General features: G+C 45.8%; 3 long non-coding RNA genes across 14 annotated transcripts; 2 read left to right on the top strand and 1 right to left on the bottom strand.

Moving 5' to 3' along the window:
- The first annotated feature begins 17,588 nt into the window (after nucleotides 1-17,588).
- On the top strand, nucleotides 17,589-62,491 carry LOC124098615 (uncharacterized). Of its 11 annotated transcripts, none has more exons than XR_009227647.1 (7): nucleotides 17,829-18,450; nucleotides 19,734-19,822; nucleotides 22,824-22,986; nucleotides 40,784-40,845; nucleotides 41,084-44,541; nucleotides 44,620-47,013; nucleotides 50,043-51,393. It is a non-coding gene; the product is annotated as an uncharacterized LOC124098615 (long non-coding RNA). The 11 variants fall into 11 exon arrangements; XR_009227643.1 differs by having other exon boundaries at nucleotides 41,084-46,473; nucleotides 46,897-47,013; XR_009227645.1 differs by lacking the exon at nucleotides 17,829-18,450 and adding an exon at nucleotides 17,589-17,773 and having other exon boundaries at nucleotides 22,827-22,986; nucleotides 41,084-47,013.
- Nucleotides 62,492-79,244: 16,753 nt separating this feature from the next.
- On the top strand, nucleotides 79,245-90,489 carry LOC124098692 (uncharacterized). Of its 2 annotated transcripts, XR_009227636.1 has the most exons (4): nucleotides 79,245-79,450; nucleotides 83,090-85,129; nucleotides 85,718-85,864; nucleotides 86,010-90,489. It is a non-coding gene; the product is annotated as an uncharacterized LOC124098692 (long non-coding RNA). The 2 variants fall into 2 exon arrangements; XR_006853666.2 differs by having other exon boundaries at nucleotides 85,718-90,489.
- Nucleotides 90,490-127,635: 37,146 nt separating this feature from the next.
- LOC131424513 (uncharacterized) lies at nucleotides 127,636-132,124 on the bottom strand. Its single transcript, XR_009227677.1, has 3 exons — nucleotides 131,996-132,124; nucleotides 130,765-130,863; nucleotides 127,636-127,765 (listed from the first exon to the last, which is right to left on the bottom strand). It is a non-coding gene; the product is annotated as an uncharacterized LOC131424513 (long non-coding RNA).
- Nucleotides 132,125-138,784: the final 6,660 nt, after the last annotated feature.

The following is a 138,784-nucleotide window of genomic DNA, read 5'->3' as shown; positions in this document are numbered from 1 at the left end:
AAGCGGAGCTCATAAAGTTGGAAACACCGTAGAGCAGGAAGGGTATTGAAAATGCATGGAATAATACCCTACAGAGCTACACACCAAGGGTTTGGTTTTACACATATAAGCCAGTTTGATGCATTTGCAGTGTCATTAGAAGGGCCTCAAAGTGTCTGACTTGTCACAATGGCTTGCCAGAAATATGGGACAGTCGAGTTACTTCTAGGATAAAGGCATTATGTACTAAAGACTCCAGACTTCATTGGAATAACAAAATTCTAGTATTTAGGAAGTTATACCAGTTTCTCGAATCAGAGGACTGGGAAACTGATTCGTTCATCTTATAAACTATCTGTTTGAACAACTAGTTTGGAGTTGACTTGAGCATCATAAACTGGCTCTGTGTATCCATAGAGCCTCCGAGTCTAGAGCACCCTGAGTTTAATCTTGTCTATTTCTGGATATCTCTATAGACTGAGGACCAGCTAGGGTCTGCCACCTCTCTTAGGGTCCTGTGCATTGTACTATTGAGAATGTTTAATTCATTTTGACACTTTTCTGGTGTGTTCCAATGTGTTCATCTTCCCCACTGACCTGCCACAGGAGTCCTAACTGCTTTGGAATGAATTTTATACCTTAGAAATCAAGGAAATCAAGGGGGAAAAATGCCCTTTAAAATCTGTGTACATCTGACTAGAAGTTTTCTATAATTCTTTCATCACAATGGCCCAAGTTGCATAGGAATTACATAATCATCCTTCAGATGAAGTTGACAAATTTTGTACATCTGTCTAATCCCTTGCAGTAAGTGGACCAGTCATTTAGTACCAGCTAAGGTTTCCTGGTAAAACATGTTATTTATAGCACCACATACATGTGCCTTGCAGTGTGGGCAATGAACATGACAAATGCCAGCTGAATCCTAGAGGCGGAGATTTCCTTTAACATGGCCTTGTTTCCTGTTTTGCTGCTGTGTTTACTAAAAGTGTCCCAAGCCTGTCATTTCAGGAGTGCCTCATCTGAAAACTCTTTGCCCAGATAAGCAAGAACTGCGCTGTCTTCTGAGGAGATTGGTTTCCCTGCAGTGAAGGGCCTGCTGGTTAGAGACCAGGGTTGCCTTTGAGGGTAGATGGAGCAGAGCAGAAGTGCGAGAGAAATCCTACCAGGTGGTGGGCATTTCCTGTGGGCAGCTCACTGTGTGCAGGTTCTTATCTTATAACCCCCCTGGAACATACCGAGTAAGTACTATGAGCTTCACTTTACAGAGGAGAACTTTAAATCTCAGGGAAATTAAATCACACAAACCCATGAACTTGGTGAGTGACAGAATTAGAATTCAAGTTCATCTCTGGTTGATTTCTAAATCTAGGCTCTTAATGACTACATCACCCCAGGCCTCAAAGCTGAAAGGCAGGGAAGGCCAATTTTATAGACATCACCTCGGTTCCTGTGCTATGAATGTTCTAGTGTTTGGTTTAATACTCTCTCTATTATCATCCATCTTGAAATTTGTGATTTTTTTTTTTAAATACAGGAGGCCCTGCATTCTCATTTTGCAATAAGCCTAGAACTTGTGCATATAGTCATGCCCCAGAGCACTAGCATTTGCACTTACAAAATGCCCTTTCTATAGCTGTTGTGACTTCTCTTAGCTTTCTGGACCCCAAGTGCAGGCTGGAGAGCTCTGCTCTGTGATGAAGGGCATTTCCAAGGGCAGGAAAAAGCTGGCTGCAGGTGAAGAAGGGAGTTGGAAGGTGCTCCCTGACAAATGTTGGCTCTCCCTGGCTCCTGTCCAGTGCCTCTTTCTCTCCACCTGTTCTTCCCTTTCTCCCCAGTTCTGTGTGGTGTGCTGGCCTTGGGTTCAGGTCTCCTGGTTCCAAAGCCCATGCTCTCCTTGCAAACCCCATTTATGGACAGAGAGGTGTGCTGCTTATTTCCAAATCTTTTAGCAAAGTTTGATCAGCCTGCATTCATGCTCCCCTCCCCCACGCCCCTAGTCAACATTTGTGTCTAGCTGGGTGTATCTGAGCTCAGGAGGATGTCACTCCATCCAGAGCTCCCTTCTGAACTCCGCGTGTTTATTTCCAGAGGCCAACTGGACCAGTGCTCCTGGGAGTTCTGCAGGCACCTTAAGCAAATCGTCTGCTCTCTTCTAGCTTGTTGTGACCTCAGGGAAAAGTGAACTGTGGGCCAACTCCCCAGCTGAGCATCTTAAAGTCATCTCCAGCTCTTATCACTTATTCTCATATCACTGAGTGTCATTGAATCCTATGGATTGTTTTCTTCCACAAGAAAAGCCTGATGATCCCTTGCCTATGGCCTCCATGTGTCCCTTGGCTATCTCTGAAGGCTTTTCAGTCGTGGTAACTGGTCTCTTTGTCCCATCATCTCCCTTTTCCAGGCCATCCTGCCTGCACTGCCAAGTTATCCATTGATAAAACAATCCCGAGCATTCGCTCTCTGGCTTGAAACCGCTGTAAAATCTCCACGAGTCCCTCATGGCCACAGGACAAAGTCCAAACACCTTCCACGGCCTGAATCTATTCTGCTTTCTCAGCTTTGTCTTTTCTGTCCTGTCCGGGACCCCGTGCCTGATAAAAAGATGAGCTCAGTCCCTGCCCTGCTCTTTCTCTACCTTCCTCTTTCCCTTCGGCATACATGCACTCTCTTGCCTTTCCACCTTCCACCATGGGGTGATGCAAATGTGGACTACTCAGCCTTGGACTTCCCAACCTTGAGAAGTATGAGAAATAAGTTTCTTTTCTTTAAAATCGCCTAGTCTTTGTCATTCTGGTATAGGTTAACATGAAACTAAAACATGCTGTCTGCCTTCAAGAATGACCCTTTTCTGATTTCTGCCATCACAAGTTGGTTTTGCCTATTGTAGAATTTCAAATAAATGGGATCTTACTGAATAGACTCTTTTGGATCTGCCTGCCCTGGCCCCATATCAGTCAAGATTCTCCATAGCAATAGTTTATTCCTCTTTATATGTGAGTAGTATTCTGTTGTTTGAATGTACCAGAGTTCATTTGTCCACTTTGTACATCTGAGTGAGTGAGTGAGTGACCTGGACAGCTCTCAGGGCATAAGGCATCCTGCAAACTTGGAGGACAGCATTGGTGAAAGTTGAAGTGTTCATTTGGCTTTTATCATGGACCCTCAAGATCCTAGCATTACTTATGGTAAATGTCCCCTGCAGACCCATTATTTTCATTGCTTTGCTTTCTCAACTTCTGAGAGACTGATGATTGACACACCTCCCTGCTCCTAGAGGATCAGCAAAGACGTTTCTGTTCCTGACTTTTAGCCTGTGTGTTGCAATGGAAGAAAGATAACCGAGCATCTTAGGATCATGCTCTGAGGCAAGGTCTGAGAGGGTCTCTTTTATGAGGGTCTTTGATTTTGGCTCCTTTGCAGTCTTTTTTATTTTTCTTCCCATTTATGCTTCTTATTCATGCTCTAGGTGGCTGAATTGCTCCTGGATGGCACCCTCTGGGGCCATTAGGTCTCTGAGCTGCAGGCTCCCCTCTACTATGAAAGGTCTCCTGTGCCCACGACCTGGCTTGGCTCTTTCTAGCAGCTCTAGCCTCAATACCTCCCAGGTTCTCCTAACATCCTTTTGCCTAGGATTCCCAAACAGATCCCACACCCCTGCTTCAATATTAAAACTCGTCTGTGCCCCTGAGCCGGACTTGGCCTTCTAGGCCTTAACCTTGACCTCAGTGTTGCCTTCTTACTCATCCTGTCACACCCCTCCTTGGCATAGACACATACTAAAGTGAAACTGTGCCCAGGTGCCAGGTTATGAACCCTGGGAGTGACCACCCGAGCCCTCATTCCTCCCACCTGCTCACCACCCCCTGACATGCAGAGCTTTGGCTGTGTACAGTTGCACAAATGGAATCCTTTGCCCCACCACAGAACTCTGAAGCTAGAGATAACAGCCCTGTGGAAGGACAAAGTAGGATTAAGTATGAAAAAATGAAGTGACTTAACCAAGAAGAAGCTGGCCATCCCCACAGGTCACTCATGCCACAATGGGTTCCAAGTCTACTGTCATTTAATAAGGCGACCAGCTGTCTCTGCCTGAGCTTCTTCCAGTTTTACCACCAGAAGTCCTGCATCCTGGGGGAACTCTCAATGGTGGGCAAATTGGGATAATTCATCTAAAATTGAAAAACAGCCTTGGAAACGCAGTCTGCTTTAATCAAAAGGCACTCTTGCATTTTGCCTTCCTGAAGAAATCGTGTTATTGTAACCTTAACATGCATTTATTAATCGAAAGGAGGCAAAGTTTTAAAGAGCACAGCTTGTATAGAGAATGCCCATCTGTAGTGTGTTTTCTTTTTTAGTGCATCAGGGGTTGATGTAGGTCAGGTTGACAGGGATCTCACAGGGCTTCTCGCCACCAGGAGCCCAGTTATTCACGTGTTCACGACTGGGATTTACCCCGCTGTCAATTCACTACCACTCTGGCACGGTGTTCCTAGAATGTAAATAATCAAACAGTCTGCACTTGCTGGAGGGGCATTTACTCAACCTCCCGTACACAGGAAGTGCCAGCTTGGAAGGACTTCTATTTTGGAAAGTGAAGAAAGCCAAAACAAAGACAGGGAGTGTGTGTGTCCTGGACAATGGAGAATGTGGCATCCTGACCTGGAAATAGAGGAGATTTGTGGCTCTTTGCTTCATGTGTTTTCGATCTTGGGAGAAAGATGCTTTAATTCACTGAGATTTAGGCTGTTATGTCAATAAAAGAATTTTGTCTCCGGAGATAAATGGGAAGGAGACCTTCAAGAACAATTCAGGGGAGACCTTCAAGAACAATCCTGGAGCAGTCGTGGTAGAGAAGCAGGTAGCAGAATTAAACGGAGCCGGTCAACAGGTAGGAATGGCCAGGGCTGGGGCTGGGGCTGGGGAGAGGTGAACTTGTGAAAATTACACCCACTTTCCAGGCAGGAAGGGATTGTTTTTAGAAAGAATGAGACAAGAATCTCAGAGGGCAAGTTCATCATGGGCTGAATGCTTTGGGGGAAGAAGGGGTTACTTAAATTCTAAACTGAAGGAAAGAGGTACCTAATGATAGATATACTTCTGAGAATTGCATCATTAGCAGATTTTTGTCACCATTGGAGCATCATAGAGTGTCCAGACTAAGATGGCTGCAGTGTCACTGGGCAATATAATCTTATGGGACCACTGTCATATGGGCAGTGCATTGCTGACTGAAAGGTTACCTGGTGCATGAATGTATATGAAAGAAGGAGAAAGGGAGGGGTGTGAGTGCATTTGGGACACCCTAACCTATGTGCCCAGGTTTCTGACTCCCAAGGTCAAGGGCTTTTTACTCCAGAAGTGCCTCTTGTTTTTGTACTGCCCCCGATAAATTGCCGTAATAAGCACTAAATATATATGATTTTACTTGGATATGAGAATTCTTCATTTCTGTTAAGGACCACAGAGTCCTGCAGCCCTGGGTTCTTCCACTTACCAGTTTGGTGTCCCCAGGCAATTTTATGGAACAAGAAACCCTCAGATTTCTCTTTTGTATAATGGGGTAATGACTGCCTTGTCTATCTCCAGATTTGTTGTGAGGATAAAAATGAGACTGTAGCTAGGAGCGGTGGTGCATGCCTGTAACCCCAGTGATTTGGGAGGCTGGGGCAGGAGGATCATAAGTATGAGGCCTCAAAATGAAAAATAAAAGGGGCTGGGATGTGGCTCAGTGGCTAAGCATTCCTGGGTTCAATCCCTAGTACCAAACAAACACCCCCTCCCCCCACAAATGGGCACTTAACCACTGAGCCACATCTCCAGCCTTTTTAAATTTATTTGTGAATTTTAAAAATTTTCAGACAGGGTCTTGCTAGGTTGCTTAGGGCCTCACTAAGTTGTTGAGGCTGGCTTCAAATTTGTGATCTTCCTCCCTCAGCCTCCCCTGAGTCACTGGGATTACAGGCTACAGGCGTGCACCACTGTGCCCAGCCCAGGCCTGATGTTCTTACAAGAAGTAGAAGAGTCCCCAGAGACCTCTTTCTCTCTCTCCTCAGGTGCACAGAGAAAAGGCCATGTGCAAACACCATGAACAGGAGGCCATCTGCAAGCCAGCAAGACAGACCTCATCAGAGACCAACCCTGTTGGCAACTTGATCTTGGACCTCCAGCCCCGAAACCATGAGAAAATAAATTTCTGTTGTTTAAGTCACTCAGTTTGTGGGATTCGGTTCTGGCAGCCTAAGGACACTCATGCATGGGGAACCTAACATTTATGTAGCAAATGAAATCTTGCAGAATACTTTCCTGTACGTCTTCTAAATTTTTAATATTTTTTTTTGCGAAAGGGATAAAAAGAATTATGAAGTTTGTTTTTATTAAGCATGCAAATTTCCTGTATTCTGAAATGTTATTGGGAATGGGATCGGATGTTGTCTTTCTGATTTGCATTACATAAACCAGGTGGAAATTTTGACCATTAAGCAGGGTTCCTAAAAGTGCAGTACCCTTGGGAAAAGCTCCTGTGCTTTCTACCCTAAATCCTTCCCCCTGAATGTTGTTAGTGTTTTAGGGGACTGATAAGACTCTTTTTCCCCTCAGCTGAAATAATGGTGTGAAATGCTGGTTTGCAATAAAAGGATACAATCTTGGGGAAATAATTCCCAGAAATACCAAGTGTCCTTCCCAGCTCCCGTCCTGACTTCTTGGATGACCAAGTCACAGATGCTCTGCTTCCTTCGTGGTTCCCAGTGGCTTACTTGAGTTCACCTGCCCTTTGTCCCTTCTCTTTCCTCTCTACTGAGTCGTTTCTCTTCCACCCCCACATAAAAAATCCTGCCTCTCCCTCATTTCAGGAAGAACTATAGATAGTTGCAGGTAAGAGGCAACTGGAACAAGCAGCCCCCAGATAATGTATAATGGAGTAACGCCTGCCTTGTCTATCTCCAGATTTGTTGTGAGATAAAAAGTGGGAATGAAGCTGGGGTGGTGGTGCATGGTCTCCTGTTCCCTCAACCCACGTAGGTCTTGGAAAACTAAAAGTGTCACTGTTGTTCTCTCAAGAATCTATGCTAGATTAGACACTTTTGGGGTCACTAATTCAGTCTTAGGAAATAAGGTCTTTTTTGGTTCTTTCTTTCTCTTTTTTGCAATATGCTAATCTTACCCTAGTGGGGTAAATTGCTGTCCTCCAAAGACTTTCAGCATCTACCTGTCGCCCATGGACAAAGGCAACTGGTTTTCAGGTCTCTTTAGGAAGGATCAGGGCCAGGGTGGCCGCATGTATTAAGGAGTTGGAGGGTTGGGTATCCTCAGGGCAGGCGCTGCTCTTCCTTTATTGTGGTAAAGTATACATAACATAGCATTTACTGTTTTAGCCATGTTTAAGCCTGTAGTTCTCTCACTGTTGTGCAACCACCACCACCATCCATCTCCAGAACTTTCTCATCTTCCCAAATTGAAACTCTGTTACCACACTTTAGCTATTGTGATTGTGCTGCTATAAACATTTTGATGTGGCTGTGTCCGTGTAGTATGCTGTTTTTAAGTCCTTTGGGTATAGACCAAGGAGTGGGATAGCTGGGTCAAATGGTGGTTCCATTCCCAGTTTTCCAAGGATTCTCCATACTGCTTTCCATATTGGCCACACCAATTTGCAGTCCCACCAGCAATGTATGAGTGTGCTTTCTTCCCCCACATCCTCGCCAACACTTATTGTTGTTTGTACTCTTAATAGCTGCAATTCTGACTGGAGTGAGATGAAATCTTAGAGTAGTTTTGATTTGCATTTCTCTGATTGCTAGAGATGATGAACATTTTTTCATATATTTGTTGATTGATTGAATATCCTCTTCTGAGAGTGTCTGTTTAGGTCCTTCACCCATTTATTGATTGGGTTATTTGCTTTTTTTGGTATTTAGCTTTTTGAGTTTTTTTATATACCCTAGAGATTAGTGCTCTATCTGATGTGTGAGGGGTAGAAATTTGCTTCCAAGATATAGGGTCTCTATTCACCTCACAGATTGTTTCTTTTGCTGAGTAGAAACTCTTTAGTTTGAATTCATCCCATTTATTAACTCTTGATTTTAAGTCTTGTGATGCCCTTCAGTAGATAAATAGATAAAAATATGTCATATCTACACAATAGAATATTACTCAGGAATAAAAGAGTAAAATCATGGCATTTACAGATAAATGAATGGAGTTGGAGAAGATAATGCTAAGTGAAGTTAGCTAATCCCAAAAAAACAAATGCAAATGTTTTCTCTGATATAAGGAGGCTGATTCATAGTGGGGTAGGGACGGGGTGCATGGGAGGAATAGATGAATTCTAGATAGGGCAGAGGGGTGGGAGGGGGAGAGAGGGGGCAGAGGGTTAGAAATGTTGGTGGAATGTGATGGACATCATTATCCAAAGAACATCTATGAAGACATGAATTGGTGTGAATATACTTTATATACAACCAGAATATGAAAAATTATGCTCTATATGTGTAATACGAATTGTAATGTATTCTGCTGTCATATAAATAAATAAATAAATAAAAGAAACTGGGGGCTGAGTTTGTAGCTCAGTGGTAGAGTGCCTGCCTTGCATATATGAGGCACTGGGTTCGATCCTCAGCACCACATAAAAATAAATAAAGATATTGTGTCCATCTACAACTAAATATTTTTTAAAAAAGAAACTGTGTTACCATTAAATAACTCCCCACTCCTCCTCCCCCACATCCCTGGTAACCTCCATTTGATTTTCTGTCTCTGTGAATTTGATTTTTCTAGGTACCTTGTATGAGCGGAATCATACAGGATTAGTCTTTTTGTGAATGCCTTATTTCATTTGACATAATGTATTCAAATTATGTCCATGTTGTATCATGTGTTAGAATTTCCTTCCTTTTAAAGCTTCAAGAATAGCCAGAGGAGGTGGCATGGGCCTGCAATCCCAGTGACTCAGGAGGCTGAGGCAGGAGAATGGCAATTCCTAGGCCCATTTGGGAAACGCAGGGAGACCCTATCTTAAAATAAAATAGAAAGGGCTGGGAATGTAGCTTGGTGATAAAGTGCCCCTGGGTGTATCCACAGTACCACCACCAAAAAAAAAAAAAAAAAAGCTTAAGAATATTCTGTTTTATGGCCTCATCACAGTTTGTACATCCATTCATCTGTCAATGGACACTTGGGTTGTTTCCACTTTTGGGCTATTGTGAATAGAGCTGCCATGAATGTAGGTGTGCAAATGTCTGTCCAAGTCTCTGCTTTTAGTTCTCTGTTTATTTACTCAGAAACTATTGGGTCACATAACAATTTTATGTTTAACTTTTTTTGGTACTAGGGATTGAACCCAGGGGCACTTAACTACTGAGCCACATCCTCAGGCCTTTTATTTTTTGTTTTTGAGACAGAGTCTCACTAAATTGCTTAGGGCCTCCCTTAGTTGCTGGGGCTGGCTTTGAACTTGTGATCCTCCTCCCTCAGCTTCCGGAGCAGCTCGGATTACAGGTGTGCCCCACTGCACCCAGCTTGGGTTTAACTTTTTGAGGAATCATCCAGCAATGGAAAGCACCTTTTGGTTGACAGGGCACCTTTGGGTGCTCAATGAAAGCCACAAATAAACCACAGTTTATTTATCTAAAAAGTGCAATGTCACTTGGACCCTTATGTGCCCGACAGAATTTATTTTCTTTATGTTTTCCTACTCTACCCTGTAGGACATAACAGCTTTGGATTTGGGTCATTTTGAGGTTTAATATAGAGAAATATTTGATCCAAGACAAAACAACTCCCCTGCTTTATGGAAAGCCACTTTCTCTTCTAAAAAACACACTCTATGGACAAACTTGTGGCCATGTGCTGCAACATGACATGGCAGTTATATACCCAATAGCAAAACTGATTTCTTCATTTATTTCATAAGAGTTTGCTGAACTTAGTACAAAAAAAATTATTCTTTAATCTACCTGTTTACTCTTTGCACTGGAAATAAATAAGCCTAAACTTTTGCTTTAATTTAAAATTCTTCAAACTTGTGTGGCCATCTGGAGGGTGGCATAGAAGAGGTGCTTGTTGTTTTGGATATGAAACAGATTCTTTCTGTTCAGATATTAAAATTAGGTGGAATATGAGCTCCTTTCTTCCTCCAATAATCTGGGGGGAGAAAAGGAGGAAATTCAGTTCTATGTAGTTGTTTTCACAGTGTGATAGCTGCTGTCCTTGTCTGTGGCAAGCAGAACATTTATTTTTGAAGTGACCCTGCTTTGTTTAGGGGAGTCTGTCTCACAGTACCAACTATTTTACATTTTAATTATCCAATTAATGACAGACCGGACAACCCTAATCCCAAAATCCCAAATGCCCCAAATCCAAATGTTTTTGAGTGCTGACATAATCCTCAAAAAGTTTTGCATTTTGTTACCATTTTGGATTTTCGGATTAGAGATGCTCAACTGATAAATTTTATGCAAATATTCCCACAAATGAAAAACCTCCAAAATCTGAAATACTTAGCACAGGGGATACTCAACCAGGAGCTGCCTTTTTACTGGACTAGATTGTTTTGACTGGTTGCTCATTGCTCAGACTCAGCATCCTGCCTGGTACATAATAAGAGCTTAATAAATGTTTGCTAGATGGAACTGCAGTGGATCCATGTGCGGGTGACAGGCTTATGTCACCCAAATAGTAAGAAGGGGTGGGGAGAAGGGAAGTGGGTGTAGGTTGGAAGAAACCAAGGAGAGGCCATCTTTCAAAATTCTTTTGTAATAATTTTCTCTAGGGGAGTAAACACTCATTAACTTAATTCAACAACTATTTTCAAACTACCTACTATGAATGGTGTTAAGTCCTAAAGAAACAGAAACAATACTTCTAATTCATAGTTCTCAGCACATTACAGCTTGCCTAGACTCTATAACCATCTCATTGCTATGAGTATTAAATCCATTATTCCTATATGAAATGCAGGGCACTTGTCTATCCTGGTGAAAGGCTGTTCTCTTTTGCACTCCCTTCCTCCTTCACTGTCAATGACCGGTATAAGTATTCAAAAGAAGTCAGCCATGACTGAGAGGATGTGTGTAAGCCTTCCTGAAGGAGGAGAGGATGTGGTCAATGTAAAAGAGATGTTTGCTGTGGTACTCCTCCTTCCTTCCTGTTTAGGGAGATCCCTTTTCCTATCTCTGTGATTTTCTTCCTGTCTGCCTCACCTGTCTTCATCTGTTCTTCACATGGAGGGCTGGGTATCATAGAACTTTCTGGAGCCCACCCAGAGTTTCTGGTTGAGTGTGTCTGGGTTGGGAATTTGCATTTCTGACAAGTTCTCAGTATGTGATGGAGTCCCCAGGACCACACTTTGAGAAACACTATTTTAGACTAATATCTTTTCTCCTCACACTCCCACATACTCAGGGCAGAGTAAAAACAAACAAACAAACAAACAAAACTCATCAGAATCATCTGGATGGTGGATAAGCTTCATTTCTCTTTGGGCCCATAAGCCTGACTTGGTGGCCCTGTAAATCCCATGCACGCGGTTTATATACCTAGTTTCCGTTCTGTACGTGGCTTGTCACCCACACTCCACAAAGAATGGGCAAAGGGGGCTGGGGCTGTGGCTCAGTGGTAGAGCACTCACCTGGCATGTGTGAGACACTGGGTTTGAGCCTCAGCACCACATAAAAATAAATTAAAAAAAATTGTATCCATCTACAACTAAAAAGAAATTTTTTTAAAAAGGCAGTAAGAAAGAAAAAAAAGAATGGACAAAGGAAGGTTCACATTTGGGGAGGGTGTATGAGACACCAGGACAGGAATCCTGAAGTTAGCTGGAGTCTGACTGAGCCTATCAGGTTGAGCCACAGGAAGGTTCAGCTCCTGAGCTAATCCTTTGCCACCCAAACAAGAGAGCTCCGAGCCATCAGAAGAGGGTTGGGATCTCATGCTCTAGCTTGGTTTGTTTCCCGCAGGTTTGTGTTTTAGAAACTTGGTCCTCAGTGCGGAAAGTTAAGAGGTGGTGGGACCTTTAAGAGGTGGGGCTAGTGGGAGGTCCTTAGGTCTTTGGGGGCGTGGCCTTAGGAGGGATTGAAGGGCGCTCTCTTGGACCTCTGACTTATTTCTCCTGAGAAGAAGACCCTCCCCTTGCTCTGGCTTCCTCTCACATGGGCTCCCCCCATTTATGATACTCTCTGGTATGGGGTAATGTAGTCAGAACTGACGTCATGGTAGTTTCAAATTTTCAGACTCCAAAATGGAACCAAATAAACCTCTTTTGAAAAACAATAAAGTACGCCTCCTCAGGTATTTTGTTATAGGAAAAGAAAAGGAACCAACACAGCCCACAGAGAACAAACCCTATTCTGAGTTTGTTGGGAAGAAGAAACAGGCAATCCTTTTCCAACAGCAACTGTGGCTGCTGTGTCCCAGGACCTGCTGCCCCACCGGGGACAGCGGAGTGTTCTCCCGTGTGTGTGGGTGCGACTCTGATGGACCAGTGCCACCTACTCATTTGCCATCTTAATCCTTAGGGGATATTACCACACGATGCAGCGTCCCTAAGTAACGCTCTATCTGGCACTATAACAGCACGACATTAGTCTCTTGCTGTCACACATACTCATCTTAAAGGGCTCATGGTAGCCTGTGGTGGGGACCATTATGAGCAGAGCCCTGTTATGAAGCTGCATCCTCTGGGGGAGCAGAGAGCATGGCCCCACTGAGACCTTTTATATAGTTTCCATACAGGTAGCTGGGGCTCAACAGGAGCCTTGGGGCTCTCAGCAACAGACGTGGTGTCTTGATCCCTTTTGCAAACTGACTGTGAAGTGCATGCACAGTGGAGAGGGGGAGGTTTGTGGTTTTTTTCTGTTTTCCTGAAGCCCGTTTATTTCACTTTTGATTCTCTTTTTTAGTACTGAGGTTTGAATGCAGGGTCACTTCACCACTGAGCCACATCCCGAGCCCTTTTTTAAATTTTGAGACAGGGTCTCACTCAGTTGCTTCGGGCCTTGCTAAGTTGCTGAGGCTGGCCTTGAACTTGCCATCCTCCTGCCTCGGCCTCCTGAGTCACTGAGATCAGGTGTGCACCACCACACCTGCTTTATTTCCCATTTTGATCTTGATATCTATACTCCCTTCCCAACAAGACGAACTTGTTGACTTGTTGTCTTGTTGACCAACTGTGGTCCAGTCTCTTGGATAAGGGGCTTTGATTGAGACACTGGCAATGTCAGAGGTGAGAGTGGGTGGGTATCTGAATCCCAAACACCTTTTTTGGAGGCATTGAACAGACACATGGTTGGCTGTGTATCAGTGACGGGTGACTATAGTCACAGCTACTCCAAAGCTGAGCCAAAGATCACTTGATCCCAGGAATTTGGAGCCTGCCTGGGTAACATTAGTGAGACCCAGTTTCAATTAAAAGAAAGACAGACAGACCCTTGGTTGCAGCAGGTGGACTCCGGTGGGTTTGTCTTCCCTCTGCTCACCTCTTCACACAGTGGTGTTCTCACTTCTTGACTTGGCCTTCTGGAATCTGCAGAGCTAGTAGCTACATGGAGGATGCTTTGCTATGGGGGTGATTTTGCTTTTTTTCTTTCACACCTTTTCTTTCCCCACCAGGAGGGAAGGCACTAACTCTTGGGATTCTGAGGATTCTTTCTTTTATACAGTCACTCCAAGAATTTGTACTTCTGAGTGACATCCCTATCTCTATTTCCTCACTTTTCTCAAAGCAGCACGAGCACTGAGCAGGCATACAGTTGGCTCTCAACATCCACAGGTTCCATATCTGCAGACTCCACCAAACTCAGATAGAAAATATTCACCAAAAAAATGCATCTGTACTGAACATGTAGAGATTTTTTTCCTAGTCCTTGTTCCCTAAATCACACAATATATAACAACTACTGGCAGCATATACACAGTATCATGTATCACAAGTAATCTAGAAACGATCTAAAGTATACAGGAGGAGGTGAGTAGGCTACATGCAAATACTGCACCATTTTATACAAGGAGCTTGAGCATCCATGAATTTTGACATCAAAATACAGGAATGAAGCTGGGCTCAGTGGCACATGCCTGTAATCTCAGGGGCTTGGGAGGCTGAGTCAGGAGGATTGTGAGTTCAAAGCCAGCCTCAGCAAAAGAGAGAGGCTAAGCAACTCAGTGAGACCCCGTCTCTAAATAAAATACAAAATTGGGCTGGGATGTGGCTCAGGGATCGAGCGCCTCTGAGTTCAATCCCCAGTACACCCCCTCCCTCCCAAAAAAGAGACAGAAATGACTGTATATTTTTCTGTGGTTGGTCAAGAGCCACAGTTGGTATTTGAAGTACTCTTTTGGCCTTGATCTACTGGTTTGCCCAGCTATTTTTATTGTGTGAGCTGAAGCGAAACAGTAAATCATGTCTAAAATCTGTGACTGTGGTACTGAGCACACGCAGTCTCTACATGTTAAATGCTCCCAGTGGCGGTGTAAGTACGAGGCTGTGTGTCTCCGTGACTGGGCATCTCTCTCAGAGGCATTGTAACAACACTCGCCGGCCTTGATCAGACTCGGTGACTTTTCTCTTTGGGTGTCAGTCCCTGAGACCTCATGGTGTGGGATGTTAACAGTGGGCATAGAGGGAGGACGGATACATATCGCTTGCCTTCAAGGATCTTGGAGGAGGGACAGAGAAGGATACAATCACATGGATGTAATTGCTGCAGGCCATGGTTGGATCTGAGGCAGAGGCTGCTTCTCTTCCTTTCGTAGAGGAGGGGAGAGTTTTGGGGGAGCCGGTGGGTGAGAGTTGAGCGGATCTGAATCTGGACCTGGATGTTCAGCCTCAGCACTATTGACATTGGGGGACCAGACCATCCTTTGTGCTCTGTATATTGTAGGATGTTCAGGAGCACCCCAGCTTCTACCCACTGGATGCCATTGTTAGCAACTCTTCCTCCTCCAGGTTAGGACCATAAAAATGTCCCCAGATGCTGCTAAATGTCCCAATTGGGGGATAAAATTGCCCCTGTGGAGAATCACTGAATTACTAGGGAAATAGAACCGCATCATACCCAGGCACAGGGTCAGGGGAGAGCACATCCTCTCAGATGCTTGCGAGTGGTGCCAACTTGAGTGGAACTTGCTGTACTTGAAGGTCAACAGGTCATTAGGCCTGACCTTGAAAGTCTCATGTGCAGAGCCAAAATTAACCACACTGGTACAGGGTCAGGAACCAAGGGGTAGCATCTCCAAATCAACTAGGGGTGCTATTGGATGGCCTACCAGTGGGTATCAATAGCATGTACCATCTGGTGGCTTCCTATTTCAACTAATTAGTCTTGCTAAGAACATGCTAATCTTTTAAAATCATGATTTTAAAATGCTGCACACAACTCAAGTTCTGTGCCTTGGGGCAAAGCCCAGGTCTGTTTGTTTGTGGTCATGCTTTGAAAAGAGGGTTTCAGATGCATTCACCAGCAAAGAATGGTTTTGTAGAAGATGGTTTTAGCAAGACTGACCTGCTATGAAAAAATCAGAGGGCACCAAGGCTAGAGTCCGGGGGAGACCAGGTCGAGGGCAACAAGGGCAGGAAGGACACAGGGGTAGAGACAGCGCTGGCTTTGAATCAATTAGAAGGTGGAACCAGTTGGGCTTGGACAGGGGAGGGAGCACTCCAGGGTGAGCCCATCTGGTCCAGTTTGGGAATCGCCCTCTGATGCACATGGATGGGAGATAAAAGAAGAACAAAAGCAGGGATCTTCAGAGGTGGGGAAAGATGGTAAGTTCCAGTTGCTCTTTGAGACAGTGGAGAAATTAACCCCCAGAGCAGTGGAACCAGGCAGGGAGGAGAAATATCCAGATTGAAGATAAAAACTTGTGAGTCACTGTGTAGAGGTAGTAGTGGAACCTGTAGGAGAGATCGCCCAGGGGAATGTGTAGAAGGAGACGGAATAAAGAGGGAATGCCAAGTCCCAGGGAATAATCACAGCCTTTTTACATTCGGATTCAAATCCTACTCAAGTCCTTTGTCCCAGTATCCCTTTCCCAATCCACGGCCCACAACGATTGCCCCAACCCTCCGTTAAAAATTGAAGCCTCCTGTCTGTTCCACCTAAACTGTGACCGTACTAAAGATGTCTTGAGTCCAGCAACAAAGGATTTCTGTTATCTTATGAGTTTTGCTGTTGTCTTTCCAACTGTACTGTTGGCCCCGTAAGAAATGGTTTCCATTTTTGTATCCTGTCTTTAGGCCTAGGAGCGCTCCCCTCCTCCTTGACTATTTTCCTGGTCCGTGCTGTGGGATCCTTAGTCAAAGATTCTGAGTAGTTAAACATTTTGACAAGGGGACAAAGCTCAGGTGCTCTCTGCAGAACTCCTCCTGCCAGCACTGACTGGGGCTCTTGGCGGCTGACTCATTAGAGCAACATTTCTTGGGTCTCCTTGGTGGACCCCCAAACCCTGATTTCATGAACAATCTGAAAGGAGAAATACTCCTCTGGGTTTACCTGAGAATATACCCTTTGGAAGGCTGGTGGTTTATTTTACTCAAAATAAGCTGGATGTTGAAGCAGCGTGTTGGAAAATAAACCACCAGGTTCATTGTGCATTTTGGAAAAAAAAAAATAGGAAGATTCTGTTAATCCAGTCGTAATTGGGGATCAGTACCAGAAAGACTGGCTAGGAAGAACAGCTCAGAAGTATTATCAAATGTTTTCTCTCCTGTCGGGTTATCTGTCAGGGAAGGTACAGCTGATCCAGGGACCTTCTCATCAGGCTGCTTTTGAACTTTAACCCACTGTTGCAACTGGGGGTCACGTGCAGCAGGAACAGGATCTGGGCCCCCAGCACAGCTGACCCAGACTGTGGGCCTGATGTCAACCGCGTGCTCTGACTTGCACAGGGTACAGGCTGGTGAGGGATGTTACAGCCCCGGCAGGGTGTAGAGACACGGTGTGAACCTCAGTGGGAACTGGCGGCTCCCTGGGGAAGCCGACCTGGTCAGACAGCTCAGCCCTTCTGCTTAGTTTTCCTCAGCTCAGCATCTAGAGCAGCTGGTGGCTTGGGCTGTGGGTGCCATTTATTTACCCATCTGTCTCTGTTCTGAGTTTGTATTCTCTCTGTTCCTTCCGCAGAGTTTTTGCCCTGGATAATTTTACTTCTTGCCCAAGCTGCCACGTTTAATCCTGGTGTGAATCAGAGGGGCGATTCGCCAGTGCCCCCAGCACGGAGCACCCAGGCGTGTTTCAGCCAGACAGGAACATGGAAGTTCCAGCTCCCCAAAGTCAGGGCTCGGTCTCAGGGTGGAGGCTTGATTGACAGGGCCGGGTGCCTTCATCCCTCCCTTCTGCTCTGTGCTGATTCTCTCCTCTGTCCCTGCTCCACTCCCTATCATGGTTCTACCTCCCCCCCCCCCACCATTAGCTCAGGGGTGGAGAGTGGCCACCTTTGAACATACTGAGGTTTTGAACACTCTTGGGGGCATCAAAGTCGGGAGAATGGCTGTCCCCAGCCCACACATGAAAACCCACATTGTCCCTGGTGTGTCTTTTTAGGTTTAGAGACGAGCCCAGAAGCAGCAGGCAATTTCCATTCGGGGTATTGCAATTTAATATTGGTAGGTAGGTCCAACTCCCCTGCTGTTGGCAAATGCGCGTCAAGTTGCCAATCACGTGTTTCCAGAACCCGGATTGCACATCACTTGTTCTTATCACCCTTGGTGGGAGGCACACGGAGGTGGGAAGAAAGGTGTGCCAAGCCCCGCTGCCACATCCTTACTACCAGGGATCTTGGAACCTGCCCGCTCCAGAGGGTGAGAGCCTCAGGGCAGAGGCGAATTTGGACTTTGGACAGGAGGGTGGGGGCGAAGCCGAGAGGCAGAGAAACCTGGGGCCTTGGCCTCGGGAACCTGCGGGGGCTTGATGGAGGGTCTGCAGGTGTTCAGGGTGGTGTTTAAACCTTCTTTGTAGGCACCAGCCTGCTTTTTATAAATCTGATTCCTCAGCAGTGCTCCTGCCCCTTGCCGTTAGTTGATGGGAGTGGGTAGAATTGGAGATGTGAGGCAGGGGGATCATCAGGGGGAATCTCTCAGCTAAGCTGCTTGGAATTCCTTCTCCCTCCATTGCTAACGTGCCCTTTCATCCTTCCTTCCTCCCTGTAGCAAGTGAAAGCAGCCACATTCCCCTTCCAGGGGTGCAGGGGCCCCTCGGTTGGGATGCAGAGTCTGACGCCATGGGCGGGCTGCTTGGAAGGTGTGGACACAGGCTGCCACGTAGGCAGTGACTCAGCATGCCCCTTCCACAGAGGCCCTGGGAACGTGGCAAAGGTGCTCATCAGCCCCGGGATTAATATTAACCGTCCCAGGCAGGCCCAGGGCAAATCCAGTCAGAGAGGCGTGGTGGACTCAGGGCAGGGTGGGCAGGTGGATGAAGCCAGAAGCCACCCCGTGTATTCTCTCCTGAAAATTCACGTCTCTTTCCCTACCCACAGGTGAATGCTGCAGCTGGCCCAGGGGATGAAGGAGGGCTTTGGGGTGGGAACTGGGTTAGAGGTCAAGGTTCACTGGATGACCCTGGGGCCACAGCTCTCTCAGAGATGTAGTTCCCTCTTCTGAGGAGCACAGGCAGGACTCTCCAGGTGTTCTGGGTGTGTGGTGAGGATCAGGGAGGGAGAGAGTGAGTGGAGAAGGGAGGAAGGAGCAGCTCTTGCCTTCCTGTTTGCAATGGCCGTTTCTCTGCCTTTCCGACCCCTCCAACCTAATAAGCAAGGACTTTGCAAACCTTGCTGCTCTGAACTTGGAAATGAGATTTCCTACCATAGTGACAACTGGTTTCCCCTTCCTTGGGTGTGAGAAGTGGGGGGTGATTTTGTGCTTGGAGGAAGGGAGGACCACCAGGGGGGATGGGCTATGAGGAGAATTGTTTATCCACCTGTACAGGGAATCCTTAGCGATCCTAGTCCATTTGTGGGTCCCCAAATATCTCCATTGTGGAATTGCTTCAGGCCCCTGACATTTGGAAGTGTGGGTACAGAATGGTTCTAACCAGCTCTCCAGCCTCCAGGATTTAGGCAAAGAGGATAAAAAGCTGTGCTGTGCTGTGTCTCACCTACTGTCCTTGGAGCATTATCAACACTGACAGATAACCAGAGCTCAGCCAGATGACTCACCAGGGAGGTTTAACTCCTTCAGGGATGGTTCAGAGCCGGCTCCCAGGATATTGGGGAAAACAACCAGATACAGGGAGATTTGTTTATTGGTTTGACAAATATTTACTGAGCACCTAGAAGGGACAGACCCTGAGCAACACAGAGGGGTCTCAGTTTTCACGTAGTTGGACTCCCCCAGAGAGGGAGGCAAGAACTAAACAAGGTGTTTAAATAAAAACAGGACAAGTCAGCTTGCAATTAAATGCTGGGAAGATAAGGGACAGGTCAGCAGCTCTTTGGATTTGAGAGCATCAAAATCACCTGGAGGTCTTAAAAAAACACAGGTGGGCAGGCCCATCCCCAGAATGTCTTGTTCAGTGTGCCTGAGGGTGGGGATGGAGGACTTGTGTTTCTAACATGCGCTCAGGTGCTGTTGGTCCCTGGACCAACTTTGAGAAGCAGACTAGGGTGACATCTTGAAGGAGTGGGAGAAGAGGCTGGTTTAGAGGCAGATCGGGAGGCTCAAGTGAGAGGCCGGATGATTGTGCCCCTATTTAATTGTCTGGAGGCAGAAGAGTTGAAGGCTCTATTTTTATTTATTTATTTATTTTGTTGTCATTTTATAGAAAGGACAGTCACAAAGAAAAGGAAAGGCAATGTCTGGCGTTTCAGAAACATCACAAAGAGCACAGAGAAGGACGTTCTTTGTCTAGAGGTAACTGGCTCCAGGGCACTGGCTTCCTTCTCCAACATTACCCAAGGAGTGGCTGTGCTTTTGTCAAGGTTTACATGAAAAAAAAAAAAAGATAAAAATCATCATGGATGAATAAATGAAAATACATAGGCAGGCAGTGGCCAGACCTTCTTGACCTTCCCATCTTCAGTATCTTGAAGCAGCTCTGCCATAACTGTAATCTATAGCATCTGTTGATTTAGAATGTTCAATCAATTATTCACAACGGAGCCCTGCTCTACAAAGGCGACCACAGAGCAAGGCCCTGCCCTCAGGGACTTTATGTTCTGAATGGGGGATGCAGACAGGTGAACAGGTAACGAATTGCACGTGGAATGTCACCTGAGGTCCATTGCTAGGGCAGGGACTGGGTAATTATGGCTCCCAAGAGGTCAGAGGTTTTCCTGGAAGAAGTGACGTAGGAGCCTTGGATGGGTGAGGTAGGTGAGGAGTGGGGGAAGACAAGCTGAATTTTCTGGATAGAGAGGCAGCATATATAGGTGAAGGCCCGGAAAGAGAGCAGAGAAGCAGAGAGTGTGAACAGTCCCCGCCTGATACCGGCTCAGGACAACTGGGCCCCAGAACTGGAACTAGACCCTGAATGGCCTGTGGGGATGAATGAGCCATCAGTCTGTGGGGCACTGAGAAAACGTCTTGGGATTTCATTGGTGGGTTGCTGTTTACACTGAGTGCAAAGGTTCTGATTTAGGCCCAGAGTGGGGATTAACCTAACAGCCGTGTTGGGGCAGCTTGCTGGGGTGATGATTGGATTCTGTTTGGAGTTGGCTCTGGTGGCAGGTCCTGGTTCCCAGATTTTAAACTTCCTCCCACCTGTTGAGCTGAGAGTCCGGACGAACTCGTTCAGATGGAGGAAGAGGCTTGTTGGATGCTTCCCCATATCAAAGAACATTCTTGGAACCAAAGTGACAGCTCTATTGCAATGTGGCTTGGAGAAAGAACGTGTCTAAAATGATCATGGAAATGCTCAGATATGATTTTTGAGTCGATGGTGCTGGCCTGGCACGTAGGCCTGGACCCAGGATTGTGTGAACTTTGGCAAGTCAGTTGGCTTTTGGCATCTACTTCTTTATAGTTTGAAAATGGGGCTAGTTGCTGCCTCTAGAAACTTCGGGTATAGAAATGAGGTGCTGTCTGTGAAAATACTGGGCTCCTGGAGAAAACGTTCAAACATCCAGGATGTTAACAGCCTTTAGTTTTGGGGGTGTAATTGTCCACACTGGGCCTGCAAGTGTCTCTGAGTTTGTGTATTTAATGGTCAACCATTCAGCCTAATGTCCATATCCAGCTTATTTCCATAAAAATACTTTCTACTTGCCTTTAGATAGACTGTCTTATGTTTTATTTAGATGGAGAATAGTATGTCCAGAAACTTCACGTTAATAAAATGCCCCTAATAGAAAGAGAATGAGCCCAATCCAACCTTCTCTTTTTCAAAGTTTTTTTTTTTTTTAGGGGGTGGTGCATGGGTGTGTACCAGGGATTGAACTCGGGAGCACTCGATCACTGTGCCACACCCCCAGCCCTATTTTGTATTTTATTCAGAGACAGGGTCTCACTGAGTTGCTTAGCGCCTCATGGTTGCTGAGGCTGGCTTTGAACTCACGATCCTCCTGCCTCAGCCTCCCGAGCCGCTGGGATTACAGGCGTGCACCACCGCACCCGGCTCAAGTTAATTTTTAATGCACTGGGAAAAGCTGTGAACTTGAAGCTAAAAAGTTTATGCTTCGTGGGAGAAGTGTCTACTGCCTCAAACACTCTTTGAGTCCCTCAGCTTCCATTTTGAAGAGCGTTTTCTGGAAAGGATTGAGGGTCACTTCTTCGTCAGGCAGACCCCCCTTTCAAGAGCTCAGGTCTTGTTCACACTTGAAGACAGAGTACCCTCCTCCATCCTGAAGGGCTATAGCTGACCTGCATTGCCCCCTCTTCTCCTGGAGGTCAGACTGAAGTCACCTGCAGGGGAGACCTTTGACTTTTCTGTTTGGGATGTTCTCTTTCTCAGACTGATTTATACATCATTTTCTTTGAAGACAGGAAAGAAATTCTCAATCATATAGATTGTCTTTTCACAGGGAAAAGCACCTGATTTTTACATGGCTGATTTCATTTTCCTTTTATTTTTGTGGTAATAGGGATTGAATCCCCGGGTGCTTTCCCACTGAGCTACATGCCCAGCCCTTTTTATTTTTTGAGACAGGGGCTCACTAAGTCGCTGAGACTGGCGTTGCACCTGTGATCCTCCTGCTCTGATTACTCGGATTCTAGGTGTGTTCCACAGTGCTTGGCTTCTCTCCTGTTTTGAATGGAAGAGAAGGTAGAGAAATGAACTTCCACCTTCAAAGTCATCTATACTTGATGCAAGAGAGAGAGGGAAGCTACGAATTCTATGCAACTGATGCCAAGTGCAAATTGTAGTTCATGACTGACAGAAGAGCTAGCCTCAACTGTTTTTTTTTTTTTTCTTTTTTAATTATGAAGTCAATGTGAAGAGTCTTAAAGGGAAGCTAAGTGCCTTTAACCAATTTCTGGGTGAAATAGTAAAAAATAATCTCCTGTAGAAAGACAGTTAATTTGTGTCCAAACTATTTATATTTGTAGAACATATATAAATATTTTATGTTAGGTTGATAGATTTGGGTCAAAGAGCACTAAACGTTTACATTTTGGTAGAAATTGTCCCTAAAAAGTCGCTAAATTGCAGTTTTTCTTTTCCCACATGCTGGTCTACAATTAATATTATTATTAATCTTTTACATTTTTACCAATTTAATGGAGGAAAGATGACATCTCACTTTAATTTTTCCTGATGACTAACGAGGTTGAACATCTTTTTTTGTGTATTTCTCAGCCAAACACGTTTCTTCCCTGAAATGTATATATTTATTCTTTGTATTTTAAAAGGGTTCTTGTTTAATCTTTAATACATCATGCACTGTAGTCAATCATTACCTAATTTTGTTTTTAGCAGACACTCGATTCCTGTTGACAGTACATTAGAAATAACCAGTGGATGGAAGAGAATTCAGTAACCTGGAGAGACGGCAGCATTCTGAAGCAGAGGGGAGGTCAGGGAGATAATTTTGTCCCAATGTTTTGTTTTACAGAAGAGCAAACCAAGGTATTGAGAGGTAAGAGATGTCTCATACCTGGCTAGTAGCAGTTTTGATAATGGATTCTGGTTCAAGTACTTTTATCCTGCCTGCTGCCCCTCATGTAATAGTGTGCATAAAGAGTATCCTTGTTTATTCTTTTCTGGGTGCAGTGTCTTCAAGTAAATCTTCTTAACATAGCAGCAAGTAAATGCAAATCTGTCTATAAGGAGGAGAGAACGCGTTTTCTTAGCCACACAGGATTGGCCCTGGTGAGCTGGTACCAGGCAGAAAGCAAAGTACAGTCTCTCTCTCTCTCTCTCTTTTTTTTTTTTGGTAATGGGAATTGAACTGGTGTGTGTGTGTGTGTTGGGGGGTTTAACCACTGAGCCATATTCTTTTATATTCTATTTTGAGACAGGCTTAGGGCCTTGCTAAGTTACTGAGGCTGGCTTTGAACTTGGGATCTTCCTGCCTCAGGCTCCTGAGCTGCTGGGATTATAGGCGTGTGCCACCACCCCGGCTAAGTATGGTTTCTTAAACATGTCAAGTGGGTGATAATGAGTTTCTCCAAAAAAGGGGGTGTCACATGCTGATGAAGTAGGGGGTTATTATGAAAAATGGGGAGGTGTCTGCTAAATGGCCCACTGGTAATACATGAAGCTTCTGGTAGCTGTGTATCTTCTGTTGTCTCCAATCCTTTTGAATCTGTGGCAAAGTATCAGCAGAAACCATCTATTTCAGAAACCTCTGTCCTATGATACTTAAAAACAAACAAACAAAAAACCCCACATAATCCAGGGATGTGCTTTCAGAGACGGAAGCCTTATGAACAGTCGACCTCACCTGAGCGTTCAGGAAACCTTCCAGGTAGGAGAGCTGAGCCTGGTGATAAGACAGTTTCCTCAGTGCTGGGAAACGGAGCTGGGCTTGTCAAGGACAGAGTGACGTTGGATCATGTGCTACAGCTTGGAATTAGAGGTGGATGAGCTGTCTTGTCCTCATGCCATCTTACAAGGAAGGGAGGCAAGATGGGCAAGATCAGCAATGTTCCTGGGCCTGTTAGCCATACTGACCAGGGTAGCCTAGGGCAGAGCTTCCCGAACACAGTGAGTGGATGGGAATTTGGAAAAGTAAAAGAGAGTTATTATGGAACTATGTGTCTGCAATACCCGGGCCAGAGGTTTCTCTGAATTGTCAGCAGTTTTCAGATCTATGGTCTCCCTTCCCCAAAGCATGTGGGCCCCACAACTGTTCTAGAGCTCTATTGGGATTGCACAGTCATCCCTTTTCTGAGAACTCAGGAGTTTCCTGGAACATGGGACCTCTAGAGCGAGAACTAGGATGGTCCAGGAAAAACCAGGATGATTAGTCATCTTGTGTGAATAATCAATCCCATTAGATTCTTGTGTGTGTGTGTGTGATGCTGGGTATCGAACCCAGATCTCATGCATGTAATCAGAAATCAACAATCAGACATAAATGCCAGAGCTAAAAACCCAACAGGTGTGAATGAGCAAGTGGGACACTTACCTTTGAAGTAAAAGATAAACATTGTAGTTCATGCACCATAAAGATTCCGCCCCCACCCTGAGATAAATACAGACTCACACCTAATTGAACTGCCCTTCATCTTCTCCGGGCAGCCGTGCTGAAACAGATCTTCTAACCCATACGACAGGCTGAGCCTTTTTGGTGGAGGATCATTGCGCTGTACCTTGGTTAATGTCCTCTCTTCTGACTGCACGTTAGACCCAGCTGGAAAGTTTAAAGAACACAAAGGTAGACCACCAGGATCCACTCTTGATCAAGTAAATCAGATTCCCGAGTAAAGCAAAATTCCCTGGTAGGCAATTCTTCAAAAGCTCTGGAACTGATTAGTCTGTAGACTGGTTGAGAAACATGGGTCCAGGCAAAGAAGAGATCCCAGAAATCAATGCTGGATCAAGCGGGTGGCCGCGAATCCTGGCTTGCACCTGTTGTCCTGACATTTTTTAACAGCACATTTTTTTTTATTCTTAAAATTCCCCATATTGGAACGATAAATGCTATGATTACACAACATGGAAAACTGTTAGAATTTTTTTTTTCTTAATTGAAAATACAAAAGTGAGGTGTAGCTTAAAAAGCAGAGATCTTAAGTGTATTGATGAAGTGTAACATATGTGTGCATCTATGTAGCTACAAGCTAGAATAACATTTTTAGTACTTTCCAGAACATTTGTTTCTCTTTCTGGTTAGTAGCCTTTTCTTTACCCCAAACAAGTAATTTTGACTCCCTCTGAGTAGATTCAGAAAATATATACTGTTGGGTGTCTGATTTCTATCTCTCAAAATCATGTTTGTGAAATTCAGTTACGGCACAGCGTGTATCTGAAGTTTGATATTTTATACAGATATATAGTATTCCATTATATGATTATACTATAACTTATTTACCAATTTGCTGGTTGTGGATGGACATTTGAGTGTTTCCATTTTTTGGCAAATGGGAATAAAGCAGCTATCTACATCCTTGTACCTGTCTTGGGACACAGGTGCATGAGCTTTTCTTAATGTCTCCAGCCCTGAGAAACCAGTAGTAGCTCATGGGTTATCTAGATCCACACTTGGGCATGTTGCCTGGATGCCCTCAAGCTCTGGTGTATCAGTGGGATTGGGAAGATCTGCTTTTGGCTCGAGGCAAGGGAGATGATCAGCATTCCTTTCAGAGATCATTGGAGGGTCTAAGGTTTACAGAGAGATTACAGGTGGGGTGTGGGGTGGATTCCAGTCAGATTAGCAACGGGGGAGGGAGCATCCTGGAGGAGTTTAAGGTGACACTTCAGAGTCATCCATGGGTGCATTTTTAACCCTTTGGGTGGGAAAATGCATGTACACACATGCACTTACACACACACACACACACACACACACTCACACACTCTCACACATGATATAGTAGAACAAAAGACATAATAAACCTACACGTTCCCATCACAGTTTCAATAATTACCAAATTTGGCCAGTCTTTTTTTTTGTTTAAATCTGCATCACTGTCTGCTTCTCCCCTACCCCTGGTTATTTCTGGTGGTCTTTAATTTCCTAATTTCAGTAAAATGAACAGTGAGGGGAGTGGGGAAAGGGGTCATTTCAGGAGGGGAAAGTCCCTGTGAGTTCCCACTTTCATGACATGGAAATTTGGGGGTCTCAAGACCACATGCTTTGTCATCTCTTCTGTCCCATAACGGTGAACTACTTTTCCCCTTTCTTTCTGATTTCTTTTTAAATCCCAGGCCCGGCTTTGTGGTCTGTATTGCTCTAGACTTTGGGCTCCCCAGGGTCAGGGGCTGAGTCATGGACGTGTTCGTCTCCAAGTCCTAGCATGGGGGTAGGCATTGATAAAATATTTGTGGAGCGAACGTTGGGAGGGTAAGTCGTGGGCAACCAGTCATTTCCAAGTCTGGCTTCTAGAATTTCAGAGCACCTTCAGGCTACAGGGGTGAGTGTGTGAGGCTCCAACCCAGGGTGGGACTGTCCCCACGGCTTCCTCCAGGGTCAGCAAGGACTCAGGGCAGTGACTTCCTGGTTCCTTGTTCAGCTCTGGGGTCCAGCCCACCAGGCTTTCTTCCATGTTTCCTGCTCTCTGGTTCTGCCTGCCTTCTGCTTCAAGTCTAGGCAGAATTTCTAAAAGAAAACCATCCCTTCGGGTCCCCAGTCCCAGGACAGGTGTTTCCCAGCTGGGACGGAATCCACCCTTTCTTCTTTCTCGGGCTTATTTGGACTCTCCTTTGATCTCTTGCTGCGTGGGTGCTGGAGACTTCCTTCAAGAATCCTCCTTTGTTTACCCAACAGTCAGGAACTTTTCAGAAGAAACCGCCATTTGCCAGAGTTCTGCAGCCGGCATTGAGCATCGCTGGTCCAAGCCGGGTGGCGCACCTGCCCGAGAGGGGCTTTTTTATCTTTGAGAAAATAGATGTCCCACTGTTGAGGACACGGAGGCTGTAAGAGGGACCTTTTGCTTGTGGAATTGGCAAAGAAAGCAGGGCAGGATGATGATTGGTTGAGGCCATCCATTGGCATTTTCTCAGTTAGGTGGAGAGTCTGTACAGTTGTCAGGTTAAAAATCTTTGTCGGTGAGTATGGAAAGCAGTCCTGGGAGGCGACACCGGGTGATGGCTGGAGCATTGGGTCAGCGACCTGACACCTGCTGCCCATCTAACCAGCTTTCCTCAGCCCACACACCAGTGGGGATGGCGCCTGGGGCTCGGATCCAAGCACAACGCCTGCCCCTTTGCCTTCCAGCTGCCTTCTCGGGGCCTAAAGAAGACTTTGTTACCTTTGAAAAGAAGGGTGAGGAGGATGGGAACCTGGGGAGGCAGAGGGCACCTGGAGATGCCATCATGGGAAATCGCATAAGGACCAGGGGAAAGGGCAGTGGTTAGAGCCACCTGTGGCTGGCTTTCAGTGGTCCCAAGTGGATCAGACTTTCTGTTCCTTCGGAGGGATGTCGTCCCCCATCCCCTCATGAAAGCCCCAGAGGCAATAGCAGACTCAGTGCAGAGAGATGAGGAAGTTGATAATACAGGACAGGGGTTCTCAAACCCAAGTGCCTCAGGAAACCTGGGAGCAGGGGTTAAACCCAGAGTGCTAGGCCCCTCCCCCAGGAGTTCTGATTCCTAAGGTCTGGGCGGGGCATGGGAATTTGCATCTCTAATAAATTCCCAGGTGATGCTCCTGCTGCTGCTGGTCCGGGATCTCACTTTGAGAACTGGGGATTTAGTACCTGACCACAGACCCCTTGAAGGAAAATGGGGTCAGCAGGAGTCAGAGAGGGCTGTTGATCCAAGTGCCTTTTATAGATGGATGAAGTCCAGGAGGTGGAGTGTAACAGAAGGTGACAGTTTGACGGACCCAAGATGGCCCATGTTGGAAGGCTTTACCCCATCCCCGGGTTCTCCTCTGGAATCCACGGGGTAGAAACTGGGTCAGGGTGATGATCCTGAGGAAACCCGACTCTTCTGGGGCAAAGTCTATCTTCTGCAGAGATGAAGGAAAAGAGGGATGTAGTGAGGAGCAAGGCTGGGGACCTTGTCCTGATGGAGCAGGGACAACGCCAGGAGAGTGGAAAGACCATGAGCTGACCTGGTGGGCTCGAGGTGCAGGACAGGAGCCCTGAGATTGCAGAGGTGGACATTGAGGGTGGAAAGGACATGCACGGAGTGGAGCGTGAGCACTGCATGGGGCACGGGGCGCTGGCGGGCGGTAGCCACAGGTCACACAGCTGTTTTCAAACACCATGACCTTGTCTGATCTTCCCCGCATCCCTGTGGGTATGTGGAGCAGGTACGATCACTTCCAACTTCTGGGTGAGGAGATTCACCACCGAGAACACTGGGCAACTTGCCTCAAGAGGCTGGGACAGCTTCGGAGCCCATGTCCTGCATTTGGAGGCCCATGCTGGTTCTGGGCATTGGAGAGGGTACAACTGCCATGCTCGGTGTGTGCTCAGTGGACACCGCATGGTGGGGTGGCTGAATTGTGGCTCAGGATGGAACCTGGGCCTGGAGAGGACCCTCGATGTTTTAGCTAGTGGAGAGCAGAGACCAAGGCAGGTGGCCAAGGTGACAGGAGGAAGGGAGGCAGGAAGCCTGGGGGGTGGGGTCCTCATCTGGGGTTTAGCGTCACTCTCCCCTTGACAGTGCACCAGGTGCCCCCTGTGCCCTGACTGCCTGGGCCTCTGCCTTCTCTCTGCGGTGGCTCCCTCTCTGCCTGCCTTCCCTAGTTTCCCGCCACACCATGGATTCTGCTTACTGCCATTACTTGTGTTCTATTTTTTTTTTTTTTTTGGTATAGGGGGATTGAACTCAGGGGTACTCAACCACTGAGCCACATCCCTGGCTCTATTTTGTATTTATTTCTTTATTTTTTTTAGAGATAGGGTCTCACTGAGTTGCTTAGCTCCTGGCTTTTGCTGAGGCTGGCTCTGAACTCGCGATTTTCCTGCCTCAGCCTCCTGAGCCACTTGTGTCCATTCTAGTTCCCGTGGTCTGTTCTGCTGCTTCTCTGTGTACCATCTGTGGATTCTCTCTGTGTATATTTAAAGTCTTTAAGAATAAGGACCTAGTTTGAAGATGAGCATGGTGGAGTGGAGTCTCAACCCACCTCTTGGTTGGTCTATAGGAGGCTGCTTTGGGGTAATGTCTGGTACCTGGTCCGGTCAGCCAAGGCCAAGGTAGAAAGCGACACAGGGCAGAGCAGGTGTCCAGAGCTGCCTGTGGATTTGTCCAGGCCATGGTGGGCCCTCAGAAGTGCTATAAAAGCATGTGCTGTTATAAAAGCCAGGCAGAGCCTTTGCCCTAGAGGGGATCCCAAAGACTAGGATGCTCCATAGATTTCTAGAGATTTCCAGATAAGAGGAAGGAGATGAGATTTTCTTTTCTGGGACTGAAATGTAGGGTGAGATGTAGGGGTGGAGCCACAACAAGTCTGTAACTGGGTGGATTAGCAGGAGGAGGAGGCAGGAGGGAGTTGGTGCCAAGTGTCAGAGGGTTGGGCTGACGGTCCATAAGTCCTTCCTGCCTGAGGCTGGTCCTGCCTCTGATCCTGGACACTGAAATTGGGCTCACAGAGAAGGCTCTGCAGGATTCAGCTGTGAGAGTAGGATGGCTGTGGACAGCAACGGGCTGACCCAGGCCATAGTGGACCAGAGCGGATGGACCCCGAGGCGGAAAAACAGCAGAACACCATGTTTGCCCAGGAAAAGGGTGTTTATACGTAACACATGCTGTTGGGACCTGTTTTCAAGTGAAGAGAATTCCACTCCTACTTGTAAATTCCTGAGTGCCAGTAAAAGCACCTAATCTGTGACCATACTCCCAAAGCCACTCCTAAGGAGATTTATACCTGGGGTTTAACTAGGTGACATGGTCAGAAGCCTCCGTGACTGCAATTTCATGTAAGAAGAGGGGACGACTGGTGGGTGCCCTGAGAAAATTCCAGCAGAGGCTGAAGGATGGCAGACCCGTCCTCCTGCTGAGGGGTCTGAGCACTGACGGGGGTGGGGCAAGGGCTGGACCATACGGTCCTCGACCCACCGGTGACTGACCGTCCTCCCAACCTGACACTGTGGTTGAGCAGGTCCCTGATCCTGCCCTGTCTGGCCTACTGTTCACAAGGCTGCCCCGTCCTCTCCTGCCAGGATCAGGAGGGACCTTGAAAAGACGGTCCTGCTCAACCCTCTGCTATTCCATAGGTAAATGACAAGTCAATCAAGATGTGTAATTGTCTGAATGAAACCTGGATCCGTAGGTTGGGGCTATGGCGTTTATTTGCATGTGGAGATCCAGTCTTCCCAGCACTGTTTATTGAAGAGGCCATCTTTCCCCCATGGTGTGTTCGTGGTGCCATTGTCAATGTTCAGTTGAACACACGTGCACAGGTTGGTCCATGTGTCCTGTCTGGTTGTTTGACTATTTTGATTACTATAGTTTTGTCAGATAGTAAAAAAACCAGGATGTATGATGCCTCTTGTTATTTCTCAAGATCGCTTTGGTGATTTGGGGTGTCTCATGGCTCCATAGTACATGGTTGCCGCAGTCTGGCTGGGCACAAATCACGAGCCACTGAAGCAGGAACAAACTTTATTTTTAAACTGCAGGAAAACACTTCACACAGCTACCGGGGAATCCTCCCGAACGCGCCAGGAGGCTTGTCCAGGACGCCCCAGCTGGAAATATCTCTCCCGGAAATCCCTCCTCCTGCACTTCCCCAAACAATGGGAACTCTCGGGGAATCCCCGGAAATCCCCACGAGAACTCCAAAATAGTGCGAGAACTCAAAAGTTGCGGCAGAGGCGGATAGTAATGCCTCGCCTGTCAATCAATACTGTTGGCAAAATGCCAGGGGCCATACAGACTCGGCCGTGGCTCTCAGCATCTCCCCCTTTTTGTTTAATTAAACAACAAGCAATGTGGCTTAGGGACCGTGCCTGTTAGGCAGTCCAATTCAACATATGGTCCTTACCCGTCATCGGATGAACTGACCTCTAGGCGTCAGCCTCCTGTCTTAGGTTGGTACCACTGCAGTTGGATCATACCCGTCACTGACTACCGGTCCAGCATACAGCCATACTTGTGGATAGGCCTTTGCACCAGTGGGGGGGTGAGGTTCTTTGCCTCACCTCTGTTGGCCCCCAAATTTTAGACCATCACTAGTAGAAGGGAGGAGGATGCAAAATGCCATGACACTAAGCCAATTGAGGGCTCCTTTGAAAAATTGTACCACCGGTGACACCATCAGCAAAAATACTCCAGCACTACCACAATTCGCTGTACCAACAGATAGTTCACAATGCATACAAGTGATACATAGTCCAGGCAAGGTCTGCAAGCAATTCAAAGCAGAGGAATCTGTCAATATGTCCATTTCCTCCCAAAGTAAATCAACTCCTTAATTGAGCATTACTTGTTAAGTTATTATTCATTGATGCATCAGTTTTTACAGTTTGTTGTGATAACTATCGAAGAAGCTGTAGTTTGGTTTTATCTTTGTCTTCACCGGCACTGGGATGAAGATAGGAATTCTGGCAATGATGCTAAGAAAAAAATTATGTAACATTCCAACAGGCACTAAGAAAACAATTTTTTGAACAATTTACATTATCCTGAACAGAATTATTAAATATAATGAGAAGGAAAGGTGAAAGTAAACAAACAGATCTGTTAACCTCCTTATTTGTTCACATATTAAAACAATTTTCAACAGCTGTTTACCCAATCTAAATTAAACCATTAAAATCACGTGAATAAAAATATTCGGATCCATTTATTCATGAGCGCTCCTCATATATGATATATGGACATACGCACAGACAGACATACAACACAAAACAGAAGTGTGCACACATAACATACAACACATAAGACAATAGTAAAGGCCTTGTAGCTTTACCTAGGTGAAATCTCCATTGCAATGCTTAAAAACTCCACAGTCAAAAAATAAAACTGATCAGAAAAACATTAACCTAGGTCTGTATGAGCTCAAAAATAAAATAGAACTTTATGATGTGGGAAAAGGCAAATAATAAAATAGATATTGAAAAAAGCATCCTGGTTAATCACTGTCGCAGATGTAAGAATAGCCAAACTGGAGTTCTGGATATCAGCTGTTATGGATTTGAGTCAAATCATCTTCCTTTTGGCCTGTAGAAATTGTTTTAGTTAATCTCTCTGGAATCCAAATCGGCTGCTGTTTTCCCTGTGGAAAAACACAAACAGAACCCCGACTCCAGACAATCACTGGGTCAGGACCTTTCCATTGTCCTGTTAGAATATCCTTCCAAAGTACCTTAGGCTTATGTACATTTTTTGGACACATATGCCTTTCCGCAGCACTAAGCCCTGAGGAATCCAAATTTAAAAAGTTTAGAGTAAAAAGGGTTATTTTAAGTTTATCTTTGGGTGACATATACCCCTTTCCAATTCCCTCTTTTTGCTTTAGTAAGTACATTTTAATAGTTTGATGAGCTCTTTCAACTATGCCTTGTCCCTGTGGATTGTATGGAATTCCTGTTATAAGAGTAATGCCAAATGATGAGCAAAATTGTTTAAAAGAGGTAGAAGTATAACCAGGACCATTATCTGTTTTTAACTGTTTTGGAACGCCCACAGTGGCAAAATTTTGTAAGCAATGAGCTATAACATCTTTAGTTTTTTCTCCGGAATGAAGGGAGCCCATCAAAAATCCGGAAGAAGTATCAACTGTAACATGCAAATATTTTAATTTTCCAAATTGTGGCAAGTGTGTGACGTCCATCTGCCAAATATGGTTAGGTATTAGTCCTCTAGGATTGACTCCAAGATTAACTTGTGGTAAAAAGGTCACACAATTTTGACATTGTTTTATTATTTGTCTAGCTTGTTCCTTAGTTATTTTAAAACGCTTTTGTAAAGTATTAGCATTGACATGGAACCTTTTATGAAAATGTGTAGCTTCTTCTAGTGTAGAGAAAATATGTATGTCATGTGTAGTTTTATCTGCTAAATCGTTGCCCAAACTAAGGGCTCCAGGCAATCCTGTATGTGCTCTGATATGTCCTATAAAGAATGGATCTTTTCTGTCCCAGATTAGACTTTGTATAGCAGAAAACAAAGAGAAAACAGTAGAGGAAGGGGAAATCCTACCAGCATCTTCAAGGGATACTATAGCATTAACTACATACTGACTATCAGAGAATAAATTAAATACAGAATCTTTAAACATCACAAAAGCTTGTAAAACTGCATTAAGCTCTACCTTTTGAGCTGATTGTTTGGGTACTAAAAATGTAAAAGTTTGATCAGGGGTAACTACTGCTGCTGTACCATTATTTGACCCATCAGTGAATACATTTGGAGCATTCATGATAGGGGTTTTTCTTGTCATTTTTGGAAAAACTACAGGATGCGAAGACCAAAAAGACAACAAAGGATTAGATGGTAAGTGATTATCAAATGAAACATTAGATTTACACATGATTATTGCCCAAGTATTTAACTCATTAGCTAACTCATCAATTTGATACATAGTATATGGAGTAATAATTTTATTGGGAGAAATTCCAAACACTCCCTTTGCTGCTTTTATTCCTTTGAGTATTAATTGTCCTACAGCCTCAGGATACCTAGTAAGAATAGTGTTAGGAGAATAAGATAAATGTATCCACAATAATGGACCTTCTTGCCAAAATACTCCTGTAGGAATATTTTTTGTTGGTATTACAATAAATAATAAAGGCAAAGTTATATCAATTCTATCCAAATGCATATTTTCCATATATGTTTCAATAATTTTTAATGCCTTTCTTGCTTCAGGCGTTAACATGCGGGGTGAATTTGGATCTGATGGACCTTTTAGGATATCAAATAAAGGTCCCAACTCTCCTGTTGGTATGCCTAGATAAGGCCTTATCCAATTTATGTCTCCTAATAACTTTTGAAAGTCGTTAAGTGATTTGAGTTGATCTACTCGTATTTGAATTTTTGGTGGACGGACCATGGTTGAGGATAATAGAACTCCTAAATAATTAATTGGAAAATTTAATTGTACTTTATCTATGGCTATCTCTAGATTATAATTTTTTAATAAATTTGTAAGTGTGGCATAACATTCTAGCAATGTGTTTTTATCTTTGTGTGCTAACAATACATCATCCATATAGTGAAATATTTGTAGTTTAGGATTTTGATTTCTAAGTGGCTGGATTGCTTTGTTAACATAAATTTGACACATAGTTGGGCTGTTAGCCATCCCTTGAGGGAGTACTTTCCATTCATATCTCTGATCAGGACCTTCATGATTCAGTGCAGGGATAGTAAATGCAAAATGTGGACTATCCTCAGGATGAATTGGAATTGAAAAAAAACAATCTTTAATATCTATAGCTAAAACGTACCAGGTTTTTGGCAAAGCAGACAATTGAGGAATCCCTGATTGAGCAGGTCCCATAATAACCATCTCATTATTAATGGCTCTTAAATCTTGCAATAATCTCCATTTACCAGATTTCTTTTTAATGACAAAAATGGGAGTATTGTAAGGAGATACGGAAGGTTGTATATGTCCCTCCGCTAATTGTTGTTTGACCAGGTCATGGGCTGCTTGTATCTTTTCTTTAGTCAGGGGCCACTGAGGAACCCATACTGGTCTATCTGATTTCCAAGTAATTTTTATTGCCTCAGTGACCCCTTCTGAAAACCCAGTCCATGTCTATTTATTCCCTGATCTATTTGAATTGGTGCTGCTATGCCTTGTTCTCCTAATCTTTTTTCTTTCCTGAAACCTTGTATAGCCCTAATAGTGGGCGCATTTGGATTGATGTTATTTGTTAATGTCAAACCTAATTGATCTAGGACATCTCGTCCCCATAAATTTATAGGAAGATGATCCAATACATATGGCTGTATAGTTCCTTCACATCCTTCAGGATCCTTCCAATCTAATACCATTGCACTTCTATGGGGATTAGTCGCCACTCCTAGGCCTCGAAGCGTTTGAGTGGCTTGTTGTAACGGCCAATGTTTTGGCCATTCTTGACGAGATATGATGCTAAGGTCTGCACCTGTATCCAGTAGTCCATTAAATTCATGTCCTTGAATATTTAGTTTTAGCATGGGACGAGAATCTAAATTTAAAGACAGCATAGCCCAATCTACACCTGTGGAGCCTAATCCCCTGGAACCTCTTTCTATAGTACTACTGGAAAATTTATCATGTAGGCTGGGTATTATTAATAACTGTGCTCTTCTATCTCCTGGTGAAATTACTGATATACCCTTTGGAGAACTAGCTATAATTTTTATTTCACCTTCATAATCGGGATCAATTACCCCAGGACTTATCATAAGTCCTTTTAGCGTAGAAGAACTGCGTCCTAATAATAAGCCTACTGTTCCTTGGGGAAGAGGTCCTTTTACTCCTGTGGGAATGATTTGAACTCCCATCTCTGGAGTTAGTACTGCTCTGGCGGAGGCGCAGATGTCCAACCCTGCGCTTCCTCTGGTTCGTCTGATGAGAGATCTGATGGATAATGTGTCCTGGGCACTACCCTGATGGTGTTGCTGGGTTCCTCCATGGTGTTTCTGGGTTCCTCCAGTGCCCCGTACATTTGTGGTGGTGGGCCCCGGAGCATTGGGACCCCCTGTCCGTTTTTTGGCAATGGAGCTCGATGCCTTTCTCCATGATATCGTGGGTAAACACTTGGTCCTTGTCTGTTTTTTGATAATGGAATACCCTCTATGGTGGTTTGAGAACGGCATTCATTAGCCCAATGTTTCCCTCTACGGCATCGTGGGCAAATACCCGGTATTCTATTCATTTGATATCTAGCTTTGTTAAACCCTCCTCCTATGGGGCAACTCCTTTTAAAATGTCCTGTTTGATCACAATTATAGCATGTTTTTGGCCTGGCATCTAAAGCCTGTTGTACTGCTGCTAAGACTTGCCCTTGTTCATTAATGTCTCTACATAATTTAATATATGTGTTTAAATCTTCATGTCTCCATGGTCTAATGACCTCTCTGCAACAACGATTTGCTTGGTCATAAGCCAGTTGTTTTATAAATGGCATTGCCTGTTTTGTATCCCCAAAAATTCTGGAAGCTGCTTGAATAAGCCTATCTACAAATTCAGCGTAAGGTTCATTAGTTCCTTGTATTACCTTAGATAATTGACCTTGTAAACCTCCATGCCCCTGTAAAGTTTTCCATGCCCTAACCGCATCTACAGCAATTTGTGCGTATACACCAGGATCATATTCAATTTGTTGCCATTGACCCTCATAAGGTCCTTTTCCTAACAACATATCTAGATTTCTTTGAGGGTAACCGGCTGCTGCATTTCGTCTAGCTGTCTCCCTGCAAAATTCCTCATTGGCAACCTTCCATAACAAATATTGTCCTCCATTTAGCACAGATTTACACATACTAGCCCAATCTGCTGGCGTCATGTCCAAGTTGGTAATGGATTCGACCATGCTTACAGTGAACGGTGCTTGAGGACCATAGGTTGTTACAGCCTCCTTTAACTGCTTCACTGTTTTGAAATCTAAAGCACGGTGAATTCGCTGCCCTCCTGCCTGCTAAAGTACAGGGCATGCTAATCTTTGAGGTCCTGTCTCAGGATCCCATCTATCAACTACGGGGTTTGAGGGCCACTCAGCTATCTCCATAGGGGGAGCTGTTGGTTGAATTACGCCCTCTGGTGATAGAACGGTGTTAGTAGCAGCCTCCTGTTGTAGCTTTTTCCCTAATAGCTGTTTCTCCTCTAAGCTTTCTTCCTTTAAATTTTCTTCCTCTGTCTGACTAGCTTGAGAGACCTTCTCTTTTGCTTGATCTAAAATGTCTTTCTCCATGGTCTGAACCTCTAACAATTTACTTAACACTCTTTCAGTTTGTTTTTTACTAATTTCTAATCTGTTATAAAGATAACACAACCCAGTAAGATAACACAAAACAAAACCGAAACAGAATGAAACAAAAATGGAACAAAAAATCGTTGTATCAATTTTCCTATTTTCTTGACATGTGCATTTGTGGTCTATTTCTATCTCTTCCTCAGGGGCGAACAACTTCAAACCTTGAGCCAACCATTTTTCCCAATCTGCCTGAGAAAATTCTAGGGATAGGCAGCTTGAAACAAACACAAAACAAATCAAAACAAGAACACATTGTTTTTTAAAATGGTCACCCATTCTCTCGCCTTCCCTTAGGGGCAAGCAATTTCACTTACCCCGAAGCTTCAGACGTCCCCTGTACGGGCCACCAAATGCCGCAGTCTGGCTGGGCACAAATCACGAGCCACTGAAGCAGGAACAAACTTTATTTTTAAACTGCAGGAAAACACTTCACACAGCTCCCGGGGAATCCTCCCGAACGCGCCAGGAGGCTTGTCCAGGAAGCCCCAGCCGGAAATATCTCTCCCGGAAATCCCTCCTCCTGCACTTCCCCAACCAATGGGAACTCTCGGGGAATCCCCGGAAATCCCCACGAGAACTCCAAAATAGTGCGAGAACTCAAAAGTTGCGGCAGAGGCGGATAGTAATGCCTCGCCTGTCAATCAATACTGTTGGCAAAATGCCAGGGGCCATACAGACTCGGCCGTGGCTCTCAGCACATGGTCCCACGTGTATGTGGAATCTAAAAAGTCGAACAAACGAAGGCAGAGAATAAATGGGTTGGTGACCAGAGGTAGAGTGGTGGGAAATGCGGAGATGTTGGTGAAGGGTACAAAATCTCAACTGTAAGATGAATATGTCTTAGAGACCTAATGTCCTCTGTGGTGACTATAGTTAATAATGCTGCATTGTATCCTTGAAGTTGACTAAGATGGTAGATCTTAAGTGTTCTTACCACAAAGTGATAACTATGTGAGATGATGGATGTGTTAAATAGCTTGATTGTGGTAATCATTTTGTAATGACTTGTACAGTCATCCTTGGTACACACACAGATGATGGCCTACAGTACCCCTCCCTCCCCACCCTGTGGATGTCAAAATCCTCAGATGCTCAAGTTTCTCCTAGGAAAATGGCATAGTATTTGCATAGAACCTATGTGCATCCTCCTGGATGACTTATAATACGCAATACAACGTGAATGCCATGTCAATAGTTGTTATACAGCGTTGTTTAGGGAATAGCAATAAGAAAAAAAATTTGCACGTGTTCAATATGGATCCACTTTAAAAATATATTCTTCATCTGAGGATGGTTCAGTCTGGGAATGCAGAGCCCATGGATAAGGAGGAAGGAGGGCTGATATGTATCAAAGAGTCACATTGTGATTCTTAAATGTCCATTCTTTAAATGTGTATAATTTTATTTGCCTATTTTATATACCTCGATTAAGTTATAAAAATTTAATTCAAGACAAAAGACAAAGAACATATTTGATGTCAGGAAGTTACAGCTGCTTCTCTGTTCATTTACGGAGGCTAACAGGCAAAGCAATTATGTTAATCTCCCTTTGTTTTCTACAGTTCTGGGGATCAAACCCAAGCGTGATCTACCTCTGAGCTTCATCCTAGCCTTTTTACTTTTATTTTGAGACAGAGTCTTGCTAAATTGCTGAGGCTGACCTCCAGCTTGCAATCCTCCTATCTCAGCCTCCTGAGTAGCTGGGATTACAGGCAGGAGCCACGGTGCCTAGATCTCCCTTTGTTTTTGATTAATTGGTATCGCTCAAATGGTGGAGCCTCCCTACACGCAGTTATAGTGACATGTGTTCTTGTCTGTCTTCCCTGCTAGACGGCGGTTATTTACGTAGGGTTCATCTATGTTAGTAAGGACTTCACCTTGCATTTGTTCCTCTTTTGCCAGAGACCTGCCTTCCTCATCCATCAGATCACTTAACCCTTGCACTTGAAGGTCAAGTGAGCACTGTCATTATATACTCATGTGACAGTGAGGATTAAATGCCTTGCCTCAGGTGGAACAGGACAGTGGTTTCAGCTACTGGTTGTGCTCGCTGCTCTACCTGTGGTCTTTGGTAGGCTACCTGACCTCTGTAAGCCTTGGCCTTCTCATGAACAAAAAGGACACCTCATACAATTTCCTTGAGAGTTGAGATTGTTTATATCTAAAACTTTTAGCACAGTACCTTTCAGAGAGCAAACGCCCACATTCATGCTGTGAGCAGAAAATCTGAGCCTTCCTCTTCTGACATTATCCATTATTATTTACTGAGCAATTACTAGATGTTTGGTCTTGGGCCGTGTGCTTTGCCTCAGCTCATTTTTGCAAAATCCTATGAGCTCTTTTTTTCCTTTTCTGTTTTATAGATTGAGGAAACCCAGACCCAGAGAGGTCTGGGTTCCTTTACCAAGGACACGGGGCTGTTAAGTGACACGGCCAGTATTTACAGCCATATCTTGCTAACTTGCATGTTTGTGCTTGTTACCATGACCCCAAGTTGCCTTCCCAGGTTTTCTGGCTTCTGATCCCCTGAGCTCAGCTCTGGATTCAAAGGGGCAAGAACAACCTCTGAGGTTCTGCCCATGTTCCTTTTGGCTTGGTTTACTTCCAAGTCACTCAAGGGTGTAAAGGCGATATGAGCTACGGCTGGAAAATAGCGAGTGGACGAGCTCCCAGGGCCTTCCTCTCTCCACACAGAGGAGGCCTGGTGGCCAGCTCGGCTCAGAGCAGATAAGGGGTCTTCTGACTGCTGGACGAGGGGCTGGCCCAGCTGCAGGCCTGTGAAGTAAGTCTGTTCCTTGCCGGCTCCCACTGCTTCTGCCGGCAGCAGGTGACCCGGACCCAGCTCACTTGCCCTTAGATGACACTGCAGATCTCACCTGTGGAGGCTGGAGGTGTGGCCTAGTGGCAGAGCTGGTGCTTAGCACGTGTGAGGCTCTGGGTTTGATTCCCAGCACCTGCTTCCCCAAATCACCCGTGAGTGAATACGTGAGCCGAGCCCCAGGTTCTATGTGCACTGTGGGTGGAAGGGATCTTAAAGAGGCAGATTTGAAAGGATGCAAAAAGGATTCTAGGCCCTAACCAGAGCTGGCTTCCCTCAAAAGTATGTTGTTTAGGAGCTTAAAAAAAAAAAAAGGCTAATATTAATAATATTGACTGATCATTAGGGATTCTTCAGATGTATTTAACATGTTTCTTCATAAATCTTTATGAAGCTACCCTGAGAAAGATCTTCTGATGGGGTGCAGAATATGATAATTACTAGAGATGATTGAAGATGTACACACATTGGCTTCAGTTGAAACCTGGCTCTCCATCCTCTGCAGGACTTCTGCGAAGGAGCTGGGAGAGGGAGAATACAGCCTTCCTTCCCCAGCCCCCAGCTGTTGAGAACTTAACCTTTGAATTTAAGATCACAGTCATCCTTACGTATCTGCAGGTCCCACATCTGTGGGTTCAACCAACTGTGGATCAAAGATGTTCGAAAAATAGTTGTATCTGTACTAAACATGCAGAGAACTGTTCTAGCCTTTTTTCTAAATGATACAATATGACAACTATCAACATAGCATTTATAGGGTATCAGGTTTTATAAGTCATCTAGAGATGATTTGTATAGATTCTATGCAAATATTATGCTAATTTCTATAAGGAACTCGAGCATCTTCAGATTTTGGTATCCATGGGGCTGATACCAAGGGATGAATGTATTTCTCCAATTCAAAGTTTGAAACTATAAACTTTAGAAAATTGCTCTTGCCCAAGATTATCACACATTGCCATATAATTTTTTTTTTTTGTGACCTGCAACTTAAAGAGAACTGGATTTATATTTAACTTTGACTTATCCAGTCACCAGGGACCACTCTTCCTCTCTCAGACTCTTGAGTTTTTCTCTCTTGGCAGAAGGAAAGCTGTCTGCATTTGGCCTGTTCTCTCTGACCAAAGTGGCTCAGTGTCTTCTGCAGGTAAGTGGGTTCAAGGTTACATTTAAGATGGCGTGTACTTGCTGCCTTGAAAACATTTAAATTGATTATTTGCAAGTGTGTTTTTGGCCATAGGCTAAAATGATGAGAGTCTGGAAATCAGATTAGCGCAGAAGCAAATCAGATTTTTGAAGTATGTATTCTATCTTCAGGACTTCAAACTTGGGGAGGGAACCATTTAAAGAATTGAGTATACTTTCTTTCTTTCCTTTTTATTGAGATATTTGACAGCACGTGAGCAACACCTGAATCAGATTCTTCTGTGGTGCTGAGGATGGAACCCAGGGCCTCCCATGCTGGATGAGCGCTCAGCCACTGAGCCAACTTCCGAGGCCTGAAGCAGAGTGTCCATCCCGGATTCTCACGCGTGGCTTTGATTGTGTTTGTGCTTCTAAAGGAATCGATGCTCAAGTGGGGCCAGGTGAATTCATGCACAATGTGACCTCAATTGCTTTTTGTTTCGTTGTGGCAAATATATATATAACTTGAATTGTGTCATCCTAACCATTTAAAGTGCCCAGTTCAGTGGCATTAGGTAATTCATGTACAACCATCAACACCCTCCATCTCCAGAACTTTATCATCACCTCAGACTGAAACTGTATCCATTAAACATTAATTTTTCATTCCTTCTCCCCCAACCCCTGGCTACCATCTCTCTGAATTGGATGGCAGGAGGTACCCAGGCAAGTAGAATCATACAGTAGCTGTCTTTTGTGTCTGGCTGACTTAACTTAGCATAATGCCCCCCTGGTTCATCCATGCCATGGCATGGTGTCAGAATTTCCTTTCTCAAAGAGGCTAAGATCCAGCACATGTATATACTGCACACTACACTTTCTTTTTCTTCTCCTTTTTTTTTTTTGGTACTGGGGATTGAACTCAGGGTACTTGACCACTGAGCCTCATCCCCAGCCCTATTTTGTATTTTACTAAGAGGGTCTCATTGAGTTGCTCAGTGCCTTGCTGTTGCTGAGGATGGCTTTGAACTCACCATCCTCCTGCCTTAGCCTCCTGAGCTGCTGGTACACCCCGCCTCGCCTCTACCACATGTTCTTCATTCACCTACCAGTGCATCTTTTGGCTCTTGTGAGTAATGCTGTCACGAACATGAGTGTGCAAATATCTGTTCAAGTCCCTGCTTCAGTCTTGCTCATTTTTATGTCCTGTGTCATCTTTAGCACTGATGAGTAAAACTCTTTCCATTCTCGCAGAGTAGCCCTTTGGGGGTACTCTTTTAATATTCTGTATTCTATAGCAAAGCGAAAAAAAAAAAAAAGATTGGAAAATGTTGCTGACAATCAACTTGTAGGACAAGTTATTTTTCTTTTTGCAGGAATCTTGCTGTTAAAGCACCCTTTTGTAATCCCATTTCAGGGCACACTGAGCAGTTGATCTGTTTACTGGCCGACATGTGGTTTGGAGGGGAGGCTGTGGAGGGTGGAGTGACCCACTCTGGCTTGATGCTGGGGCTCTGCCAGCTCATCTGTGTCTTTAAAACATTCTGCACATGTTCACTTGAGACTGGCACCTGCCCTGCGCCATCACCCTCTGTCACTTCCTTCCCTGTATTTCAAATTGAGCTTTCAATGTCCTGCCCAGATGCCTGGTTAAGAAGTCATAGGATTAAAAAACCAAAAAACCAAAATAATCCCCCCACCCCACAAGACACCCAGCACCTAAAGAATAACCCAGTTCTACGAACTCATTGTAAAACGTTTGGCTTTATTTGGGTCTCAACCATGATGCCCCAAACCCCACGGGGCTTTCTCTCTGGGGATCTTTCTGCGTTTTGGCTTCCCTGGGGCCCCACACACTCGGTTTGGTGGGCTAGTTCTGCCTTGTGTTTCATCACAGGAAAGTTATTCTGGGTCTCAAAAAGGCCTCGTAAATCTGCTCCCCAGATGGAAGTCTCCAGTAAAAATCTCCTCTCTTTGTGCATCTCTCAAATTCCTCTTTAATTTAATTCAACAAATGAATAATCAAATGGGGTGTGAGATAAGCTGTAATCCCCCCCAAAAAAAAAAAATTTTGTTTTTAAACAAGCACTATTGTGAATTTGACCACTTTCCTTAGTTTATGATTAGCCAAGTATGCAGCAGGCGAACGGGTGATTCCTCAGGAAGGCAGTCAAGGGTAAGCTGAAGGTCATTAACCAGTGCACAGCACTGGGTAGGCAAAATGTTACTGGATCCTAGCATATTTGTTATTCCTTTCTTAAAAGGAACTTCATAACACAAGTTTGAGTTTATAAGAGGCTGAGATATAATTTCTCTTTAAAGAGACAGGTTAAGGGATAGGTAGGCCCCAGGGTCAAGGGCACAGGGATCAGCATTGTGACCTTGGAGTGGAGAACTAGACCTGACACGGGTCTTAGGACTTTTGTTCTGCTCCCAAGCAGGAGAGATGACATGGGGAGGTGCTGCTTGTGTGACTAGGCCTGGTGACTTGGTGGGTTGATGGCACCTTTTGGGCAGCCTGTGGATGTCTGCCCTGAAACCCAACGGAAGCATTCCTTCCTCCCTCCCTCTCCCCACATGCACAGCTGAGGCTGGGTTTCCCCTCTTCTGTACATGCTTCTGCTTTGGATTATGGGCATAAGAAACACACAGTGTTCTTTCTACAAGTACACACTTTTTTTTAAAGCCTTTTATATGTTTTTTTAAAATATATGTTTTTGCAGGGTGTGGTGGTGCATACTTTTAATCCCAGTGGCTCAGGAGGCTGAGGCAGAAGATCTGCAGGTTGAAAGCCACCCTTAGCAACATAACGAGGTCCTAAGCAACTTGGAGAGACCCTGTCTCAAAATAAAAATAAGTTAATTTATTGTGGCTCAGTGGTTAGGCACTCCTGGGTTCAATCCCTGGAAGAAAAATTTTTTCAAAAGTAATAATTCTATAATTTTTTTAGAAATTATTTTTTTAAAAAAATAATGTTTATAATTTTTCCAAAAATTATAAGAGCCTCCCAGGTAGGTTGAAACAAAACAACACAGAACAGCAAATAAAAAGTACTTCAACCCCTCCTATCCCTCCTGGTTTCTCCCCACTCTCCCAAACCCATAATCATGGAATTGCACATGAACCCTCTGTATTCTTATTTTATAGAAATATTTTATGAATTGCATAGCAGGTGGTTTTGCTTTAGAGATCTGGAGTCATCGTACAGCTGCCGTTGCTTCTGGGTTTCAGTTACCCATGGTCAATAGGCATCCTTGTCCTGGCCTGTCATCAGAAGGTCCACAGTAGCCTACGCTATGTCTCCATGTCTGGGTCTTTCCCTTCAGTGCATCTTATCACGAGGGCATCGCATCATCTCACACCGTCACAGGGAGAAGAAGAGTGAGTTCAGTATAAGGAGATGATTTGGGGGGAGAAAAAGAGAGTGACTATATTCACATACCTTTCATTACAGTATGTTGCTATAATTGTCTTATTGCTATTTTTAATCTCTCACTGTGCCTAATTTAGAAATTAAGCTTTATCATAGGTGTGGGTGTGGATAGGAATAAAAAAGCAGTGGACCATACTGGGCTTGGCACTATCTACAGTTTCAGGTATCTGCTGGAGGTCTGAGGTTAGAGGGGGCTACTGTACATATATTTGTGAATGTTTTTCACTTTTGAGTATAGCATGGACAAGTTTCCAGATCAGTATAGAGACCGAACTCATTTAAGAGGTACGTACCACTACCTATGAAAATTTGCTACCATTTATTCAGACATCCCTGATTGACAGACTTGCAACTTGCTTCCAGGTTTTACTACCAGGAACAATGCTACAACTGGAATCCTGTACATAGAAACACCCAAGCTTTTACTTCTAGAGGATGGATATCTTGCAGTGAGGTTCTGGGGTATGCCCAATTTTAATACATATTGATTGTTGACTTTCCCAAAATTGAGTAGCTCACACCATCGCTGGCAATGGGAGAACACCTTAAACATTTACATTTCCTTTCCTGGGACTGGCCTATTATTTTTCATATTTGGGGGGGGGGTGTATCTTTAAATTATTGATTTATAGCTCTCCAGCTGCCATATCATTATAATATTTCCTTTTAGCCTATTCGTTGTCTTTTGACTTAGTGGTCCACATCTTTTGTCATATGGACACCATGACACCACAGATGACTTTTCTTGTAGTCAAAGCTCTCGATCTGTTTTTGGCTTCTGACACTCTTGCTTAAAACCTTCTCTACTTCAAGCAAGCATCTCTCCCATTCCCCATTTTATTCTAAAACTTCTATTACCTATTTTTGATATCAAAATCCTTACTCTCTGTTGAAATTTATTTTTAAAGAGGAGATGGGAAAGGAGATATGTATAATTAAATTATTTTTTCCCAGATAGTTTCCAGTGATGCCAACAGCATATATGAAGCAATCAATTTCCTCTCTTTAAACTGATGATAAATGCATCATATGGTACTTGTTCTTATTTCTGGGATCCGTTCTTTTCCACTGATCCATTTGTTCCTGTGGCAATTCTACAGAGTTTACAATGGCTTTAATCATTAGTGTCGATGTATGGAAGGGCAAGCTTTCTCATCATTTTAGTTTTAAATATTTTTGGTAACTTCCATGGAAATGTTAACATTATCTAGCACCCAGACATTTTCTTGGTATTCCAATTGGAATTTTTAAAAAATCATCATATCCTTTTAGAAGACATATATTATTTTATTGAGTTTCTCATCCAGGAACATTTTATGTCTTTTAGTAAAATTTTGTAGCCTACTTTGCATAAATTGTATCTATTTCTTGTTACATTGATTCAAAGATATTTTGTGTTTTTTACTATGTTGATTGAGATTATTTTTCAATTTCCTTTTAAAATTATTTATTTATTTATTTATTTTGAGGCAGGGTCTATCTTTGTTGCTCAGACTGGCTTTGAACTCTTGATCTTCCTGCCTCAGCCTTCTGAGTCGCTGGGATTAAATGGGTATATCACCATGTTCAGCACCATTTCATTTCTAAACTGGCTATTACTAACATAAATAAGAACCTTTGAATTTCATAAATTTATTGCATGTAGTTACCTTATCAAATTGTCCTAGTTCTTATAATAGATTTTAAAGATAGAATCTTTCCCTTTTTCAGGTGTAGTCATTTTAATATGTAAACATATTAGTCTTCCGATGGTGAGATTCCTTTTTAAGTTTTCTTGTCTTATCGCATTCGTGAGAACTTGCCAAAGTAGATTGAATAACTTTGGTGAAGAAGACATTTTTGCCCTAGTTCATATTTGAAGGAAACCACTTTGCTATTTCCTTGTTTGATATAATGTCTGTTGGTCTTGAAGCTTTTTGTCACTCTTTAAAAAAAAATTAGGATTGTCTCCTGGATTTTATCAAATGCCTGTTTTTCTTCAATGTGAATATTATTTGTCATCTTTAAAAATAAACCTCTCCCTAAGGGCCCCCACTTTCAATGATGTTGCTATTAGCTGGAAATTGAAAAAATCTCACAGTTAGCAATGGATGTCAAACTCTGGTAACTTGCCACATCCTGTGGAGTCCTGGATGATGTCAGCTTGGAGTTGTCATTTGCATACAGCAAGGAAAGGCACAGCAAGACAGAAACCAGGGACTTACGGGAAGGGTGGAGGTGAGTGTCTTACTTCTGAAGCAGCTGGGGAGACCAGGAAGCAGGAGCAGGGTGAGGAGTGCTGATCACCAGGTGCTATCAATCAACCCGACAGCGTGAACCTGGGCGGCAAGGGTGGGGCGGAGGGTGGAAGCCAGTATGATTCTTCACTAAGCATTGGGTAGAAAACTCCAGAAACCTGTGGAGCAGATACCAAAGTCTGGTGTGAATGACAGCTCAGGCCATGGGCAGGCCAGGTGAGTGAGGCATAGGAATCAGAGGCTGGGGAGTAGGTGTAGGTGATTCCATGGTCGAGCTTAATCTCCCGGGGTTTAGGACTACTGTGAAAGGCTGAAGAACTTGTTTCTTTGTCATATTTTGGGTATTTTTAATTTTATGTTTTCTTTTTAGACTTTTAATTTTTATTTATTTTTCTTGAGACAGGGTCTTGCTGTGTTGCTCAAGCTGGCCTCAAACTCCTGGACTCAAGCCATCCTCCTGCCTCAGCCTCCAGTAGCTGGAACTACAGATACAGGCTGGGGTCATCTTGAAGATAGTTTGGTAGGTTATCTGTGAATAAAATGTATGATGAAAAATTTGAACAACATAGGCATTAGTGCTTCCTGAGTGTTATTGGGTGCTTTCTTCCTTTACAAAAGAAATATTATCTTAAGCCCTCATTTTTTTTTTTTTTTGGTACCAGGGGCACATGACCACTGAGCCACATCCCCAGCCCTATTTTGAATTTTATTTAGAGACAGGGTCTCACTGAGTTGCTTAGTGCCTTACTTATTGCTGAGACTGGCTTTGAACTTGTGATCCTCCTGCCTCAGCCTTCCTAGAAGCTGAGATTTCAGGAGTGTGCCACCGGGTCCGGCCCAAAATTTTAAAATAATCTTGATTCCTAAAAAAAGGGAAATATAAAACATGGATAAAAATGTGATCTAGAAAACAGAAAAATACAAAGAAAAATAAGAATATAACCCATCTTTTAAAGAAAAACTTCAATACATATTTTAGTGCATTTTCATTCAGTCTTTTTTCTGTGATTTGGGATTATAGAGAATCTACATGGATAAAGTTTTTTTTTTCCTTTGTCTTTACTGTTTTCACCCAGAGAAATTTTCTAGTGTCATTAGGGCATATGATCAGGAATATCTACAGTGCTTAGCAGATATGCAAGAAATTGTTTCACTGAATGAATTGTTTCACTGAATATCATAAAAATCTCTGTGAACAGAACTTTTAATAGCTACCTGGAATTTCTCCTCTGTACACACCCTAGTTTATGGAAGCCTTGAGGCAACCCTCTCCTTTCTCTCTAGCCATGTGTCTTCATTGCCTTGACCACCCCAAATTTCTAGAATGTTCTCCACACCCTCCCACTGAGTGCTGGACACTGGCTCCTTCCTCTGCTCTCCATGCCAGGCTAACTCATCCTTTTAGGTTCCACTTTGTAGACGCTCACCTGGCAAGACCGCCATGTCCCCACAGCCATTGGTCAGACTCATCTTGGTCTCCCACACGGTCTCAAAAGATCCCTGAAGTTGGGAATTGTACCTTATTTCTTTGGGGAAATATATCCCAGGTAAAATCGGGGCTTTGTGCAATCATATTCACCAAATCTGTATTTATAAAAGTGAAGAATTAGACGTGTTCTCTCCGCCCACCCAAATAAGGAAGGAGACCTGTAAGCTAAGCCACCCCAAGCCAGGATGGGTCATCCTTGGAACAGCCATAAAAATATTCTTGGGTGGATTCCATTAACAAATGCAAGACGGGATCACAAAGTAACAAGTGGCAAAAACAAATCCTAGTGATGATACATCTGCGAACGTGTGTAGATGTGTCCTATATTGGAAGAGATTCAAGGCATAGATGCTCAGGATAGTTAAGAAAAACTGGGCCAAAAGTCAAATCCCATAATTTAAGCAATAGTAGCAAACTTCACATAGAATTCTTCATGAAAACGAGCACAAAGTTATTGAAATATTGAGCACTGTGTACAACATAAAAAAGCGGAGGACAGGATGTGTCTCAGGGTCTAAGCACCCTTTGGTTCAATCCCCAGTGCCAAAACCAAAAAAGATTACTTGGGAAAAAGTGGAGTGGCTCTTGTTAACTATTCCTCCAACATCCCAATATTCTTGTTGGATATGAAATTTCTTTTCCAATACACTGTGGTGGGTTTGGGCTAAATGTGTTTGCTGATACATAGAAAAGAGCCTTTCAAAGTTCTCCGACTTTGATGTGCCTAAGAATCCCCTGGGGATCCTGACAAAACATGCATCCTGATTCTCCAGGTCCTGGTGAGGCCTGAGATCCCCCTACTTCTCACAAGCTCTCTAAGGAGCTGACTATAGCATGAGCAGATTTCAATCAGTGAGATTCTTGTTTGTTTGCTTTTTAATCTTTTGTATCTGCTGCTGCTAAATATGCAAACTATACATCCTTGTCACCCACCCCCTCCATATTCAGAAGTGCCTCTGATTGAAAATACCACTGTCTTGTGACCTCTCTCAGCCAAAAAGAAACTGCTTGAATTTTTCCTAAAAAATACCTTGAGTATTCCTAACATACATAATGTTGGATAGGTGTTCCCAACTGCATGGGAGGCCCATTCTTCTTCCTTCTTGACAGTTATTTTCATGATTGTTATTTTTGTATCTCTCACACTATTTTCACATGAGAAAGGTAAAATTCTCCATGAAGCCTTCCAGCAACCCTGTGGAAAAATATGCAAGTCTTTGATAAGGCAGAGTTCCAAATAATATTGAGTGCACCCACTGTGATTCAGCTGACACTGTAGAACAAACAGTCCCCTGTCAAAGGCTGGTGTGTTGGTCAGTTTTCCAGTACTCTAACAAAATACCTGAGATAATCAACTTATAAAGAGGAAGGGTTTGTTTGGGTTTACATGTTTTAGAGGTTTCATTTCATGATTGATTGGCTCTGTTGCTCTTGGACCCGTGGTGAGGCAGCATGATGGGGAGGGAGTGGCAGAGCAAATCTTGCCTCACGATGGCTGGGAAGAGGGAAAGTCAGGAAGGGACTGAATTCCCACAATCACACCCTCAATGACTTGAACACCTCCCAGCAGGCCCCATCTCTTAGAGTTCCACTGCCTTCCAATAGCACCAAGCTGTAAACTGCAGAAGATGGCATTTGTTGGTTGTTTCCATGGCTCTCAACACTTGAGTCAGGTACCACTTTAGCCAAGCCTGGCTCTCAGAGAGGGAAAGAAACAGCAGCCACCCTCCCTGATACCATTATACATCTTACTTTTCAACATCTTCTATGGTTACAGTCGAGGTGTTTTGAGTTTTACTCTCTTTCTTCCTATTAAACAAGTATCAAGAATATAAAGGGGCTGGGGTCATAGCTCAGGGGTAGCGGGCTTAGCTCGCACATGTGAGGCATTGGGTTTGACCCTCAGCACCATGTAAAATAAATAAAATAAAGGTATTGTGTCCCTCTACAACTGAAAAAAATATGAAAAGAAAAGAATGTAAATTAAGTTCCTTTTTGCTTGAAGTAGGCTTCGCTACTAATTATACTTTCTAGTTGAGGTTTTTGCGATTAATTTCTAGATCCAACAATCGGAGACCAACTCCCTGCAACTGTGCCCTGTTTTTCTCCTTCACCTGCCTGGTCCCTCTTCCCTCTGCTTTCTTCCCCTAGCCTGATGTCACTGGACATCAGGATGATGTCACTGGACAGCGGGAGGAGTAAAACCCACCATCGTGAGTCCAGGGTCACCTCGGTCAGTCATCACTGTGTCCTGTGAACTCCTGCCATCATAATGGGTGAACACATCCTGATCACAGGCAGAGTGGCCCAGGGGGAGCAGGGAGTCTGGTGGAGGGGAAGTGGCTCTGTCCATGGCTGTACCCCTGACTCACTGTGTAAACTTAGATTCACTGTTTAGCCACTAGGTTTTTTTTTTTTTAAATCCCTTTGTTCTGAATTATACATATTCCCTATAAATCTAGAATGCAATTTCCAAAGAATTACAGCATCTTTGTCTTGGCAGATGTCTTGGGAGGGTTTAGGAAACCCTGTGTTCATGGACTTGTTCTCCAGCCTGGTCCTTTGCATGGTGTATGCAACATACCCCTCTCACACGGGAGAGGACCAGCTCTCACGGCCACTGGCTAGATGTTTGTGTGTAAACACAGACAAAAATTGAAATGTACCCAATAGTAAATAGACGTTTGCTGGAATCGTCATTACTCTCTGCAAAAATCATAGCTACCTCTCAGGACTTCTATTTACAATACCCTTACAGTGCGCAGACTCTGTACTAGCCCCGCTTTCTCAGCAGAAACTTAAACAACTCCATAAATTCCCCAGATCTGTTCAATTTTCTTATTCCTCAGATGCTCACTTTAACCCTTTGCCATCCCAACCAAGGGACTATTTTTCTAACCACTTTTGCCTTGCTTGATCCCATTTTAAAATTTAACCGCCCCCTTCAACCTCTGCACCTCAATCTTGCAACATAAACCAGGAAGTAGCCAGGTTCATAGATTGTGGACAAATGGGAACAGAGCTGCCGGTTGAACCATCAGTCTGCTTTTTCCTTAGCTGTAGAAAAAGAGGGTTTGTAGCTTGAGGAGTAGATCATTTTTCAGGGGCTTCCAGGCTAATAATATTCTATCCCTGTTGGCAAAATTCCTCCCGCAAGTTGAGCAAGTCACTGTGACCCTCTGTACAGTATAAATGCCTCTGATATAGACTCTCATTGGGAAAAGTCCTGGAAACACAGAGTTTGGAAACTGTAGGATCTGCTCCAACCACGTGCCGCTCGGTTAGTCCCTCGCCCCTCTGACCCTCGCTCCCGTTTCTAGCGGATGAAGGACCACTGCTGTCTTGGATGAAAAGCCTGTACATTAGAGAGGGGTGTGGAGGCAAGAGAATAAAAAGTGAAGTCAATCTGCATTCAGATGTTTGCATTAAATATTAATAGGGTGTGGGGGTGAGGGGGGGAGTCTCCCTTTTATTCACATTCAGGTCGCTATGGCTGGCTGGGGTTTTCGGAGCTGTCTCTGGGCAGAGGAAGCAGGAAAAGTAGCTCAATGTCAGTCCTCATCCCGCGCCCTGGCACCAGACTAAGAGCGAGATCAAGGAACTGGACAGCCGTGTCCAGCAACCATCAGAGGACGTGGGGGGTGCGGGGTCTCTCTTTAACGAATGAAACAGCTAAGGGGCTGGAGGATGTGCTCAGTTAGAAGGCAGAGGGACCCTGTCCTCACCTACGGACCTGGCCGCTCAGGGCTTCCTTGTAGTAATCTCCAGTCAATCCAGAGGAGAGTACGGAAGTGGGGGAGACTGCCTCCCTTCTCCGTCCACCTCGAGCTCCTGAAAGGTCGGGAAGCTGAACTGTTGACGACCATGGAGGCAGCTGCTAACTTGAGAGATGATGGCCCTGTGCCCAGGGCGGGCTTTATGACTAGTGAAAGTCCTTACAGAGCAAGTCCTTGAAGCTAGCCTCCTGGGTGGGGAGGGGATTTTGTGTCACCTGAGTGATGTTCTATTTACCAAGCCTTCCTGAGAGGCTGGCTCTTGTCACCCATGCCTGAGCCTGTCCCAGTGTTATCCTCTACCAGGGATCTGGAAATTTGGAAATTTCCATCGCACCCCTTTAGTCTAACTCTATCCCGCACAGACCAGACTGCCCTGGGGGGTGTGGTAGTTTGACAGCAGAGAACAGTTGTTCTCTGTCTTGGCTCTGCCTAAGGGTCCCCTTGGACATCTTTTAAAAGTTTGGATGTCCAGATGGCGTGTGGTACAATGAAATCAGGATCTCGAGGGGTGGATCACAGGCTTGGTAGTTTCTAGAACTCCCTAAGGTGATTCCAGTGGCTGCCAAGTGTGAGAGCTGGCACGGGGGTCATGAGCTCATCCAGATGGCTCGCACTTGACTTGCAACTCTGCTGCTGGTAGTGCGCTTGGGCCGGTGATTTCCCACTCTGCCTCAGTTTCTCCATATGCAAAACGATGATAATAAAGGTGCAAACAGCACACTGTATTCTTGTAAGGATGAAATGAGTCAATATCCACAAAGGGCTTAGAAAGTGCCGGGCACAAGGCAGCATTTTCTAAGCACTTTCCACTTCGGGTGCCCAGGCACACACCTTAAGAGGGACCTTGACAAGGGGGAACAGGCTGGACGGTGAAGGAGTCCCAGCAAGAGTCGCAGGAGAGCCCAGAGGAAGGACTGGTGACACTTGTCCTGAAAAGGAGGCCCTGTGGTGGAGATGCCAGGGTTGTCTTCAGATTCCTGTCAGATAGGAAAGGAATGAGCTGGTCGTGCGTGACTGTGAAGGAAAGAGCAGAGATTTGAGAACAGGAGGTTCCAACAGAGCCATCTGCCTGTCCTGTGGGGAGTGAGTTCTCAGGCTCTGCGGGTATTTAAGCTGCAACAGGACAGTTTTGGGTGAAAATGTTATGGGAAAAATCAGAATGGACTTGAACGACCTCCAAGGCCCTGTCTAGCCCATGCCTTGCGTGGACAAAGCGCTGCTAAGTGATAGCCATTATTAGATGCTCTCTTGAAGTAGGCAAGGCCTGGCGCGGGGTGGTGGTGCTCATCCGCGGTCTAAACCTGTGTTCCAAGGGCCAATGGAGAGGAGTCACACCTGTTCTGGAGAGAGAACACCTGGGGCTGGGTGGTGGAACCTGTCCCGGATCAGGAGCTGCTGACCAATGCAGCCTCAGGGTGGGTCCAGGGCTTTTGCTGTGAATAGGGGTCATGATGCCCAGAGGTCCTTTCTGTAGAGTGAGTGCAGGACATAGGCTAGAAGGGCCACTGGCTTTGTTTAAGGCACGGGGTCAAAGAGGACACTTTCCAAACCTGAAAATCTTGGCCTGGGCACTTTCACCTGCGACATCCACGATGCTGTTGCTACTCTTTCTCCCTCTGCTGTCCTTCCTGTCTCCCTCTCCCTGTGCAGATTTTTTCCAGATTTCCTCTCCGTGGGAGAATCCTCTGGAGTTTGTTTCACTGTTCTTTTCTATTTCAGGGGCGGGTGGAGGTCAGCACCAGTGAGGAACGACACCGTTTTATATAAGGGATCTGAGCATTAGATTTTGGCATCCCCCACATATACTAGGGAATGATTTTATTTCACCAGAAATCAAGCCGAGCCTCCTTTTTTTTTTAAGCTTTATTTTTTAAAAATGTATTTATTTATTCTAATTTATTATACAGGGCAGCAGAATGCGTTTCAATCCACAGTACACATAGAGAGCACAATTTTCCCGCCCCTCCCTTGCTCTCCGCCTCTGCTTGCAGGGCCCTGGGCCTTTCTGCGCCTCCTCCCTCACTTCCTTGACCTCCCCAGTCCCGGGGACGTCCCAGTCCTGAGCATCTCTGTCACTCAGGCACAGCCACTCCCTGGGTCTCCTGGCCCTGAGGGAGGCCCCACCCTTGCCCTTCCTCAGTTTATTCCTGCTAAGCCGCTTCTTTGCCTTCACCTGGGACCCTGGAGCCTCTCCTTTGTTTTTGGCATCTAGGACCCATCCTGGCTGTCTCTACCCCTCCCTCCCTCTCAAGTTTGGATTCCGTGGTGAGCTGATTAGGCCAGGTTCTCAAAAAGCACCTCCCTTCTTCCCCTTTGACCTCCCACTGCCTCTCTTCGGACCGCACTTTCTCCTCCTCCTGATCCCAAACTGCTGCATCCCGCTGAGCACCCCGGGGTAATCGGACCCCCTGTGCGTTCCTGCCCTGGACTCTCCCGGAGCCCCAGGGCATCTTCCCTCAACTCCATTTTTAGCTCCCTATCAGATTCCCACGACAGCTGCTCGGAGGCTTTTCCACTCTGCCCAAGCCCGAGCTGACCCTGTCCCCCTCTCCCCGGAACAGACCTCTTCCCGGCACGGACTGAGAAAGCCCTCCCTCCACATCCCATTTCTTTCTACCCCCCTTTGCCCCCTAAACAGGAGTAATTTCTCATTCTGTTCTTTCATCCCGTTTGAGGAGGAAGATGTTCCTTTTAAAATTTCAAAGCTAATACTTCTTCTACCTGTGTTCCTAGCGCCTTCCTCTAATTTCCTTCATCTTAGAAAACAACCAGAGGGACCGGGGCTGGGGCTCAGTGGCAGAGCGCTCGCCTCGCCTGCATGAGGCACTGGGTCGGATCCTCAGCACCCCATAAATAAAATAAAGGTATTTGTCCGTCTACAAATTAAAAAACGACAACAGCAAACAGAAACCAAGTCCTTCCTTGTTCTTCCTCTTCCCCGTCTTCTTCCTCTAGCGTCTCCTGTTATCTCAAGCCTCTCCCTATGTGATCTTTTCCCCCTTGACCCCATGTTCCGGCCATACTGAGCTGGTGCCCCTCTGTGGCTTGCTATCTCCCTTCAGCTCAGTAAGTAGAAAGAACACTGGTGCTGAAGTCAGTCGTGCAGGGTTTTATTATTACTATCACTTTGGGTAGTGGGGATTGGACCCAGGAGTGCTGTGCTCCTCGGCTACATCCCCAGCCCTTTTTATTTTTTATACTGAGACAGGGTCTTGCTAAGTTAATTAGGACCTCCCTCACTGCTGAAGCTGGCCTCAAATTTGCTATCCTCCTGCCTCAGCCTCCCAAGTGGCTGGGATTATAGGTGTGTGCTGTTGCGGCCGGCTCCTGCAGGGTTTTAAACCTGGCTCTGCCCCAGGTGTGTTACGTAACCTTGACCCTCGCTTGGCACATTATTAATCTTCCCTAGATTCAGTTTCCTTCTCTGAAAAATGGAAGCACCGATACCCAGTTTACTGGGTTGTTGTGAGTGTAAAATGAGGTCACATCTCTCAAATGTCCAACACGTGATTGATGCGGGATAAAAACTTCCTGCCCATCCTTGCTCTGCCTAGTTCTGATCCCTTCATGCGACATGCCTCTCTGCCTTCTTCTATCTACCTGCCGAATTTCCGCCCACCTTTGAGGCCTAGGTACATCTCCCCTCTCCCAACCTGCCAGGCCCAGTCCTTCCACGTCCTCTTCTCTCTGAGACATGATCCCCTAGTGCTGTGGGTGCTGTGGTCCAACCTGCATCAGGGTCGTCTGTACCTAGTTGTCTGGTTGCTCAGGCAATTGAGAGTCTCTGGTGGCAGGGAAACTGAGTCTACCATGAGATCCCTGTGGTGCTGAGGACCTGTTGGAGGGTCTTGCGTGTAACATCTCCTTGTAAATGTTGGGAAGTTTGAAACAATTATCTGTTGCTACCTATAACTTTACAACCTAAAATAAATACAATTAAAAAAAAAATCTACGTTGATCTGTCTCCCTTCCATGAACACACTCCTGAAACTTCTAGAATTTATGACCAAATAGGCACTTACAATGCCAAGATCTGAAAAGGTCTCCTAAGAGGGACCATCATGTCTAGCTGGATTCTGGGAGTCCTTGGGCTCCCCATGGAAATGATTTCCTTTCAGGTTGCTAAGGTCCTATTTGGATACGTAGTGAAGGTGATGCTCCGTGGAATTGATCACACTGGTCAGACTACCTGATATCTGAGATTCCCCCCAGCTTGGACACAGTAGGACTCTGCGATCACGTACTTCCAGGTATGTGACAGAAGTAAGACACCTTTGTAAAAGCGAACAAGGATGCCTCTCGTTATCCTGCAATCGGAGCTCTTTCAGGGGGCTCTTTTGCACAGACGCATTAGTTAATTTACTTGTTCACGCAGTGGATGTGTGTGCCTGGCTTGGGGTCAGGCGCTGGGAACACAACCATGAGTCAAGTTCAGTCTCAGCGGGGCCCTGTTGGCATCTGCAGGCTCCCCGGGGGGAGTGAAGACAGATGCCCCGAGGTGGGCTTGGGCTGGGCAGCTGCCTGGCTTAGTGATTATCAGAGAGGACCGTCTGAGGGACAGTCTTCAGCAGCAGTTGCACCTGCCCCTTCTGGCAGGACCCTCCGTGTGGTTCCTCTGCTCCTGAGTCTCTGGGCTTGTCACATTATCCTCAGGCATCCTGAAATGCCTCCTGCTATACACACCAGCTTCCCTCAATTCATCTTTCAATCTAGAGGATTTGCAAAGGTTTATACCATTAAGAGCAAGGTCTCAACAACATGCCGTATGGGGGAAACACGTTTTGCTTCTGCTCTCTCTGAGCTCTCCTGGGCAGAGACACACACTATGTGTCGTAGATCTCTGTGCAAAGCTCTCGTCCTTCTGAGGGCTGATACTTCAGAAATTTGGGTCTATTCTTCATCTCAATCAGTGAATACCCTCCTTGGCCAACGGGGAACCATCAGCATTTTACAGTGAGGTGTACAAATCTGAATTCTATCTTCTACAGCCTTCCCTTGGTGTCTATAAAAGACTGTTTTCCGGACCCCAGCAGATACCCAAATCCACAAAATGCTCAAGTGCCTTATACAAAATAGCATAGCATTTGTGTATAACCCATATAACCTTTCCTCATACTTCAAATCCTTTCTAGATAACTTGCAATACCTAGAACAAGTACTATGTGAACAGTTGTTACCTTGTTTGTTTAGGAAATAATGACAAGGTTAAAAAATATATATATAAAGTCTGGCCAGGCACAGTAGCTCATGCCTGTAATCTCGCACAGCTTGGGAGGCTGAGACAGGAGGATCCCAAGTTAGAGGCCAGCCTCAGCAATTTAGCAAGGCCCTAGATAACTTAGTGAGACCCTGTCTCAAAAATAAATAAATAAAAAAAAGGGCTGGGGATGTGCTTCAGTGGTAGCGCACCCCAGGATTCAATCCTCAGTACCAAAAAAAAAAAAAAAGAAAAGAAAAATAATCTGTACATGTTCAGCTCAGATGTAAGCTTTTTTTCCTGAATATTTTTGATCCACAGTTTGTTGAATCCATGGATGTGGAACCCACAGATATGAAGGGCCAACTGTATGGCCCTCAAACAAAAGGTGGAGGGGGGAGAGGATGCCCTTACTTCTTAGGACCTGTTCTTGGCTAAGAAGCAGCAAAGCTGACGGGTGCTTGACCTCCTCATGGCCCAGAGGCCCAGAGGCCGTGACTTTGGATCTCCAGGGCCGCTGGAGGTTAAAACAGCACAGACGTTTACACCATGCAGTCGGTGCACCTGATAATCGGGCGTCCCTCACTGGTAGGTGTTTCACAGAGTCCAGGCTGCGTTCCTTCGAAGACAAAGAAGCCGGGGCAGTGGCCAGATGGGGGCCATGGAAGGAAGGGGGTCGGGGGCACATTTCCCAGGTCTGCTTTGGTGATTTGTAGGAGGCTATGAAATCCTTTCTTCCTTCCTATTGGGGTCCTCTCTCAATTGTGGACCACTTGTCCTAAGCCCACATGAGGGCAGGGACCAGACTGATCTCTTAGGTCTCATTGTAGGCCAATCAGAGGAGAGGGCAGGGCAGGGAATGGGGAAGGTCTGGGGTCCTGATGCTCTCAGTGGGGCAAACTGGGCGGGGGCCAGGGGGGAGAGCGAGGGTGGGCAGGGGGCTGCCCTGTACTTGGTATCTGGCTGGCTCTGGTGTGGGCAGATCCCCAATGAAGGAATCTTGAAGCCCCACCCTGGAATCCTGCCGCTTTGCCTCGCCCCCCACAGAAGATCTTTTCTAATTGGCTAAAATGGCATCGGGTGCCGGGTGTCCCTCTGAAGCCTAAGTGACACTGACTGACACTGGGTGGGGATGACAGCTCGTCCCGCTGTTCCTCATTCACATCTGATTTGATGCTCATAACCCACCCTGGCCAGCCGTGGGCAGGGTAGGTGTGACCTGCCTCCCCTTCCCTGGGATGCATGTGAGGCGCAGAGAGGTTAAAGGACCTTGTTTCCCACGAGGAAGTCCTGCCAGGCTCCAGGAATTAAGTCAGTCTTTGTCTACCGATAGCTCGGCAATAACAAAAAGGATAAAAAGAAAGGCAGGTGTGTTTTTTCTTCATGATGGACACCTTCAGTGGTCTGCTGGCCTCCCAAAATACTTTGCCTTTTTCATTATGCAATCACTGTTTGTGCAGTAGGGGACAGTCAGCGTGTCCACCACCACGGAGACTCTGACATCTAATTTTACTGATAGAGAGCAATGACCAGTCCAGGTTTACATGGATACAGCTGGCCCTGCTGAACAGGAGGGGTGAGGAAACCGAGGACCACCGGGTACGGTGGGGCACACCTCTAATCCCAGAGGCTCAGGAGGCTGAGGCAGGAGGATGATGAGTTCAAAGCCAACCTCAGCAATTTATCGAGACCCTGTCTCTGAATAAAATATAAAATAAAAAGTGCTGGGCATGTGGCTCAGTGGTTAGACACGCCTGGGCTCAATCCCTGGTACCAAATAAGTAAATAAATAATCAAAAGGATTATGGGCCCCACCCTTGCTGGAAGGGACCACCCCACCCTTCCCAGTAGAGAACCTAGGCATTTCTTTCCCATTTTTAAGAGAGCAGCTGATCCAGGGCCCCTTCTCCCACCTCGGACAGACTTCATCTAACACAGGGACACAGGGTGCCACCAAGCCAAATTAGGCTTGTACCTTTTATCTTCAGCATCTTTCTTCCTCTTCCCAGAGACGAAGAAGAATAGGAAGGAGCTCACCTGCTAAGTTTCTCATCAGCCAAAGAAAACTTTGCTAAAAGCCAACCAATGACCTGCAGGCACCTGTTATCAAAAATTCAGGGTGAAAAGAATCCTTTTCGTGGCCAGTTGGGAACAATGATGGATTAGGGAGGAGAACTAAATCGTGTCACCTTCTCTCTCTGGCCTATTTTATCAGGCGTCCTTTGGGTGTCATTAACGTGCACTCACTAAAAATTTCCATGGGGTCACAGGAAATTTGAACTCCCATATGTTATGATCAGAGGAATTTTGTTTGTTTCAGTGATTGTTTTAAATAGGAGGTGTAATATGCAATCTCTCACAAACTCATAATATGGCTAATACACGTTCTGTGTGTCAACAAAAACAACAGAGACTAAACTCAGCCACGGACCATCTACCAAAAAAAGCACAATGGTCCATGGCTGGTCAATTATCCCAAGAGCTTCCATCTCCACGGGGATACCCATAGGTCTAGACACAGGGGTAGGTGAATGCTATTCTAGATTCAGATTTGCATATCCGAGCACTGAAGCAGACGCTATTAGAGGCCCAGAGCAGAAAGCATTATTTTCGTTTGGACTGGTTCCATAAGGAATCCATTTTTATGACAGATGCAATTTAAAATGTTCTGTGAAGAATCATTTGTAATCATATCCCTCACCATATGCTAATCACACACTTATTGTGTACCTATAATGGACTGATTAAAATTGGAATAGCAGTTGAAACATTTGCCTAAGGAATTTTGGGGGAAGGCGGTGAATGGGGGCCTGAGGGTAAGCTTGCACCATCCAGTGAATGGAGATTGACACTTCAAAAAGGACTACATAAAATTAAATGAAACTCTTAGTTGCTTGGACAACAGCTTTTGCCATCTTATTGGAATAGTAAATCGTGCATTGCTGAATGATTTGAAGATCAGTTAAAATCTTCACCCTGTTTCCAAAGTGAAATGTTTGAGGGTACCACATAAATAGCTACCTAATAGTGTAAGACATCAATTACTTCCAAAGTTAAAATTTATTCATGAGTCCAAGGCTTAGTGGATGACAGCGGAATGCTATCCCTAATATTTCATCAGAATTAATTACTCTCGTTCAAATGCAGCCAGAAATGTTCAAATGGCCCAGTTTAAGGAAATCAGAGAAGGTATTCCTGAACACTAGCATGCACTTTTAACAACATTGTAAGAAAATGTTTATTAGCCAGTATCCTTTTAATGAGAAATGTTGATTAGTAGGAATGTTTATAGATGCCCCTTTTTAACAAGATAAAGCAAGTATTCACCATATATATTTTTCAGTTAACAAAATGAAACAGACCACTTATTGACTACCACTTGTTGATTAGCTGCAGTGTTTCTAGGTACTTTATTTTACAACAAAACTGTAATAGGCCAGGCACGGTGGCACACACCTATAATCCCAGCAGCTCAGGAGGCTGAGGCAGGAGGATTGCAAGTTCAAAGCCAGCCTCAGCAGAAGTTGAGGCACTAAGCAACTAAGTGGGAACCTGTCTCTAAATAAAATACAAAATCTGGCTGGGGATGTGGCTCAATGGTTGAATACCCCCGAGTTCAAGTCCCAGTACCAATCAATCAATCAATCAATCAATCAATCAATAAATAAATAAAAACAAAAACAGGGGTCCACATTATGCTTTGAATATAGCCCTTGCTGCTCTGCCACTACAATTTATTTTTAAATGGACATGTTTCTTTCTCTTCCTCTCTCCCTGCTCCTCACTGATCTCTCCCCCTCCCTAATCTCAGGGGAAACAGGATTACCTTTCTTCCCCATCCTAGGCAGAGTTATCTGTCCTTGAATACACACCCACCCACCATAGGAACTGTGGGGATCTACCAGAAGATCTCAGAAATGACTGTCTCCCCGATTAACAAGTGCTTACAACTCCAACAGAGAACGTGTGGAATGGAGCCTCTGAATCACCTCTTTAAGAGCCTCCCCCTCCCTTCCTGCTGATGGGCAGAATCGCAGCCTTTGGAGCAGGAGTCCCGTGTGTTTCTGCTTTGCTAGCAAAGCCATCAATCTTCTTTTTCCTTTTTCTCAAAACAGTGTCCTTGTTATTGGATGGACATGGGGAGACCAGGACTGATCTGTCGGCAACAGGACGTGGTGGATATCATGTGGATTTTATATATGAGGTTGCTAAAGTGGACAGGCTGAGTCATGTATCTTGCCTAGTCACAGAGCTAGGTCTGTGTGATTTCCAAGCCTGTTTCTTTTTGTGAAGTGTTTATTCAGAAAACTTTCTTACAGGGTCCATAAACATTTTAACTCGGTTGTCTCTGGCTTTTCCAGTACCGTATACAGATGTGTATCCATCCATCCATCTGTGCACACACATTCCCATTGACATCTGTGGGTTGGAATGCGAGGGGGCAGGTGTGTTGACTACTGTAGGTAGAGGCTGCTTGGGTGCCTCTCCTTAATGGAACCATCAAACTCTTTTGTTCTGAAACTGGGTTTAATCAGTCAAATGTTATCTGGGGGACTGACTCATGCTAACCAAGCCAACTGATAAAACAGGTAGGTGTTGCTTTGCCAATTAAATGTGAGAAGTGAGGCAATTTACCAAGCTTCTTCCTTCCCACCTTGGTGGTGATTGTGGAAGATGTGTGGAGACGGAGCCTCCATCAGCCTGGGTGCCTGAGTGACAGGTGAACAGACTTGTGTTGAGCAGAAGAGGGAGAGACAAATAAACTTCCTATTTAATCCATAGAGATGATGGGGTTGTTTGTTATGTATGCTCATGTTAACCTATCCTGACTGATACAGTAAATTGGTCACTCCCTCTTAGCTTACAATGACGAACATCCAGTCCCACACATATAAAGGGAGGAGTGCTTGGACCCAAATAAGATTTTTCATCTAACCTACATGAAAATGTCAATGACTTACAATCCAACTAATCAGAATTCAATTAATGTATATGCTTCTTACCACCTTCCAATGCACTTGTCCAGGCCACAACCACCTCTGGATTATTGCAAAAGCCTCCTTGTGTTATTTTCCTCATATACTTTTGCCACCCCAACCTCCTCCTCTAGTCCAATCCTGGAGTGCACCTTTTACAAAACTAATATTTTAGTTATCCATAGATTGGGAATATCTTTCTGTGTTAGTGAAATTATTTTTCGCTGAAGGAACATAGATTGGAATTCAAGGCCAATCACTTGCCCAGGGCCCTTCCCCTAGGCAGATCTTGGTGTACTGTGCCAAAGAGAAGGGCAGGTGTTGGCTTGATGTACGGTGAGTTAGAACAAAGAGAACCATCTCTCCAGGGACGGCTTCCATTTGGCAGTGGTGCCCTGACACGTACTCAGACTCCTAACCCAGGGCTCTGTGCATGGGATCAAATGTGTTGAACCAGAAGACACCATTCCAGCTACCCGAGTTCATCCCACATCAGTTTAATATGTACTTTTTAATGTTTTAATGTATCAGTGGCAAAAATTTAAAAAGTCAAAATTAAAAAAAAATGAAACAAAAAGAATGTGCTTTTGCTGTTTCTGCTCTGGATGGCCAGTCTTTATTTCAAATAGTGTCCCTGAAAGAACGGGCTGCCAGGGAGCCTGCATGGACTGGAAATCTGTGTAAGATGATTTGTGATTCCAAAGCTGTTGTCCAAAGGGGAAAAGTACCTGCCGTTGGTTAGAGCTGAATGCTTGCCAGAGCGAGTCCCCTTCCCTTGGAAGTGCTCCTGAGAGGCTATATTCAAGTCCACAGTCATGTGACACTTAGTGTTTTATCTGAAAGTGAGTGGCCGGACAAGGGTCGCGAGAGTGGGAGACAGGGGAGGAGGAGAGAAAAGGATGATGGGCAAGACCCAACGAAACAGGCAAGACCATCTTCCATACTGCCGGATGTTTACAGACTCTAACACCATACCTCTGCACCGTGACCTCCTCCGACAGAACAGTTGTAGGAACTTCCTGTCTTTGGGTGCAGCACAATAGTGTACAATCAGAGGCCCCCAAAGCGAAAAAGCAAATTTTCTCTAGGACTGATCATTCTAGACCGAGACATAAAACGCGTAAGGAAAAGTTCACTGAAACCAGGCGTGGTTCTCACCTACTTGGGAAATGGAGGCTGGAGGCTTGAGGCTGGCCTTGGCAACTTAGTGAGACCGTGCCTCCAAATAAAAATTAAAAATAAAAAAAGAGCTGCGGATTGTGGGTAGGTGGTAGAGAGCCTCTGGGTTCAATCCCCAGTACTGCCAAAAAGAAAAAGAAAGTCTACATTTTTTTTTCTAGCCTGTGGCAGAACGGGTGTGTTCAAGGGTGGGTACCCTTGTCCCCAGGAGTTTTGAAAAAGCTACAGATTTCCCCAGGCTCCCGGGCTTACTGGTTGCCATGGAAACCATTAATCTCCTCGCTGAGGTTCTAACTGATTTGAGGAGAATGTTCACTTGAACACATTTTGTCCCCTTCTTCCTACACGGGCCTTGGCCCTGGCAGCCAGATGCCTCCCGCTGCTCTGGGGCCACAGGTGCGACAGACTTCTGGATCCTCTACAAAGTCGTCCGAGTGGGTTGCTGTTGGGAAACTCTAGCGGGCAGAGCGCTGGAGCAGGTCGGAGACGAGTTGGTGTCAATGCTGGCACGGAGCGGCTCACCTGTTGTGTGATTAAGTCATGGGGTGGCCGCTTGTTCTCTTTGGGACGAAGCCAGGAAGCATTTGTTCAAGGGGAAAAATCAGGCTCTGTGTGCTCTGTGTGACGGTGTCAATAGAAACGGGCAAACAGATTCCGGTGGAAGAAAAGAATGGAGACGTGGGCGGTGGGGACACCCAGCAGCTGTGTGCAAAGGTGTCTCCGTGGAGGGTGGCTCGGTGGCAAGGAACACAAGCCGGCTTGGCTCAGGAGAGGTTGGGGTGTGTGGTGTGGGGTCAGGGGATCTCAGGATGACCTCGTGGGAACTGGAAAGCTGTCCAGCAGATCCTCAGGCTCTGACCATTGCTCTTCCCCTTGGGCATGTCTGCTTCGTTCCACTCCTTGGAAGACTTGACTTTCGCAGGGCCTTTCTCCTCTGCTGTGGATTTGGGCTGCTGGGGTCCCTGGGCCTCAGCATTGTCTTGCAGTACTCTCCAGCAAGCGACTCAATGCTTCCAACAAGGTGGACTGTTTTTTTTTTTTTTTTGGTACCTGGGATTGAATTCAGGGACATTTGGCCACTGAGCCACATCCCCAGCCCTATTTTGTATTTTATTTAGAGACAGGGTCTCGCTGAGTTGCTTAGTGCCTCGATGTTGCTGAGGCTGGCTTTGAACTCGCGATCCTCCAGCCTCAGCCTCCTGAGCCACTGGGATTACAGGCGTGGGCCACCGTGCCTGGCTTTATTAGGCATTCTTAAGGCGGGTGACTACCATAGGTCCAGTCTCCTGTGGCCCCAGGATGGGGACAGATGGTGGAATTTCCCACCTCTGGCTGAGATGGGGAGGGGCAGAATTGGAAGTAGAAATGGCAGGTGGAGGGAATGATACCGACATTTGTAGGAGGAAGGAGTGGCCTGGGCATTGACAAATGCAAAGGGGTCAGAGTGGACGGTGGCCATTAACAGTGGCCCAGCTGTCCTACTGGTTAATATGGGAGCGGGTAGGAGGAATCCAAGGTTCTGAAAAGGGCAGAATAGACGATGCCTTCCAGGGAGGGTGAGTAGGAGAGGGCGAAGGGCTGGCAAATATAGACAGGGGTTGAGTGACTGAAGGTTCTGGAAAGATCGGGAGTTAAGAGATTAGTAGAGGACAAAGATGGCCCTGGGGAGAGATGGTGCTTGGAGATATTGTGAGTTGCTGGGGGAACAGGTGTTGGGTTAGACTTGGGTGAGGTCTAGGGTTGCGGCACAAAGCTTACCCTTGGGTAAGTGTCAATCATGTGGAGAGCAGGCACTGAAGGCCAGGCGATGGATGGGAAGGACCCCTGGGATGCGAAAGGAAGGCCAGCTACACCCACCATCTCCAGTGGACCACAGGAAGTGGGAAAAGGCAGGAGGTGGAAGAGGTATTTGGTAAGGAGACAAAGGAGGCCAAAGAAAGAGGTGTGTGTGTGTGTGGGTCTGCATCATGGAAAGATGGGGAAGTTGTCCCACAGCACATGGGGCAAAGGGGGAGGACAGTGCAGCTGGAAGGAGGTGATGGGAGGTGTGTAGGCACAGAGGGGCAGATCTGAGGGCTGGGCACAGGCCGCAGGGGTGAGAGATGGAGCCATGCAAAGGATGCATGAACCAATGTTCTAGAAGCACCCGGCGGAGGTAGAGCAGAGCCACTTGAGGCTGGTAGGAGGGACATACACACCTGCCTTTGTCTGAGGTGAGCTCAGGGATTCTGGAACAAGAGGAGTCTCGGGTCTTGTGTCAGAAAGGCCCTTTACCAGGAAGCACGCCCAGTCTGAGTAGGAAGGTCTGGAATTCTTTGGGGGGCTTGAATGCGACTGCGCCCTTGAGGCCTATTATGGTCAGAATCTGTACCCCAGGCTGCCTTGGAAGGCGACCAGTTTCTGATTTGCTTTTTTTTGTTTTGTTTTGTTTATGCCAAAATATTAAAGCCTAAAATTCTCTCCTGCTCTGACTAATTCTGAGGCTTAGATTTTTGAGGACTGATCTTGCTCGGGGTCAGCTTCAACAGAGGAAAGCACGTCGGAGCTTTGTGCAGATTCTTTGAGAAGTGTGGCTCAAGGTCAGTAACGGGTCTGTGCAGGATTTTTGGAGGGGGTGGCAATCCAGGTTAGCCACTGGTTAAGGAAAAGAAGTGTGTGTGTGTGTGTGTGTGTGCGCTCAGCCTAACGCAGTGCTGTGCCAACACAGAGCTAAGCCTCGTGCTTAGAGTTCATTGCATGAAGCCATTATGTAACCCATGCCATTAAAAAACACACCGCCCTGTATTTATATCTTAACACAATTACTTATCACAAATACTACTAGAATTTAAGCTCCAGAAGAGGAAAGACTCTTTCTTCTGTATTTTCCAGTGCTTAGATGACTTTGCCTTATACCTTGTGGTACTCAGTAAACACTTGCAAAATGAAGGAAGCAATCATGGAGTTCAAGTATACCGTTAAGAAAAGGTACCACTCCCACAGACAAAACAAAACAAAACAAAACAAAACAAAACAAAAAAAACAGAAAACTTCACCAAAGGAGCCCAAACGAAAAAAAAAAAAATCGGAACAAAGAAACTGTGTGAAAAAAATCACAGAGGAACTATACATGATTTAAAAATGTCCTATATTACTCAAAGAAATGCAAACTCATACTGTAAGAAGCTGCTGTATTTAAATGAGTATATATGCTATTTTGAAAAGTATAAAAGAAATCTTCTAGAAAAGATTAAACAATGATCACACTTAGTGCTGGTATGAATGCTGTGAGATTTTCTCTTACATTTCAGGTGGGAGTATGAAGAGTCATAACTTTTATAAGAGAGCTGTTTGTCAAGGTGTCCAGAATTGTAAAAAATATTCACATTTGCCCTGGAAAGTTCTAGTTATGATTTTATGACTGAATTTTGGAACAAGTCTAATTCGTTATACACAATTCTCCAATAGAGTGAAGAGGTGGCAGTGTATTTTGGAGGAGAAAATTTGGTAGTAGAAATAGTGGCCGTAGTAAGACAACCGGTAGGTAACTACTACCAATATTTTCTCCTCAAAAAAATGACCAATCCAATGATGCGTCTAGAAAACGTTCCTGACCACAGAGTAAGAGATGTGTTTTGGTTTTTGTTTTGTTACCTTTCTTTTCTTTTAGAGGGGGGTCTCCACAAGTTTCCCAGGCTGGTATCCAACTCGTGAGCTCAAGTGATTCTCTTGCTGCGGCCTTCCTAGTAGTCATTAATTTTATTGACATTAAGTAAAATAACTGAAAAACCAACAACATTAATAAAAAACCCCAGAAGACCAGTCAGCAATTAAGGCCACTCCTAGAGCCGAGAACAAATGATTCCCCTCCTTATTTTGTAATATTTTACCAACTTGTTTTTGCATAACTCAAGCTGATGCCTTGAGATTGTTTTGCTTTTAAAATACTCTAGTGAGCATTTAGCTACCTCTTAAAATTGAATCGTATTAATAATTTATAGTCATCATAATGTACTACAGCACTCTAGTTATATTGTCGTCTTTTGACCAAGCGGTTTTATGGGTGGGGTGCTTGACCTTTGAATGGAAGCCTGTGATGTTGGATTTGGCATTATTGTAATTATTTATTTTTTTAATACTCATAACCTGGATTATACTGGGCAGCATTTTCAAAAAACAATAGAACCCACAGTGCATGTAACAATGATATGGAAATCTTTTTTTTGCAAGCCAGATGCAGTGGTGCGTGCCTATAATCCCGTTGGCTCTGGAGGCTGAGGCAGGAGGATCACAGATTCAAAGCCAGCCTCAGCAACTTAGTGAGGCCCTAAGCAACTTAGCAAGACCCTATTTCCAAAATTAAAAAAAAATTAAAATAAAAAAATAAATATAAGGGGCTGGGGATTGGGTTCAATCCCTGGTAACCAAAAAAAAAAAAAGGAACTAAATGCAATTATGAATTCTGATTATCCTAATAACTATAACTACAGCCTGTGTATGTATTTGATAAGACTTGTGGAATTCATTTGTTTGAGATTTTTATTTGATGGACAAGCAGGAATGTTTCAGGCCGGTCATTGTTAATAAACCTCGGAGTTGCAAATGTCGCACACCTGTCAGCCATGAATGGTCCTTTCTTTCTTGAGCTGTGACATCATTTTGCCTTTGCTGGTTTCTGGCCTTGGGTTCTCTTTCCAGCACCCTCTACAGTGATTAGTCATGTCAACAGACTTCCCCATCCACATCTGCTCCAGGAGTCAGGTCCTCGGGACAGAAGGCGGGCAGTGTTTTGTAAGTTGCAGAGAGCTTTTATGCAGATGGTGATGAGGAGGAGGGATGGGTGAAAGGGAGAGGGCTTTATCTCTCCCCACTACCAGGCCCCGGGGGCCTTGAGCTACCTCTGCCAGACCTTTCCAATGCACGACCCTTCCCACCTTTCTGGGCTCACAGTCTGTCCCTTCCCTGACCTCATTGCAAACTGACTTCTACTTTGCAGAAGGTCCCAAAGCATGAACATGGGTGGCTTCCTGGCGGGTCTTGCCCTGCTTGCTGGGTGTGGTAGGAAGGGACACTTGAATGGCCGTCAGAACATGGGCGCTGGAACTCCAGCTGGATTTTTCCTGTTCCCTGTCTTTTCATTCCTCTTTCCCAAGCGTGTGGTTACGTTCTGTGGCTTGAGAGCCTTCCCCGGGTCTCGGTGCATGTGGGGTATGTTACCATTTTTATTTTTAGCATGGCATTGGCCTTCCTGTCTTCTCTGTCAGCTTCCCCCTAAGCCCATGGGGACAGTCAGCCCTCTGCATTTGCTGATTCTGCATCTGCAAGTTCAACCCACTGTGGATGGAAAATACAGTAGTCACACAAAACAAAACAAGACAAAACTGCTTCTGTGCTGAAGGCATACGAGCTTTTTCTTGTTGTCTGTCCCTGAACCCTACGAGAGGACTATTTATACCGCATTTATATGACATTAGGGATCATAGTCACCTGGAGATGATTTAGAGCTTACTGGAGAATGTGTGTAGGTTCTAGGCTAATACTGTGCCATTTTGTATTAAGGATTTGAGCATCTGAGGGTTTTAGTATCTGTGGAGGTCCTGGAAGCAATCCCCCTGCCTTGGATACTTACTCAGGGATGACTGTACTTGCTGTTCTCTGACTGATAGCATCCTAGGCCTGGATCCTGTATACTTAGTCCATAAGATCTCTCCTTCCAAACTGGCCCTCTTTTCCACCCTACACTCTTTCTTCTTCTTCATTCTTCAAGGTGCAATTAAAACTCACTTTATGGTGGTTCTCCTGACCTCCGTATAAAGCAAACTTTTTCTATCCTTCAAGATGTGTTACAATTCTTTGCATATTTTCTTATCCTTTTCATTGATTTATGGACCTATTTTTTTTTTTTTTTTGCATCTGGCATTTAATGGATGCTTAATAAAAGTTTGTGGACTGCAAGCGTCTCAGGGGCAGTGATTCTGTTTTTCCTCTTTTTTTTTTTTCTTCATAGAACTCAAATCAGAACCTGCCATAGAGTAGATGCTCAATAAATGTTGAAAGAAGTAATGGGGGAAAGTATCTGAATCAAGCATCCCTACCCAATACTGGATGATCTTTCAAGTTAGGGGATAAGTTGGGAGGAAGGTGGTCATGTTGTCTATTTTTGAGGTGAAGAAGCTGAAGAAGAGCGAGGGCATATTGTAGGTACGTTTCTTAGGTTTTTCCAGTTTGCTCCTTATTTCATTTTTCTGGACACTTTAGAAAGTTCTACCTGTGGTCCTGCTGATGAACTCAGTGGATAAGGTATTATCCCTCCTCAAAGTACTCTTAGGATCTACGGTTTGCCGAGTACTCTTGCCAGGTGAGCATTTTGACCCTATCAAACAGAGGCAAACAGGTAGATGACCCCCCCAGCACTCCTTACCACCCCTAGAAGGTCAGGGCTCCTTTGCTACATGGGTCCCAAAGCTGTCTCTGCCCTGGGACATCAGAGTGGATGACTGCTTAGTCCAGCTCCTATTGGGGCAGTAGGCCCTTATGGGACAGATATAGTCTTCATTGGACAATTGGGACCAGGCTCATTTTTTTGGAACGAGGCTCATTCACTTGGCAACAGTTAGCAAAGTTTCTGTGGCTGTGTGTCAGGCATTTCACTGGGGCCTGGCACCCAGTGATGGGCCAAGGACACAGGGTCCCTGGTCTTGGGGGCTCCCAGGCCAGAAACAGAGGCCAACAGATTCCTCCCTTGTAGGCCCAAGCCTGGCTTCCTCCTAAGGGCACACTCTGCCACCAGGGAGGAACAACTAGAGCCCAAAGAGGGGGCTGGGCCGGGGACTGGAGGTCACTTGGCCCCAGGGTCAGGCAGGCTGATGACTCGGCAGCCAGGCCAGAGGGACAGAGACAGCCACTGAACAAGGAGCTGAAGGCAGAGGCTGATGGAGGAAGCAGTTCAGAGAAGCGTGTTCTTTTGTCTGCCCACGTGGCAAGGTGAAGTTTAGGGCTCAGGTAGTTGACTGAGATTTAAAGCTCACCTCTGCTCATTCCATTTCCTTCTCCTAAAGAGCCAGAGTTTAGCTCCAGTTCCCTTTTCCCTCCATGCACACGGGCACATGGATGCATGAACACACACACACACACACACACACACACACAGAGCTCTACTCCAGCTTTTGGAATGTCCTAGTGGGGAAGGGCTTTTCTCACTCAGTTGTGACTTCTGGGGCAGCTGCCCGGCCACCTCTCACGATGGAGGTTTTGTTCCTCTTGAAACAGTAGATGACAAATGAAACGGAGGAAAAGAAAACCCCCCAAGTTCAAGCAAACAGGAGGAAGGGAGAGGGAGCCAAACTGTCTTGTTGTGGTCTTATGCAACCCGAGTCTTTGCTAACCCTTACCTGGAAGCCGAGCCTGGTGGCTCATTCTATTTTTGGACTGGCCAAGCTGGTATAAAAAGTGAAACTACTACAAATGTTCAAATGGCAAGTACCGATTGCCTTCTTTTTCGGGGATCTCACGACTCAAGGCAGGAGAGGAGTTAAATCACAGTAGTGCAAGGAAGTAGCCGAGCAAAAGTCACGGTGCTATTTCTTGGAACTCTTTCTGCCTAACCAGTTATCGTTTCTCAAGCCCTCTGAAAGCCTGCCAAAAGCTGTCTGCAAAGCAGCGACGGGCTGAGCAGCGAGCACGGGGTGTTCTCGTCTTGGGGCATAACGCTGAGCAGTTTTTGCAGTTTTTAATTGGCATCTTATTCGCTTTGATTTTAAGCAGTGCTTTTTTTTTGGTGGAAAGTGCACTGAACTTCAGAGTCGGGGGCAGCAAGCCGCCCTACCTTCTGCAGGCATCCGATTCTTCTTCATCCGTGAAAGCAGAGGCGATTAAATCAGAGCTCCTTAATGGTCTTTCCTAATTCAAGAGTCTGTGTTCCAGCCCGGGTGTTGGCAAACGATGGTCCAGAGCGAGCAAGGCCAGCTGGGCTCACTGCCTGAAGATGTACTGCCCACAAGCTAGGAGAGGCTTTAACATTTCTCAATGGTCGAAAAAAAAAAAGAATCAAAAGCAAAATAATATTTTCTGATTCATGAAAACGATCTGATTTCAAATGTCAGTGGTCACAGATAAAGTTTTATTGTCACACGGACAGGCTCATTCATTTGCATACAGTCTATAGTTGCTTTTAGGACTTTAAATCTTAAAGTATCCAACAAATAAAGTTTTATTGGAACATCTGCTTGTGTCTTCATTGGTGTATTGTTTGTGGATGCTTTTCTCAGTGGGGATGAGATGCATGGCCAGCAGACTGGTTCACTCTCTGGTCTTTCAGAGAAAAAGTGTGCTGAGGAGGTATCTGATGGCCGTAGCATGACTTACCTTCTTATTTTCCTGCATTTATGAAAAAGAGCAAAACCTCACTGAATTACTGTAAGAATGAGGTGAGAAGACCAATAGGAAAGCATTTCTTGGGAGCTGGGGATTGAACCCAGGACCTTGTGCATGCCAAGCATGTGCTTTACCACTGAGCTCCACCCCCAGCCCTATAAAAACATTTTGAGAAAGTTAAAAGCATATGTAAATATTCATTATTCAAGTAATGCAGAGAAAGGATAGCAGGTGCACAGATGCCCAGTCACTAGGTATTGCTAGATGGAGAAAGGAGGAATCAACCTTCATGAATAATTCGTTAAAAAAACAAAACAAGATACATTTGTATCCAGCAGGGTTGAAAATGTCCAAGCAGTACCACTGCAGATGTGTGAAATTCTGTGTGCATCTGGAAGAGAAAACAGCAAGAAGACATTTGCTAGGTTGGTGCCGTTCCAGATGTTTTTATGCTTTGATTATTTAAACTACCGTTCTTATTCTGTTTTCAAATGAATAAGAGCAAAGGGAAAGCACTCCCCTCCCAGACCTTAGTTTAATAACTAATGTTTTAACAAGTTTTAAAATTTTCCAAAGTGAATGCTGAACTGCAACAGATAAGATCTCGTTGTCTACATGTTCCATACTAAATTCCAACACTATTTCCCAAACAGTGAAAGATTTAGAGTCAAGGGTTGGAAACAAAATATAATTTTAGAAGAAACGACAATAGCCATGATTTATGGTTTGGTTACAACAAGGTCAGAGTAACCCATCACCAGTTAAGTAGCTCATCTTTGACTTACATGTTGAATAAGAAAAGCAGAATTCTCTGTTTGTTTAAAATGTAACTTACTTAGAAAATTGGGAGCGAGTGGGTAGTGAATATTTAAAATAGGGTTGAGTCAATTTTGAGGGTTGCAAAATGTGAAAGGGTTGAAATTTTTTCACAAGAGGTTCTGAGTGCCAAAGAATAATCTAGAAACAACAGCATTTGGATTTTGAGTCCTATTTTCTAATTTTGACAGTCGAGGAAACTTCCAGATCACCCAGCGCATTTGTTTCTTTGGTGTATTATTAGCAAAAAATGATGTTCTTTCTCTAGGAGAGTGACCAGCTGTTAGATTCTACTTCTCCATGTGGACCTGGCCTGACAGTCAGCTGTGAGAGGACTTCCCTGTATGGGAAAGAAAGTTTGCCCCCTCCCTCTCCTGAGATGCAGAACCACTATGAAAACAAATTTTTCCCCTCTCTTTTTGGGGTGCTGGGCATGGAACCCCCCGCATCTGGTACATGCTTAGACACGTGCTTTACCACTGAACTGGACCTCCAGCCCCCAAACAAATATTTCTCAATGGTGGTAGAGGGCTGAGCCATAATCACCTTTCCGTTTTGTTCAAGCCTAGATCAAGTGGTGAACATTTTTCTGTCCAGCTCCCTGGTTCATGAGGGATGAAAACATCTGGCGGAATTTATTACCAACTTTGAGTCTTCGTAGGATGCCTCAGGCAGAAGGCAGTTATTCAGAGCTTGATGAATGATTTTTTTTTAAACAATTAATTTCCATCCAACAAAATGATGGAGTACACACTGGCCGCCCGATGTGTCAGAAATGGTCAATAAACAATGACAAAGGACCTTTTACCTCCTCACAATAAACACTGGAGCTCCTACTCACCATCTTTTTTGATAAACACCAGCTGGAGGCTGCTTTTGCCCAGCACCCTGGCTGCCATGATGTCGGAGAATCAGTAGCCTCCTAAGGACTCACTTTTTCTTTTTTTTCTGATAAAGTCTGGTAACATGTGGGGGGGTCCCTGTTTGGGGGTCTTGGATTCTGGTGGCTTCCTTCCTGAATTGGAAGCCAACTTTTTTTCTTATATTAACTTTTTGAATTTTATTCATTCATTTTTATGTGGTGCTGAGAATCGAACCCAGCGCCTCACATGTGCTAGGCAAGTGCTCTGCCACTGAGCCCCAGCCCCAGCCCTGGAAGCCAATTTGAGAAAGGATTTAAATTTTTTTTTCTTCAACTCTGTCATCATAGTCCTTTGCTCTGCATTAAAGGGGATTGAGCTGGCTGCAGGGAGTTGGCACTTGCAGCCGTGGGGACAGAGATTTGGGGCACAGTTACTGTGTGTGAATGATTAATGGGGAAGGCGAGAAGGAGGAATTAAAAGTGAGCTGTGTATAATGAATGGAAAGTCCCTCTTGGTGCTTTTATGAGAAATAACAGTAAAGAAATAAATCTGTCTTTGGATGTTGAACTGGTATTTAGCTCAATGCTACAATGGACCAACATGGGGCCACTACTGTAAGCTCCTGCTTTGTCTCTGTGCCTAGAACAGTGCCTGACACACTGTAAATGAACCTATATCCATTAAAAGAATTTCTACCATTCTGGTGCCAGGTCTTCAAATGATAAATCACCTTTGCATATTTTTTTGTTTTGATTTTTCCCCATTATCTTCGAACTTTTGGGCTACTATAACAAAAATGCCTTAAGCTGGATGAACTTTTACGACAGAAATTTATTGCTCACAGATTTGGAGGCTGGGAGGTTCAAGATCAAGGCACTAGAAGACTCGTGGTCTGGTGAGGGCCCACTTTCTGGTTCATAGATGGCGCCTTCCTACTCCAACCTCACACGGGGGAAGGAGAAAAAGGATCGCTCTCTGTGATAAGGGCACTAATCCTATCCATGAGGACTCTACCTGCATGATCTGGTCACCTCTCAGAGGCCTCTGCTCTCAGTGCTGTCACCCTGGGGTTTGAGGTTTCTATGTATGGACTTTGTGGGAGACCCCAGCCTTCAGCCCACAGTGCCTGCCCTTCGCCCCTTTCTCTAAATCCATATTCAAGAAATCAGCTCTCTGCTAGAGTTTCCTGTCTGCTCTTCATTGTTTTCGTTTTTTTTCCTCCAGAGGCACAGACAGAGGAGTATGTACTTAGGAAAGTAGATACATGTTCAAGGGGGTCTGAAGAAACGCAGCCTTTGGGTAAAGCAAGGCATTGGAGGGAGAACACGGCCGTCTCAGGAGGGAGAGACAGGTGGCTCCTACTCTTTCTGACCTTGCCTCCTCATTACCTGACAGGGGTGGCGATGGCATTGGAAGGCAGTGCTCTGCCCCAAAAAGTCCCAGAGGAAGATAGTTGGGTGGTAGGTAGCCCGTGGCCATGCTGGGATATGGAAGAGAATGTGATCTAATGTAGGGGAGAGGTGGCCCCAGGTCAGCAGCATGAGTGTCGAGCAAGAAGGGAGCCCTGGCCACAGGTGGTTTACCTCGATACCTCTGCATGGACACCTGACCCAGGCAGTCGCATGGTTGTGGGGACACCCTCTTGTGCTTTGTGTGCGTGTGTGACCTTGAGTTCTCTTTAGGGGTTGTGTGTACTATGTGTTGGTCACTTCTGTGCCTGATGGAGCCCTCGTTCTACAGTGGGGTTGGGAGGGGTTTAAAAGAACCGGTGGCTTTGGGATTAGTCATTCATGTGAGCATCTAAATTCTGATTATCGTGCACTTAGACGTATTCCATTGAATAAACATTTATTGTGTTCTGCTATGGTTTGAATGTGAATCTCCAGAGTTTCTGTGTTGGAAATAGTTCCCAGGGGACATAGCTCAGTTGGTAGAGTGTTTGCCTCATATGCACAAGGCCTTGGGTTCAATCCGCAGTACCACACACACACACACACACACTCACACACACACACACAGGATGGGGGTTATAGCTCAGTGGTTAAGCAACTCTGGGTTCAATCTCTGTCACTAAAAACAAAACAAACAGTTCCCATATTCGTTTGTTAATGATATTCAGAAGTGGTGCTTTGGGGAGGTAATGGGGATTATATGAGGGTGGGGCCCTCCATGATGGCATCAGTGACTTTATTAGAGGGGGGAGAGAGACTTGAGGTAGCGTGCTTTCTTTATCTTTCCTTGTGACGCCCTCTGCCATATTAGGAGGTACTAGGAGGACCCTTGGAAAGTGCTGATGGGTGTTGGTGCTATTGGGATTCCCAGTCTCCAGAACCGTGAGCTAAATAAGCCTCAATGACCCAGTCTGTGGTAGGCAGCCAGTTACAGCAACAGAAAGCAGACTCTGATGTGCTCCTACTGTGTGCCAAGGGCAGGGGCTATACAGATAACAGGGAACAAAGGCTCTGCAGCCATGCTATAGCTGCAAGAACATAAGTGAACAGTTAGCATCTTGATGGGGTGTGGGGGAGGTGCGGTGGGATGAAAGATGGGGAACAACACATTTTGCCTGGGGGGGGGGGTCTGTGTGGGCAGCCAGAGAGGAAGGCCATTGGAATTGAGCCACCCAGGACAGTTAGAAGATGGCTAGCTGGATGGTGAGGGGGAGGGCAGGAAGGACACTTTCTGCAGGCGAAATACCCACCCCAAAGCAAGGACACGTGGGAATCCACAGACTTTTGCAGGCACAAATAGTAGTTTGTGTGACCGAGAGATTCTCAAGTGTAGGCTCAGTAAGGAGAGAGGAGAGGGAGAGGGAGGAGGCTGGGGAAGGGTCCATCCCATTCCAGGGCCAGTCTGTTGTAGGTTGGGCTGTCCAGATGCTTAGACGGAGTCGGGGAGCAAGGTACTCATTAGCAGTCCAGGCCAGAGGAGAGGGAGGAGGTAGGGCTGGCAGAGGGAGAAGTCGAGCCCCACCCAGCCTGCCCCACCAGGACCTCAGCCAGTGTGGAGGGGAACCTTGTCCACCCCCTATGTCGCTGGGAGACTGTGCCATCTAATACGATGCTGGGCGTCAGCTGCAGAACTTCCCAGGTGTGGTCAGGAGATCCACCTTGTGAAGGCCATAAACCAGCTTGTCATGGTTGGGCACAGCAATTAGTGACTAGAGGGTGACTTGTGCGGTGAGCACCTGCATACCTTGGCTTGGTGCTGGACACCTCCCTGGGCCCTCTCTGATGACTCAGTCACCAGGCTGTCACCCCTGACATTTCATTGACCCATCAAAGGGCTTTGAGCATCACCTGAAGGAAACTGCAAGGCATGGTACAGCTCTGGGTAGGCGCACCGTGAAGAAAATTCTTCAACGAGGGTGGACGCAAGTTGGGTAATTCTGAAGAATGTCAGGGAGAACAGGACAGAGTCGTCACTCGGTGATGTTACTGGTCCCCCCTGCCCAAGACTCAGCTTTATGTTTAACCTCATGCTGCTTGGGTTTGGGTCCTTCCTTGCTGTGTGACTTTGGTCAAGTTATTCCACTTCTCTGTGCTCCAGTTTCCTCATGTTTAAAATGGGAACAGTGGTGATAGTGGAGTGGTGGAAATTGTTAGGGAGATTAAAGTGGCTTTAAAATGTCATACTGGATGATTAGAAGGCCACCAGGTGGATGATACAGAGAGGGGAAGAATATTTTATGTAGGAAAAATACTGATGAGCCACAGCAAGGAAATGCATATATATATATATCCCACCCCCCGACGGTACAGACAGTAGTTTTGTGTGGTTGAGGGATTGTAAAGTGTAGAATCCCCGATGTCACATGTGGAGGATGGAATTAGAATGAAGTTTAACACAATAAGCATTCTATAAAAGTTCTCTCTTACAATGAAGATTTTAAAACCACTTAAAATACAGAACCACACACATTTAAAACCGCAGAGTCCTTTGAAGAAGAAAAGAGGGCGGGATGGGAGGGGAAAGATGGGAATGGATGTGACATTCATTCCTACACATATTTGACATTTGTGTCATATCGTCCGTGTGCTGGGTACTGGTAACATGTAGTTCCTGCTCCCCGGGATGCACAGCCTGGTGGGGGACACATAAACTAACGTGAAATATCCCAGTGTGATGGCATCTGTGTTATACCACAGTCCCCTTTGTCCATGAGCAATGTATTCCAAGACCCTTGATGGGTACTCGAAACCATGGATCATACCAAACCCTATGTATACTCTGCTTTTTTTTCTGTATGTGCATACCTATGTTAAAATTCAACTTATAAGTTAGCCACAGTAAGAGACTAACAATAATAATAAAATAGTTACAATATAAAAGATACTGTAATGAAATCTCCAGGATCACTACCCTTGTGCATTGGGGCCGTTATACAAGGACAGTCAGGGTTACATGAACATAATGAACACGAGGACCCCGCAGGGTGGTCAGATAGTCAGGATGGTTACCAAGTGACTGACAGGCAGGTAGAGTACCCAGCATGGACAGGCTAAAGACGAAAAGATGACGGAGTCCAGGCAGAACAGAGCAGGACGGCAGATTTCATCGTGCTGCTAGAATGGTGCGCCATTTCAAGCTTATGCACTGTTTACTTCTAGAATTTTCCATGTAATATTTTTGGGCTGTGGTTGACTGCATGTACTGAAGTCACAGAAAGTGAAGCTGCGGATAAGGGGGGACTGTGTTTCAGAGGCATTTGGAGACAGCCATGGGGAGAAACTGCCTTCCGGGGAAGGGTTGGAGGGTCTGGGGTCACAGGGTGAGCAGGAGGTCGGCAGGGGGGGCCCAGTGGGGAGGGGGACATTGATGGTAAAAGATGGAGCAGAAGAGGTGAGAAGATGAGGAAGAGCTCAGGCGGCTCAGTGGCTGGGGAAGGAGCCAGCAGCCAAGCAGCCAGGGCAGGAAGTGACTAAATGAGGGCCACCTACTCCAGCCCACCCCAGGCTGCTGGGAGTCCTGAACCCCCAAGCTGGGAGCTGGAACTTCACTCTGGCAGCAAATGGCAGGGGCAAGATGTGATCTGATTCTGTGACTCAGAAAAATCTCTTGAGATTCTCTGGCTTCACAGCAATTGGAACAGATCCTGGAATGGGGAAGAAATCGGGGCTCAGGGAGCCCATTTTAGGAGGCTCCTTGACTGAGGGGCAACAGAGTCCTCCTCACTTCCGGACAAGATCCTGGTACTCAAAGTGAGCTCTGAGGACCAGCCGGAGCAGAGGCCCCAGCCTCTTAGACAGGCAGGATCTCAGTCCTCTCCAGACCTACCTAAATCAGCACCTGCGTTTGAGTGAGCTCCCGAGGGGTGGATCACTTGCACAGGGAGCTCGGAGCCCGGAAAGCTGCATCTTTAGGTTCAGAATTGAGATGAGTGAGTACGAATCCCACAGGACTTCTGAGATGAGATCGCTCAGGCCAGATGCTGGCTGAAGGGCCGTTGTCCTTGGAAGGCTGGGACAGCTCATCCTGGTGTTTCTGCCAGGGTCTTTGTATTTACCAGACACGTTTCAAGATATTTCTGCCCACGAAGTGCTTGGAATCATCATTATCAGATTTTCTTGTTCAGCCGAAGGTCTTGCTGGGAGTGAGAAGCTGTTCCCATAGTCCTCTGTTCCATCAGGATTTCTCCTGCATCCTACAAACAGCCTCAGTTATGACCCTGAGTTTTTGAATCTTTTTCCCCCTATGCTACTTTTCCAGAAGTTTCTAAACTTGTCTCTGATTTTCATTTCTTGGGGGGAGTGAGGAGGAAGTGAGATCTTTTCAAAAACTTAGTCTGCTAGCACCTCTTTGTTCATACACACCACAAGAAGGAAGTCTTTTTTCTTTTCTATAAGATGTTAACCTCAGAGAAACAAGACTGTAGAGGAGGAAAGGCCACACTCTGATGTCTGGGAGCTGTGTATTCCCTGCCTGATACCCAAAGGCGAGGCATAGGCCCCAAATAAGCGAGACTCCAGGCCACGGCTACAGTTTGAGCCTGTCCTGCAAAAGTTCATGTGCTGAAAATTTGATCCCCAAATTCATAGGTTAATGAGGTACAGAGGTGGAGCCTCTGGATAATTATTAACATTAGATGAGTTCAGGGGGAAGAGGCCCCGATGAGGGCCTCAGGGGCCAGAAGAAGAGAGCCCCGAGTTAGCAGCTGGCTCCGTCTGGCCAGGAGAGGCCCTCCACCAAGCCAGGCTGCAGCCAGAAGGCCCTCCCAGGTGCCACCCGGATGCCAGTCATACGCTCCTGGACTTTGCAGCCTTCAGAATCATCAGCCGCCTACTTTTCTAATCTTGACCCTGGTCTCAGGTAATTTTTAAATAGTAACAGAGAAAAGATGAAGCATGGAAGACACTTTATAAAAACCGAAATATAGCTCCTGCACTTTTCTCAAGCTAGGGTAGAACTGGTATGATAGTTCAATGTGGAGGAAAAAGCCAGAGAAATTACAGAAGAATTGTTTTTTTTTCTTTTCAACTTTATATGATAATTCAAACACACACACACACACACACACACACATGCACTCACGCACACACACACACACACACCAGCAAACCTGAACCCCGGAACCAGGGAGCTTGTCACAGAAGACCCTAGCCTGACCTACTTTCTCACAGAGCAACTGTTCTGCCCAGCAGCCAATCATCACTCCATCGTCACTCAGGGAGGATTTCACAGGAGGTGAAGGCTAGTGGGGAAGAGCAGAGCTTTCCTATCCTAACATACCAAGGGTAAATCTGGGAGAAGGCAACACAACACTGTTGGAACCCATGCCCACAAAGAGGTCCTACCAAATACAAAGCTATTACGACACTAAAAAGGCTTGTAACATCAGGTAGCCTAATGGTTAGAGCAGGGTCTCAGCTTGGGCGCTATTGACAATTGAGGCTAATTCTTTGTCGTGGGGACTGTCCTGTCCGTTGTAGATGCCAGGAGCAGTCAAATATATCTCTAGACGTTGTTTAGTGACCCCCGGAGTTGGGGGTAAGGTAAAGACACTCCTGGCCAAGAATAGTTGAGTTAGACTAAAAACGGGCTGGTGGGATCCACATCCAGGTCTGTCACCTCCCAGCTCGACGATCTCGGTTACTCTTAGTCCCCCTGGAGCTTAATTTCTCCATTTGTAAAGACAGGACGGTGTGGTGGACTGTGGTTCATATCCCTCCAAGGTTCCCGTGTGGGGACCTTGCCCCCAGAGTGGAGTGTTGGAACACGGTGTGGACGTTTAAGGGGTGAGGCCTAGTGGACATCCGTAGGTCACTGGGGGCATGGCGGAGAGGAATTGTGAAACCCGTCTTCCTCTGCTGCCTGGCGCCAGATGTGACTGCTCGCTCTGACACTTGCTCCCATTATTACCATCCTCCATCCGCCATCCGCCATGACATCTTCACCAGAATGTCGATGCAGGCACCGTGTCCTTGGACCTCCCAAACCGTGAGCCCAGTAAACTTCCTTTTTTCAAAACAGCCTATGTCAGGTATTTTGTAAAAATGATGAAAAGCGAACCAACAGGGATGTGTCACAGGATTACTATAGGATTAAGTACTTGAATACGCACCATGCAGGACAAAGTAAATGTTCAAGAAACCTACACTATTTTGAGGATGATAATGATACCCTCTCACCTGAGTTAAAACACCATAACCAACAGCCTGGATCCATTCATTGGTAAAAAGAGGAAAGACAGACTTCATCTCCTGTAAAATCACATGGGGACACATTCTGCTGTAGTGATCGAGAGCCCTGATGTGCCCTACATTCATGCTTAGCTAGAAGAAAAGCACCACACACATCGGATTAGCAGAGAAGCTCTGGAAATTCTGAAGGACTCAGGCTTAATAGGGGCTCGGGAATCTGGACAACAACAGGGCCCAGTGTAAACACAGTAAAAACAGAACAGAAGGCCTTTTAGAAAAGCCGTAAGGCTAGAAAAAATCCTCCCTTGCTGTAAAACAAACAAAAAAAAAACAACCACCATCTAATTTAAGCGTCTCACTTAGAAGGACCCTGTAAGGTCAGAAGTCACTGCCCCTCCCTGCCAAAGACCACGGAGGCTCTGACCATGGAGGCAACATGTACAGGATCCCTGAGGACAGAGGCAGGGCAGAGGCTGGGGCTGGGGGCGGGGGACAGGGGAGGGTCATGGAATAGTTAGGTGACTCAACAGCCACTGGCCTTTTGATTGATTTTACTATGAATACATAAATCAAGCAAGACGTGAACTTTAAACCGATTGCAACACGTCGTGTTATCAGTGTGTTCTCTGGTTATTTAATTTCTGATCCGATCTTATCTCCTATTTCCCAAGATGCGTCTGAAAAGTTTCATGCTCACAGATAGAACTTCAATCACCTTTTCTTTTCTCCTGCCAGGGCTCCGTGTTTTCAGAGCGTGTGTGGATGGGGGGAAGTTTTATAGAGCACAAGCTAGCACTTTTGGGGCCTCTCCCTTGCCTATAGCAAATTCCTTCTGGTTTGGAAGAAAAATTCATCTCTATCAAGTTCCCCCCCCCCCTGCTTTGGGGGGTATTTCTTTAATTGCCACAATCACCCAAGGCTCTGGGTTTATTTTTATACATTACTCATCTGTTTATTCAATTTATATATCATTTGATCTTGTGTGTAAGTCTTAAAATTTCAGTTATCAACTTGAGTGTTATCAGGGTTATTTTTCATGCCAAAAGGCTCAGAAATGCCAGTTGACTTATGGACCTGGCTCTAGTTTTTCTTTTTTTTTCCAAAGATACGGTTATTAGTCGGGGTTCTGGTAGGAAGGAGATAGCTGTGTTGAAAAGACTTTTTAAATGAAGCACTTTGGGCAGAATTATGGGGACCAGCCAGGGGTGCAGAGGCACCCTGAGCCCTGAAGGACCACAAGAGGCTGGGGACAGCATTGTCAGAGTCTGATAAGAAATGAGCTGTGTGAGAGGGACCACCAACAGAAGGTACCATAAGGGAACACAGCCACCAGCAACCTGTGGCGAGGCTGGAGGGAGCTGGCAGGATACATGCCCTTGGGTCTCTCCTCCCACCTCTTGATTTCCTGATGCTGCCTCCAATTGGCCAATCTGGATGATCCAATCCAGAAAGATCAAGTTTCCTGTCCCAGAGAAGGGCTGAGAGTAGATTTGGAGTGAGGTGGGGATAAGATACACACAACATCACTGACATCAGCCTCTTCTGTACTGTTGGCTATTGGAATTCTCATTAGGTTTTCAATAGACAAGCGATTCTCCATAAATTTTCAATAGCTATGGCACAGGTGAAAGTGTACCAAATATATATTTATTATCTTGAAGAATTTCTCTTTGTTCCTGTTGATCAGCCTGATTCTCTGTATAGGGTGGATGGCTATTGTGCTAGTCAGTTTTCTGTGACTGTGTCAAGATACCTGAGAAATCCACTTAAGAGTAAAAAGGTTTATTTTGGCTTATGGTTTCAGAGCTTTCAACCCATGGTGGACTTAGCCCTGTTGCTTTGGGCCTGTGGTGGCACAGTGCATCATAGCAGGGAGAATGCAGGGGGCATAGCTGCTTACCTCATGGAAATCAGGAAGCAAAGAAGGAGAGAAAGGGAGTTGAGTTCCAACATCCTCTTCAAGGGCACACCTCCTATGACCTGACTTCCTCTCATTAGGCTCCACCCACTAAAGGTTCCACCACCTCCCAGGGGCACCATGGGCTGGCAAGCAAGGCTGGCAACATAAGCCTTTGGGGGGCACTTAGGAACCAAACCATAACACCTATCTTAGATGCTTTAATGCCCCTGTCATGGTAGAAATGATAACTCTCAGCCCCTATTCCAGATCTCCTGAGCCAGGAACTCGGAGAATGAGGCTCATCAATCACTAATGAGTCTGAAACGTGCCCAGGTCTGAAAAGCACTGGGCTGGATGTTGTGGAGAACATCTCCGATGCTTCTCCCAAGCCACACCTTTTTGTTCCAGGTGTCACTGTGGCAACTGGCAGCACACAGGTGTAGCCTGGCCCCACCTCCCCTCAGCTGCACCAGTGTTGCTTCTCTGCCTCGGGCTCCTCCACTGCCGCATGTGGGATGACTGGGAGGGCCTGCTCCACCGTCCAGGCATGTGCAAACCTGGAAACGCTGAGCAGCTAATGAGCAGCCCTGGGGCAGCCCTGGACCAGTCCACGTTGGGAGCCAGTGGAGCAATTCTTCCCCTGCGGTCTTGGGGCGAAGGTGAATTCTACGTGGTTCTTCAGAGGGGCTCAGTGGGACTGAGACCCATTTCTCCAAAACACCAACGAGCAGTTACCTATGGGCAGCGTTCCCTTTTCTGATTCTCTTCATTTTTTTGCTTCCCTATGTCATTTCCCAAAATAAACTGTGCACTGCATAAAAATGTTTTTTGGTTGATGATGGATTTCATACACAAGGGTGGCCTCATAAGATTATGATGCCCCTGAAAAATTCCTATTGCCTACTGATGATGTCATAGTTCAGTGCATTACCTGTGTGTTTAGGGTGATGCTGATATAAATAACTACCACGCTGCCAGCCATGGGAAAGTACAGCAGCACATACAATGATGGATGGTACATGATACTTGATAATGATAATACGTAGCAATGTTACTGGTTTATGCATTTACTATACTATACTTTTTGTCATTATTTTAGAGTGTATTCCTACTTTTTTTTTTTTTTAATGTTCCTGTGAAACACTCTGCTGTGTGGTGCCAGGAGCAGCCTCATCCATCTCTTACTTATCACACCCCTTCATTGCACCAAAAGTCCTTGGTGGGGGACTGGCCTATTCCATCCAGGTTTATGTGAGTAGGTTCTGTGGTATTTGCACATTGGTAAAGTTACCCAGTGATGACTCATCTCTCAGAGTGTCCTTATCCTTCAGTGACACAGGACTGTCCCTGCATGCAAAACCCTTGTCTTAGGCTCTGTTTCTTGGGGACCATGTAAGGGAGGGTGAGTATTCTCTCTTCATCCTCTGTACCACTTATTTGACCATCTTAGTGCAGCCATAGTCTGTCTGGCAATGTGTTTCTGTAGCTCTCTATCTCCCCAGCTAGACTGGTGTTCTTGGATCAGGGACTGGGTCTATTCATTCAAGGAACACTCCTGCTCCCCTATTCTGATGGGCTTTTAGGTATTGAAGAGCAAAACAATGTCTTGTCAGAGTCATGCCCAAAAGCTTTTAAAGTCCCATGATAATATTAACTCATCTGACTTGGTATGTATTCTTTATTGTAGTGGTCTTAAAATTTGTAAGGCTTTCTCTTTTAGCTATTTTTGATCCAGTTATTGCTTAAAAATGAGGCCCGATCAGTTGTGACCATTCAGCAGTCAGGGCCTGCTTCATGGGCACTAGGCGTGGTGACATTATGCAGGGCCTAGTGCCTGGAAGGGCCCTGGCCTTGGTGAAATGCTCCGTTGTTGCCATCTTGAAGTTCCTGACTTTATCTTTGAATTTGGCGCTTTACAAGTGAAGCGCTGTGCGCATGAGCAGAAGAGCTCTAGGCAACAAGCGCGTGTGCCATCCGATTGGCCCATCCCCAAGCTGTGTCCCTGAGGCCCAGAAGCACCGAGTTCCAGGGAACCGTGGTGTGCAGGGTCCAGTGAGACCTAAAGGTGATGAGCATGTGGTGCCCCTGAGGGAGTGGGCAGCAGGGAGGGAGTAAGGGAGCTGATGGGGAAGGAGGCCCTGGCTTCCATTAGAGCCAGTACTTGGTTCACATCAGAAAGAAGGTAATGACCTTCAGTAACAAGGACGACCAAGGGACGCCATCATAGCCTTTCTCACCCACGTTGTTCCCCTGTTTTAGCCAGTACTTATGCTGAAGGTGACGACATAGGGAAAAATAAATAAAGGCAATGTAGGAACCCGGAGTCCCTTCTCCTTTCCGTCCTTCCTCACCCAGAGGCAAGCTGAAGGCCGGCTGCTGTGGAATGTGCACATAGCAGAAGTGAAATGAAAACATCGGCTGATGTTATGCAGTGGTTCTATAGTTTGGGTAAGAATAAAATACATACTTTTATATTTTGGATTTTTTGGGGGGGAACAGAGGATTGAACTCAGGGGCACTCAATCACTGGGCCACGTCTCCAGCCCTCTTTTTCATTTTGTTTAGAGACAGGGTCTCACTGAGTTGCTTAGCACCTCACTTTTGCTGAGGCTGGCTTTGAACTCCTGATCCTCCTGACTCAGCCTCCCAAGCCCCTGAGATTATAGGCATGTGCCACTATGCCTGGCTTATATTTGTAGCATATTTGAGCTAAAAAATACAGACTGTATAATAGTGGTGATTCTGCGTGTCAGTTGAATGTTTTTACAGTTGCATTTTTTTAATTACAGATGCATTTAAAATTGTCATTACACATTAAAAAGATGACTGGGAAGATTTAAGTGCATTCACACACCAAAAGAAATATTAATTCAAAAAGAGGTGAAAAAATAAAATAAGGCATTTGAAAATTTTTCTGAAACGAGGCAGACTGTGTGTGCAAGCACATGTGTGTGCACACAATCAAATACAGGTGACGTAAAATGCTTGAATGAATAAGAAATATTTGTAAGGGGAGCTGCTTGTCTTTCCATTTAGCTCGTGCCAGCCTTTGGGAATGTGGAGAACAAAGCCATTGTTCCTGCCCAAGGGCTTTACAGATTATCAGGGGATTCGGATGAGCTACTGGACCGCTGGAGAAGAGGACAGTGAGCACACAGGAGTTGGGGACAGACAACATCCAGTGTGAGCCAGATGGTGTCCCCTGTAGCCCTTACCTCCATTACCATGGTCCTCGGCACAAAGCAGACCTCAATAATCAGAGCTGATTCAGGGTAAGTTTTTGGAGAAGATGACTTCTCCATCACAAGTTCAGTACCTGGGTTTGCAGGCTCCTTGGGTATCCATTAACCTGCAGACGTCAGGATGCAGCTGGGAATGACCACATTCAGTGACCAGGAGAGACCGGGGTGAAGCATCTCTCAGGATGGCTGCATTCGTTCCAACACTGACGGAGGAAAGAAACGTCGAAGCCCATTTCTGCCATCTGTGTTACCCTTAGTCCCCAGGACAGTGTTTAATTTGGCATTAGAAATTTCACAGCTGAAAACTAGAAAGATCTTCATACATTTCTTGTGTAGAAAGACTGTTTCACCCTCTTTATATTTTAAAAATTGATCCGTGTATCTTATTTTTTCTTTCTATGCATTTCATATTTCTTTGCCATATTTCTTCACCCCTGAAAGAAAGTGTTGTTCATCAAGCCCCTTTTTGGATGTCCCCAGGATTCCCATATGTGGCATTAACTGTCACCCGCAGAGCCACCAAAGGACTTCATTTGCCCTGCCTCATGGCTCTTCTACTTGGCGTCACCACTATTGGGTATTAATTAGACAAGGAGTTTCCTGAGAGTGCCTTGTGCCTGAGTCTCCTCTGGGACTGCCCCAGGACCCATCACAGGGCCGGTTATATATGAAGAGAACCTGCAGTAAACGGGGTTCATTGAATGAATCAGCTAATGCCATCTGCTATGGTGTAGATGTGTCCCTCAAGAGTTCCTGTGTTGGAAGCTTAGTCCCCAGTGTGGTGCCGTGGAGAGGTGGTACCCAGCTTTTGGAGGCGGGATCTAGTGCACGGTAATTGGGTCAGTTCCCTCCGGAGGATTTAACGCAGTTCTCCCGTGAACATGGCTAGTTCTTGCGACAGCATTCATTGTTATGAAGGATAAGCCTTCCTGTTCTCTGGCTTCCTGTCTCACTATGCAATTTCCCCGCCTCACACTCCTACTATGATGCCATCTGCCATGATGTCACAAAGCCAGGGAGCCCTCACTAGAGCCAATGCCATACTATTTCGACTTTCAGCCTCCCAAACTGTGAACTAAATACAACTCTTTGCTTTATAAACTACCCAGCCTCAGCCATTTGTTGTAGCAATGGAAAATGAAATAGATGCCATCTAGTTGCTCCAAAACTTAAAAAATTATGCTCTTCAGTGATTCACTTCTTTGCCATCAATCTTTTCCCTGGTACCATTTTGTGTGTGTATGTGTGTGTGTGTGTGTGTGTGTGTGTGTGCTGGGGATTGAACCCAGGGACACTTTACCACTGAGCCATATCCCAAGCCCTTTTTACTTTTTGATTTTGAGACAGATTTTTGCTTAAGTTGCTTATGGCCTCTCTAATTTGTCTAGGCTGGCCTCAAACTTGCACTCCTCCTATCTTGGCTTCTTGAGTTGCTGGGATTACAAGCTTGCACCATTGTGCCCAGCTCCTGCTAACTTTTAACACACACACACACATACACACACACACACTTAAGATTCTGTTCATAAATAAATAAATAAACAAAAGAAAAAAATAGCAGATGGCTGCTTAGTCCTGGCTGCTGGGACATTTAGCACGGTGGAACCTTTGGTTGTGTCTGAATTCAGAGCATACCTGTAGACCTAGTGAGAGCCTGGGCTTCTGAGTGGGCTTGGGAAACCCTTATTTATTATAAAGCTAAAATTAAACTACAAGTTTTTACATGTTGCGCAGCAGCAGCTGATGCAAGTCTTAGTGAGCACAGTGCTTCTCACACCTCGGGTTTCAACTACAGTAAAGGGATTACCACGCGTCATGCCTGGATTGGGCTTTGGCCATGGAAATGAATGAAATTGGGGAAATTAAAAGTCATGTTCTTTCACTTTCTTTGAGTTAAAAAATCTCTTTAAGATCTTTCAGAATTCCTGGCACCCCTCTCTCTCTCTCTCTCTCTCTCTCTCTCTCTCATTTGGCATCAGTGTCCTGGTGCCTGCCAGGATGTCTGGATCCAAATGGAAAATGCTGAGACAGTGAGGCGATCGCCTTTCCTGGAGCACTTGGGAAGTGCTGGGGTCCGAAGTGCTCATCTCCCAAGTTCCTGTTTGAGGTGCTGAATCCGACAGTCAGCTCTGCGGCCTGCTGCCCCACTGCTGGCAGATGGTTTGTCTTTTCCCTGTGTCCCTCCTAACCCATCATTGACAGAACATCCTGATCATGGTGAGAGATCCAGGATCCACACACGGCAGAGTCTGCTCTCCATGCCAGGTTCCTCCTGGTACAATACAGCTCTGTTCCTAACAACCCCCCCCAACCCCCGTGCACAAGGTTTCATACAATGTGTAGAATTTCCAAAAAACAAAACCACAATGCTCTCACTACATCCAATTATGGAAACAACTATGGGCATCAAAAATAAAATGGCAGCCAGAGCATAGGGTGTATTAGTCAGCTCTGCATTACTGCATTGAAAAGCCTGATGCAGGACGCTTACAAAGAAGACAAGGTTTGTTTGGCTAACACATGGAGGTTCAAAGTCTAAACAGCATAGTGCAGACTCTGGTGAGGGTTAGGGGCCAGTGGATGGCAATGGTGGGAGCGTGTGTCAGAGTTAGGGGGGAGGGTGGGTGTCCTGCTGTCCCTTCAAGGGCACAACCCCCCAATGACCTAAATTCCTCTCACTAGGCCCCACCTCCTAAACCCCTTCAAGGGCACACCCCCAATGACCTAACTTCCTCTCACTAGGCCCCACCTACTAAAGGTTCTATTACCTATAAACAATTCCAGGCTATGGACCAAATGTTAGATCACAAGGGACCTTTGGAGGACACTCAAACCACACCCAACTAAAAAAGTGTCATTCCCTGACATTGAAGCTGAGGATTGAATTAGCATTAAGCACAAAAGCCACCCAATGTGACATGGTGTATGATTCTGTTAGGATTTGTGTGGTTTTAGTGATTCTGATTTTTTAGATATTTACATCTTATATAAAGTATTTTCTCAATATTTTTATTTTTTTATGGAGGACTATTTCTAAGACTAGTATTGGGTTTATAGAAACATTAAAAGGAAGGTCCAGAGAGCTCCCATATGCCTCCTCACCCCTTCATGCACGGCCTCCCCAGGATCAACCTCCCCATCTGGAGAGATGCATTTGTCACAGTCAGTGACCCCACAATGACCCATCATCATCGCCCAGTGTGCCTTGTTGACATCGGGGCTCACTCTCGGTGTTGTGAAGTATTTATTTATTATTTAATGTGTGTGGTCATCAGCCTTGAGCCAGAAGTAGATGTTGAAATCTTTTACATGCGAGGAAGCCGAAGCATACCACAGTGAGGTGATCCTATGCACAGATGCCCAGCCAGTAAGCGGAGAGCCAGGAGAGGACAGCCCAAGCACGCCCCGTACCGTCTTAGGGCTGATGAAGTGGGGGTGTTTCCTTAGATGACTTTGGGAAGAAGACAAAAAAACCAATAAGGTGTAAACTCACTATGGTGGGAAAACCTGCTACAAACTGCAAACAGGTGGAGGATGAGCCTTCTCAGGTCTTGAGAAGGGAGTGCTAGGATTTGCATGTGGTTGAGTGTGTCCCCCAGAGGTTCACACGCTGGGAATGTGATAGAACCGGTAAAAGGTAGGGAGGTAGGGCCTGGTGCATAATAATTAGATACCCAGGAGCACCACCCTCAGTAGGGATTAATGCAGTTCTTGAGAGGCCTCCATTAAGAATGAGTTGTGCTAAAAAGTGCAAGTCTGAATCCCTCTGGCTTCCTGTCGTGCCATGTAATCTCTTCCTTTTGGATATGCTTCCCCCAAGGTGCCATCCACCATGTCATGTTGTAGGTAGAAGGTCTCCACCAGAGTGAAGCAAATGGCACCATGCTCATGAACCTTCATGACTGTGCGCTATCTGAGCCTCTTTTCTTTATGAAGTACCTGGCCTTGGGTATTTTGTTATAGCAACAGAAAACTGATGGATTCACAAAGAATAAAGCTAATGATTATTGAATTTTTCCAGCACTGTCAAAAGAGAAACACAGGTGTTTAATAAACAATAATATTCTGGTCTTGTACACGAAAGAAGTATATTCTTCACTGGAGAAGAGATATTGCATCAGCCTGTATTGCAACTATTTAATGCAACATATCAGATTAAGCAAGCCCCATAGTCATTCAAATCCTTTCTCTTTGGCTTTTAATAACCAAACATCTGGTTATTAACTAGTTAGTACCTAGAAGCTGGAGAAGAGTAGAGTGTTGTTAATATTGGACTATAAAATGATAGTTGTGGGAAAAGTTTGAATTTTGATCTAAAATTAGGGTCTTGACTTCCAGCTTGTGACTTGGGCTTCTGGTGAACTTGACTAACAGGAATCAATTCCCCAGCACCAATTCAAACCTGGGTGAGCTAGTCTTGATTGAGTTTCTGCAGGACTAAGCAGGAGATACAGCATCCATGATTATCATCTCAAGTGCAGCCATCTGAGTGTCCCATCCGGATCTGCTCACTTTCCCCAAAACTTGATGTGAAAATAAATCTGATTAAATGGTCCACCAAAGCAATATCTCTACTGGTAACATTGTGTTTTTTTTTTGTTGTTGTTTGTTTGTTTGTTTTTGTTTTTTTAATTTGGTACTAGAGATTGAACCTAGGAGTGTTCTACTACTGACCTACATCCCCAGCCCTTTTTATTTTTTATTTTGAAACAAGGTCTTTCTAACTTGCTTAGGGCCAAGCTATTTGCTGAGGCTGGCTTTGTAATCCTCCTGCCTCGGCCTCCTGAGTTGCTGGGATTACAGGCGTGTACCTCCATGCCCAGCAACCACCTGTAGCGTCTTTGAAGAGAACTTTGCATGATCTTGCCTCACCTCTTCCCTATGTAGAAGTCCCATGAGTGGTCAGTTAAGTCATTAGTGAGTTTATGACCTCCACATTGATTTTCTTTGGGAGATCTCTATTTGTTAGAATTTCTTTTTGTTACTATATTGAGCTGAATTTTGTTACTATATTGTCTGCCTGTCAGTTCATTCTCTAGAGCTACACAAAATAAATCTACTTCATCCACATGGGAACCCTTGGAATATTAGACTTGCAGCAATTAAACATAACATGTAAACCTTCCTTCTCCTTAACCATTTAAGGACTGTTGGCTTTAAGAGAAGAACTCAGTTGGGTGATTTTTATGTTGTAAGCTGAGGAGGACGTCTGTCTGGAACAAGAGTTGAGTGCTTTAATCTTTCATTACATGGCAATTGCCAAGAACGTGAAGGTTCTGAGATTTTACTTGTAACGTTAACAGGTTAGCCTGCCATAGTCTCATCACTTTCTAGTGGGGGCTCCCTAGACCCTAATTTCCTCAGAATGGGCAAATGGGGACAGACAACACCTCCATGCACAGAGGGTGTGTTCCAGGAGAGAAGCCCCGAGGTTAGGAAGCCCCCATCTTTTATTATGGGTCATCAGCAAGTCTGCCAACTGCTGCCTGGGAGAAGATGTTTTTCTTGCTATACTGGGGAGCAAACAAATCAGTTCTTTGCTCTGGAGAGAGATGCTCTATCTTCCAAGGCTGTTCTCTAGGCATGTATCCTTGAAAAGATAGTCTGTAGCAAAGGCAGCGCCTCTGCTTGCAAGATGTGCAGAGACGCAAGAGGCCCAGGAACTGTCTCCCAACAGCAACCACCTTTGACTTCACTTCAGCTCTGCCTCGAACCTGCAAATCACTTACCCGTGCATTTACTTTTCTCAGCCTCTTACCAGACCCAAACTGGATGCCAAAACAGGCTAGAATGAAGAAAGGGCAGGTGGGAGCAGCATCATTCCTTATTTCCCAATTAAGTCTTATTTGCAACTTCCTCTATTAAGTTCTTTTCATTCACATCCAAGAGACGGTTTCCCCTTCAGATAATGCAGATTTTTGGCAATGCATGAATTCAGTTAAAAATTTATTATAGATTATATAAAACTGGAAGGGCCATGTGATAAAGGATAAAGTTATTAGAAGTCAAGTGGGAAGGTGGGCATGTTGACATGGTCCCGCAGGCACAGCTACGTGGGAGGCCGAGTCAGGAGCATTGCTAGAACCATTTGAGGAGTAAAAAGAAAAAGAAAGAAAAAAAAAGGCAAGTGAGAGACTCAGATAAACCATTTGCAATTTTCTTAATAGACCAAAGATTAATATCCAGACCATGGGGCTGTGGATGTAGCTCTATGGTAGGGCACTTGCCTAGCCTCTGAGAGGCCATGGGTATGATCCCTAGCACCACAAAACAAAAGCAAAAATGAAAGCAAACAAACAAACAAACAAACAAAAACCAACAGAGAAAGAGAATATGAAAAAGTAATTCCCAGAAAAGTCAATAAAGTGACTGTTCATCTTATGAAGAGACGTTTAACCTCAGACACTAATCGGGTAAATGCAAATTGTAGATAATGAAATGACTTTAACATATTGTAAAAATATGAGAGTGATGATAGCCAGAGTTGGTAAGGAGTTTCTCAGAGGCTGGAGGCATAGATGAGTTTATAACACATGGTGTGTACAAAGCCCCTGGGTTTACACACATGCACACACACACTACATTCCAACACCAAAAAAGAAAAAAAAAAAAAAAGAAGATCCCAAACCAACCAAAAAACATTTTCAGCAAGGCTAAGGGTGATATAAATTGATACAATCCTTTAGAGGCCAACTGCTAAGTTGAATCTCTTGAGAGGACTAATTTAATACTGTTGGAAATATTAAACTATTGGAAATAAGATAATTGGCCATTAATCAGAGAAAAGCTAAATGATTAGGATATTCACTATATCCATGTTATGAAATGTAGTCATACAGCTCTAAAAAGAATGAAGCAGTTTCTAATTTTGATTTTTTGAAGGATTACTAAGAAAAATTATTTGTCTAAAGAAGTTGCAGAAAAATACTTAGATATGAGACTATATTTTTCTTTAAAAAACTCCAAACGATATATTCCTACATATGAACATACATGTATATACATGCATTCAAGAAAAAAGAGAATAATACACACCTAGTGTTCAATATTCTTTAGCTCTGGGGAGAGTGGTATAAGGGACAGAGAAGGTGGTGGGTATAAAGGTTGATTGGCTTTAATTTCATTCTTCTTCAGTATTATTTTAATTAAATGTGTTGCTATTTTGCTTGAACGATTAAGAGCGTAATAAAAATCGCACTGTGGTCAATCAGTTTGGTTATTCTGTGGTACTCACGTGGTAAAGAGCCAGTTATGGATCGAAACCATGACTGGGCTGAAAAACACAAACAGAACTTTAGAATAACTGGGTGGGAGAAAAAAGTCGGATTTTCATGAAAATCCTCTGCGAATCCAGCACACGCTGCCTGGTTTTCCATGTCTACTGCAGCGTATCACAGTGAAAGCAGTAAATGAATCACGTACTGAGGCTGGGCTGTGGAAGGGGCTCAGTGGCAGAGCACTTGCTTTGTGTGAGGAACCGGGTTCAATTGATCCTCAGCACCACATTAAAAAAAAATAAAGATATTTTAAAAATGTACTGAAATCAAGGAAGAGATCAAGATAATTAAACCATAAGAAGGGAGATGGGGGTGTAGCTCAGTGATAGAGCCCTTGCCCACCATGTACAAGACCCTAGATTCAATCTTCATTCCCTCCCAAAAAGAAAAGAAAAAAGACACTTAGAGGAAAATTTAGGAATTCCAGGAATTGAGAGTCTAGCACACACATATATATATAATGAAGCTTTTTTTTGTTTTTAATTTGATATTGGTGACTTGGGCATTGTGGTATCACAAAACAGTGGTTCACAGAGTGTGGTCCCCAAACCAGCAACAGCATCATCACCAGGGAACTTGTTAGACATGCGAATTCTGGGTCCCTGACCCAGATCCACTGCATCTGAACCTCTGGGGCTGGGGCTCACCAAGGTTTTGCCGAGCCTTCTAGGGGATCCTAAGGTGCACTCAAGATTGACAACGGCTGCCTTAGACCAGGGCTTCTCCAAAGTGAACCCCGACATCACCCGGGGAGCTCTGAGGCAGCACATTCTGATGTAGGAGGAATGGGGGTGGCCCTCAGATTCTGCACTGTTTTAGCAGTTCCCAGGTGAGGTCGATGCTGCTGTTTCTCAGAGCACATTCTTGAGTCACTTTTGGAGGAAGATGGAGTGAGCATTCAATGACTGGAAGGCTTCATGAGGAAATGATTAAGGAGAAATACAAAGAGCCACATCAGTGTATGTCCATCAGTAACTTAAAGGCTATGAGCAAGAAGAAGGCGGCTTTCTTGGAATGGCTTCAGGATGCCGTCATAACAGTGTCTTTGCACGTCTCCAACATGCTTCCTGAAAGCTCCAACTGTTAGCAGCTACTCCTGACTTCTTGTTCTCCATTCCTTTTCCCAGATGGAGAAGCCCAGGCTGGCCCACAGAGCTATTTGCATCTCAAGGTCACAGGGACCTCGGGCTGGCACAGGCCTCTTGGCTGACTGGCCATGGCTCTTTCCACAGGCTTTTTCAAGCTGTCTTTGTCCCCACAGTGGGAAGTAGTGACAGAGCTCCTGAGATTAACACGGCTGGGTCTCCCTTGTGAAAACCCGACCAGCTCCATCTCCAGGCTGGCCGGTGAATAATAGGAATCTTTATCATCCTTTCCGTCAGAAAGCATTTATTTAAAACCCTTGGCTAACGCCCGGGGTGAGCTGGCCTGTCACACACCATCACATGGCATGGAAACTGGCGATTAAATTTAGCAACCCACCTTGGCAAATTCAGACCGGGATGTTTACCGGCCAGCCCAACCCAGAAGGAGCCCAGGGGTCTCCAGAAAAAGGGAAATAAGGCCCAAGTGAGTTATGACAGATTACGAGCACCTGTCCCCATCAGTAACTTGGTGTCCTCCAAACGCTATGGCAGGACTCAGAGGGCCAAGAATGCTCCCTCTGTACACTGGCCTCCTCTCCGAACTAGCAGCAAGTCTGGAATGGGAGGCTTTGGCTCCAAGGACAAGTTGTTTGTTTACTGACTCTGGGGACCAGACCAGGAGAGACAGCATTAACTGAAGAATAAATGCCATTTGCTCCACACACCCGCTGCAATTGCAGTCTGTGGTGTAACTGTAACAACTTAGCTGAGCAACTGTAGTGGCCCTCCTTGATAGAGAGGTGGGCACAGAGAGGAGGGTTTTACTGGTTTACAAGGTGCAATCAAATGATGGCCCAGATTCATAGGTGAGGTTGCGCCTGCGGCCCAGGAGGCTTTTCAGATATAAAGATCTTCTTTCTGGAACATCCTTTGGGTTGAAAATTAGCAAAAAAGAAAAAAGAAAAAAAAAAAAAGAAAATTCGTGTGCCTTTCCGGGCCCTACTAGTGTGTGCTGGGATGTCTGAACAAGAGAGATGATGTTTATCATTTTAGCCATGGACTGGGCCAGGGTCCTCTGTGTCAGTGCAGCTGGGAGTGTGATCATGGGGGGCGGGGCGGGGGAGGCTTGCACAAGCCAGGCTCTTTAGTCACATCTTTCCCAACCCTGGATGTGCCTGGTAAATGACATCTGCCCAGTTGCTGTAAAGGTATGTCTCCATCCGCCTGCCGTGGGAGGGAAGGGGACCCTGGCCACCCTAAGGAAGGGCGCCAGGTCCCACCCTCGCTGGGCCACAGTTGAGACTCAGACCTGGCAGCGCTGAGGGCACACCCACGTGAGTATCTGTGCTCCCACCTTACACAACAGCCTCTCCCAGAAAAGGGGACAGAACTTCAAGTGTCACAAACCAGGCCTCCAGGGGAGGAGAGAGGCCAGCTGATAGGGGCCCTCCCCCTGCGGAGAACCGAGGGGCGTGGCCTCCCGGCTGCGGGTCGGATCGCTGGTGAACTTCCAGTAACGTGGGGTCAGGACGTGAGGCACCCAAGCCTCGAAGGTCGCTAAAACCGAGCCTGCCAAGCCGGGTCCGCCCACACGGCAGCACGTCCCCTAAGCCAGGCGCTTATCTGCCCTGGCCATCTTGGGTCCTTTATCTCTCTCCCTTTTCCCTCTGTCTCCTTTTTATTTTTTCTTGTTCCTTTGCCCCTAGTTTCTAGATCTACTGGCAAAGAGCGGCAGTAGGGACGTCCCTTGGGCACTGCGGCGGGTGTGCTGGTGGCCGCCCGTTCTCGGTGCCTGGTGCAGGACGGGGAGAACGGTCCCTCCCTTCCTCCACCAGGATGATGTCAAGGGACAAACAAGATCAGAACATGCCTGGGAGGAAGGGCACGGCGGGAACGCAGGGCACCAGCATCGCTCTTCTTCCCCCCTCTCCAGCCCTTCTGACTCATCGGGTCTCCTCATCTCGTAAAGCAGGTTGTGTCTGGAGAGTGGTGTTTGGCTCAAGGTCACGCAAGGTTGAGTGCCTCGGCTGGATTTAAACAAAGAGCAATTGAGCTCCTCATCTACGGCTCACCACAGTGACCTCTGGTCTCCGTACCTGAAAGCCCAGCCCTGGTGGAGGAGACCCGGGCCTGCTCCCCAGGTGGTGCGGAAACCTGTCGGGCGGCTCCTCCCCCAGCAGCCAGGCCCATCCAGCTCTCTCTTTCCACCCGCCCTGCGGGGATTGGCCAGGCAGATGCTCAATCAAATGCGGAGTCTGAGGATGCGAACCCTCTTGGGGAGTTCAGGGGTGATGGACAGCCAGCCCGTGCGCGTTTCCCAGGCTAATTAAAATGTCCCTATCTTTCCGGCTCTGCATTCAGTTCCTTTGCATATGAGGCGGGGAGTGCAGAAATGGCAGGACAGACTTAAAAAAAAGAAAAGAAAAGAAAAGAAAAATGCCCTCTGAGCTGGGGACCACCCCTGCAGCCGCTCAGCCCTGGGGAGTCGGTGAGGTTGGATTGACGGTTAGGGAAGGGAGAAGGCAGGTGTCTCTCTCCGCCATCCTGGTTAGGGTGCCTAACCCTGGTGCTCTGCACAGTGCCACTCCTCCCTGGACAGCTCAGAATTCCGGTCTGGATAACACCCCCTTTCTAAGCCCAGGGGAGGGCGGGGAGAGACGTCATCCTGTTCCTTCCGCCTGGGCTGCCGGACCACTCCCAGTGGCTCTGCATTCCTCGCGCATCTTCCTAACCTGCTCTCCACCTTCTGTCCCCTCTGTTCGACCCACACTGGGCCCTGCTGTCTTAACAGATCTGCAGATGCCTCTGAGAGCATCTGATCCATTTCACCAACACCCCCCCCCCCAAGCTCGGGGGAGCCACGAGTCTACCTGTGTGCATGGGCTCATGGTGGGACAGGAACCCAGCAACCAGTGCAGATTCGCAGGATCCGTGGCTGTGCCTCTGTTGGGCAGGGGCACTTTGGATCTGAGGCTCAGTGTGGGCCATATTTTATGAATAGGAGAAGCCCAGAAAATAGGCTGAAATTTCCAGTTGATGCACAGAAGTGGTTTAAATATTCTAACTCAGCCTTCCTATGGAAAAAGAAAAGAAGTCATGATAAACATCAAAAGAGAAACTTGAGCATCAAAATTTTAAGGAAAGAGGGGGGTCCTATTTCTCCTTTCTGTTTGCCTCTGCAGGAGGAGCCCAGGCTGAGAAAGTGGCTTCTTTGAAAGAAGAGGAGGAGTCTCTCATCCCTTGTCCGGGACCCTGATGGAGACCCCCGGGCCATAGCCTAAACATTTTTCAGTGACTCCTTGGGGCACATCTAGAGCCAGGCCCCATCTCCAGGCAGCCTGTGTTTCTGCATGATGCCACCAGCCTGGTCTGTGTGAAACTTGAGTTCTGCACCTGCTCTGTCACTGTTCAGCAGTCTTCCCAGAGGGCATCGCAGTCACCAGGGCCTGGCAGAGCCCTGGAGGGGCCCAGCCTGACAGTGGTCTCTGACTCCTGCATTATTCATGGGCCCCTGAGCAGAGCTGACTGCTGCCCTGCAGAGGGATTGGTCTTTTTTTTTTCTTGGTACTGAGGATTGAACCCAGGGGTGCTTCACCCCTGAGCCACATCCCCCGCCCTTTCTACTGTTTATTTTTTATGTTGAGACAGGGTATCGATAAGTTGCTTAGGGCCTCGTTAAGTTTCGGGGGCTGGTTTTGAACTTATGATCCTCCTGTCTCAGCCTCCCAAGCGGCTGGGGCTCTAGGCATGAGCCATTTGTGCTCGGCTCTTCTTTTAACTTCATTTTACCTTCTGTTGTGGAAAAGGACACACAACATATTATTTGCCACTTTAAACATTTTCAGTGTACAGTTCGGTGACTATACGTACATTCACATCTTCTGCAGCCACCACCACCGTCCGTCTATAGGACTTTTTAAAAAATTCCAAACTGGGGAGGAAGAGCAAGAGGAAAAGATTAACATTAAACAGAGACATGAGGTGGGAGGGAAAGGGAGAGAAAAGGGAAATTGCATGGAAATGGAAGGAGACCCTCATTGTTATACAAAATTACATATAAGAGGTTGTGAGGGGAAAGGAAAAAATAGGGAGAGAATTAAATTACAGCAGATGGGATAGAGAGAGAAGATGGGAGGGGAGGGGAGGGGGGATAGTAGGGGATAGGAAAGGTAGCAGAATACAACAGTCACTAGTATGGCAATATGTAAAAACGTGGATGTGTAACCCATGTGATTCTACAATCTGTATACGGGGTAAAAATGGGAGTTCATAACCCACTTGAAGCTAAAGTATGAAATATGATATGTCAAGAGCTTTGTAATGTTTTGAACAACCAATAAAAAAAAAGAAAAAAAATTTCCAAACTGAAACTCTGTACCCATTAGTTACTAACCCCATTGCCTCTTCCCCCAGCCCCTGACAACTCCCTTCTTTCTTTCTTTCCTTCCTTTCATAGTATTTGGATTGAACTTGGGAGCTTTCCGCCTGTGAGCCACCCCCCCCACCCCAACACCGTCTTTTAAACCTTATTTTGAGTCAGGGTCTCATTAAGTTGCTGAGGCTGGCCTAGAACTCTTGATCCTCCTGCCTCAGCCTCCTGGGTTGCTGGGATGACAGGTGTGTGCCACTAGGCCTAGCTTCATTCTGTTTTCTATCTTTATGAACTTGACAGCTCTGGGGACCTCCTGGAAGTGAAACGGGTATTTGTCCTGTTGTGCCTGGCTTATTTCTCTTAGTGTCGTATCCCTGAGGTTCATCCATGTTGTATGTAGCAAGTGCCAGAATTTCCTCCCTTGTGAAGGCTGCATGATATTCTGTAGCACGTATATAGCACATTTTGTTGATCCATTCATCTGTCACGGACATTGGCTTGCTCCCACCTTTTGGCTATTGTGAATGGTGCTGTCGTGAACATGGGTGTATAAATGTTTGATTCCCTTCTTTCAACTGTTTTGGGTACACAGATCAAATGGTAGTTCTATGCTGAATTTTTGAGGCCCTGCGCCATTTATACACCTACCAACAGTGAGTGAGGGAGGGTTCCAGTTTCTCCATACCCTTGACAATCCTTGTCATGTTCTTTTTCTTTCTGTGTCTCACATTTTAATTCTCTTTTTTGGTACTAGGGATTGAATCCAGGGGCACTTTACCACTGAGCTATGCTGAGCTACATCACCAGTTCTTTAATTTTTTTTTTTTTTTTAATTCTGAAGCAGGGTCACACTAAATTGATGAGGCTGGCCTCAAACTTGCAATCCTCCTGCCTCGGCCTCCCAAGTCACTGGAATTACAGGTGTGTATCGCTGTGCCTGGCTTTGTTCTTCTTCTTTTTATAACAGCCTTTCTAAGGAGGGTCAAATGCCTTTTAACTTTTAGTTTAATGGTAAAAGTGTTTTCTCTATATGGAATACAATTTTCACAGTGGTTACGGGGATGTATAAATGAAATTTGATCTTTCATTCCTTTAACTATGGATTCCCTGTTTTCCTCTCCAAAGGCAACAGTTACGTCTCAAAGTGCTTCCCAAGATGCCCTGTGCACAGAGAAGCTTATGATTTATGTGTGTGTGTGTGCATACATCTTTTAGAGAAACAAACAGAAACCTAGAACAACGTACTTTGCTTTTTTAAACGAAATATGCCATTTCCCCCTGAATTTAACTGTATCTGTAGGTGAGAAAGGACTTAAACCTACATAGGATGCAGATCCCTAAAATTAGAATCCTCATCCCTCCAACCTAGTTCAGAAAATTTGGGCTTCAAAAAGATAATATATGCACATGCTGTATGTTTGTGCCACTCTCGGCAGAGACTGGAGCAGCATCCAGTCATCAAACACATTCGTCTTCTCTGTCTTTCTGCAGAGAAAAATAAGAATGCATTCCTCTGAGATAGATAAACAGCTGTGCCTGGGTTGTACTCAGGCTTTGCCAGAAAATGAGTTTAGAAAGATCTTCGTTTTCAGAGCTTTCTGGGTTTCAGAATAGCAGGTAAGAGATGACAATTTGTCATGTTTAGGGCCTGCCAGACCCTGGATGGGGAACGTTTCACATCTTATTTTTGATACTCACAGTAACCTCATGAGATAGAGATTTAACAGGAGGGCAAACAGGCTCAGAACAGAAATTTATTTGACCAAGTCGCTGTCGAGATTCGAACCCAGACCTGCCTGATCCCCAAGCCTGGGCTCCTCTGCTCCTTTCCGGGCCGTGTCTGCCTTGGTCGGCTGTGATAACCAATAGAGCCCGTTCTCTCTCCAGGAAACCCTGACTCAGAAAATACGTCCTGGGGTCCTGCTAACCAGACGATGCTGAGCCGCGGGGCCTGAGCTTCCTGGGCCTGGTGGGCCTGCTGTGAATTCCCATACGCACCCCCAGGGCTTGAGGACCAGCCTCTCGGTTCACTGGGCCTCATTCTTTACTTAGATCCACTTCCTGGCTTATCAAGTGGGGCGTGAAGAGCCACCTGGGCATGGCCTCGTCCAGGAAGCTCCCGGCACCTCCCGGTGTCCCAGGAGCTTGGGGTCCATGTCCCACAGATGGCCTCTTGGTATCGTGGGATGATTTGTTCTCATTTATTTTAATTTAACAAATTCTGATAGAAGGCCCATAACATAAGATTGTCCCTCTCAGTCATTGCTGAGTGACCAGCCCGATGGGATCAGGTTCAGTCGCGTTGCTGGGTGACCATCACCACCACCCATCAGCCCTCTTCATCTTGCAAAACGGAGAGTGTACCCATTAGACACCAGCACCCCACTCCTGCCCCCCTCTGCCCCCGGGAGCCCCCATCCTCTTTCTGGCTCTGGGAATTTGTTCTCATTTATTTTATGAGGATGCCAAGATGAGCGGAGTCTCACAGGACCTGTCTTTTGTGACTGGTGTGTTTCACTGAGCATGATGTCCTCAACATGTCGGAGCATGCTCTAGCTTGAGTGTCCCTCAAGGGACATGTGTTAAAATGCATTCCCCATTGGTATGAAGAGGGTAGACCTTGGTGTTCACAGGTAGGGCCTTTGGGAGATGATGAGGATTAGATAAGGTCACCAGGGGAAAACCACCGTGGTTGAGTACTGGTGACCATTTAAGAAGAGAGAGACCAGAGGATATAGATGTACACATGTGGTCCCTATGTCTTGCTCAGGGGATGCCCTGCAACCACCTTGGGACTCTGCCAGCAAGAAGGTCATCCCCAGATGCAGCCTTTCAACTATGAACCAAAACTGTGAGCCAAAAGAAAACTAATTTTTTTTCTTTTTAACTTACCCAGCCTCAAGTATTTCATTATAGAAACAGAAAGTGGACCAATGTATACCATGTGCAGGGGGGCATTTCCTTCCTTTTTAAGATGTGCCTTCTAATTAAGTTTTCTATTTAGGCTTTGAAAGTCAGGACATCCTTGTGTCTTTAGTCCATTTTCTGTGGCTTTAATGGATTATTAGATAATTGGATAATTTATAAAAGCAAGAGGTTTATTTTTTACAATTTCTTAAAATTCTGGAGGATGGAAAGTTCAGATCTGGCTTTGTTGCTACAGCCTAAACTGGTAGGAGGCATCCCCTGTAGACAGAGCGAGTGCAATAACTTGGGTCTCTATTCCTCTTCTTATAAAGCCACTAATCAAGGGAACCCACCCTCATGACCTCATCTGTCCCTAATTATCTCCCTAAGTCCCCACCACCAAATACCACAAGCATATGCGTTTGGAGTTAAGGTTTCTACCACATGAACTTCTGGGAGACACAGTCAAACCACAGCATGACTTTTTGACTCTCATGCCACAGGGCAGCACATCGACTGCTCGGTCAATAATAATGAGTGAGTGAGCCAGACCTGACTCCCCGCCACCATTTGTCATTCCCCTTGGAGTGAAGCAAGAGACTGGTAGGCGAAGAAGACCCTCGAGCAGTCAGTCCATGGCTAACCTCTTGTGGCATTAGTGCCATGGACCAGACCTACACTTTAGTTTGTGGCATCGATTACTTATTGGTTTGCTACACTTTGAGTGACAAGCTAGACTGCCAACCAGGGGTAGCCTCTCCTCCTAGGTATCCCGCCTTACTAGAATCCTGGCTTTAGAGAAACTGTGGCGATGCCAAGTTCTAAGTTTGAGACTCTAACTGGGCTTCAGTGGTGCTAAAAGGAAAGAACAAGCCTTCAGTTTCTTTCTCCTTCTTTTGAAGCAAAGGGATGCTCTCTTCCACAGAGGCTTAGAAGGAGGGCGCTGGTCTGTCTGTCAGCTCTTTTCTTGTTTGAAGCCAAGGTCACCACAGCCTGGACTGCCCTTGGCCAGGGTCTCCTGTGGGCAGTCGCTGTCCCATGTGGTCTAGGGCCAAGGGCAAGGTTAGGGTTTTATCAGACTGATTTATGTTACACAAGGGGGAGGCCTGGAGAGACCTGGTGACAGGCACATGGTCACACAGCTGATGCAGATGGGGCCATCGGGCTCTGATGAGGAGCTTCCTTTAGGACCTGGTGCTAGGTGTGAGTGGGTCGGGCTGGCCGCTCCCGTGTGCTGGACCAGCAGCAGCCTGGTGCTGCCCTCGGCCTCTTCCTGCTCCTCTCCCCGTCCTGTGCCAGCTGACGTGGCAGGAGGACCCCTGCTGAAGGAGCCCCAGGATTGGGTCCGAGGTCCTCCCTCTACAGGCTCTCAGGCCTCACTTGGCCTCTGGACTCTGCTCTGAGGTCAGCCTCCAGTTCTGGCTGGCCTCCGAGGCCCATAGCTATGCTCCGTGGTGGGAGCACTGCCCCTTCTGGAAGTTTCCTTGGTGAACGGGAAGCCCAGGAGCAGGATGGAAGAAGGAAGATGGGACGGCCTTTGAGGTTCATCGTCCGGGGACAGTTCTCTTTGTGTTTCCGGAGCTCTGGGGAGTCCTGGAAGCCAACGGGGATCGCACACAGTTTGAGCAAACAAACGGAAGCCAGGGCAGGGCACTGCCACCTCCAGGATGCTGCCATCTGAAATGTGCATGGTGTCCCTGGAGTGGCCTGGCCTGGCAGATCTACTAAAAGAGCCCCGGATGGAAATGCGCTGGGGGCCTCACGGGTCCATCCCAAACCAGTGGGGACGTGTCCGAGGTGGGCCTGAGATTAGAGTCAGAGGTGCTCTATGTGTGTGTGTGTGTGTGTGTGTGTGTGTGTCGGGGTGGGGGTGAGGATAGTGTGTGATTTCCAGCATGTCCTAAGGTGCTGGGAGGAAGGCCAGCCTGCTTGGGTCAGGGTGGTGGACGTGGCCTGCAGAACAGGTTCTGTGGTGAGGGTGGCCAGCTGGCGGCCAGGCCTGGAGCTGGTGTGCACAGGCTGCTCCCCGGCCGGCCCCAGGGGAGGAGGAGGAAGGAGCTGCCGCAGAGGTGGCCGTGGGGGGATGGGGGTGGCAGGAGGTCTCACCTGGGGCCTTGAGGGGCAGGGCTTGTGCAGGCCACCTCTCCCATCAGAATCCGGGCTCCTTTTTGGGCCCAGGGCGCCGTCCCTTGATATGTTTTAAAATCTCGGGTTCACGTTGACTTTAACCCCAGGCCACCTACTGCTGGGGCAGGGAGCTCGGGGCTCTCCTAGTCCTCCCCCAGGGAAAGGTCAGCTGAGGCTGGTGTGTCCAGGCAATCCGAGGCCTGACTATGGGAGAAAAGTCACAGCCCGAGTTTGGCTGTCCTTCTGTCCCCTGGCTGGTGGCGGCTGTGGCTCAGCACCTTGCCTGTGCCATTGCTGTCTGTCACGTGGCCAGACTCTGATGGAGACCCTGGGGTGGGGATGGCGGGAGCAGGTCCTCCCAGAGGGCAGGCCTCTCTGCGGGGTCCCGCGGTCCCCGGAGCTCACTGCACCACCCTGGCGGTGTGTGTTTGCACGACAGTCTGAGCACCATCATGTCACCTTGTGACCTTGAAAACCGTTGAAAGGCAGCCACTTTGGAGAAGGCACCTGTGAGGAGCTGTCCTCTGGCCTGCCCAGGGCTGGTCAGCCGCCCCAGGGGCCCAGTGGCCCGGCCTGGCCGCCGGAGTTTCATTTTATTTTCCTGATTTTTATTTTATTAAAATGTCTTTTTTTTTTTGCAATTTATTTTATTCCATCGTGTAGACTTTATTTTTAATTTTAAAATTTATTCACTTAAAATTTAATTGATTATTTTTTTAAAAAATTGATTCTATCCTATTCACTATATTTTATTGATGCTTTATTTTCTGTCCCATCAAAAATTTATTTTGATGTTATTTTTAAATTTATCTTATTATGATTTCTAACTTCGGTTGCCTTGGGCGCAGCCATTAGAGTTTGGCGTGTGTCGGTCTCTCTGGGGACCCAAGACCTGCTCCTTATTTCTTGACCTTACAATGCCTTCACCCCTAGGGATGTATTTTTGGCAATGGCCCTGCCACACGTGGACACTCTGATTTTCCCTGGTTCTCAGTGGGGCTCAGGGAGGAGCCTCGTCTTCCAGCCTCCCCTGATGTGAGAGGATTCAGGTGAAAGGGGGGACAGGGCAGCAGGAGAGGCCCTGGCATGGGGGAGGAGGGAGACCCCAGCGCAGTCGTCCCTGGGTATCCATGGGGCAGGTCCCAGGACCCCTCGGATGCGCAGTCGTCCCTGGGTATCCATGGGGCAGGTCCCAGGACCCCTCGGATACCCAGTCCCTAATGCTCAAGAGCTGCTGTAAAGTGGCAGGATTTGCAGGGGAACTCTGCACACCCCCCTGAGTACTTTGGACCATCTCTAACTGACCTGTGATACCTACTGCCAGGTGAGCGGTTGTTGTCCTGCACCTTTTAGGGAATCAAGGCAAGAAAGGAAGTGACACGTGTTCACTATGAGCATCTATTTTTCCAAATATTTTTGACCCAAGGTTGGTTGAATCCATAGGTGCACAGCCCAGGGGTGGGTACGGGGTGGGCTGTGCCAGTTCCTTTCAGGCATTGGGAATAATCCCTGTGATCTGAGGCACACCCTAGTGCCGCAGTCTGGCTGGGCACAATTCAGGAGCCACTTGTCAAAAGAAAGGAACTTTATTTTTAGAACCACACACGCCAAACAAAACAGCTCCTCAGGAAAACCCCTCAGAGCCCAACTGCCACCACCGGCTTCCCACAAGCCTCTCCACCTCCCCCCCTCCTCCTGCTCTTGAGGCCGATTGGCTGGGTCATGTGGGCGGAGCCAAAAAAAGTCCACCAATGAGCAGCTCGGTAGTCTGAAAGGGCGGGGAAACAGCCCAATGAGCATCCCCGCAGAGGAGCCAATCAGCTAGATGTTGCTGGGGCCCTGTGAGCAGTCAGCTGGCAGTCTGAAAGTTTGCTGGGGCCCCTTCGGCTGTGGCTCTCAACACCCTAGACCCATGTGGAGGGAAGGGTCATGAGGGAGACCTTTTGTCACCGCTCAGCCCAATTTAGGCTGATCTTGCCTGCTCCCCTTGATCTCTTAGAGAGACTTCAGACATGAAATAGAAGGATACAGAGATTCTCCAGGTGGAACACCCCGAGTCTCTGCTCAGGGACCTGTGCTCTGAAAGGTTGTAGCCCATCCAGTGTCCTAGCACCTACTGTGCTCCTCTTGACCCTTCTTCCTTCTTCTTTCCCTTCCCGAAGCCAACGAACCATCAAATTCTATTAGTTCTACCTCTTAAACATTCTTCAGTGCATCCATTTCTCTCCGTCACCCCCTAACTCAGGGGTCAGTAGACTGTAGGCCTGGTACTCAGACTGGAGCTATTTTGTAAATAGTTTTCTTGAAACATAGTCACATAGTCACACTCATTCTTTTGCAAATGCTTTTTTTGTTTGGTTTTTGTGGGGCTGGGGATTAGAACCCAGGGCCTTTGCATTGGAGGCCAGCACTCTGCCAACTGAATGCTACTAGTGGTTGCTTTCTTGCTACAAAGAAGATTTCCCTTCCTTCCTTCCTTCCTTCCTTCCTTCCTTCCTTCCTTCCTTCCTTCCTTCCTTCCTTCCTTCCTTCCTTCCTTCCTTCCTTCCTCCTATTAGCTGCCTCTAAGTATTCTAGATATGTTAGAGTCTGTAAACAAGTCAGGATGGCACCTGGCAAACGTTAGAGTCTGTAAACAAGTCAGGATGGCGCCTGGCATTTTGCCAGAGGGAGTGGTTTGTGAAGTAACACCAGCGAGCCATTAAGTATGGAGATTCCTTATTGGTTGACTGCTGTATCTAGTTTATGCTAATTAAGATAAGCTGTGTGGAATGTATATATACCCCTCCTGTCCTACAATAAACGGCTCCCACTCCTGCTGTATCAATCTACACAAGTTGCTCGCCCCCCCCCCCCCCCCATTATTTTGCTGCAGCCGGACTGCGGTAGAGATACAAAACAAAAACAAAAAGCACTCCATGCTCCTTGCTGCTCTTAGAAGCTTCCACGCTTGTGGAGGAGACAGAAATACAACTTTAAGATGCCGGCAGAGTATGAGAGAGGAACCAACCTCCTAAAGAGAAAAAAAAAAGTAACTCAGGGCTTGGAGGGAGGATGCGGGAGGGAGGGAGCCAGGCATCTAGACCAGGGAAAGACAGGCCCAGAGCTCTGGAGGCTGGAGGGAAGCCAGCACGGACATGTGACCCGGAGGGGAGAGAACCAGGAAGGAAGGTGCTGCAGAAGGAGACCTATGGGGAGGCAAGACCATATGTGGCTGTGGGAAGAACCTTGGCCTCCACCCCAAGGGGCACGGGAGCCCTTGCAGGGTTATTAACAGAGGAGTGGCAGGACATGCTCTGAGGTTTTTTTATTTTTTTTGTACTGGACATTGGGCCAGACCCTCCTTGGGCTTCCAGGACCCAAGGGTGCTCTTGCCCTGAGCTACATTCCTGGTTCTTTTTATTTTGAGACAGAGCCTCACAAAGTTTCTGAGGCTGGCCTCAAACTTGGGATCCTCCTTCCTCAGCCTCCAGGGTCACGGGGATTATAGGTGTGCACCATTGTGCCTGGCTCTGGTTTGAATTTGAATGGACACTTTGGCTGCGACCTCATTCTGAATTACATAGCCAAGATCCTGGAGGGCAGGCAGGCATATTTGGCAGGGTTTTCCAAGGCAGAATGGAGAGAAGGCTGTGTGTGGAGGCATTTGAGAGGGAATTTATTAAGGGGCTTGGCTCCTGTGGTTATGGAGGCCAAATCCCGCGGCGGGCACCTGCAAGCTGGAGACCCAGGGACGCTGGGGCGAAGGCCATGGAGTGGGGGAAGTTGGTGGGGTAACTCTCGTTCTAAAAACTTGGGTGGGGGTGTCCCTGGTGACAGTTGTGGAGTCCAGAGGCCAGAAATCTGAGTATGGAAGCCCAAGGAGGGTCTGTCCCTACGAGGACGGGCACCAGCTCTCCTTCTGCAGGACTTGCAGGGTGCCCACCCACAGCAAGGGTGGGACTCAGTGCGAATCTCTTCTGGATACAGCCTCACTCTAACTGTCCCTGAATCCGGTCAAAGACAGCCTTGCTCCTCATTGTCCTTTCTTCTCAGAACAAAACACATGAAGCTCACAGAAAACCTCGATATGTGTTCTAGAGACAAACGATGAATGAATGAATGAATGAATGAATGAATGAATGAATGAACGAACGAACGAACACTGTCCCCCACAGCCAGATCCGGCTCCCCAGGGCTCCAGGAGGCTTCCCATTGTGGAGGGGACTCTCTGGTAGAAGGTGCCACCAGCCACCAAGTCCCTGGGGCTCTCGGCAGCCTGTTTGGCTGTTACTATGGCAGCGACACACATGCAAACCAGTTTTCCCTGTTGCCCCAGGGAGGATGTCACCCAGAGGGAGGATGGCAAGGTGCATCACATGGCACCTGTGTGCCCTGCTCCGAGACATGCACCAGGGTGGAGCGACCACCCCAGCTGCAGATGGAGGGTGTGTGTTGGGGGTCGGACGGGCTGACGCACAGACCCTGGTTCCCAGCTCTCTAGGTGGGCTGGAGCCCAGAGTCTGGAGGAGGAGGAAGGTAAGTGGTGAGGAAAGAGCAGAAGGTAAGGAGGGAGGGACAGGAGGCTCTGGGTCAAAGCCAGACTCAAGGCAGAAATGGAGAATCGGGTGGAGGGGCAACCGCGTTGGTTTAAGGGTGGCCACACTGAGGGTGTAAAGTGTGAGCCATTGTCAAAGTCCTAAGGCCATCGGAGCACCTGTCTAGAAGCACATTAGTAGACGCCCCGGGTGGGACGTGGGACGCCTGCCTGCTCTTCTGATGGCCCAAGGCCACTCAGAGGGTCTGTGGGCAAGGGGAGGAGGGCGGTAGGGGAGTGTTTGAGGGCACAGTCGGGGATGAACTAGGAGAAGAGGAGTCCCTGCTGTGGTGGGGGCTGGGGTGGATAGCTCTCTTCAAATATCCAAATTAGTGGGTCACAGAGGGCTTAGGATGACTGGGGTCAGGGTGCGACAGGACCAGCTGGGTCAGCCCAGCCGATGGTTAGCACTGTCCCCACAGTAGACGTTGGCTCGGAGAGGACAATCGACAGGCAGGAATGCTGGAGAACGGGCTGAAACACCAAAGAGGCACTTGAGGCACTGAGAGACCCAGGTTCTGCATCTGCGTTACTGAATGTGGTAGAATCTGCCAGTCACTCCCCGAGATCCAGTTTCCACCTCCTCCTCTGTAATAACCTACTTTTTTACCATGCCTTTCCAGAATAAGGGCTGTTTTTCCCAGTCTCTTTTGAAACTAGGAGCATCCACAGGGTAAAACCGTGGCTAATGAACTACAACTGAAAGTACTGTGTTTGAATTCTGAGTAGTGTCAAAGGGAGGACATTCTTCCTCCACACTGCAGGATGAAGTGGGAATGTGATGACTGGAGCTCAGTAGCCATTTCGAGCCATGAGGTAGAAGTTCTTTGTTGATAAGGAGCTGGGGTTCTTGATGATACTGACCACTATTGAAACCATAGACTTCTTACCTTTCTTCTTTATTTATGTGAGAAATATATAAATTCGTGTTTTTGACAGACCACAGTTACTATGGTTTATCTGAAAATTTCAGATGAATCTATTCCCACCTAATATATAATATAGAAAGTAAACACACACACACACACACACACACACACGAAGGAACAGCATTGAAACGAAGGGCAAAGACTTAACTCAACCTTCCTGTCTTCAGATCTTAGCTCCATGACTTGCTAGCCGTGTGATTTTGGACAAATGCCGTATGCTCTTTGAGTCTCAGTTTTCAAACCGGTATATCAGAAACCGTAATAGTAACAATCGTGTAGGTTTGATTTGTTTATTTTTGGAGGGGATTAAATGAAAGAATATATTGACTTAAGGCATAGGATTGTGGTTGGCCCGTGGTGAATAAACATTTGATGTGTGAAAGCTATTATCATTTTCTTAGTCTATTTTCTATCCTATAATGAAACACCGGAGGCTGAGCATTTTATAAAGGGGTGTGCTCCTCACCTTTCCATTACTGTGACAAGATGCCTGAGAAAGTTGACTTCATAAAGGAAAAAGTTGATTTTGGCTCACAAGTTTCAGTCCATGGTGGCTTGGCCTTGCGGCAGCACAGTACATCTCAGTGGGAATGGGTGCAGAGTAGGCACTTACTTCACGTGGCCAGAAAACAAAGAGAGTGGGAAGAAGGGGCTAGAGTTCATGCCCCCATTGACCTAACTTTCTCCCACTAGGCTCCGCCTCTTAAAGGCACCACCACCTGTCGACACTGTCACAGTGAGGACCCTGCTGCCAGCACAGGAGCCCTTGGGGAAACAACACTCAGTCATGTCCCAACCATAGCATCGTCATCTAGGCCCAGCCTGCGCCTTGGTCTGCTCCCCTGGTCCTTCTCTCCACACCAAGTGTTTCCTCGTTTGATACCTCCCTTGATGTCCCAGAAGATGAAAGGAAGCATCTAGGGCAAAAGGCAGTTTCTGTATGCAGAGTGGAGACGTTTTTCTTAAGACAATCTCCTTTAAGGCACCGATGGAGAACGGGAATTGCGATTTGCTGTGTGTTCTGAGCACCTGCACGGTTCTGGTCATTGGCGTTTAGATCTTATGGAAATACGCATTGCACATCCGTAAGCCGTGATCGGTGCTTAGGGGAAGAGCCGGCTTCTTCCCTGCTTAGGGGTTGTCTTTCTGAGTTTCTTAAGGAATCCAGTGTTGAGCAGGGCTGGGCCTCTGTGGTCCCAGTTACTCAGGAAGCTGAGGCAGGAGGATCCCTTGAGCCCATGAATTCAAGGCCAGCCTGGGCAACTGGGCAACACTGTGAGCCTCTAGTTCTTTTTTTTTTTTAAAGAGAGAGTGAGAGAGGAGAGAGAGAGAGAGAGAGAGAGAGAGAGAGAGAGAGAGAGAGAGAAAGAGAGAGAGAGAATTTTAATATTTATTTATTAGTTTTCGGCGGACACAACATCTTTGTTTGTATGTGGTGCTGAGGATCGAACCCGGGCCGCACGCATGCCAGGCGAGCGCGCTACCGCTTGAGCCACATCCCCAGCCCCGAGCCTCTAGTTCTTAAAAAAAAAAATTATAAAGAAGAAGAAAGGAAAGAAAGAAAGAAGTCTATGTTTGAACATCACCCATTTGTTCATTTCTTAGTTTATGCAGTACAGAGGGAGTGAGGGAGGGCCCATCCCCTAGGATGCTCACAGCTTCCTAAGGAGGCAGACCTATTTCCTGCATCCCTCTGGACGTGCCTCTTCTCATGTCTGCCTCTCTGGGCTGCGAGTGCCAGAGGATGAGTAAGAGTTTGTCAAGAATGAGAGCTGGGCGGCATTTCTGAGAAGTTCTGCCCCTGGTGCCGCCGGCACATGAATGGAAGGAGACACGCACCAAGTTACTCATGGAAGCACTGTGTGCAGCCTGGAAGCCCTGGAGCCACCAGGGGTCACCGCTTCGAACAGTGGGTAATCTCTGGATGTCCTTCAGTAGAACACTATGCAGCAAGAAAAAAGGAGAGGCTTGCTCTCAGTGTACCAATAGGAAAGCTTCCCAGAATGTACCATTAAGCCAAAAGAACAAGGAGCAGAGGGAGGTAAAATGGGTTGCTTTTTGAGTAAGAAAAGGGGGGGAAGATAGCTATGTTTTCTCATGTTTACAGAAAGACTCAAAAGATAAATGAGGAACCTGTGAAAGCCATGATTTCCCAGGAGGGAGTGGGGTGAGAGAGGAGGGAAAGAGCTGATGAGGTCAGGGTGGGAGCAATGCTTCCCAGTCATTCTTATCATCTGCTACAATTTGTATGTGGAATGTTCCCCAAAGGCCCATGTGATGGAGGCTTGGCCGCCAGCCCGTGGCACTACTGGGAGGGAGGGGGTGGAACCCTGAGGAGGCGGAGCCTAGCGGGAGGAAGTTAGGTCATTGCGGCCCTTGCTGACTCTCTTTGCTCCTCAGCCACAGTGAGGTGAGCAGCCTCCTCCACCACATGCTACCCCCATGAAGCACTGTGTACCACCAGCCCAAAGTGACAGACTAAAACCTCTGAAACTGGGAGCCAAAATGAGTCTTTCCTCCTTTTAAGTTGATTGTCTCAGGTAGTTTGTTACAGTGATGGACGGCTGATTAACACATCACCAGTTCCATGAAATAAAATGGAATGGAATAGAAGATGGGAAGGACACTCTCAGGAGAAAAACAGTTTATGCAGCAGCATTGAGAGGCCTGACAGAGAAAGGGACCAGTTCCCCTCACTCGAATCTAGCGTTCCTCTGGCTTCCAGAACTGGGCATCTTGGTGTTGTTTATTTCTGGCTATCAACCGGAAACTACACATCTGAATAGAAATATGTAGCTCTGGATGCTCTCTAAATACACACGTGTTTAAAAATACGTATGAGCGTGTACTTGCACACACAGAAGGCTCTGTGCAGTACCCAATGATAGGGCACATCTCACCTAGGACAGAGGAGCTACTTGAGTAATTTTTCTAGAATACTGGTTTTCTTTCTTTCTTTCTTTCTTTTTTTGGTATTGAGGATTGAACTCAGGGGCACTCAACCCCTGAGCCACATCCCCAGCCCTGTTTTGTATTTTATTTAGAGACAGGGTCTCACTGAGCTGCTTAGCATCTTACCACTGCTGAGGCTGGCTTTGAAATTGTGATCCTCCTGCCTCAGCCTCCCAAGCCACTGGGATTACAGGCGTGTACCACAGTGTGTGGCTTAGAATACTGGTTTTCAAGAGATCTAGCTATGTACTTCCTAAAGGAATTTTAAGAAAACCTTTCCCAACATTTACAACTCAATCTCTAAACATTTATTTACCTATTTTTGCAGTACTGGAGATTGAACCCAGGGGTGCTTTGTCACTGAGCTACATTCCCAGGCCCTTTCAATTTAAAATTTTTGAAGTTTGAGATAGGATCTCACTAGGTTGCCAAGGTTGGCTTTGAACCTGCGATCCTTCTGGCACCTCGATGCCTGGCAACACTTACGTTATCCTATGATAAGTTTAAATAGTCGCAAACAATGTGCTTTTGGGCATACTACAAAATGTTGACATTTTAAAGTAGAAATGTTAACATTACTTTAGAATATGTGCCTAATGGGATTTAAATGCTATGCTTAATGTATTCCTGTTACATTGTAATTTTTTTTTCAAGGATTGAACCCAGGGGCACTGAACGACACTCCCAGGCCTTTTATTTTATTTTATTTTCAGACAGGGTCTCACTAAGTTGCCAGGCTGGTCTCCAACTTGTGACCCTCCTGCCCTAGTCTCTCAGGTAGCTGGGATTACAGGAACATGTCACCATGCCCAGCCACCTGTCACATTTTTAATTACAAGAACAATTCTTACTAACATTCAGAAATTTTTCATTTCCCCTTTTCTCCCTTGAGTTCCTACGTCTATTCTATTTCTTTAAAGCTTTTTATTCTAATGAGAGTCTTTTACTAGACTCGTATTTATCTCTATCAAATCTACAAGTGTTGGATGGGGGTTGTGGCTCAGTGGTAAAGCACTTGCCTCACATGTGTGAGACACTGGGTTCGAATCTCAGTACTGCATATAAATAAATGAATAAAATAAAGTTCTTTTAACAACTAAAAAATGCTTAAAAAAATCTGTGTCAATTGCAGCATTGTATTTTTTTTTTATTTCCTGTGACAAGTCATCAAAAGTTAAAAAAAAAAATCTTTCCTTCAGAATTGAGTTGGCACTGAATAGATAGCACAGAATTTATCAAAACAAAATATTTTAGTGTTCTTTTGCCTTAAGTAGGCCACAGACATTTGCAAACATAACCAAAAGGCACCTGTGCTCCAGAGACTGTGCCTAGGCTGAGTGGACCTCTAGGCCTCAGGTGAAGGGCTCCCTGCCTTGCGGGAGGGGCCCTGGCTGGAGAGGCTGGCCTCTGCCTCTTGTGGGCCTCCCTCTCCAGCAGGCCAGCCGGGCTCTGCCCAGGGAGGCACAACAGGGTTCCAAGAGAGCAGATAGGATCAATGAAACTCTCAGGGTAGCTTCAGGATGGACTCCTCACTTCTGCTTCTTCCTATTGGCCAAAGCACCTCCTGAGGCCGCCATGAGTGGCCTCAAGGTCACCTTGCAAGAGGCAGGCACAGGGGAGTGTGAGGAACTGGAGACAATCTGCGAGTCGGGGTATCCCAAGTTTTACTAAGTGAAATAAAAAACAATCATTCAACATAAAAAGTACATTTTTTTAAAAATGAAAATCCATAAAACGAATGAGATGGACTGCAATCAGACCTTTCCTTAGCATTTTAGGGGAGAGAAAGGAATCCACGCTCAAAAACTGGTTGAGCAGCAAATTAGGAAATCTCTTTTTGGGGAAAGGGGGGGTGTCAGGGATTGAACTCAGGGTCACTCAACCACCGAACCACATCCCCAGCTCTGTTTTGTATTTTATTTAGAGACAGGGTCTCACTGAGTTGCTTAGCGCCTCGCTTTTGCTGAGGCTGGCTTTGAACTCATGATCCTCCCGCCTCAACCTCCAGAGCCACTGGGATGCAAATCTTTTTTTTTAAAACATAGAAATTTTAAAATGTTGGGGACGACTGTTCAGGATTAAATAAAATAAAGGGTGACTCTAAGTGGAATAGGATTTTAGAAACAGTTTGATAACTCTCTTATTAAATAACATATTGCATTAGAAAGAAATCACGGGAAACTTTAATCCGGGGGGCTTTTTGCTAACTTATCTTGAAAATGTTAAAAACTGTGAAAAACATTCCATTGTCCGTGAAAGTGACCAGCGTCTATAAGCTGTAAGGCTCTGGCTACATTAGTGTGTTTTTCTTTGCAGCGAATGACACCTCCTAGGGATGAGTTTCAAGAACAGCTGCAAAGGATTTCTTGGTTTTAAAAACGTGGGGGAAAAGTCTTTTTTAAAAACAGTCTTGCAGCTGTCCCCTTGACTCGCTCTTGTAGGACAGCAGCACCTCTCTTTCTCCCCCTCCCTTTCCCACCTCACCACCCCCAGGTGAGGAAGAGTAAGGGCTGATTTTTTGATGAAAAGCTGTTTTTCTCCATCCTATCACTGAGTGTGGAATATGCCCACGTAGGGATATTAACAAATAATCAAAGAGATATATAAACCGGTGGACTCCCCAGAGCCCTGTGAGTTGAGGGGCCTTTGTTGGTCATGGAGGGGGGCTTCCCTTTTCTTTGCTGCCTGGAATTTTCCCGTCACGGGATCCTGAACCATGGTAAGATGGGGGGGGAACTGAGGCGGGGGTGGGGTATCTTCTGGGGAGCAGGAGAAAGGCTATTATGACCTCAGGGCACCCTCTCAGGCCATCTCCTGTAGGAAAGGGTGCACAGGGAGGTGGCCACCTGCAGGCTGATTCTCCCAAGGGTATTTCTGGAAAGATTCCAAGGATCCCGAAGCTGGAGCATGCCCAGTGAGTCAGGGGGAATCTCTCAGGTGATCGGGGGCAACTGGAGCTCTAAGGGCAGGCATTTCTTAATGTTAAGAGGAGGATTTCACCCATCGTCAAGAATCGGCTTTGTGCAGGAGGACTGGGGACCAGCACCCAGCAACTCTGAGAACTTTCATTGGGGATCACATTCTGAGAGACCGCAGAAATTTCTTTCTAAATAGAAATGCTTGACTTGTGATGGCATTGGACCAAGAAACCCATCGTAAATGGAAAATACTGTCAAGTTGAAAACGTGTTCACTACGCGGAAACCACTGGCCACCCTAGCTTAGCCTCATCGGCCTGCTTTATCGTGAAGCCCTGGATGCCTCGTGCAGTTTATTGGATCTGTTTATTGGAAAATCGTGGGCTCTGGAGGTGTTTGCATTTACCTTCTCTTGTTGAGAATTCAAATTTAAAACAAAACACAATGTTAAAGCAATTTTTCTAACTTTAAAAAAATGTTGGTGCTCTTCCTGGGGAAATGCTGTCCCTCTCTCCCAGAGAGTGCTGGCCGTCTGCTCTAATACTGGTTCTTCCCCAGTCATCTGTGCCCTCGGCCACAGCTGGGCACCAGGCTGCCCAGGAGAGAGACTGAATTTCCCATGCTCCCTTGCACCTGGCTCTGGCCAGAAAGACAGCTCCGGGAAGCTCCGTGCAAGACAGTGGACACGTGCTTTGTTCCTCCTCTGCTGCTCCAATTCATTGTTTTCTCTGTTGTCTGTTGCTTGCACCAAATCATTTCCCACACGAGTGGCTAAACTCATGGTGGTTCACAGACGGCCTGTTTGTCGGTAGGGTCCTGTGCGATTACAATGGAGGTGAAAATTCCTGTCGCCCCGTGATGTGGTGATGTCGGTGATGTCATGGAGCAATGCACTGTTCAGGGGCCTGCCTGTGTGATGCTGGTGTCAACAAACAGTGCGGTGAGGGTCAGCAGCCGTGTTCTGGTTCACACTGCCCTGTCTAGAGTGCACAGCTTCCGACAGTGGAAAGGTTACGGGTGTTTATTGGTCCCCTGATGGCAGCAAGAGGCCACAGGAGCGATTGACCCGTCCACCCCCCAGGTTACTGTGAGTGCATTCTCTAGGATGTTTATACAATGACAAAACCACTGAACAATGCATTTCTTAGAACATGTCCCCATTGTTCAGTGACACGTGGCTGTAGTATTTTTTGTTCTACAATCTGGGAGTTTTCCCACGTGGGTCTTTCCCCGTGTTATTGGACATGTCCAGCGGCAGGGGCCCCTCAGCTCTTCTCCACGAGGGGTCTCATTCTCCCACAGGCTCTGTGGGCTTTGTCACAACATGCAGACTCGGGGTTTCAAGAGGGAGAGAGGAAGCTTCGGGATCCCTTAAGGGTCTGTAATTCATTCAAAGTCACATCTGCTATATTCTATTGGATTCAGGGACAGACCCCAGCTCCTGATGGAAGGAAAGACTTTTTGACTTTACAAAAGGGTTTAGACACAAAGAGGGAGGATTTGCTGAGGGACTGTTAGTAAAAATGATCTATCATACTTATAACCGGAATATGGACGTGATGTCCGGAATTCAAGCTGCAATTTTAGACTTGTATGGAGGCCACATGCTAAGAATGTTGGAGCTGCAGTCGGGAAAGACCCTGAGTCCCTGGGGACCTTGTGAAGCTTCCTTAGGCACCTTGGACTCTCTACCTCCAGTGTGGCTTTGCATTAGAAGTTTATAAACTCCTACATTATTTAAGTCATTGTCTCTTGGGACTTCCTGTTGCTTGAAGCCAAATCTGATTCGAAATTCCACGTTTTCCAGTTCTCAGCCTCTCTTAAGTTTTCAGCTCTAGTTACCAGCCTAAGTTACCACCGTGTGGAGTTTTCTGCAGATTCAGGGTTGGAGAGGGAGGGAGGCCGTGGACCTAACACTTGGGGTGAACCATAATGATACTTTGATGTCATTTCCTGTCCTCCTTGGCCAGAAGGAGGCAGGTGAGCAGGAGGGAGGCTCCCAGGGGACTGGGAAAGGTCAGGAATTATCACAGGCCCGAAGCTCTGCCTGGCCCCACATTGGTGGATACCACCTCAACAGCTCACCGAGGGGAGGTCCCAGGAACCACAGCAGCGGATCTGGGGACGTTCCAGACACACTGAGAAGGCCAAACGTGCCCACGCATAGACGAGTGGATGAGTGGTTCGTTTGGATGTGGTCAGAAGTGGGCCTGCCCCCTGATGTAATGATAAGCTACATATCTCAGGGTCCATCTGGAAACCATTTTTACATTTACATCATGAAGAGTTGATTCTGGGACTCTCTTGGCTCATCTGCTTTACATGTGCACAGGGTGGGTTTTGGAGATGAACAACAGCTTTTCTCCTCCCCATCTTCCCTCCACCCCTCCAGTTTTATGGTTGAGTTTTGCGCTTTATTTATAACATGTCACATGCAAATACAGAGCAGGGCACTATCCGGAGGCCGGGCAGCGTGGATCATTTTACATATTCCCCACTCATAATTAGTTTAGGCTGTTTTACGTTCCCATTTTTTTTTCTATAATGATACAGTAGACACAAAGTGTTAAGTAGAAACAGAAAGAGGCCCTCTACCTCTGACCCACCCTTATTCCACCCACCCCTCCCCAGGGCACCATCCCACCACCCTCCTTCCCCCAGGAGGGAACCCTGGGAGGGTGGAATCCCAGCATCATACCCCCCCACCCCCAGGGAAAAGCAGATTCATCTGGAGGTTTCCGCCACCCTTAGAGGCCAAGGGACCTCAAGTTGCTTATCTCACTTCTCTGTCTCCTCCCGTGGAGTGGTACACAAACAACCCTGGGCCACTAAGATGCATCCAGCTACTTCCAGGGAGCCTCCTCCCGACAGGCTGGGCCCTGGGACCTGGCTTTGTGGCTCATCTGAGTTTAGAGGCCTCGCTCCTGGGGAATCTGCGCACTGCTTCGGAGGCCTCCGATGGTGTGTGGTCTCCTTTGGTCTCAGGGACTCCCGCTGCCGACTTTGGATGCTGCGTCTTGCTGATGCTTTAATGGTCTTTAGATCTCTCGGAAGGACGTGCTGGTGACACCACGTGCAGAAAAACTGAGACAGCAGAATGCCAGTCTAGTTAAAAGGAAAATATGGAATGGGGGCTGGAGCGCATGGTCGAGAGCTTGCCAGGCCTGTGTGAGACCCTGGGTTCCATCCCTGGCAACACTACGCCCCACCAAAAAAAGAAAAAAAAAAAATAGGAAATACATTTAAGGTAAATTTGCATGTTTTCCTAACTTTGCATATATTTGGGTCCAAATTTGTATGTTAGTTTCATAAGTTTCTACCTCTCAATAAAGTTATATGAAAACCCTCATTTATAAGATTGTGTAAATATTCCTGCTATTGTTCCACTCAGACCCACGTCATTAGCTGTGTTACTGATGTCCTGTTTCCCCGGTTTATCCTCGATTTCCCAGAATTTGTTCTAATTTTGAAGAAATGCTTACTAAAAATCACCACTGTTGTGAAACCCATTCCCTGAAGGATGTCAAAAGACCCCCTGTGAACTGGTAGCTATTGTTAGGAGCTGGCTGTCGAGACACGGGTTTCCCCAGAGACCTCCCACACCGTCCTCCAAAACAGTGTTAGTGATTAAGTTGGGCCTTAGATTGTATTGATAGAAATTATTATGTTTACACTTGTAGAAAAGATCATATCTAAAAATTATACTTGCATAAAAAAGAAATTTACCCAAAGCACTGGGATTTACATCATAGTTACTCTCAAATCTAGTATTAGGGATATTTATTGGTGTTCAAGAGCAATGTTATAAAACCTACCAGCAGAATTATGTGTGGACTTGGGCAAGGTGTGTTGAAGGAAAGACACCAGATCTAAACACTTCCCAATCTCAGGCCTTTGTCATTTTTGCCATATCCTCATGTGACTTTATATAATTGTCTTTCTATTTTTTCTGGAATTTAAGAACTTTTCAACATAAACTGTCATAATCTGCTTTATCCTAATTATAAGCAAAAATTTCTGTGAAACCAGGAGCTTGATGTACTCTTTTCTCTTTTCTTTCCCATTGTACACTTAAAACACACACACACACACACACACACACACACACACACACACACACACACATATATATATATATATATATATATATATATATATATATATATATATATATATATATATAAAGAACTAAGTAACATGCATAAAGAACTGTAAAAGGCCCTCAGTAGCAGCTGTATGTGACAGCTGAGGCAGAGATGGCTGTCTCCTGGTGCAGCATGCCTCTTTCTTCATTGTAACAGAGCACTGACCTTCACCTGGGCACACACCTAAATATGACATTTCCCAAGATCCCTTTAACCTATAGCCACCAACTATGTTTTGGACTCCATTTGGAGTAAACAAAATATTTGGTGAATTTCTAAGAAGCCCTTGTTTTGGTTTGTATGTCTCCTCCAAAACTCAGGTTGGAATTTAATTGCCATTGTGACAGTGTCAAGGGGTGGGTCGTTAAGTCCTGAGGGTTCCTCCTCCTTCAAGAACGGGTTAGTGCTGTTATCACAGGGGTAGATTCCTGATAAAAGGATGAGTTCACTATCTCCTCTCTGTCTTGCCCATGCAAGTTTGCCCTCCGCCATGTTCTGATGCAGCGTGGAGGCCCTCGCCAGATGCTGGTGCCATGCTCTTTGACTTTCTAGCTTCCAGGGCCATAAGTCAAATAAACATCTATGCTTTACAGATGACTCAGTCTCTGATAATTTGTCATAGCAGCAGAAAATGGAGTAAGATATCCTCTTAGGATTAAAAAAAAAAAAAGATACACACTTTGGCAACTTCCTTCATTCTGATCATTCAAACTTGGATGGAATGTCAACCGTCTTGAACCACGAAGATGAGGGCTGTCTCCAAGGGATGGCAGAACCAGGAGCCAGGAGGCCAAGTTCTTGATAACTGTCTAGGACTACCATCGTGGTCCTGGACTACCTATCTGGATTTCTTTCACATGAGGGAGAGACAAACTTCACTTTGAAATCACTACCTCTTAGGAGTCTCTATCCCTCTCAGCTGAATATAATCCTAGTGGATACCATATGGTGTCCGTGGGTGGATGTCAGTCGGGAGCTGGGGCTGTCGTATAGGTAGAACTGGTCGTTAATTTTTCATGAATTTTGCATGATGGTGAACATCATATTAGTAGCTTGTAAGTGGTCATGGTGGGAGTATTTACACTACCGAAATTGGCAAATACAGCAAGACTATCAGGGCTTTTTCTTTCCTCTGAGAGATCCAATTACTGACCACTTACTGTTTACCCTGACATCATTGATGGAATTAAAAGATGAGCCATAAACGTTTGATGATGTAGTGAGGTGATCTGACTCCTTCATTTGCTCTAAGTTTGTTCAAACTGGAAGACGGGGCTACATCGGCCCCCACATCCTTATTTTCTGGCTCTGATCGTGAGCGGAGCAAGCTTGAATGGGCCTTGGAGATCTGATGTGCTCAGGGCCTAACAGGTTGATAATAAGAGAGCCTGCCTATGCCTTCCCATGACAATAATGATCAGGAAAGGTAAAATATCATTCCGACTTTGTCTTCAGATGCTTAATATCTTGAGGCTCACATACATATGATTAACCTAACTACTGTTTTTTTTTTCTTTTTTTTAAAAGATGGGAACAGATAAATGGGTAGTAGACATGCACACATTTAGCATATACTCCTGTATCACAACCAAGTGTACCTCCACAATACATGCTGCATATTGATGAAGCCTAAATATAAACATTTCACATTAGTGAAGCTAATGAGTTTGAATCTTTCAGAGTCATATCTTACCTTTTTTACTTTTCTTGCTTTTTTTTATTAGGAAGTATGTATTGACCTGTTTTCTGTTGTTAATAACTGAATACCACAGACTGGGTAACTACACAGAAAAGAGGTTTATTTTGGTCTATGTTTCTGGAGGTTGAAGGTCAAGGGACTGCATCTGCGTGACAGCTTTCTTGATAGCAGAATCCCAAGGGTGAAAAACATCACACAGCAAGAGATAGGGAATGCATGTGAGAATGTGTATCTTTTCTGGTCTCTCTCCCTCTTCTTATGAAACCACCAGGATTCAATCATGATATCCTTATCCAATCCTAACCACCTCCAAAGGCTTTGTCCCTACGCACCATAGTCAGATTAAGTTTCCACCTTCTTCCTACATCACAACAGGGACTAAATTTCCACTTATGAAACACAGCTGGATGTATTTGTTAGCTTTCCAACACTGTGACAAAATGCCTGAGGTAAGCAACTTAAAAGGTTTGTTTTGGTTCACAGTTTTGGAGGCTTCAGTTCGCGAATGATTGGCCCTACTACTTTCAGGCCTATAGTGAGACATTGCATTGTGAGAGGAACATGTGGAAGAGCAAAGCTGCTCACCTCTTGGCCAGGAAGCCTAATTTTTACAGACCAATTCTTCAATCTTGGCCTCTGGGTCAGTGGGGATTCCTGTGTGTCTCTAGTTGTCTTGCTCCACCATTTGCATACGATATTAGGATTGGGTAGGGCTTACATCTCTTCTTATTACATTTTCTTTGACAGCTTCATTGAGATATAATTCACATGCCATACAGTTTTCCAATTAAAAGTTCATAATCCAATAGGTTATTAACATATGCACAGATCTATGTAACCATCACTACCTTCAAGTTTCAAACATTTTTGTTACCCCAAAAATAACTCCCAGTGTGTCGCCAACTAGCTGATATCCTGGAAGAGGCAACACTGCAGACGGCAAAGAGATTGGTGGTTGCTAGGGGTAAAGGGAGGGAGGGATGAGCAGACAGCATGTGGGGTGTTGAGGGCAGTGCAGCCACTCTGCATGGCTCTATTCTGGAGAACATTTGTCATTAGACACTTGTCCAAACCCATAGAATGTTCAACACCAAGAGTGAACCAATGTACGCTGTGGACAGTGGGGGCATCTAGATGTGTCCATGTAGGTTCTTTGATTCTAATGAATGTGCCACTCTGGTGGGGAATGTTGATACCAGGAAGGTGATTTGTGGGGCAGAAGATGTATAGAAACTCTAACTGCTTCCCAGATTTTCTGTGAACCTAAGACTGCTTTTAAAGACAGTCTTAAAAAGGGGGAAAAAAAAAAGAAAGAAAAAGAAATCCCAACCCACTAGCAGTCACCTCTCCTCTTCCCAGCTCCAACAACCACCGGTTTCTCTCCTTTTCCGTAGACCTGCCTGTTCTAAACATCTCATATAAACAGAACCATACAGCATGTAATCTTTTGCAGCTGGTTTCCATTTATTTGACAGTGTTTTCAGGGTTCACCCATGTAATGGCATGTATCAGTGCATCATTATTTATTCATTTGCCAAATAAGCATCCACTTCTGCAGCACATTTTTGCTGGGAGCCATTAGCCAAGTAGGTATGACAATTTCCTTGCCAGCGTACCCCATGTTGCAGTGACATTGAATGTAGGTGACCTTGCTCAAGGACCAAGGCGGATTAGGGTGTTCCAGGTTTAGGTTCCAGGTTTAAGGTTTAAGATTATTCCTGCTGGGAATAGGGCGTATCCTGCTGCCTGAGTTCCCCTTGAGTTCTCACGGGATTTAGACAGTATATTTTGGGAGACAGAAGCCCAGTGGAGGTGGATTTGGGCAGAGAACGTGGATTTGGGCAGAGAACGTGGATTTCCCCAGAACGTGATTGTAGACAGCTGGTGTGAGTTCGGGAATAAAGAGTTGCTGTTTGAATCTACAAGCTGTGTGGTGGCTCGTGATTGTGTGCCCAGCCAGACTGCGGCATTTGTGCCCAGCCAGACTGTGGCACATTTTATGTGTGCATTCATCACTTGATGAACACTTGGACTGCTTTCACTTGCCGGCTATTATGAATAAAATCACTCTGGTTATTTATGCACGAGCGATTCTATGGACATATGCTTTCATTTCACTATTTTGGATACAATGGAGTGGCATTTCTGAGTCATATGGGTTGACCTTTTGAGGAACAGCCGGAGGTTTTAGGAAATCTTCCCATCTTACCTTCCTACCAGTCAGACATGGCAATTCCAGTTTCTCCAGCTTCACCAACACTTGTTATTATGTGTCTTTTTACTTCGCATCATGCTAGCACTTCTGGTTACTTCTTGCTGCATTAAAAAAAAACGATAGCTACACGTGCCATAGTTTAACTAATGGGTTGGGGCTGACAGTGGGTGGCTGGGAAGAGGCCTCCCTGTACAGCAAACAACCTAAAATTAAGTGCTGACATGGGGCCCTTCTGGCTGGTTGAGTTTCCTCTTTGGGACCTGTGGTCTCGTTCTCTGTGCAGGCCCCCTTGTCCCCCTCCATGGTCACTCATTTTTGGTCCCCTGACCCTTGTTCCGAGATTCACAATTCTTCCCAGTCTGTCACATAGAACCATCTTAGCTCCCCAATATCACACTTATCCACCAGACTTGCCCCCAAACTACCTTTCTGCAACCAAACAACTGCTAAAATGGATTCATTCATTCATTCATTCATTCTTCTTCTTTTTTCTTTTGGAGGGGGATTTGACTCCAGTGTTTTCCCCTCTGAAAATTTCCACAAAATCAAAACACACACACACACACACACATAACTCACGTCCCAATAATAAAGTTACAGAATGAAGAATAAAACCCTCTCTCTCCTCATCCCAGCCCATTCCCCCAAAATAGACACAGGTAACTATCTCGTGAGTATTTTCACTATTCTCAAGAGCTGAGATAAATAGGCACATGTGTGCGTAGCATCCATCATGCCGGACACTGGTCTGCAACTTTTATCTTTTCATTAATAATATGTGATTACAGACCTAGGTCCAAGTTCAGTTCATCCCATTTAATAACCTGGGCAGTCTGCGCTGTGGATCTAGCATGATTTGCTCACCCATTTCCCCACGGTGGGCATCTAGATTGCTCACAAGCTAGCACCATTGCTACCGTCCATTACCAGCAATGATAACGGGCCCCTGACTCTTGCTGTGGTGAAATCATTTGACAGGAACCTTTGTCTACCAGGCTGGGACTGAGATGAGGCAAGTGAGCGCCTCACTACTCCAAGCATTTGCAGGACCCTGGTAATGAGCACCTCCTTGCCTTTGGCTCCCAAGACCCACCCTTCTTGCCAGGTCTTGGTCCCCGCCCTATTACCTACTATATACTTCCACCTCTCTTAGAAATGGGTGGAATGAACAAGGGTCTTAACCTTAGTTATCCCAAATATGGAGTTGCTTTTCCCTTCCCCACTGAATTGGAATGAAACCTTATTCTATATTAAGTCCATACACATGCTCTAATTTGTTCCATTAAATCCATTTATTTTTACTAGGTGAGAGCCATATTGTATTTGTCTGTAAAACTTTATAGTAAGTTTTAACATGTAGCAGGCCAAAATCTCAACACCTACTAATCTTTTTCAAAAACGTCTCAGCCATTGTTTAAAATATATTTTCCTCCTCGACTTTTAGAATCATTTGGACCAGTTCCACCTATTTTAAACTTCTAGAAAGTATTTTGGCTGCTGTAACAGAGTGTGGTTGACCGAGGGGCTAAAACGACAGACATTTCCTTCTCACCGTTCGGAGGCTGGGAATCCCAACATCAGGCGCTGGCAGACCCGGTGTCTGATGAGGGCCCTCACCCTGGTTTGCAGATGGCTGTCTTCTCCTTGGATCTTCACAGGCCATGAGAGCAGAGATCAAGAGCAAGTTCTAGGATTGCTTCTTATAAGGGCACTGATCCCAGACACGAGAGCGCCAACCTCTGGGCCTAATCACCTTCCAAACATCATCATGTTGAAGGTGAGGGTTTCAACAGACTAATTTTGGGGGAGGGGACACAAACGTTCAGTCCATAATGAAAAGTCACCCATGGTTTCCTTTAATCCTCATCCCAACCTGATATGGTCGGTACTACAGAGGAGGAAGCCGATGATACTCAGAAAAGGAAGGTACATACAGTACAGAATCTTACAGTGAAGCAAAATATAGTCAACAAGTCATTTAACTGCAGAGCCCGCTCTCAAACACCCTTAAATAGGAGTGGACAATCATAGACTTTCAGGGTGGCTGCCGTGATTTCGGCTCTCCCACTGGGAAGGAGCTTGGCTGATGGAGGGTCTTCCCCACAACATTCCCAAATCCATGGTGAGGCCATGGTGAAGCCATACTCATCAGGTAGGAGAAATTCGTGTGGAGCCCAGAGATCCCCTTGAGTGCTCTCGAGAACCCCTACCTCCCAGCAAACCTGGACAGAGAGGGGTATCAGATTCCTCCAGGAATGAATTTTGGGGCGTTCCCCCACGTAAGCCACCAGAACCTGCCAAGGTGAGGGCTGAGAATGAGTGACCTTCAGACTGGAGGGTGGAGAAGGGAGAGGATGAATGTGAGTTTGGCCTCAAGATCAGCTGCAGCTACGGGGACCGACTTTGTCCCACTAACTTTCTTCTTCTGAGTTTCCTCTCGGGAAGAGAGACTCGTGGGCCAAGGGCTGCTACCTGAAACTGGGGAGAACGAATACTTGGCATGTCATAAATAGAGCTGAGTCCTCCCCAAATTCATATGCTGGAGTCCCAAGCCCCGGGACCTCAGAATGTGACTGCATTTGGAGAAACAGGGTTTTTAAAGAGATGATTAAGCTTAAATGAAGTCAATAGGGTGGGCTCTGATCCAATGCACCTGTGTCCTTATAGGACGAGGTTAGGACACAGAAACACACAGAAGGACAGTCATGGGAGGGCATCTGAAGAGGACAGCCATGCCAAGCCAAGGAGAGAGGCCTCAGAGGGAATCAACCCTGCTGACCCCTTGACCCTGGGTTTCCAGACTCCAGAAATGGGAGGAAATAGTGTTCTGCTGGCCACGTCCCTCAGTCTGTGGTGCTGTGTAACACCACCTCTCACACACTGATATATGGCCCACGCTGCTCTCTTTGTCTGTTTCTTAGGACGTGGACCAATACACCTGGTAAGTGTGGACGCCCTCCCTGCCCCATTTCACAGATGCATTAACTGAGCCACTCCACAGGATTCTGTCTGCACCACCTCTCTGTCCCTAGGCACCTGCCGTGATTGATAGGGAGCATTTTTTTTTTAAGAGAGAGAGAGAGAGAATTTTAATATTTATTTTTTAGTTTTCGGCAGACACGATGACATCTTTGTTTGTATGTGGTGCTGAGGATCGAACCCGGGCCGCACGCATGCCTTGTGAGCGCGCACTACCGCTTGAGCCACATCCCCAGCCCAATAGGGAGCATTTTTGAAGCTTCTCTTTGTTCAAACTGTGTTTTGTAATTAATATTGTGAAAAAAAGGGTCTTTTTAAGGAATTTTCTTTGAGATAATAAATTCATATCCCTGTTCTCTGATTTATTCTCTGCTTAGCACTCAGGGCTAACATTTTTTTTTTCACATTTTACTTATTTAGCTTGTTTATTGTCTGATGCACAATTACTGGATGAATGAACTCCCCACTTCCGTTCCCTCTGCTCTCCCAGTGAGATAGCTGATGTCAGTATCATCTTGCCATTTATCTTGTGGCATCTTGGAATGCTTGTTGATTGGAAGCTCCTTGAGGGCAGGTTAGACTGAATGAGGGACTTCCAAGTTCATCCTAGGTTGTGTTCGGAAGGTGTGGTGGGACTGTGGAAAGCTCGCCCTCCTCATTCTGCTCCCCCATGGCTAAGTTTAGAGGGGGTGGTCCAGCTTGGAAGGGATTCAGATTGTAATTCATGATGAGTCAGCAGATAACCAGTGGTGAATCCAAATTTCCAGGTAAATAGGTATGAGGCAGAACCAAGTAGGAACCAGGTGCTAAGTGGGGTGGCCACACGGCTCAACCATTAGGACAGAATCAGGGCGACATTGTATTTTAAAAGAAAAGAAGAGGGGCTGGGGTTGTGGCTCAGTGGTAGAGCGCTGGCCTAGCCTGTGTGAGGCACGGGGTTCGGTTCTCAGCACCTCATATAAATAAATAAAATAAAGGTCCATTAACAACTAAAAAATATTTTTAAAAAAAAGGAAAAAAGAAAGAAAGAAGGGGAGGTATCCAGAGAGACAGTGCTTGGAGTTGATGCTTTGGGCTTTGGGGCTGAGACTGTCCTCTTGGAAGTTGGGAGGTTGGGGCACAGCTGGGAAGGAGGGAGCTCGGTCCATCTTCAGGAGCTGTGAGGCTTGTCAAGAACAGGGCTCTGACTTGGGGCACTGGCATTCTCCAGTAAAGGGGGTTCCTTAGAGCGTGAGCCCCAGTTCCAGGAGGTACTAGGGAAGGCACTCAGGCAGAGTCTGTGCTGACCGGGGCTGGACCCAGCTTGCTCACCTCTGGGGCCACAGCATAGGAAGGAGGCAGATACTCTAGAGCTGTGAGTACCAGTGACAGCCCCAGGCTGGTTAGGAAAGGAATCCCTTCCTGCTCCTCCTTAGGGGTCATAGGGCGCCCTCCTCCTCTCCCTTGATTGAAGGAATGGGGCTGGTTTAGCACCTCGTGGAGTTTGGGCCTCTGCCCCAAATGTTACTGAACAACTTGGTGTTGGTTGATACTTAGTGACACGTTTACTTTATTGAAGTCAAAGTATGACAAGTTTACAGTATTAACTTTCAGTGGGTTCCTGTGGTACCAAGGCTCTGTGGACATGTCTGGCAAATTAGACCCTTATGCCGCCTTCAACTCCTTAAAAAAAAAGAAAAAAGAAAAAAGAAAAGAAAGCTTATTTTCAGATTTCAAAGAAAATGCATGAGATTATTTAACAGGCTTTCATGTTTAAATAATATTTGCAGATGGAATGTTTTGAGAGGCAGGAAAAGAAATTGTAAAGTTGTTCGTTCGTTCATTCATTCATTCATTCATTGTATTAAGTGTCTTTTAGATGGGCTCTCTAGACCGATACAGAACTAGGGATCTTACTTCAAGAAAGAAAATGTTGCAGGAGCAGACAAGTAATGCACTTCTTGGGAATTCTTCCAGCTCTTAGGTGATGGATTAGGTCTGCTCTTTCGATAAATGGCTCTTGAGCACCTGAAATGTGTCTTGTCCATACTGAGATGTTCCATAATTTTACCAAAAACATTGGATTCCAAGGAGTTAGCATGAAAAAAAAAACCCACAAAATATATCACTGATAATTTTTAATATTGACTGTATGTCCAAATGGTAATATTCAAATTACAATTGGTTAAATAAAATGTATCACTGGGCTGGGGCTGTAGCTCCGTGGTAGAGCGCTTGCCTAGCATGAATGAGGCACTGGGTTTGACCCTCTGCACCATATGAAAACAAACAAATAAAATAAAGGCATTCTGTCCATCTACACTACAAAATATATATCTGATGGACGTGGTGGTGATTATCTGTAATCCTAGTGGCTCAGGAGGCTAAGTCAGGAGGATTGCAAGTTCAAAGCCAGCCTCAGCAACTTAGCGAGGCTCTGTCTCAAAAAAAAAAAAATGCTGGAGATGTGGCTAAGTGCCCCTGGGTTCAATCCCCAGTATAAATAAATAAATAAGTCAGTAAAATTAATTTTAGGGCTGGGGCTATACAGCTCAATGGTACTTACCTAGCATGAATGAGGCCCTGGGTTCCATTCTCAGCAGCGTGTATATGTGCACACACACACACACACACACACGAGACACACAGACACACACAAATTAATTTCTCCTGGGTACTCTTTACTTTTAACGTGAGTACTACCAATCTTAAAACCTTGTACACTTGTACGGTAAACCCCTGGTATCCATGGGTTCTATATCTTCATAATTAACCATCTGTAGATCAAAATATTCAGAAAAAATAAAATTGTGTCTGTACTGAACACATTCAGACTTTTTTCTTGTCATTATTCCCTAAACAATATGTTGTAAGAGTTACCGACATCGCACTTACATTGTATTATGTACATCTAGAGATTATTTGAAGTCAAGAGAGCTGAGTTCACAATTTACAGGCAAATAATATGCCATTTTCTAGGGGATTTAACCAGCTGAGGATTTGGGGACCTGAGGGGTCCTGGAATCGATCTCCCTCAGAGTTGAGGGGTGGGTCAGACGCTCAGAATTCATTTCCATCTTCAACTTTCTGTGGAAACTTTAAAAAGTCTTTATATATTTAACGGAGACACAATGGCTCTATACAAGGGAGATTTGAAGAGTTTCTCAATTTAGGGAAATTTTGTGGCAAAGCTGGGATTTTGTTCTCCCAGAAGATAAACTTTAAACAAGGGCACACGGGTATGGGAATGGAAGATGGAGGCTGTGGGGTTGTAGGTCAGATAATGCCATCTAGTCTCTGTTGGAAGGTCCGTGCTAAACTGGCACTGTGTCAGGTTCCTTCGGCCAATTAGAGCAAGAGTTGAGGGAAAAACAAAACAAAAAGAAAAAACACTTCTAAATGCAGTGTCCTGACTTACAGGAGCCCCAGGGACCGAGTTCCTAAAGCCTCAAGGAGCAAGTCCAGATGAGAGCATTTTAACTCAGATTCATAATTAAAAATGGAATTCCACGAGTATAATGTCCACGAGTTTCTTTGAGCCCGGAGCTCACCAGCTTTTAGGGAATGTGTTAAAAAAGTAAAATTATATTAAACTCAGAGAAATGCTCATCACGGTAGCCAGAGGCTCCTCTCCCCCTAAGTGGATTGAGCTGGAACTGAATGACAGCCTCTCAGTCTCAGGGTTGTCTGCCCACCAAGAGCCACATGGCAGACAGGCCCTCGGACGGTTATGCAAGGTGTGATCCACAGAACTGTAAGGACTCTGTGTAGGGTGCTGGGGGGTCCCCAGGCTGGAGTAGGGGCGTCCTGTAGGGGAAACAGTCCCTTCTCCCTCGATTCTCATTTTGCAGTCATTGATCTAGACACGGGATTATTTAAGCACATTAGATGACCTTTGGGATCTGATTTGAAATCTACAAAAATGAGGAAGTTGACCATTGAGACGAAAATGCAATATCATACTTTAACCTTGTGTCACATTCAAGGGACTTTCTAGAAAAGAGTTTGGGGTAAGATCCTCCAAAGCTGAGTTTCCTTTTGTGAAGGATTTTAGTCAGTTGGTTGCTTTTTCTAGTAAATACTGACATACCAGGTGATTTCATTTCATTTTTCGGATATACATTATCCAGCAAGGAGAACTCTGACCACTATTTTCTCTGTTCAATATAAAGATGCTATTCATAGAATTCACCTGTGGCACCACAATCCCATTTCAATGTATTCCCTGCTCACCTGTATAGTACAGTAGGAATTTGAGCTAATTTACAGTAGGTGCTTATCTATTATACCTCTACAATTAAAAAAACAAAGGCAATTTAAGCAAATTTATTTACCACATGTTTGGAGCAGAACACCATTGATAGTCCTGGGGCTCGGTGGGGTAGGAGAAAAAAGAACAAAATAGTTTTTTTTTTGTTGTTTTTTTTTAATCCAGGGGGAATTTTATGCTTAAATATGGGCTTTTTAGATAAATACAAGGCAGAGAGGATAATGAGTATCACATTGCCTTTTCCTTTGGTCAAAACTATTTTTTAAAAATTTATAGTGGGGCTCGGGAGATAGCTCAGTTGGTAGAGTGCTTGCCTCCCATGCACAAGGCCCTGGGTTCAATCCCCAACACCACAAAAAAAAAGAAAGAAAGAAAAAAGGTGAATATTGAGGCTGAGTGCAGTGGCACATACCTGTAATCCCAGTGGCTCAGGAAGCTGAGGCAGGAGGATCGTGAGTTCAAAGCCAGCCTCAGCAAAAGCGAGATGCTTAGCAACTCCGTGAGACCCTGTCTGTAAATAAAACACAAACTAGGGCTGGGGATGTGGCTCAGTGGTCAAGTGCCCCTGAGTTTAATCCCCGGTACCCCCGACAAAAGTCAGTAAATAAATAATTTAAAATTTATAAACAATAGAAATAGGTTGCTCATGGTTCCTCATGAAGACTAGGAAGTTCAAAATCAAGAAGCCAGGAGATTTAGCGTCAGGTGATGATCGGATTCTCATAAGTCTGCTTCTGTACATATCCTCTGTGGAAAGAGAAGGGACAAGAGGGTTCCCTCCAGCCTCTTTTTAAAAATTTCTATTATGTAGATGTGTGTATATATGGACACGTGTGCTTGTGTGTGTGGTTTTATTTCTTATCTTCGCAGTAGTAGAGATAGAACCCAGGGTCTCACCTTGCCGGGCAAGCACTCTACCACTATGCTGTACCCCCTGAACCCCTTCATTTTTTTTAAGATACATAAATGTCACAACTATTTTTAGTCTCGACTGATTCAGCAGTTGAGGCATCCTGAGATCCCACTAGGTCCCCCTGAGATCCCACTGGTTTCCCCCTTTCCTTTGCTGCTAAATATTCCGATGTGTGGCTACACTTTTTATCTCTTGGCCTTTCCTCTAGTAGTCACTCAGCACAGTTTAGTCAGCCCATCAACAGTTACTCCCTCGAGGTTTCTCCAATAGTCCAGGCAATGGAGTCAGACAGTTGGGTGAAGCCTCACTTGCAAGCTGTGTGACCCTGGGCAAGTTCTCCCCGTCTTCCTAAACCTCATCTGTTAAACAGGCATAAAAGTGGTGCCAAGTCCCAGCGCTGGGTGAGGATTAAAAGAGATTATGCACATAATGCCCTTAGCCCAGAGCCTGGCATTCTGTAAATCGTGACTACATTTATTATCTCTTTCCTGCCAACCGCACCCTGGCTTCGTACACAGCACCGTGCCAGGAAGGTGATTCCAGAAGCCTGAGCATCTCTGGGAGCCGCTGAGAGCCCTGCCCCACCCTCAGACCCACACAATCAGAATCTCTGGGGATGGACCTCAGCCATCTGTGCTGATGACAGGTTCTCAAGGCCAAGGGTAAGAAGCATCATCCACAGATCCCGGCTTCCTCCCACCTCCCGGAGATTCTGCACATGGGCACACACCTGACTCTCTCCTTCTGCCCCACCTCATTCCTGGGAACAGTCTGGCTCAGGTGTGGGAAGAAACTGAGGTGGATTCTGGGAAACGGCTGTTGACTCAGGACTTCCGGATGGGTAGACCCGGGTGTGGAGGGCACTTGGCCCGGCCCTGCCCTCAACACAGCTGACAGGAAGGAGAACTGAAAGAGGATTAGGCAGGCCCTAGCGGGGAGGGAGGCGGGCCTGAATCCCTTGCAGGAAGGTGAGGCCTCTCAGCCCTCAGGATGCAATTCACCAACTAGAGCTCCACTGGGTGCTCCTGGGGAGGAGCAGGGAACTGCCCTCCCCCTCACACCCCCAGTCTCCCACAGTGGCCTTGAGCAATGCCTGTGTCCCACCTGCTGTACCTGGCTTCCTCCATGGCTGTACCAGAAAGACCCCCCCCCCCTGCTCCTGTCATCCCATCATTCCAACTAATGTCATCCCCAACCTTGATCTCCACCCATTTTAGTCATAGCCAAGGGAGTCACGGCTTTGCCAAACTTGGGAAGTCCTGAGCTCCCTCAGGCCAGGGTTTTACTCATCCCCTTGCAGCTGGGCCCTGTCTGGAGGTGGGGGCTACAACTTGGGACCAGGTAGACCTGCCCACATCTAGCATCCCCGACTCCAGGTCCCTGGGACCCTGATAATGGGCCCCAGACTGATTTCCTTTCTTCTGATCTCCTTCCCTCCCACCCACTTCTCAGAAGTCCCCCCCAGAGAGCACTTAAAAATGCAATCACTTTAAACTCCCTGCTGAGAATTTCCTACTGGCTTCCGGTCCAATAGAGTAGAATCCACATGCCTATCTGAGACATACCAGGCTGTGCGTGCTCATTCTAAAAGCCTGTGCCAACTCTGTGCCCTCATCTCCTTCCTCTCTGTTCTATCAGCTTCCAAACCTATTCCTGCCCCAGGGTCCCCCTCCTGGGGTGCTCTTTCCAAGACTGGCTCCTTCTTGATCACTCACCTAGCATCCCATCTCCTCCTCCCCTTGGTTTTCTTAGTAATGTTTATCACTCTCTAAAATTATAGTCTATTACTATTAAATTGCATGAGTTGCAATTTAATATTACTATTAAATTGCATAAAAATGAGTTGACTCATTTTTATCAGCCACCTTTAAAATCTAGAGGCTCCTGGAGGCAGAGGTTTGGGTGGACTTGTTCACTGGCCTCTTGCTGGTCTCCTAGAAGCTGGCAACCCAAGGAACTCAATAAACAGTTGCTGAATGAATGGATGAACATATGAATGCACTTGGAGTGTTTTTTTTTTTTTCCTTTGGCACCAGGGGTTGGACCTGGGGTGGGGGTGGGGGCTTCATCACTGGGCCACATCCCCAGTCCTTTTTATATTTTTTATTTAGAGGCAGGGTCTCGCTGAGTTGCTTAGGGCCTTGCAGAGTTGCTGAGGCTGGCTTTAAACTTGGGATCCTCCTGCTTCAGCCTCGAGTCACTGGGGTTATAGGCGTGTACCACCATGCCCAGCTAACTTCTATCGACTAGCAGATTTTGTGCCTAACAGATGTTTGCTTAAACAAACACACTGAGGGACCCACAGGACTGTTCCCTAGGTGGGGCCACCAAGTAGGATCTGAATTTCCAGTTCTGTTCTTGGGGTCTGGATGCTCGGGAGGGTGGAGAGGGGAGTTCCTGGGGCCCTGATGGTTGGCCGGGCTCTCTGGAATTGAAGGAGTGGGACCCACAGAAACCACATGCTCTTCTGTACAGAGGCAGAGCATGTCTAGAAAGTGCCTGTTTAGTGGATTAGGCCTGGGTTCTAATCCCATCTCTGTCCTCCGGCTGTGTCAGCTTGGATTATTCTTCATCTAAGGGATAGAAACAAAAAAATACTGTCTATATCTGCCTCTACCCATTGGAATCTTAGATTTCTGTTTTTTTGTTAAGAATGGAGCCTCAAACCTTGGATTGGTACCTGGGATATAGAAAGTACTTAAAAGTATGTGTTAAATAAATGATTCTACTATTAATCTTCCCACTGTTCACTGAAAAGTACAGCAGCATCATAGAAAAAGTCCTAGTTGCATTCTAATAGAACACGTGGTGGCTCTCTCTAATTTGTAGTTCTTTCTTTGCTTTCTCTTTAAAGCTCAGCTCATAGAAGGTGCTTTAAATATTGGCTTAAATGAGGCTTCAATTCCTCCTAGACTTGAAAGGCCAGAGTTCTAGAAAAGGGATCTGAAAACATTGTCTATAAAGGGCCACACAATAACTATTTTCTGTTTTGCAGGCTACGCAGTCTCTGTCAAAACTACCAAGTGGCCTGAAATCAGCCATAGACCATACAGAAGTAAATGGTCAATGGTTGGTTTCTAATAAAACTTTATTGACAAAGCCAGGTGGGGTGGGGGGCAGGACCTGTTCTAAAGGAGACCATAAAGCCTGAAGTGTAGTTCTGTAGGTCACAGTTTTCTCATCTGTAAAAGGAGTTCTTACATGAACTTGAAAAACTGCCTCTTAACTATATATTTTTAAATTAAAAAAGATTTTTTTTAATTAGTATGTGAGTAAAATGAGGAAGTGATTCCTCTATCAGCTAGACTACAAATCAGACAAATGGCTCTTTAACAATTTCATTTCAAATCAAGGGCACGTGCGCATCCTCTACAAAAGTTACATCCCCAACTGACCACATTCTGTGCAAACATGTGGCAGCAGATAAAACAGGCCACCCTAAACGGTTGCCTAGTACAGAGGCAGAAATGAAGAATAAACCAGCCGAGCCGGGCTGCCGTTTGCAATAAAAGAAAACTGTCCTCCCCCCTCCCCCAACCAATTGTTAAGGTTCAAATTTTTCTTATTGTTTTTTGACTTCCTGGTCTGCTGTTACTTTGTGAGCTGCTGTACAGATTGTATCTTAAGAATTTATTGCCCCTTTTATTGAAATACGCAGGTAACCTTGTTTTTTGTTTCACCTTTGCACTGCCTGGACCTCTGGGAATATGCATTTGTGTCAGGCTAAGTCCATTGGGGTGTTTTTTAGCTGAACAAAGAAACCATTTTCTTTGCCACTTCTGGAAGCTTCAGGATTTTCCAGATCAGCTTAAATTGCCGGTGGTTCCTGTCCCTCTCACCTTCCTTCTAAGGTTCCTGATTTCCTTGTGCTTGAAGGAGCTGACTTTTCAGGAGGACTTTGTACCTAGCATCATTTTTTAACTTCAGTTGCGAGTTGACAAGGAACCGAATCTAAACAAGCTTAATCAAAAAAGGGAATTTGCTGACTGGCTTTAACGAGCAGAACAAAGTAGACAGGGTGTGGCTTCAGGTCTGACTTATTCAAGTCTGAAAGGATCCAACGTGGTCTGTTTTAGCATCAGCTTCCTAAACTGTGGGCTCTGTCTTTGCAAGACTGCTGCCAATCATCCCAGGTTCAAATACAGCAGAAAAAGGGAAAAACCTTTGGCTCAGCATAAAAAAAGCTCAGTTGCATGCACAAGGCCCTGGGTTCAATCCCCAGCACACATACACACACACACACACACACACACAAAGCTCACAGCTCCTCATGGTCTCTGATTGGACCAAGAGCCTCTCCTTGAGCAAACCATGGCCAGCAGCTTATGAGATGCTGATTAGCTCAGACCCATGTCACATGCTCTAGAGTCCTATAAGTCCCCCAAAGTAAATGGGCTGTTGTGAGAGCTTGGACCGGCTGCCCAGGATCTGGGTCCGGAAGGAAACTGGACAGCGAAAATGGACCGCGCTCCTGTATTTTCAGAGAAGCCAGAGGGAGTGGTGGAAAACATAATTTCAAAGAAATTCTACAAATATGATCACAGTTCTTAAGGGGGGTAATTTAACCAGTTGTGGAAGTCCCTAACTGGTAGATTATCTAGGTCATTAGGAGAGGAGAGTTTCGGGATGGGACCCATTGAGTGGGATGGGTCTGTACTTTCAAGATGGTCCCAGGTGATTCAGAAGGTCGGCTGGAGCAGGGAATCCTCGGATGTGCCCCTGCCCCAGCACAGGGGACAGTCGGCTGGTTGGTTTATGTTTGAAGCTGTCCCATTGCCTGCAGCATCAAGCCCACAGAGCCTGGCTCCTGGCGCCTGGACTTTTCTGGTTTATCTCACTGATGTTCAGCTTGCACGTTTGATTGGTCAGTCTAGAAAGTCAGTTTCCACAAAATGCCTCCTACCTTTTCCATTTTCCTGTCCTTTCTTATGTGACGTCTTCTGAAAGCCCCCCTCTTCTTCCTAACCGTGACTGACACCTGGTCTTCACTTCACCCTGTCTTGGAAGTCTGGCCGGATCACCTACCCAGAGGACTTAAGAGGATAAGTAGAGTTTTTTCTTAAATAAAATGAGAAATGCAGAAAACAAGACTGAAGAAAAAAGATCGATAGATTTGAAAACTAAAAAAAAAAAAAATTAGACATTTCTACATGGGAATGAATGTAGATCTTAAAGTTGACAGATGAGAAGGAAAAAAGTTGATGATACTTATAAACACCAAATTTCACCAATGATATATTCATGATTTGATATGCAAAAACTAACACCCCAACCAAAAATGGGCAGAGGATAAAAATGGGCAACCCCGAGAAGAGGCAGGACAAGAGCCGGGGTATGGCATGATGCCGGGCGACATTGCAGACAGGGAACAAAGAGTGAAATTAGCCAGATGTCAGTTTCTACCCATCCAAGGTTCAAAAAATTTAAAACAACCCATAACATCCCGAGCCAGAGGGTGGTGAAACGGGCATCTTCTCCATTGCCCATGGGGGTATGAACTGCTAGAAATGTTTACCAAAGTAGATTGGAAACATCTCTACAATAAATGATGTTTATATCCTTTAATTGAACCACTAATCCTATTTCTAGAATCCAACTGTGCAGCTTGCAAAATAAAACCACAGATGTAAGACTATAGGTATAAGGATTATTTCAGCTCCGTTTGACGTAGGGGAGGGGAGGAGCACTGACTACCCCACCGTAAAGGAAGAATCACAACGAGATCTGTATGTGGAGGGGAAATGACCATGATCTGTATGGCTTACCATTTTTATAAAAAGGTGATAAAACCCTTTCCAGGTATCTATATTTCTACATGTTTATGAACACCTAGAGAAAGGTGTTATGGTCACCTACCAAGTACGCCCAGGTATTATCATCTCAGGAATAGAAGTACAGTGGGGGAGGTGGCCTGCCCTTAGCTCTGTGAGAGGGTGTGGGGTCCCATCCCAGAGGACAAAGAGAAGCTCCACTTGGTCTCCCTTGCTCCTTCCTGCAGCTCTCCTGTGTACTGATGGCCTCAGGCACAGGTGTTGGCAGCCTCATGGCTCCTCCCAAATGCTTGGGGGGGCGGGGGGGCTATGGGTGCCCTTGTCCCCAGCAGGTCCAAAAGGTGCTTGGGTCTTCAAAGGGGGCTTGAGGCCACTGGGACAGGAAATTCTAGCAGCCTGGGTGCTTGGGGTGCCCAGACTCCAGTGGGCCCATCTCCTGGGCCTTGAAGACGCCTGTTCCTTGGAGGATGCTCAGCCTGCTAACAGAGAGCGCAGGACCAGGGCCCCAGATGCCCAGGTCTGAGTGAGGTTCAGGGGAGAGAGGAAGATGGCGAAATATTCTTTTATGGTTCTCTAAATTATTTGGCCCGTTACAATCAGCATTCATGGACTTTTTGTTTAATTTAAAAATACTCATTTAAACATTTTAAACTGAATTACAAAAATCCAATAGGGAAAAAGAATCCCAGCTAAACTAATATCTAATACAGAAATGCTAGGCACAACACTGACCCGCAGGTAGGGAAAGAGCGGAGCAGCCCGGCCACACCTCTCCTTGATCCATCTTCCCACCCTGAATAGCTCATTTCCTCTAAAGCACCCACGGCGTAGAGTCAGGCACACATAGGTACATTCACATTTTTTTTTTTCGAGGAGGGGAATGTCCACTTGTTTTAAGAATTCACTCTTTACCGAGGGCTCCTGTGATCAACACCATTTCAGGAGCTGGAAAAACAGCAAAGAAATAGCAGTGATCTCAATTTATGAGACAGATAGAAAACAAGACAGATATATAAAAGCAAAGGTGTGTTCAAAGGTGCTAAAAATGAAGCCGGAGAAGAATGAGGGTCTGGGACTGTGGGTTTTTTTTTTTTTTTTTTTTTTTATCATGGAATGGCTAAGAAGGTCTTTCCTGGGAGATCTGAATCCAGATGGGTGGGAAATGACCGGGCTCAGGTTGGACTAGGGAAGAAAATTAGGTGGAGTGAAGGGTTGTTCACTCCCCTCTGCCAATCAGTTAGGAAACAAACCAGATGCAAAAAGGTGTGGAGGAATCAAATGCATGTTCCTAAGTCAAAGAAGTCAGTCTGCAAAGACTATAGGCTGAATGAGCCTAACTATCTGATTTTCTAGAAAAGAGTAAAAAGATCCATGTTTACCGGGGTGAGTGGGGAAGTTTTTAGGGTGGTGAAGTGGTTCTGGATGATCATACAGTGGTGGAGACGTGACCCTATGCATTTGTCAAAACCCACAGGCTTTAGAGCACAGAGAGTGAAACTTAATGTCAATAAAGGGAAAGAAAGATCAAACTCATTTAGAAGGTGAGGGAGTCCCAGGAAGAAAGGCAGACACTGATAAGAGGTTCTAAGTGCATGAAAAATGTATGAAACTATCTCCCCGAAGAGGGCGGGGCAAAGGTGGTGCTGATCTGAGCAACTGGATCCTGAAGACATCGGTAAGATCTCATGTTAAACTTAATATACAGATGGAGGTGTGTGTGTGTGTGTGTGTGTGTGTGTACACATGTG

Source organism: Marmota monax, unplaced genomic scaffold, assembly GCF_021218885.2.
Source record: "Marmota monax isolate L192 unplaced genomic scaffold, Marmota_monax_Labrador192_F-V1.1 WCK01_AAM20220418_F8-fsc00029, whole genome shotgun sequence".
Classification (NCBI taxonomy): Eukaryota; Metazoa; Chordata; class Mammalia; order Rodentia; family Sciuridae; genus Marmota; species Marmota monax.
The sequence above is the reverse complement of the archived record's forward strand: the minus strand, read 5'-3'. Positions and strand labels throughout refer to the sequence as shown.